The sequence below is a fragment of the Solanum lycopersicum genome, chromosome 5 (genome assembly GCF_036512215.1).
Source record: "Solanum lycopersicum chromosome 5, SLM_r2.1".
NCBI classification, from domain to species: domain Eukaryota; kingdom Viridiplantae; phylum Streptophyta; class Magnoliopsida; order Solanales; family Solanaceae; genus Solanum; species Solanum lycopersicum.
Window position 1 is genome coordinate 7,390,908 of NC_090804.1, and position 117,439 is coordinate 7,508,346.

The window sequence follows — 117,439 nt, forward strand, 5'->3', positions numbered from 1 at the left end:
TTTCTTTTTTTCTAAAGTTGAAAATATTTTGTTCATAATTTTTTTTTCTTTTCTACTATTATAGAAGGTATTATTTTTTGTTTGTTTATTCCACATGCATACATACATGGTTCTATTCTTTCATATTATTTTTTTTAATTTTTTTACACTCTTTAAAGTTCATTAATAAAAATAATACTTTTACTAATTTACTTTTTAAGTTTCTTAATACTTTCTTCTTTTACTTTTACTTATCATATTCGAATTTAACACATTTACTAAGAAAATAACGACTGACATGACTATTTAATTATCACACTTTAATAATTGGTATTTATTGTTAAGTCTTGAAAAATAATTTGAGAAATACGTAATTACTATTAAGTATGAAACATGAAAAAAAAAACTATCTTTTGTTGCTATTAATTGCCGAATTTTGAACCCTTCATGATAGACCGAGCACCCATCAAGTCGTTGACCTGAACTCGAAATTATAGAACTATAACAAATCTTAGTCGAATCAATTGAATTATAATTTATGGAATATTGTTTAAACTAATTAAATTATAAGTCAACAAATTTTATTTAAATTAATCTAATTATGATTATTTTTATTAATTACTAAATCATTTTCCATAAAGCCTGTGCTTGCAGAAGCTTGCCATCCTCTAGTTTAAGCTATATATATATATATATATAAACTCAACAGGGGTTAATATAGAAGAAATTTATAAAGTTAGAGAGGAAGAGGTAGGCTTACTCAATAATTCAAAAGCTCAATATAAGAAAATATGTAACACAAAATCTCTATTTATAATAATACTAACAGATTAAATTTGATTAGGAATAGATTACAATATAAATTAGGACAAATAAGTTCTAATTACAGATGAATTAAATAAATACTTACCAAATAACAAATCCTAAACAAATTAGAATTTCTATTCTTCATTTATTTTCTACCTCCCTTAAACTATTAAATCTCCTATTTCCAAATTCTCTTGCAGTCACTAATGTGATCGTTGTTATGTATTTGTATTATATTGTGTTGCATTATATCGTCCTGTATTGTTTTAATAAAATATAATATTTGGATAGATTTTATCGTTTTATCATAATTCATAATTTGAATATGAATCATTAATCTACAAGAAAATAGTTGGGTACTGAGTAGAACTACTATGAAAGGTAGGATAAATGAAAAATTAGAATCAATTTAATAAGTAAAAAGATAAAATGAGAAGAAATATTAAAGTAACGATGCAAACACACTAATTCGGTAGTTACACAAAAAGAATTTTTCCGTTACCTAATGATGGATTTAAACAATACGAGAATTTAAATAAACATTGTATTAAGACTAACAATACAAATATACAACAGCGTAACAATCATCCACACAAGATGCAAATCGATCGTTAATGGATCTTTTCATTGTGTTACCAAACGATGGCAAAAACTAGGTGATAAAAATCTTTTGATGTATTCAACTTTTTTTGTTATGGAAAAGAGAAATGTTAGGGATTTATTTTACGCCATAATTTGATGAAGATTCTCAATTTATTGGTATTGAGAGTTTCTGTTACAACATTAAAATTGGGATTGAAATTATTTATTATGATCCCATAAAATCTTCTTATATTAATGCAAAAGTCCTAACAATTGATACACCAAATTTTTTAAAAAAATTTATTTGTTAACTCCAAACACATTTTTGATTTCAAATACTGTTCAATTCGCTCATTTGACACCACTATTCAAACCTAACCAAAACTTCAACGGAGTAACTTTTTTTTATTTTTATCCGCCATGAAAGTCACTCCTAAAAAACCTCATTTCTTCAAACCCATTTTGCCAGGTTTCAAGGATAGTCTTGTAAGTATTTCATCTTCCCTTTAATTTTTGTTCATCAGAGGAAAGATCAAAAACATAAACTAAATGAATTTTCCTTATATGAATTCAGGATTTAAATTTGACGATTAACACTACATTTTGTTCAATTGCAGAAAATTCCCGTAGATTTTTTGAAGTATCTGAAGGGACACAAACATATGAAAAATGCAATACTGAGGAGCGCGGGTAAGAGGTGGGTGGTGAAGGTGAAGCGTGGATGGCTGGAAGATAACTGGAAAATATTTGTAGAGGATGTTAATCTTCAACTGGGAGATATTTTAGTGTTTAGACATGAAGGAGATATGGTGTTTGATGTTTCCATTTTCGATTCGAGTCATTGTGAGATAGTATCTATAAGAAAAACACAACACCAAGAAATTTGATTTGTAAGGTACGTGTATCATAGAGTGTTCACACAAAGGAAAAAGATGGTAGGTCTTTTCAAAAGAGTAATTATGTATGATACTATTGAAGGAAGCTCTATAATATACTTTCCTTTAAAAAATTATTGTTATCATTCATAACAACTAACAGCTATTAATTTTACAAGATGGAGGCACCTAACATCCTAGGCAAAATTGCCAGAATTTTTTTGTATACTGTCAACTTGATCATGTTGACTTAATAAGAGGTAAAATTGGAAGGATCAACTCCTATAGACTTGAAATAGGCTTTCTCTGCATTTGCTACTCTAGTTTGAAACATTGTCCATTCCTTTCTACATCTATCCCTCACCTGACACAACAAACACAAGATCAATGAAATCACACAATAATTCATCTTCCGCTTCGCGTTATAAAGTAGAAAAGGGTGAAACACAAAGTAGCAATATAACAAATGTTAACATAGAATTACTTACCCCTCTCCAAGGAGCCTTTCCATCTTTTGCTTCTCCCTGTATAGAGGAAAGGGCGATAATTATGTTAGATGTTGTCTAAATTAACGATTGCTTAAGGTTTGCCATGCTACTTGATAATTTGTGAGGGAATGTAGTATCAATAGTTGGCTTCATTCACTTATGACTTACCTCGTTTCCAAGAGAAGGGAGAGCTTGATGAACGATCCATTGGGCATCTACAACTCCAATTTTCTTATGAGCAGGCTTCAAAAGAGAATGTATAGTTAGGGCCTTTGAATAATTTTGGTACTAAGACAAATGCATGTGAAAGAAAAGTCGCCAAGAGAGTGAATTCATTGGATGAGCTGCACTTACATCAACACATTTACGAAGTGCAAAGTCAAGTCCCCAACCATGGACTAAGTCATTCTACAAGTGATAAAACAACAAAGTCAATCTCAAAAAATGTATAACGTCTTAGACCTTCTTGATTAATGTGCACGGTGTGATACCTGAATCATATGCCACACACAACGCCATGCATCTCGGGAAAAGACCGGAGCCATGATCTCTACAAATCTGAAAATAGAGAAGAGTAGATGATAAGAACAAGTAAACTGAAAAAAAAAATAATACCGAACAGGAGAGCTATTCATACGCTGCACAAGGAGGTAAATGGGGGTCTGCGCACCAGCCTGGTTTCTCTTCTGTTTTCCTGATGAGATAAATCAAGAAAAAGAAGAATAAACAGAGAGAAACCCAAATATCAAGAAGTACAGTACAGTTTAATGATGAAAAAGAAACAGTAGTGCAGTGACGAAGCCAGAAATTTTACGAAGAGTGTCCAAGTGCTAAAGTGAACAGGCTCTTTTTAAAAAGTGAAAAAAATTGCTACTAGTGAAGGGTGTCCAAAATATGTTATTTAGCCATTTTATTTATCGTTTTACTTGTATATACGGTATAATTTTCTGACGAAGAGTGTCCAATTGGACTCCCTGATATAAGGGTGGCTACGCCACTGGACTTGTGAATAAATAATATCATGGGATTCCTGGCTCTTACATGTGAACTTCACGATCACCTCTTCTCTTTGTCATCTGCCATGTTGTTCCTCTCCTGGGATCCAAACCTGGCTGAGAAATTTCTAAACCATGCTTCTTGACAAGTTTAATGTACCTGGGGTTGGACAGACGATTCAGAAAAACTAAGACATTGGGTCAAATAGGCTGTTAATTACAGAAAAATACACAAAACTTACTCCTTGGCATCGAAATGTTCAACTCCTAGGTCTTCATCCCAGATAAAAATATAGTCATATGGGGCAACTATGTCTGGATGCAGAAACCTTTTCGCGTACCACCTTATAAAAGGGTAAATTTTTTGTCACTAACATGGTTTAAAGCAGTACTTGAAGTTGATCATAGTTCCAGTCCAAAACTACTTTTTATCATATTACTTACCATTTTGTTTGTTTCCGAACACTCACGTGGATGGCTTTTTTTGACCACTCAAATTCATCCCATTCAGTTGTCTTACCATCATAGTGAAAAAGAAGAATTGTGAAGTCGTCTGAGAACTGCACAGAAAAAATGGTCAGGATGAGGAGGAATTGGGAATCAGAGAGAAGGAGAGGAGGGAGGAACCTATGAAAGCAAAACAGATTGATATACCTTCTTTACAGCAGCATCAATGTTACGCTTCTGCTTAATACCAACGGTAAATGTTACCAGATATTTTGGCTTGCTTTGTAGGTCCTGCAGATAAAATATGATAAGAAGCGGCCACTTCCGGAATAATCCTGGATTCGTCAGTAAATGTCTTCATTCAACTATTAAAAAGAAGTTCTTCATTCTTAAGGTTTGTGAATTGCAACTGCCTTGATCTTGATCAAGGGGGGAACACATAAATAAAATCAAGTTTTGGTAAGGAAGACACTAAGATTTTTTCTAGATCAAAATCAACCCAGGACGGAGGTGGGTGACAAAGGGCAAAGTTTGATCCTAAAAGTAACAAGCAAAAAGATGAATTTTTTAACCTTATAAGAGAGTATCATGCAACAAGCTCAAGTGACAAGAAACAATAGTGATATGTTCCAACATACTAATTATCCAACATTTAGTAAGATGTATTATATCTAGAGTTGCAGAACAGAGGTAAATTCTTATACTTCCGATTTTAGCCAAGCAATTCTGAACGAGCCGGACCAATAGAATGTATCTAGGTAAAGAAATAAGTAGTTTTGAGTCCCCATCATTCATGGGTCAGCACCTGAGGCCAAGAGTGTAGGTCTATATAGTCCATACAGAAGTTGTAACAGAACACTTACCTCACTGGGTTTTCCCCACAATCTCCGGGGATAGTAATCGGATTCAGAAGCAACGATCCCTGGAGGTAATCTTTCTGCCCCTCTTGGGTTTGATGGGACCCAAATCTGATCAAAACACGGATGACTATCAGATCAAAATGTGATTTTGTCTTAGCTTGCATAATCTCAAACATCAACACCCAATCACATACATGAAGAAGTAAAGAAGATAAATTTGGAGAAGGTTGATTCGACAGCACTTAAAAGTCGTAGAGAAGTGTAGAAGACAAAGTGAGAATAACATTGAACAGGCAGTAGGTAAAGAGGATAAAACTAATATGTTAAATCAAGAACAATCAATTAAAAAGGACATGCTGAAAAAACTCCTGTCACAGGTAACTCTGATAGAGAAAAGGAAGTATATATTAAAACGTGCAAAATGCTTGAACTTGCCACTGTAGCATTCTAGAAAGCTCAAACACTCCTAGACTCACTAGTCACTAATAATACAGATATAGGACTAAAGAGTAGATTCTTTCAATCATCCAACCTAGACAGATTTTCGGCAATTACAAATGTCAACTATGACAAACATGTGTCTTCCGTTTACCTAATTATGATGCAAAAGCATATACCTGATGTGCAACTTAAAATTTATATTGAGAAAAGAAAAGGTTAGTAGATCGTTATGCATTGTTATCAGCTACTATGAAGGATAGGCTTGAATTTAAAATGTATAACTTCAACAACAGTGTTGAGGACCGCCCCCAGGGCTTTGGTCTTGCTAACAGTCAGTGCAAGATGTGTTAGTTAGGCGCATGTCATGGGTTCAAAAAAGCCTAGTATTTAAGTGGAGAAGCTAGAGGGTCGGGTCCATTATCCACGGAGTTTTGAATTGCATTGCACTGGCCCTCGGGTATCCTTAGTTATCCAAAAAAAAATATAATGTTGATGACTATATATTCAGCTCAAGCAGGGATCTATGGAAAATCATCTGCCACTCAATGTGCATACAAACTCTTTTTAGCAGATGCATATTACATGAATAGTGAGTATCCAAAAGTAGATCTTCATTTCTTAAAGAGATCCTATTCTCCTTGCTATATTTCATACTCAAGAGCATTACGGGTTAAAATTTCTATAAAATTGTCACTTCTGGAAGAACTGCAGAAAGAAGGTGTACGAGAACAAATACCATTGCAGCAAAATAATAGTTCATACTGCTCACCAAAACCGAAAATTATCTTAAACACAAATCAATTTTGTGCTGACAAGGATATACCTTCAACTGATCTGTAGCATTCTGAGTTTTGATTGAAGGATCTGCAGGCTTTTCGTCTGAAACAACATTATTTCTGTCTCTAGCAATAGGGAAGTTGCTTATAATACTGGATGTTATGTTTAGCTGCCAAATTGGAACCAAAAGAAATTGTTTATGTCAAATTACAGCATCGCACAAATCAGACCATTATATGAGTGTACAAAATGGAGGGCATTAGCCATACCTTGGTTAATGAGCTAGAAGGAAATGAAATTCCAATGATTAATCCAAAAATGATTCCGCAGCATACAGAGAGCATAAGCCTCATAGTTTCAGTTGATTTTAAGGAATTTGACCTACAGAACATGGTTCAAGAGTTAGACAAACTACTATCATGTGACAGACAACAACGTCACAAACTTGTTAGTAATTTTTAGCACAAGAAAAGCTGAAATTTAACAAACCCGCGTCCAAAACTCCTCATAGATACAGTATCTGAATTGGTAAGTACAACCAAAGTAGTCAAAGAAGCTTTACTGAACCCCAAGTAAGTTTATTAGCTTTACTGAACCCCAACTAAGTTATTAGAAACCAGCTTTCAGTAACGAGCGAACATAGCAATGGCACAAAGAACCTGAAATATCAAAAGAAGTATGATCTGCACCGCAATCACGAAGTTAAGATGCATCACCCACCAAATATATTTTGAAGTAATTAATATTTTCTTCAAACTCTTCTAAAATAATGCATTTGAAATTAAAGATAGTAATACTTTCTTGAAATGCTTCTTGAAAACAATGCACTTAAAACTAAATATACTTTCTTGAACTCTTTGTTGAAACTTTTTTTAAAATCTTGAACTTACTTTATCTGTGAATGCATATGAAATACTAATTTAAACAACTTTGATTAGAAAGGGGTCCATGTGGTATAATAAACATGAACCATAAATCAATAATCATTAATGACATTAACATAATTTTGATGTTAAAATCAAGAATCAGTGATAAGAGAAAAAGGGATTTCGAAAAGAAAAAATAGAGTGAGCAAGATTACAAGCCTCTCTTTTTTGAAATTCACAGATACAAAACTGAACTTCAAATTAGAAATTAACTACCTTGACTCAAGCTCTTAACATCTCATCCTCCTCCATAAAACACAAACTCAAAGAGTAAAAGTTCTTATATAATACAGAACTGTTAAAAATATTCCTCGTACACTAGATTGCCTCCATGCTAAAACCTTAAACGCCAGCAAAGACCAAACGAGTGCCTCACGTAACTATAGAATCCACAAGCAACAAGAAAATTGGTCATGTGCCTGGCTTTTGAGTTTTGACTATAGCAGCTTGAATAGCCTCTCTACCCCACCACACCCACCCTTGATCAAGCACTGGCCTAGTTTCCATTCTTCAATTCTGTGTCCCCAAAAACAAGCCACTGTGTGTCTTATTTGACTCATTCCTCACTTAAAGTATTCAATAAATTCACCCCATCTTTCAAAACACATAGCAAGGATTGATTTCTCAGATACTCAATCAACTAATAGTTATTATCTCAATAACTCACCTTGGTTCCAATTTTCTTCAACAAAGAAACCAATTTTACCAAAAAATAATACTCCTACTAATAAAACGACCACATGAGAAATCAACTCGAAATAGCATTACACATAACGTAATAATATATTCTCCTCTACACAAGTTATATCCTAAACAGACAGACAAATTAATTATCACAGCAAAATTCCCATCAACAACTAAATACAAAAGCACAAAACAAAAAAAAACAAAATAAAAAAATAAACTCTAGCCAGCTAAACATATATAACTTCATAAAATACACATAAAGATCACATCTTTAAAACATATAAATGCAAAAAAAAATCACAGCTTTCTCAGAAAATTACCTGTAAATAACCAAACCCCACAAAAATCTTGAAGATAAACAGCAAATTTGCCTACTTTCTTGATTTTCAGAGGAAAAAAGAAGTTGGATTTAGCTAATACACCACCTTTTAGCTAATTTTAACCTTGTGGGTACCTATAAATAGGTGAAAAAGAGCCAAACAGAAGCAAGAAAAATCCTTGAAAGGGAGAAGAAAATTGTGAAGCTTTAAAGCACAAAACTTGTGTTTTATTGACAGAGAAACAGGGGGAAAAGTATAAGCATAAAAGAAGTAGAATTGCTTTTATTTACTTCTCTTCTTTTTCTCTATATAATAAAAAGTCTGTTTAAGGTTTTGATAATTTATTAGTGTCTGCTTTGGATTATAGTTAACTACAAATTTGTAGTTATTGTTTAAGCTTAATATAGGAGAAACAATTAAAATTGACTAGGTTAAGAAACGGTTTAATTTGAGTCCTAAAGTAGAGACTTTTTCACATAATATTAAATTAGGGGTTTAAATTAGTAATTTCCATGTGATGATGTGTCTCGTTCTTATTTGGTTTTTTAATTAGTGTCAGCCTTTTAATTCGATGACGTGGAGGAAGAAAAACAATTCCTATTGGCTAGTATTTTATTTTATGTTTGCACAATATTTCAAATTCGATATTCGTATTAAAATTTTGAATTCTTGTTACATAGAGCTTCATAGAGTGAAAATGTTTTCTACTCATACTCAGAGTTTAAATTTAAAATCTCTAACTAAGAATCAAAGTTTGAATTTAAAATCTCTAATTAAGAAAAGAACAGTTAACATCACGACAAATATTTTTACAATTTTTTAAGGTGGAAAGGAATATGTGTACGTCAAAAGAGTATTATGATAGTATATATTTATTGAGTCAACTCATTCTTTTGTAGAAAAAAAAAAGAAGTCTTATATTTTTTTAAATCATATAGTTTTTAAAATATATGTTTTGACAAATTAAGAAAATGATATTTGAACTCACAACAAAATTTTATTCACTTTAATAATTGGGATTTAATTCCCACCTTCTAATCTCCTTTTTAAAAAAATTTGAATAAGAGGTAGTATTATTTTTATATCACTAGGCACCAAAATATAAAATTTTCTAATACAAACTAAAAGTTGAAAGGAATGTCAATATTATATGATGAGAACATATCTAACAACTTAGATCTTTTAACTTTTGAATCAAGGTCTCAATGTTCTAACTTTTTTGTATGAACAATCAATAAATATATATATATTTATATAAATATTATAATTTTGAAACTATGATCACTGCCCTATTAATTAGGTAAATAAAGAAAAATAGCTACATATTAGGTAACCAATACTTGCATAGCAACACACCTTCTATTTTTTTTCTTTTTCTTCTAATGGGACTTATATTTTAGAGGAATTTAGGTAAACTCTAAAACAATTATTAATTACTTAGGCATTTTTTGGTATGTGGGTGCAGAAGAATAACAAATCTCATGAAATATTTCATTTTATAAGATAATTTTGTATATCTCACCCCACATATTTAATAATCACTTAACTTATAAAGCTTTAAGGCAAATATGTATATATTAATTGATAGGGTCAGAAGTATGTGTAACCTCACTCAACTTTGTCAAGTTAACTTTCATTATCATTATATTTTCAATAAACATAATTTTCAACATATTTAGTGATGACTATATATTTTTTAAATATATATGTTAAATAATTTTTAAATTAATATATAATTAACGAAGAATAACAAGAAAAAAAAATTGATTTTAATTTCAAAAAGATTTTATTCTAAAATTTTACAATCATCACATTATTAAATAGCTATTGAGAAATATATTTTTTGAAAATAATGATCACAAAAGTTGAATTAACAAAGTTAAGCGACTATTAGAATTAATTATTCATAATTGAATGATCATCTAAACTTTTAACTCTGATTGATGAATGGAATGACAAAGTAACGTATTACTAAAAGTCACAAACTCACAATATTACAGAGAATCAATATATTTATATTACCTAGAGATCAAACTTTATATTCTTCCATTAAACTTATTTTATTAGTATTATTATTTTCTAACTTTAATTAGAGGTTTTTCCTTCCTTCATATGATTTGCAAATCACTTCTCATAAATCATAATTAGAGTAAAGAAGCATTTTGGCCAAGTCCAATATGGAGATTCAAGAATACAAAAGTTAATGTTCCAACAAAGAAAACTTAGTGTTTAAAGCCACTTTTTTCATAATTGCTTTTGTGTGTGTGTGGAGTATCCAATGGTCCATTAAAGGGTGAAAGTAATTAATGATACTTAGCAAATAATAGTATTTGACCAAGTTTAATTAGTAATTAGTACTATTTGTTTAAAAGTCAGCAAATAAGAAGATAAGTGTAATTTTCTTCTTGGAGAAGAACGAAGACATTGAAAGGGAAAAAAAAAAAAGTAACATTTTTGTACGTGTTTCTAGAAAATTAAATACAGTAAAATGAAATAAAACCTGAAATTAAATTATCATATCTATTAATTAAAATTAAAACAAACTACGATATATAGTTATGCCTACCAATTAAGCATAAGCTATATACCTATATTAAGTCGATACTTTACTAAACTAGTCAATTGTTACATTAGTAATGGGTAATTCAAATTAAGATACATTTATTGTTGAGTTTTGAATCTTTAAATATTAAGATTTAAAAACAAAGTGTAATGTGAATGAAAAATAGAGGGAAAATTTGAAGTTAAAGTTCACTTTAGATACAAACTTTTTTTCTCATTGGTAATGAAGATTGAAATTTTTTATGTTGTATATGTTAGGTAGTGGAGCCTGATTAATATATATAACTGTTTAAGTTTTCCTATTTATCCTCTGTAACAAAAAATACTCTGATTTATTAATATAGATATACCTCACCGCCGTGGAAGTTTACTTACGGGGGTGTTACCACGAAATATTGGGTTTTCTCTTTCTCTCTCTAGATCTCTCATCTCTTTCTCTTGAAAGTTCTTGTGTTCTTCATTCATCTAGTGTGTGTGCGTGAATTCGATACTAACAACTGGTATCTAAATACTTTTTCTAACTCTTAACAAGTTGAGAAGAAAGTCTCATCTTACACAATTATCTCAGCTCTCTCGACTTCAATTTTCACTAATGATTTAATTCATAAATTTTGGGAGAAAATTTATTTTTCTTTTCACTAATTAATTATAGGATAACTTTCACATATAGCAAACAAAAAATTCATATTTGTATGCTATAGCAAAGTTTGCATAATTGCGCTCCATAGCAAACATAAAACTGTATAATTCGCTATACATATACAATTGTATAATTCGCTGGCCTATTTCACTGCAATTGTATAATTCACTATCCTATTTCACTGCAATTGTATAATGCACAATTGTATAATTCACTTCCTATTTCGCTGCAATATTTTTATAAAATTTGTTTTGCATATAATTGAATCAAATTAAAATGTATGTATATTGCATAATATTAAGTGTATATCAAGAAGATATATGTTTTTCTCTCGCTTTATACAAAAACAGAAACACAATATATACAATTTTGTTGTATAAAGCTAGAAAAAATTGTATTTCACTGCAATTGTATAATTGACAATTGTAAAATTCGTTGACCTTTTTCTCTGCAATATTTGTATAAAATTTGCATTTGTCTACAATTGAATTGAAGTAAAATGTTTGTAAATTTTATAATTAAGTGTATAACACGAAGATATATGTTTTTGCATGTGTATATACAAGTTTCTTTCGCTTTATACCAAACAGAAACAGAAATTATACACTTCTGTGTATAAAGCGAGAGAGGCGAGAATGGGAGAGTGGCGAGCGAGACTTTTGGGAGAGAGGCGCCTGACAAATTTTGGCTAACGTTTGCTATGGAGCACAATTAAATCAAACCCTAGCTACTCCATTTATTTTAGGTTATTAGTTTGCTATTATATACAATTTTCCCTTAATTCAACCCCTCAAAATTTAATTTAATTTTTTTTTGACATATTCAAATTATATAATTTTATTGAATGAAATATCTAGGAATGGACATTGTAACAGAAAACGAACGAGACACTTCACGCCTCATTATTTGTTTACAATATGTTAAAAAAAATAAAAATTACATTGATTTAATAACATGTGTAAGATGCGTAACATCATAAGGTTGACTAATTATTAAAAATTATAAAATGAGAACATATAATTAAAAAGAAACAATTCAAAAATAATTTTAATTGCATGGTTGTGATTTGTGACCTTAAAGGAGAAAAGTCGGAATATTTAGCTGTGAATACAAGGGAGGAGACTTTGACCTCATCTCAATTAGCACCCCACTTGTTTAGTCTTTTTCTAATTTGATTACGAAGCGTGAATTAATTTTTTTTTTTCTAAAATAGTTATATCCATATTTTAATTTATTTTTTTGGTTGATTGATAATCTGAGCACTATAGAAAGGTTGCACTGAAATTTGAAAGTAAATACAAAGTCTTGTGTCAAGATAGACCCAATTATTATATTAAAAGTGATTTTATGCATTTTTTTAATTTTAATTTATGTGTTATTTTTTTAATTCGATTAGAAAAAACAAATTTTTTATTTGAAAAATATCAATATTTTATTTATATTAGATCTCATTTATTTAACAAAAAGTTCATTATTAATATGAGATCAAATTATTAGTGAAAACATCTGTAAAATGCATATATATATATATATATATATATATATATATATATATATATATATATATAATACCTCAACAAGAAGTAGACTTCCAGACTCTTATTAGAATTGACTTATCTAATTTCTAAAATGGGTAAAAAAATCCACATTTAATTGTGTCATGAGTTTCTTTTTAGAGTTAACTTACAAAATTTTATCTATTTTTTTTAATATATATTTTTATTACATTGATATGTAAACATTTACAATTTATAGTACTTTTTAAATATCTATTTTTTTATAAAAAAATATCAAATTAACATTATTTAATTTAACTTTTAAAATTAATCAAATTGCTTTTAGAAAACGTAACATGACAAATAAAAGTGAACAAAGGAAGTACCATTTACACTCTCCAACTTGTTTTAAAAATCAAGTTCCTCCTTTGATTGTGAATATTAAATGAACGTGGTATATAGACTTAATTTCTTTATGAGCCTCTAATTTTAGCAATTTCACCTTTATTTTATGTAATATTTATTTTATTTTTGATATTTTTCAATCTTCCATCTATGTAATATATATTTATATTGTATAACTCATTTTTCTCAACCGATGTATTTATAAATTTTTATTTGAGTTCTTTAATACTATATGTAGAATAATCCTTTTATGGATTTTTCACTAAATTAATGTTACTTTTTCTATGTTTGTTGTTTTACTTTTATTATTTTCTCCGTCTCATTTTATATGTTATTTCTTTTTATAAATAGTTAGATCATAATAATTATTGTTTTATAAAATTTATGTATAAATTATCAATTTTACCTATTATATCCTTGATAGAATAGTTAATTAATCTTGCCATTTATTAATAAAGTTGACTTAAGAAAATATTAAATAAGGATAAAGTTACATCATTTCTTAATGCAAGTGAAAAGCAAAAAGATGACATATAAAATGAGAGGGAAGGAATAACTATCACTACAACGAAAATAATTTTTAGCGGCGATAAATATATACATAAATAAAATGTGTTAAAGTTTTTACAAACATTAATTAAGTGTCATTAGAACCAATGACGCTAAAAACTTCAAGGACATATACAAAAAGTGTCGATTGTCGTTAATGATCATTTTTGATTTACTGTAATAAACATGTATTAAATGCAAGTAATAAGTAATAAATGAGTCTCGATTGTTAATATTGCAATATTTTTTAAAAATATAAATAGGCAATTTTTTATAAATATAAATTTATTTTTATTAATTATTTTGTATCATCTACACTGAAATATAATTTTTATAAAAATTATTACCTATTATCTTTATTTGTATAAATAGATAATAAAATTTTAATTAATTAATATTATTTCAATTATTTTATTATAAAACGTCATTATTTAACTTTCATATTAAGAATATTATTTATTATCTGTTTATAATTTAATAGAAATATTGACGTGTGGCGTTGTGGGTAGAATTGTGACTTTTGACTCTAATTTATATGATATAGCTTGGTCCATATGGCATGATATTAGAGTTGTAACAGAAATGTACAACTATTCAAGAATGAAGTAGTTAGCTCATCTCATCACACATTTTCTTTCAAATTCCCACCACATCATAACTATATATTTAGTATATAGTATGTACCAACCATAACTATATTACATCATAAGTATATAGTATATTACCAACCATTTGTTCTTTTTTTATTCTTTTGGTAAATCTAGAATAGTAGCTAGTAGGGCCAACACCATAACATATTAACTGATCAACACTGTGTCTAATACAATAGTCCTGATCTAACCACCATTTCATAGAATTTTCCTTTAAACCGTGTCGATATATTGTGATTGCACAACACCCCAAATGCGATCCTCTATTTCACTTCTCCGCTCCATCATTATAACGATATGCAATCGCCTCTATCTCCTCGAATTATGCATTAAAGATACTTGAAGCAATAATATGACGACCCATTTAACCATATAACACAAAAACAACATGTAATGTCTCAATTTAAAGAGTCTCCATAAAGCTCACAGCTTTGGAGCGAATCTAACGTTCTTTATCAAGTTCAGAAAAAAGCAAATTTTCATCCATGGCAAAAACATGGGTGACATTTTTTGGTAAACTGGTCCTCCATTTGCACCTATATCTGCTTCCATATCTGTAACGAAGAACATCACAAGTTTATGCCGACAAATCTCGTTATAACAATCATTTGTTATGTTTGTAATGATATTTTTGTTTTTTTGCAAAGTTTTAGGATATTTTTTACCCTTCTCCAAAAAAAATATTACCTTGGAACTTTTTTCATAATTCAATTATATGAAACAAAACTATATAACAAGTAACCCCATTATTATTCCTATACATAACTTGGCTAATCAAGCTACAGATTTCTGCCAGTAAAGAAAATGCAAGCATCTGGGGATGGAAGGGTATAACTTTAGACCAACATAGTAGTATGATGATTGTGATATGCATGAGGCAAAGTCAAAAGCATAGAAGCAAATATATGAGTCATTCCCAAAATAATTTATATTACATAAATCTGCAAAATAAATTAGAAAAAACAGAATAAGCTGATAAAGTAGCTTTTGCCATTTAAAATTTACATGGAAGGCATTGATATATTTTCACTCTGATACCCAACATTTCTAGAGAACATAGCAGCAGGGAAGGGATTTCGGGAACTTGTGGCAACTAAGACTCAAAAGTGAGCTTCTGTGTTTACTCTTCGACTAGTTTCTGTCCAATAAAAGTCCCAGCAAAGTAAATAGTTCGAGCTGGACCATCTATCTGTAGATATACGCTGATTTATACAGTCAATCACAATATCTTTTTGGCATCACAATGGATAATAAACTGATATATGGAAATAACTACTATGCTAAAGTATATACAGACGTCCTCTACCATTGTTTTTCTGAAGAAGGCTTGACCAGCAAGAGGAAGTGTTAGACGAAGCCAAAAGAAGGATTGCCTAAATATTCCTGCAGCATCCATCCTCCTGGTATTATTAGCTATACCTTCAATTTGTTCACAATCCCAGTAGGATAGAAATTAGTCATTTGGCAGATTTGTGTCACTAGATGAATCTTTAAAGTAGATCGTCTTTCAAATTTTCCATCTCAGGATCTGCAAAGGATTAAGCAGGAATTTGTTGTATGTTTTTGGCCTTTTAAAAACTAGATAAAAATGACAGTGGAATCCTCAATCTTTGTTAAGCCTCGTGAGAAGGGCCATCTACAACAGATGAAGCAGAAAAAGAGGGAAACCAGAGTTCTATACGGGTTCCTCCGGTTCCAATTGCAGCATCTGTTACTCTTGGTGAAATCACCCGCACAACACATCCATAACTCTCCAGTATTTCTCGAGAAACAGTTAGTCCAGCCACAAAGTTCCATGTCATGTTGTCCTCTACCCTATCTTCAGAAAATAAGTCTGCCCCAAAAGGTGCTAGAGAGTGCATCTGTGTCTACACAAAAGTAAAAAGATGCAATACTTACCACACACAAGCCAGTTGATAAATTTAGTCATTCATGAGCATACTCCTTTGCTATTATTAAGTTCATATTCGCATTTAAGTGCCACAGTTTTTCATCTTAATATCAGGCATTGTCTCAGTGATCATGATATTGAATAGATTTCATGAAACATACCATATAGTGCATATCAAGGCCATCATCGTCAATTATAACAAGAGCACCCCCTGCAGGTGCTCCAATGGCAATGATTTCAACCTTCCCACCAGCTTGTATACGCAATAAAGCACCCTCGATCAAATTACCCAAAGCCTGGCGTAAAGCAGGCTCTTCAATTGGTACCTGTAAAGATCTTGGAACCTCAGAAAGTAAAACAGCTCTCCTCTGCTCGTGTGCCAAAGGTGCCACTGCTTCCACCAAATCCACCAGTACATCAGAAACATTGCATGGTCTTTTGGGGGAAGAGAAGAACAGGAAAAAGACAAAAAAAGAAGAAGGAATAATTAGCAATCTCCAAAACCAAAGTGTTGTTCCACAATCTAGGCGTTAGCACACGATCAAAGACTCCATAAATCATCATATGGCATCAGACTAGAATGCAGAGTATTCCTGGACTCGTCACCCAATACAAGAAGCATCAACATAGGCAAGCTTAAGGGAGGAAGTAAGTGTTAGCGCCCTCTAAGTCTACCAACGGTTTACACATGCAAATTTATAAAAATAAAAAAAATTGATGTCTTCATCTTGTCGGTTAGTTATGTTTTCCTATTTCTTTGTAGCAGTGATTTGCAGTAGGGAGGTATTCCTCCACTTTTTAATTCCAATAGTACTCGCTCCATCCCAATTTTTGTCACTCTTTCCTTTTCAGCCAGTTCCAAAAGAATGACACATTTCTATATATAGTAACAATATGAATTTAAAATGTTCATTTTGCCCTTAATGAGATAAGATATAGCCACACAAATATTAACGTCTTATTCTAGACTGGAAGCTTCAAAAGTTTTTCTTTCTTGCTTAAATTCCATGTGCAGTCAAACACCAGGACATAAATTGGAATGGAGGGAGTATTAGGAAGTTATTTCCTTATTTTAGGAAGTTGTTTGAATTCAATAAAATGTGTGCAAAAAATTATTCCAGCTTTTTAGTACTTTAACTCGAGAGATTGCAGGTCCTCTCTTAAACGAACCAGCACCACAGGTTACAAGAAGAGAACCTTCTCCCAAACTCCTAATCTACTCCATATTAACTCTAATGTTGTGTTGCAGTTGTCTGGCAACCACAGAAAGAACCCTCAAGCAAAAATCTAGGGAAGTTGATTGCTGGAGAACGAGAATGGGAAATATTAAAATTATTCAGTATGTACCATGCTATCATATGCATAAACATTTTTTGAAGCTGACATAATGCAATTTGTAGGTTTCCAGACCATAGGTCTCTAAAACGAAACATAGTTTGAAAGCCAAAAGTTTACCTGATTCCTTCCTGGCGTAAAGGTGCAAGAGCAATAGGTGGCATTGGCATTTCTAGATCCTTGGATTTTGAGAAGACAGATTCTAGCTTCTGAGACAAGTTGTCGGATAACTGTGACCTCACTGACTCATGATCAGGATGAGTTGATTTCGGCATCCTTTTCAATGTTTCTTCACTATAGCGCATTATATTCGCCTGAAAAAGGTACAAGCCAATATATGCAATATTTTATCTTTTTTATCCTCAAAATCACCAATAGGCAAGACAAAACTAAGGCAAACAAAGCTGTCGATGTGTAAATGGACCTTCAACAATCGTTGGACGTTTATCTTTTGCAATTATGCTAAGTGATTTTTGGTAAGTTCAATCTGTTAGTACTATGAATATCCAAAAGAATATATGTCCTCTTACACTGTCCTGTTGAAGCTACCAACTTGCTCTTATTATTGAATGAACTCAATTCGTACCCTTTCCAAGTTCCCGGGAAATCCAAAGCTGTTTTAAACTTATAAGTGGGCTTGTCTCAATCTTTCTCCTTCCCTTCTCAGTCAGAGTCACGCAGAAGAACAGTGAGTGTGTGTGTGTGTGTGTGTGTGTGTGTGAGAGAGAGAGAGAGAGAGAGGCACAGTTAGTGAAGTACCTTTGTTAAGGAAACAGCATCCTGGAGTCCCTTAAGAGTATCACTCAAGCAATCACCTTGCTCCAAAATGTCTTGAACAATGTCATATGAAATCTGCATAGGGTCAAATGGGCAGATTAACTCTTCATTAAGTGTGATTAAAAAAAATTCACTAAAAGTAACCTAATATTTGGGGGCATAAGAAAGTGAAGCAGGATAAAGAAAAAGTTGGGATGTAAATTTCTTTAGCCACATACCTCACTCTTTCTAATCTGAACAGATAACATCTTACTCAAAGTTCGAATACTGGAAAGAGAACTCCGAATCTGCACATTAAAGATTCATAAAAAATTGATTATGTTCTGAATCTGTGCAGTGTACATTTTCACCACCTCAAACTGCTGGCATATATAGGTGCATCTGCAGTGCAAATCTTACTTGCTCAACCAAGTTGCTCATCCTGATATTATTTTGCCAGGTGGACTGTTGGAGCAGAATTGATTTCTGAAAGGGTACTGTTAGTTAGTTTTAGAACAAAACAATATCAAAGATAGATTTGTGACAGAACTACTGTGCATTACTGGAAAGAAAGAGAACAAGAATAATAAATAACAAAATGCTCAAAGAAAAAATCATTTCATGGCAATGAATAAAAAATAGTTAAAAGGATGTAATACTGTCAACATTATAACCGTATATGTCAATATTTTCGTGATATTTAGGATCAGTTTAGGTTTAGTTCCTTCTCTTTTATTTCCGTGGTGGTAAGGAATATATTCATAGATCCATTAAGTTCAATCAGATGCTACTATTACTAGGTTTTGGAAGTTAGAGTTATCACATATTTTAGAAGAAATAATTATATTATAAAGTAAAGTAGATCAATGCAGTGAATTCTAGACATCATATATTTTCAGCACCTTTGTCGTATCAGTATTGTACCTGATCCATGACATAAGCCATTGCAAGTGAACGAGAAATATTTATTGCATTTAATCTTTGCTCAGCTGTAAATTTTAACATCTCAAAGGAGTGGTCACTTGAAGTTTTGATATTCAATGATTTCAAATCTGTGCTAGAAGGTATAGGAAAAGTCTCCTCCTGGGCAGGCCATCCTTTAACATTAAGCCCTCCCTTGTCCCATGTAGTTCTTGGGAGTTCCACAACCAAAAATCCAACAATAAATGGGTGTTTCAACATGGGGAACACCACTGCTCCAAGCTCGGGAAGTAACTCTGCCTAAGAGGAATAAGACTAGTCAAAGTAATATTTCAGTGCAAAACACATTTGAAGAATTAAATTGATGTACCTCTTGCCTCGAAAGAGCTGCTTCGGCAATTCTTAAGCCTGCTGGAATGCTAAAGTTACCAATTAGAATCACTAGATCAGTCTCATTAACACATGGATGTAAAATAATCCGCTGCAACTCTAGGCGGTCCATCACATAGCTTCCAGCTGGTCTTACATAAACCTGCAATTCACTAGATTAGCACAAGCAAAGTAGAAAGGCAAAATTGTTTTCTATACCTCAACAAGAGCCAGGGGACTTTCCTCTTTAGTTTTGGTTTTGATTTTTGACCTTCAATAATTTAGAAAATCTAAAATAAAATAGGGCAAAGATTATCCGCTGTTCACAACACATGAAGCCCAATCAAACATCGAAGGTGTTGAGAGTTATCAAATGATACAAAGTGAAATAGAATTTAAGCAAAGTACTATAGTAAGAATAAATAACTTGGTTTCATTTGATTTGTCAATGTTATATTGTTAAAGGATAATAAGATGGTTAGAATTCCTTTATCTTCTCAATCTAATCACTTATATTGTTCCGAACAAAACGTTATTTTTGAGCATCCAAATCCAGTGTCACAGTTTATCTAGCCTTATGGACCAGTGTTACCAAAAGCACAAAAAAGCCTCTAAGGTTCGTTGGAGCTTTAATCGCAAATGAAGTGTGGGCTTTAATGAAAAAGCGCAAAGAAATAGAGGAGTTTAGTAGAATTTCTAGGAGCTTTGTGAAGCTAGAGTCTACTTACTTTGTAAAAGCTAGAGTCTACTTACTTTGTAACATGTTTTTGATGGTGGCCAGCATTCCCAATGCTGAAGAATACAACAATGCTAATCCTCAAAAAAAGGCACAAAGGGAGAAAATGATAAAAGGAAAAAGCACAAGAAAAGCTCTAAGGTTCTTTGATTATATATATAGATAGATAGATAGATAGATAGATAGATAGATAGATAAACAAACTATTATTATAAGCAGGAATAACAAAATATATGAATAAAGAAATAGCAAAAATATTTCGATAAAGTGAAATATAAGTTATTTAGTATCGCCTTGTCAAAGAGGTTCAATATACCTTAGAACCTTGATGACGAGACTGAAGTGCTCATTAAATGAGGCGAAGTGCTCAACATGTTTGAGCCTCACTTCAGGGCTTAAGCGCACCTTTAACAACACTGTTCTGGACCAATCCTTTACAGGCACTCTAGTTTGTCCATACTTTTAGAATATTTCTTATGGTTCAAGAAAACTGGTGAAAATGAAAGAACAAAATGTGAGCTCTTATTAGCGGAGAAGGATAGAGATTCAAGTAACCCGAAGTAGGACCAGTTGATGATGTCCACAAGAGGGGTTGTAGTTCTAGGAAAAGTATACTTCACCTTAACATGTTTCAGACAATGTCTTCACCACTAGGCTATTAATGGAATGACTACTATTACGTACTGCCATTTGAGATGACTTTACTTGGTTGGGTCTAACTGCTAATACTGATTTTTAGAAATTTGTTGCAGTGAAAGATATAAGATGCCATTTCTAAGTGGGTCTGCAAAAAAATATGTTACTTTACTTGTCTAAAAATAATAACAATAGGAAAAAAAAAAGAGAGAAAGAATCATGTAACAGATTACAAAAGTTAATTAAAAGAAGTCTTTGGCTTTCCAATCTTTTACAGTATCTCTAGATCTAAAGAGAGAGCATCATGTCATTACTCTCTACTAGCACGTACTGCCCGATGGTGGAAGAAGAAAAGGAAAGCTCCTTCAGCTCCACCACCATCACCTACTGCCTAATGGTGGAAGGTTGTTTTCTTAAAAAGGAAAACTACAGCAGGTTGCTCCACCACCTTTACCTACAGCCTAATGATGGAAGCTCGAAAAGGAAAAGTACAGCAGATTGCATGTTATAGTATTGCTCAACACTAGAATTTCTTTATCAACTTCGACCTGAAAGAAAAATGAACTATATTCTACTTAACACCAAATGTAATTGCCGAAGAGCAGGGATTACAAAAGTAAAAAGCACTTATAGGCAAGCCAGAAACTAAACTGAAAATTTCACCATATTGGACTCAAATCATGAAATAGGATACCTAATAAAAGGCATAATGAACTTAATAAGGGCTAAAGCAGTACAGATTGCTGAAGACTATAGCTCGAAGAATGTAGAAAATTATCTTAACTCAAAAAGTAGAAAAGCAAGCAGAGTTCCATATATTATGTAAGAAACTTCTTAAATTCATGATCCAAAGCATTACATCCAGCAACAATAGACATAAACACAAAGCTTCTTAAGCTAATGAAACTAACTTGTAATATAGAAATGTTCTTTCGATCAAATCAGTTATTGAAGGAAACGTTTCTTACGGAAAGAACGGAGTCGGGATGAACAATACGGCGAAACAGCTCCAATTGTTCAAGGCAAAGTCTCTGAAAATCAACACTCGGTAGCACCAAACCTCTATTTTTACCATCATCCTTTTCAATCGTCTGAACGAACTCCACCGGTGACGTTGAGGCATTCCGTATCGCCGCAGCGACAGCTGACGCCGAAGTAACCATACTGTCTCCGTCTCCGTCCTCATTGTCATCGGAGCACGTGCCACTGACGTGCCGGAGAGTAGTGGAGGAGGTAGCGGCGGCGTTGGTGAGAGTGAGTAGTGGTAGCCTCTGGGAAGAAGCCTTAACAGCTGCTTTGTAGAAGGTAACAGAAGAGAAGATGAGGGTAGGGGGGTAGTAAGGGGGTGGGGTGGAATTGGATAATGGATTCTGCGGAGGAAATGCAGAGAGCAGCATTTTCTTTATGATCGGATTTTAATGCCAAATGCGAATGGTCTGTTTGAGAGAAAAACGGTCCAATGCCGTCGTTCAATTGGTCCACGAGGGTCTTATAAATGTGGGTCCAACTAGCTACTAATTTTATTTCTCCTTCCTTATCTTTTTTCTTTTACATTTATTTTTCAATGTTAATTTTTTTATTTATTTTTTGAAATACATTTAAATTTAAACATTATAAAATATAGCACTATAAATTAAATTTTTTAATAATTAAATATTTTCTCTGTTTCCAATTATTTATCCATTTTTATCATGACACACTATTAAGAAAATAATTATTGAAAGGTCTCATGCAATCATAACCTACAAGAGGTCTCATGAGATCATAGCATGATGCACTAGGTTCGAACACCTAAAATGCCAACCATTGATAGATTTTGCAAAGCAAAAACGGTTGCACTAACTCTTCAACTTGGGTGTCTACGTTATTATATATAGGTATAACATCAAAAATATAACCTAAATCAATCCATACTCTCATGATCTTTTCCCACGCGAATGTGGCAGATCACGCGCGGCTACCAATCATGCCCTATGTGATGTTGATAGTCATGCTCACATTCATGATGCACATGTGTGCACTACACGATCAACTGAAAAGGTCGTCTAAATACATATTTAAAAGTGGTTAAATTCACTAGTTTTTAACTTAAGCTTCAGATTACTTCTTTATGAACTTATAAGAGCTTCCAGACCTCAATGCCAAGCCTGTTAACCCTCAATATTGATTTTGGTCAACTCTTTTATTTTCAAATTTCCTAGTTTTTGGTTATTCTTCTATGAAAGGCACCTGAGTTCCTATGGACCTTGTACGTTGTCAACCCTCCGTGTAGAGGCCAGACCTCATGTAGAGGAAAGGGATCCAAATACTCAAAACAACTAGATGGGTCGTTAAAAGTGAACTTTTAGTAAAATATATATGTCCCTTTATGTTACTAAAACAAGAACTACTTTTATGACTAAGTTTTTGTACAAGCAAGCGAGTGCTTAGTTCACCGTAGTTTTTATCAGTTACAAACTTGAAGAAATGAAATACTAATAGACATGTAGTTAGTGATATATGTTGCCTTATGTGACTTGTGTGTTACTTGGCTTAGTTTTCTAAAATGTATATGTTAACATCGCTCACTAATTGTTACGTGCAATTACAGTCAATATTTAGTTAGTGTTTGATTATAAATTTTCAAATATTCTTCACAAAAAATATTTGGGTGCAATTTCACCATGTGTTTGGTCATAGTATTTAGGAAATATACTTAACTTTTTTAGAAAAATATAATTTATACCCATAAGTTTTAAAAACTATCACAAACTAATTATAAGTTTGTATTACAAGTCAATTGAATGTTCGTTGCAACAAATAACAAGTAGTGTCCATGACACTAGAGCAATGTGGTAGCTTAGAATGAGTGCAACAAGCATCATTCCATACATTGTGAAGTAGACAAAACAAATGACTTTGTTATCCTGAATCGATGGTTCATCATTTTCATCAACGACCATATCATCACTTTCATATTCACTGAATATTTCATCACTGCTTTGGTGTTCACGTAAAAAGATTGTGTAATACAACACAAACAACTACTATAGAGAGTGTTTTTGTAAAAGAGAAAAGTTTGGTATAAAATTTTAATTTTTAAAAGATCCCAATAATGAGATTTGAACCAAATACTAAAAAAAAAAAAAAAAACTAGTATTGGGAATTTGGGATTTTTGTCAAAAATATTTGTCAAATAATGAACTTATGTTTATTTTCAAAATTTATATGATTTTCATGTTTATTTTTGAAATGTACTTCCATGCTTATACTACCTTTATCACAGAAAGCCTTGCTCTGCCTGTAGTACAGCTTATCCCCCTATCTTCCTGTGGGATACCATATTGATTTGGTGAATTTTTACTTGTTCAATATTGATTTGGTAAGTTTTTACTCGTTTGATGAAAGTCTCTGCTTATGTTAACTAATGTGACATATTTTGGGTGCAAAATACTTGTTAAGGATAGATGCAGAACAAAAACAGTTTGTTCCTAGTGAGGCTAATACCTATGTATAAATCCTTTAGAAAGCTAGCCAGTGTGCAACTATTTAAAGAGCTTTAGTTATTCAAATGCAGTTACAAATCGAAACAGGAGTTGGTTCATTGCAGGTTGTGACAATAAAATTGCAGAATAACGCTGGTACATTTGTCAAATTAGACTCTCACAAGATCCATAGTGATTTCATGCCACACGTTACCATCTTTATACCTCCTTATTGTGTCCTTTAAAACCACGGACTTAAGAACTCAAGATGTTGTTCCATATAAAACACGAAAATGCATGAAGCCGGAGCAGTCTCAAGGTGAAATGAATCGTCATAGTATTGAAAGAAAAAGTAAGGTGAAAAGTTGAACATTAGTATCCTCAAACCCTTTCTCAGCTACTAGTGAATGAATCAGGTTGTATTTCAGTCAAATGACACTCATCAAACTATATGTAGTTAATGAACCAGAGGAGATTATTCAATCCTATAAAAATCAAATAGGAAGGAAACATAAGACGGTATGTAAAAGAGTAAACATTCAATGGTTAACTCTGTTGCAGGCCAAACTCAAAGGAATTGGAGGATCTGAGAACGAGCCGTTAACAATCTGATCAAATATCCACTTATTAGCTGCTTCTGTGAAGTGAGTTCCATCCCAATTAACCCTAACTGATGGATCCTTGCATGAAGAAGCAATCACTATCTCTTTTCCGTTCACCACTTTCTTGCTTCCACATTTTATGAATCTGTTGTAATTGTACTTCCCACCATGACCACAACAAGCTAGGAATGGGTTCTCAAATCCTGTCATTTTATATAGAACTTTTAAATATTCATTTCTAGTTACTCCCTCCATCTCAATTCGTTATTCGTTTGTCTGGTTTTGACTTGACACGGGGAGTTTAAAAAAGTAAAGAAGACTTAATCTTGTGGTCTTGACATAAAGATACATAAAATGTAACAAAATGTCCTTTAATGTTGTGCTCTTAAACATTGTCACATAACTTTGTGAAAATTTTGATCCAAGAATAACTAGTACTACAGTCTGCAAGTTTTTTACTTACATAAGACTTCAAAATCTAGAAGTTAATACCATGAAAAAGATCAAAATGAATTCAAGTTCAAGATAAAAATGTTAAATGATAAGATTACCTAGCTTCTTTGCATGACCGATGAGCGAGTATTTAACCGAGTAGACATCTACATAAGTGAATGCAGCTAAAGGAAGTTCTTTCCTGAGCTGAACAACAGTTTTTTTCAACAGAAGGTTGAAGTACTTTGACACTTCATTGAAGGGATTAGCACAACCATACTTATCGACTTGTGCTGCTGTGATCATAAAGCGGTCAATAACATATGGTAGACAACCTACTGGTCCAGTATTGTGAATCCAAAATGATCTACCGCCTTTTGCATATACTTTCTGCATTTATAGAAAATGAACAAAACTCTTAGAGAATATAAGTAGATAACTAATATAGATTGGTTTACTTTTACTGACCTTTATAACATTGGATAACTGAGAGAGCAAATCAGGAACATAAGCCTTCACTTGATCAGTGGACATATTAAGCTTGTAGCCAGCAGTGAGATCATTCTGTCCGATATCAAACGTGTACAATGCTTGAGAAAAATCTTCCTTATTTGGCAGCAATTGGCCAAAGACATTTCCTGTGTTAGAAATAACAAAACCTCTAGCCTGTCTCAGAAATAAAATCATACTATTTTCATCTGCAGTTTACGCAATAAAGCTAGTACCTTTCTGGCGAATTATTTGTGATCTTGTATGAAAATCAGAGAACTGAACACCTTGTACATCCAGTGATATTGGACTGTATCCACTCTGAGCCATGGTTGTGTTTTGAGGTCTAATGGTTGATCCTGCTGTGGCAAAATTAGCTCCATGGCTGAAGTTGGAACCAATCGAATCAAGAAACGCGCTAAGATAAGGCAAATCTAAGCCTTCAGCTGGCAATTCAAAAATCAGGTACACAAAAAAAAAAGCATCAGAAGCTGATCAAACAAATAAAAACAAGAAAAAAGAAAAATGTGAATTACATGGGGATTTTACTAGAGATCAGTATGAAAATTCTCATGTAATTCACAGTTTTCTTATAATGTCTGTCTCAAAGTTGTGTTAGGTATAACAAAAAATCTTTCCTAGTAACCAAAAACCTTAGTATATTATTCGAGGAAAACAAAAGAAGAAAAAATGCAGGAGTTGGGGTTTTAACCTGTGCGCTCTAGCAAAATTAACTACAGAGTCATGTTATTTCACGAACACATGTATTTATTAAATTTAATGCTACAAACTATGTAACAATCGATTAGTAATAAAATGATTTACCAATGAAATCGATAAGGAGACGACCATCGGAGAATCGACCAGCAGGGGCATGAAAGAAAGTTTCACCATTGGGATAAGGAGCTTGTCCAAATGCTGCTGAAAGGCCACCAGTATCTGAGTTTGAGTCACCAAAGTTGAAAATGGCTGCAAATTTGCAATTGCCTAAGATTTGGGTTGGAACTAAACACAAAATTAGAATCAAGATTTGTGTTACCATTTTGCTTCAAAAATATTCTGTTACATTAGATACCAAACATATAAAAGGGTTTTTTTCTTTATTATTTTGGCTTTCCATTTTTCAAGATTGAGACTAATTTGTAGTCTTTTTTTAATTATTGCTTGAAAGACTATCTGATTCTACTAAATTTAAGGAAATCATGACATGATTATTTTTTAAAAAATTGACAAAATTTATGTACATGGGATTCGACCTGTACTAACCCAGTTACCTAATATTTAACTTGACCATTCACCATAGGGTCCTCAAATTATGCGGTCAATTTTTTTCTGTAATTTACTAACATATCTTAATGAGAGATAAAAATATTTTATTCGTAAATCGTTTTATTCTCATGATAACATTAGTTTGTGAAACAAGACTTATCTATACCAACGAGAGTTTGTAGAAAAAAATAAATTGAAAAAAAAAGGCAAATGAAATGATATTGAATGTCAACACAACTTTACTTCCGTCGTTCAATAAATCATTTTTCAGCGACTCAATTTTATAGTTTGAAAATGAAAATAACAACAAAAAATCAAGAGACTAAAAGCAACCAAGCAAGTCGTTCGTTTGTGGTCCTTCTTTTTGCAATATTTTTTTTAATAGAAGATCCTCTTTTGACTTGGAGATCTTTTAGATCATAGTCTAAAAAATATATATTTAAATCACAATTTAAAATTTTCGGTAAGTTTATTGAATTTTGATAATTTATCTACTAAATTCATTGTTATCAATAAAATTACTCAATTCAGACTTTTATCTGGATAAAATAAATTGTTTTTATATTCCATATAAACATGGACACTATAACTAAACAATTTTTTTTTAAAAAAAAAAACAACAACATGGAGTCTACCGTTGAGAGTAATTTATCAAGAATTATATTTGCACAATTTTTAAAAAATAGAAACAAAATCTATCTAATGATATAAAAATGTACATTTGCATAAATTCGAAATCGGTTTATTAGAATCAAAGCTAAGATTCTTACTTGAAATTGAAATATTATTTAGTTACTAGATCTAATCTAATAATACACCAACAAAATATCTCAATATCCATTTGATCCATAAAGCTAAAAAAGTGGTTAACTAATTAGTACAATCTTAATTGAATAACTAATCTTATTTTTGATGACATGCCATATTCAAGGGAAGTGGTGGATCTGAATATAAACCATTCACAATTTGTTGAAACACCCATTTATTAGCAGCCTCTGTGAAATGTACACCATCCCAATTTATTCTTTTTGATGGACTTTTGCATGATTTTCCCAATATTATTTCTTTTCCTTTCACCTTTATCTTGCTTCCACATCCATGATTTATGTTGTAGTTGTACTTTCCTCCATGCCCACAACAAGCTTGTAATGGATGCTCAAATCCTATAACCAATCAGGGGTAAGTTACGAGTTCAACAGAATTTAATAGTTCAAATGGCTTTACATACCGTGCTTGTTAGCGTGATAGATGAGTTCATACTTGACTGAATAGACATCAACATAGGTAAGAGCAGCTAATGGAAGATCTTTTCTTAGCTCAATCACTGCTTCTTTCAACTTAGCATTGAAATATTGAGCCACTTCATTGAAAGGAGCAGCACAGCCTGCTTTATCAACTTGCCCTGCTGTTATTAACAGACGATCCAATACGTATGGTAGACAACCAACTGGACCTGTGTTATGTATCCAAAAATATCTACCACCGCGACTATATATACCCTGCAATTTGACCAATGAAAAATCGTCATCATCACTCTGGTGCTTGAACAATTTTAATTTGAAAGCTCAAAAATGAATACACTGTTCTGATATCAGGTAAAATTAAATTTTGGACCTAAGCTCAAACAGAGGAGGATTGTTTAAGCCGAAAACATTCATCTCATTATACAGTTAAATTATGAGGTAAATCAACGTACCTGAATAACGGTTTTGAATTGATCGATCACATCAGGAACATAAGCTCTAACTTGATCAGTGGACATGTTACTGAAGTAACCAGCAGTTAAATCATTTTGTCCAATGTCAAATGTGTATAACCCCTCAGAAAAATGTTTCTCCTTAGGCATCAACTTACAAAACACATCCCCTGTACACATTATTGAAAAATAAATAAATTAAGAAACAAGAATATTTAGACTACAGAACAAAGTATGAACGTATGGATTTTTATTACCTTTGTTACGAATAATCTGAGATCTATGAAGGAAATCGTTGAATTCGTAACTCTGAACGTTTAATGAAATGGGGCTAAAACCACTTTGATGAAGAGTTGTGTTTTGTGGTCTGATTGTTGAACCAGCTGTGGCAAAATTGGCTCCATGACTGAAATTTGAACCCAATGCATCTAAGAATGCACTTAGGTATGGTAATCCTAAATTTTCAGCTGAAAAAATCCACATCAAATATTTTATCAATTAAACATGAAAATATTTTTAAAATCTTCATATATACCAAATACATCCGGTAGCATAACTAGTTATATTATAATAAAAATAATTTTTTAGTAATAATAAAAATATATAAAATATTAATAAAGAGTGTTAATTTTTAGCATCCGTGGATTTTTTATTCAGCCTATGAAATAAACCTACCTAATACAAACAAAAATATGTCACATTTTCTCTTCCCCACCGTTAGTCTGACTACAATTTTAATGGTTCGCCTTGCGTTTGAGATTTAAAAATTAAAGAAGTATTATTATTATTATTTATTGGGATAATGTCCAAGTATCCCCTCAACGTATGCCCGAAATCTCAGAGACACACTTATACTATACTAAGGTTCTATTACCCTCTGAACTTATTTTATTAATAATTTTTTACCCCTTTTTAGCTTACGTGGCACTATCTTGTGGGCCCAACGATGGTTGACTTTTTTTTTCGAACTAGTGTCACGTAGGCTAAAAAGGGTAGAAAATTACATATAAAATAAGTTCAGGGGGTAATGGGACCTTAATATCGTATAAGTGTGTCTCTGAGATTCCGAGCATAGGTTGAGGTTGGATTTATATGATATAGTTAAAACATGGAGATTTAAATTTGAAACTAATAGTATGAACTTTGATATAATATTTTTCTATTTTTAACTAATTTTTTTTATAATAATCTAAAAATTAAGTACAAAATATTAAATAAAACGAAAATTAAAACGAAAAAACTTATTCTAAACGTGAACAGCAATACAAAGATGATTTCACTATTTTTTTAGTTTGGATTTATATGATATAGTTAAAACATGGAGATTTAAATTTGAAACTAATAGTATGAACTTTGATATAATATTTTTCTATTTTTGACTAATTTTTTTTATAATAATCTAAAAATTAAGTACAAAATATTAAATAAAAACTTAAGATATTTTAATAATCATATAAAAAATTGGTAAAGACCATTTAGTTGATTTTCGAAATTCCAAGCATAACATAAAATAGTAAGACGAATTTCATAGTAAAATAGTTTTAAAGTAAAAAACTTTAATTTGTTGATATTAGTCCTGAAAAATAACAATTTCAGTAAAATCTGATAAAAAGTGTAACGTACACGAATTTTATTAGTATCTTTTTAAATTAAAAAGACTATTTTTAAAAAGACTATTTTTAAAAGACATTCAAACAAATCAAAAAGATAAATGACATTATAATAATTACCAATGAAATCAACAACAAGACGACCGTCACAGTACCGTCCGGCAGGGGCACCAAAATATGTCTCTCCGGCGGGTGGACCAGCCTGACCAAATGCCGCCGACAATCCACCGGTGTCGGAGTTTGAGTCGCCGAAGTTGAAAACCGCCGGAAAATGACACGGTGAGTTGGTCTTAGCATCACTTGAAAATGGAAATACAATTAGCAACACTAGAAGAAACACATTTTTTGAGTAATTATTAGTAAGCTCCATAAGACAAATTGTATTTATTATTTTTTATATAAAACAAAGAAGAAAAAGAAAGAAGTTGAAGTTGTTAAATGGATATGATGAGATTGTAATTATTAATAGTATATGAAGGGGAAAAAATGCCCAAAAAAAAAATGACGTGGGTCGAGTACTATGGTTTAATTTTATGTAAAAAAAAATAAAATTACTTTCATAAAAAATAAATTAATTAAGACAAGTGAAAATTGTTAGTAATAAAAGGTGATAAATATATAAATGGACCTAAATACTATTGTTATTATTTTGTTGCTCATAGAAGGCAAAAATTATCAAATAAAATTAGTTTGATATATGCAAATTCATCTAAATATTATCTCAGTCCATTATTATTTATTTATTATTAAATTAAAATATCTATTAAGAAAATAAATATTGACATAATGAGTTTATTAATTTGAAAAATTACATAAATATATCATGATAAAAAAATATTTATCATTTATAGAAGTAACATTTTTGTTTTACTTGATTACTTTTAATTTATTTATAATACAAGTTTGATACATATTACAAAGAACAATTTATTATTCACATATAATACAAGTTTTAATGATGGATTATACATTTATCACACATTTTAATACACTTTTAATACAATATGACAATTTTTTACCAAACAAATATAATATATTTTAAAAATAATTATAATTCAAATATATTGCATACATAATTTACTTTTAATACATATTATATATTTATCACAGTATTACTATAAATGATAATAAACAAAAAGTATCGCTAAAATCAGTAATTATTTTTTAAAATATATTAATTCATGTAATTTTTTCTATTATTTTTATTCTTAATTATTAATTATGAAATGAATGAATTAAGAATTTAACATTTGCAGAATGTCCTAGTTATTTATTTAAAATAATTAATTAAGGATATTAAACGTAAAAGACAAATAATTCGAGCTGGAAATATCAAAATTATAAAAAGAACACATAGAAAATAACGATAAATAGATAAATATGATGAGGTTAGTATGGAAAAGAACTATTGTTGGGGTCCAAGTTCACGAGGTTTGAGATTATTATGAAAGGACAAATTTGGTCAGGTTAGAATTTAGTGTATGTTTTTTTTTAAAAAAAAAGAGTTATTTTTTATATAAAAAATAGCTAACATTAGTTTTTAATTAACAATTCTTAACTATATCTTCAATATATTTATAATTTGCAGTTACATATTTAGTTTGCTATTTGTTATATCCAATTATATATATAAAAAAAAAATTATGATTTTCTACGAAAAAAAATTACAAATGTATTAAATTAAGTAGAAGATGTATTAATTCAAATAAATTACTCTTTAATAATATTCTTATTTCAAATTGGACTCTAGAATATATATGTTTCATTGATACTCTGATGAATTTAAAATCAAGGATAAAATCTGTCAAATTCTTTTATTCATTTTGAGTTATCTTTGTATTCATTATGAATCACTTTTATTCAAATGTTACCAAATTTCTTATATCTTCATTTTTATACTAACATAATTTTTCTTATATTCAATTGTATGTATTCAATTTTCTTATTATATTCTTATATGGTCATTTGTAGGCAAAAAAATTGCTAAATGTTCTTATATTTAGTTTGTTTCATTGAGTCAATCAATTGTTTTCACTTTTTGTGGTAAAAAATTATCAAAGTCTTTCTATATATCTAATGCATTAAAATATCTTGATGTATTTGTCTGCGTGTGAAATTAATTATTTTCATTTGAGTCAAACGTGTTGTTGTATTCATTTTTGTTGATGAAAATTATAAAAAAGAAAACTTATATCGAAACGCAAAATGCATATAAATATAATTATTTAACAGCTGAATCCAGATACAAGCAAAAACATAAAAATTCTAACTCTTGAAAAGTATACATATGTGGAATGTAGTTAGTTCTTATCATTCAATTCAAAAACATATGAAATTATGAATACAAATATATATGGTACTTATCTTTCAACACAAATACATAAGTATACAAAATTTGATGCAAATATAAATATATAAATACAAATGTATAACAAACAATTAAATGCATTGATACACTTGAATATATATATTTTCTTATAAATGTATCAGTTGAATAGTTGCATAGATCATAACAATTGAATATGTTAATACAAAAGTATACCAACAAAAAAGAATACAATTGATTGATTATATTTCAACTGGTCTATTCTCAATATGCTCAATCCCTTAGTACTTGTTTAAAAATTCCAATCCAGTATCGATCTTCGATATACAGTAATTAGTAATCGATTCTAAATTTAATTCGTATACACATTTAATGAATATTTTTAATACCTATGTATAATATTTTACGAAATACGTAAATTATAAATACTACTTGCGTAAGATGTGATTGGATGATTATTAATAGGGTGAGTGATATAAGCTTATTGGTAGTATTTGGTATCTCTCTATTTTTAGAAATGTAAACCTAACAAATCAAAGACTTTTGTTGGCAACTTGCAGTACTTGCTTCAGCCTTTATAGAAACTTTTTGTTACACATTCCATTTGAGCACAAAAAGACATCCTTTTTATCGACTCGATATTCGTAGTAAACTCTGATTATTTTAAATATACATCACACAGAGTCTTATTGGGGAGGAAGCATTTTCTATTAATTTTTTTTTTATTGATTAAGAAAGGAATAATTTCATCTATTGCACTCAATCCTTGGTAATAATTTTTCGCTATTATTGATAAAGATGACTAGTTATCTGGAGGTGGATTCCGAATTTTAATATTATAAATTTAAATTTTATACTTGTTTTAGTTAATTTTTAATAATATATGGAATAAAATTTTTTAATCATATTTTAGGTTAAAGGAGTTGGTAGATTTCAAAGGTCAAGAAGAAATTTTTTCATCACATAACTTTAAATGAAAGGCTAGTATATTATAAGATTAACATCTTGAAATTTTCAAAAGAGAATGCGTATATAGAACATTATATTAATTTACTATAAACTAAAATAAATAAATCTTAATATAAGTAGCAGAATTTCGAATTGCATCACTTCTTTTAAAAAATTAATTTCATCTTGTAAACCTCAAGATTTTACGTATGATGATGAAAATCGTCAACAAATCAATCATGTTTCAGCTGCATTATTCTGAGATATTATCCATTAAAGTGAATCCAATTATAATTTATAGCAAGAAATTACACGATGCGTTATATACGGTACATATTATAATTAATTTTGTGGAATATAATATAAAGTCATATCACTTTTAATATCTAATTGGTAGTGTGTGGAAAAGCAATGGTACCAAACCGTTTGCATGCGCAGAAAGTGAAAAGGGGAAGGAAAAAAAAACTACTATTTGAGAAAAAGAAAGGATTATTCTTATTATACGAGAGATAAAAGATAATTTTATTTCATATTTGATTGAGATAAATATATATAATAACTTATCTTTATTTCGAGATCAATTATTATAAAATTATATTAATATTTTTCTATCTTCATTAGAATAAACATAATACTTAAAAAATAACAAATTCTGACATAATTTATTCACCAAAAGAGTCATTAGGCGGGGACCTGTGAACTGTGTAGCATGTGAGTTTTTATCAGCTGTCTTGCACTCCTCCCTAGCTTTATATGATATTTAATTTTATTTTATTTTTCATAATATATATGATATTTAATTTGATTTAATTTTATTTTCATAATATATATGATATTTAATTTGATTTTTGTTGATAAGTATAATTTTAAATTTTAGATTTATATGAATATATTTAAAATTAATCAAATAGATGCACATATTTTATGTAGCATGATACACATAGGACGACACATAAAATATAGAATTGTCAGTTGAGATATTTGTCTATTTGTTCAATTCTATACTAATTTAAATGTATATATCTATCTATAACATATTTATATATTATGTCAAAACATAATAATAACAATGGCGTTTAGGATCATTTTTGCTCACCTTAATTAATTGTCTAGGTTTTTGTACAAGTAAGGGTGTACAAAATCGAACTGAAAATCGAACCAAACCGAAAAAAAAAATCCGACTAGTGGTTTGGTTTGCCTTGGTTTGATGTTGGGGAAAAAAACTCAACTATATTTGAGTTGGTTTGATTTCAACTTAAAAAAAACAACACGAGACCAAACTAACCCGACATTATATATATAATTTTAAAATTTTATTTTATACGTAGAAATACCTATTTTGATATAATTTTTAAATATCTCTTATACTTTTTCATAGTTTTTATCTTTTAATATATTTATTTCATGTTTGGAAGTTAGAATCTTAATGATCTAATAAAGATTATAGTTCATAATACTGTTGATAATTCTAATAAAGTTTAAATAAAAATTAAATTAATATTAATACAAAAAGAAAATCAATTCAACACTAAGAATGACAATAATATTGAATATTTATTTTTTAGTTTTACATAGATTTAGACAATTAAAACACATGATCTAATTTTACTTTCTTTTAATGTTTAGTCATGTAATTAATACTTGCTAAACTTATTTTAGCATGATTTAGCACTTTAAATTATGATCAATTTCATTATGACTTATTACTTTGCAATATTTTTTACGCGATTTTATATTTTTTTTGTTGGATATTTTACTGTCATTGATCATATCATATTTTTTGTTATTTTCTTGAGAAATAACTTAGATAGTTGCATTTTGGTATGACTAAGAAAATATTTCATGTACAAGTAAATTATATGTTTGTATGAATACTATACAGAAAAAATTTAAAAATCCAAAAAAACCCGAAAAAATCGAAAGTTGAAAACCCCGAGTTTTATTGATTTGATTTGGTTTATAAATTCAAAAATTTAACACAAATAATTTAATTTGATATTTGAAAAATCCGAACTAACCCGATCATGTGTCAAATCAAAATTGGGAATTGTTACACCATACATTAGCCCCCAAAAAATATTTTTATGTTTTGTTATTACACCATGTATAATATGTATATAATTCATAATTATACATTTGCATTTGTTATAAATTATTTATACGCATTAACACAGCACTACAAAAGATTACAATTAAGTGAGGTAAAAGAAAGAGAAAAATATATATAATGACAAACTAATAAAATAAATTAAATATTATAATCACGCTTTGATTTAATTGTGGTCCAAAGTAAACTATTTTTCAGTCACCTCTCTCCCTTAAACTCTCGCTCACTACTCTCCCTCTCCGGTTCTCTCGCTCGCTATCTCTCACTTTTATATAAACACAAGTGCATAAAATGTGTTTTTGTTTGTATAAAGCGAGAAAAAATTGTATATATATATATTTTTTTGTTTCCTTCTCCTAGATCTCACTGGTCACTCTTCCAGATCTCGCTCACCACCATCGCCTCTATCATTTATACAAATAGAAACGAAATATATAAATTGTGTTTCTGTTTGTATAAAGCGAGAGAAAATGATATATATACACTTGCAAATACATATATCTTCGTCCTACACACTTGTAATTATACAATACAAATATTCTCCTGCCCAATTTTCTTTTGTCTTTCTCTCTTTCTCGTTTTATACATACACAAACTAAGCAATTAATTTGCATAAAACTGCTTTCTTTTGTATATGTATAGCGAATTATACAATAGGTTTTTTTACATATGTATAGCGAATTATACATATTTATGTTTGCTATGGAGCGCAATTAGACAAACTTTGTTATATCATACAAATATGAATTTTGTGTTTGTTATATATGAAAATTGTTTTAAAAAAAATTGATCGACTAACTATTTTTTTTTAAAAAAAAACATCCCTTTACTTATATAGATTAGAATAAACTCATCTGAATATTTGTACTTATTTTTATTTTCTGATTTTATTTATTGACTAGATAAAAAGAATTGTGTTGCTAGAGAAAAATAATTTGAGCAATTATTTTGTCAAAGTTATTGGGACACGCAGAAACAAAGGCATGTTGAGAAATTTGCATGTTTGTATTTTGTATCTTCTCATATAATTTGTGGGGTATGGTTGACGCCTTTTTCTATGTACCATTTTTGTTTAAATAAATAAATTTAAGATCGTAATTTTGAATCATTAAAGGAGGAAAAGAAAATTTGTGACCACAGGAATAAGGTTGTATTCCTTCTATGATATTTATTCATTTTTTTGAGAATCAAATTATTTATGTTTGGCTGAAAATTTATGCGATGATTTTCAAATCTTTTGTTCGACTGAAAATTTATGCGACGAATCTTCAAACTTTTTGAAACGAAATTTATATATTTGTGAAGTATGAAAAAAAAATATATTATAAGTTACAATAATCGATACTTCAAAATAATTAAAAAATATACGAAAATTTTAAGGTAAAAGATAGACTTGATTGAATCCAAAAAATCACATGTAAATTTGGACGGAGGAAGTATGATTTATTTAACATTTCAAATAGTAAACTATTGTTTAAATATGATTGTTTGTTCTACACCACCATCAGTTGACTTCATGGCCCAATGGATAAGGCGCTGGTCTACGAAACCAGAGATTCTGGGTTCGATCCCCAGTGAAGTCGAAATTATCTAAATTTTTTCTCTTTTTCGAAAAGGATTTAACATTATTATTACGTTTTAGTAAAACTGGCTGAATATTGTTTTCTTCGTTTCAATTTGTTTGAGCTGTTTTTTTATTTGGTATGAGTGATCTTTTTTTTTTAACAACTCTTTGGTTCCAACTTTTCATATGATATGCTTATAACCACAAAATTAAAGGATATTTTGATATATTATACGTATTTTTAGTTTAAGATCACAAAATTCAAATGTCTTATACATTTTTGAAGTTACCTATTAAGATTAAATAGACGAAACAAACTGAATTTGAGAGACTAATAATTATATATGTGGACTTATATCCATTTCATATAATATGTAAAAGTGGGTAATAGTGCAAGTCTGTTGTAGACCAGTGAGCTTGTAATAAGGGAGAGACACTAGATTAAGACTTCTAATCGTATAAATATGACTTATCCTTACACTATGTTCGGATCATTGTTATCCAATGTATTGTATTGTATCGTTACTATACTTATGATGTTTGTTTTGATTGTTACTTAAAATGTATCATAATGTATTGTTAAATTTTGTTGTTACGTAACAATGAAAATCCCTATTTTATTGAACAACCAATTTGGTGTGTTCTCGTTGTTACTTAATTTCTTTTTCTAATTATATCTTTATGTAATATTTCAAATATACTATTTTACCCTTTACTTCAATTATTTAAACATAGACAAACCTCCTAACCTAGAATAATTAAAGATATTTAAGTAAATTTATAAATTAGTTTACAGTATGATAAAATCCAACCAAACAATTAAAATGTTACTTAACGACAATAAAAATACAGTCTAGCCAAACATTGTATCTACCATATAATACAGTACAATAAAATATAATAAATTATGAAACAATGGATAACAATGATCGAAACAAAGCGTTAAGGTGTCAGCCGTCATAAGCCAAAGAAAAGGAAGACTCTCGTTTTTAGTTGTTCATTGCTATGGATGATAAAGGTACGCACCTTCTATCAACATATTTCACTATATTATATAAGCTTTCTTGGTTTATGCAACTGTTGTTGTGTATAAATATAGTGTATTCAATAACCTTGATATACATAGTAAAGAATAATTTTTTTCAAATGCAGGCTCAATTTTTATCCTATTAAAAATAATATATGTTTTTAATGGGCTCGTTTTTTAATCCTATTCATAGACAAATCAACCTATCAGTCTTTCCCAAGTTTGACCTAAATACACCTAGGATTAAAATTTTAAGATTCTCAACATTGAAACATTCAGATCTAATATTTGTTGAAATTTTGATAGATTTTAACAAATATATCTATACTCTGTATCATGAAGGCTACATTTGCACCTTTACACTATCATCAGATAAACTAGCACCCTGTTCACCCTTAAACAATAAAACAGAAAATAAAAATGACACCAGATGCCTTGTACTTATAATCTTTGCATCAAAAGACAGGGTTCTCCATTTAAAAATAAAAAGATTACATGCCAGTGTATTCAGTAGTTAATGGCAGCAGCAAGTAGGTAAATGCTTAAATGGCTCATTCATAGAACATCAAGCACAAAAAAATTGAATACATGGGAACCATTGTTTGAATAAAAAAGCAGAGCTTTTACCTACTAAAAGGATTAGGATAAAAAAGTATGACCACAATTCCACGTTACATTAGTTGTTTTGAGCAATAAACAAAACAGGTACCCTGCCTCCAAAGAGAAATGGAGGAAAAATGCACTTTTACACAACTTTGACATGGGACGATTATCCACTGCAAAAACGCTCGTATCAACAACACTCGGTAATTCTAGCATCATCCTTGCAGCAAAACTAAAACCCAAAAAAGATGGAACTCGAACGATATTATTCTGTTCTAATTTGTCAGAGAGCACAAAAAAAGGAGGCAATATTGGCCAAAGAATCCACAGTACTTGAACATCACCATTTGTCCCCAGATCTTGTCCTGCCAAATTAATAGCAACATCGCATATCAGAGAAACAGAAAGCATCAAACCATGAAAAATAAATTAATCACTTCCCGAGTAGCATAAGATGCCAAAACAGATGAGTGGATTGCATAGTAACTCATTACATCCCACATATCATTTCTTCCCTTGGTGGGAATTCAATACTAGCAAACGCAGTCCCTGGAAAGACTGGAATACCTTTGCCCGCAGGGCAACTCACATCACATCAAGAATTTTTTATTTTTTTTTTGGGACAAGTAAACATCACATCTGGAAATTCTCCGAAAGAAATTCCAGTATTCAAGAAAATATGTTACTCCAACATATTCAAAACTCACTGCTCATCCTTGTGTCGACTTTCAGCAATATCTTAGACATTCAGTCAACAGAACTAATAAAAGAATAAATCACATACATGTGCATTTTACATTTTGTTCTGCCTTTTCTTTTCACAATTTCTCAGGGAATGGTAAAGGGATGTCACTAGCTGCAATTCTCATCACACCATCACTGTGGTATATCAATCACTTGATATTACTGTAATTTCAATTCTTTGCAAAAACAAGCTATGCCAAAAAAAAAAAAGAAGCTATATACAGACATCAAAAGAAGAAAAATGTTTCCACCTAACTCAACAATTTCCCCCCAAAATTCAGAACATACAGAATCCTACAATGACAAGGAAAAAACCCCCACAGAAAACCAAATCCTGAAAGTAAACTATCCGCGAGACAATTCCATGTAAGATCTTGAAACACCAGAACACTATGTGGTTGGAGAATCAATGAGATAACAGATATTTTAAATATAAAATTTATCACAGAAAACAGATTCATCTTGAAAACAACAATCCTCTTGGATCCATCCATCCAGTATCGAATAACAAATTCCTATTTACTTTAGACCGGACCATGTTTGAATTTGCATTCGCCACTTAAATAGTACTGCAAAATCCTATATCCTTGACAGACCCAAAGTGAATAAAATATAGAAAAACAAGGCCAAAATGATTTTTGTAATGCTATGCATGGCAGATTTCCGAGACAGAGAGACCGTTCGAGTCGAGAAAAATAGTAGACACAAGTGTCTTCAAATAAGTAGGAATGCTATGCATGGCAGATTTCCGAGACAGAAAGACCGTTCAAGTCGAGAAAAATACTAGACACAAGAGTCATCAAATAGAAACAAACTTATAGCTGCAAGGAAAAATAAGCATGGGAAGTGTTGGTGAATGTGTCTGGACAGAGAGAGAGAGAGTGTTCTACCTATCAGACTCTCGGCTGCCAAAATATCCCCCTCTGCCTCCTTGGAAAGATCTTCTCTCATCACCTGGCCTTGCCCATGCATCTCCACCACCCCGTGATCGAGGCCTCTCCACCTGTTCATTTGGCCTGGCCCATGCATCTGCACCACTACGTGATCGAGGCCTCTCCATTTGGTCACTTGGCCTTGCCCATGCATCTCCTCCACCGCGTGATCTAGGCCTGTCCATCTGATCACCAGCTCTACGGTCCTCATAAGATGCTTGATGAGAAAGGCTCCTATCTGGATGTCCAGCACCCCTGCCTGATCCAGAGCCTGGCCTTTGAATGGGTTTCTGACTGAAACGGACTTTGTCATCCAATTCACGGATCAGCAGCTCCAAGTCCTTCTCTTTCTGATTAATCACATTCTGTAAATTAGTCTTGTCCTCCTCTGAACACTCTGTAGCTTCCTTTCTGAGCTGCTCTATTTCTTCTTTCAGATTCTTTTCCTCCTCTGTCTCTGGTCTGAAATGTTCAAGTGATCAATAAAAATATAAAAATAATATGGTTAAACTCTCTTTCATTTTCTATAATTTCTTTCTTTGTTTTTTGCTCAAGGAATTACCAAAAAGGAATGACCATAATAAATGATTAGATAAACTTCAGAAGCCCTAAATAACCAATACAGATATATCTCATTTTTGAGTATTTTCTTAATACAGTAAACAGCACCTAACCTTGTACTTTAAATTCTATAAAGATGACTTGTACATGAAGAGGTTACAGCTGAAAGAATTCCTTTAGGAGGTTCCTGCTTATCGGGTATGAGTGCAATTCTTCTTTTTTTTTCTTGGATGTTTGATAGGTAAATGGTACAAACAGTCAAACAGAGCACCCAGCCCAGCCCATCTTCTTTCTAATTTGCAACAATTATAGAATCCTATTAGGAGTGAAGAGGACCTATTTCTTGCTTCACCCACTAACTGAAACCACTATTTCTTATGGACGCTAGAATATACTCACTCCATCCCTAAATTTGACCAGCACGATAATCAAGAGCACAATAAATAGTGGACACTAAAATATACTCACTCCATCCCTAAATTTGACCAGCGCGACAATCAAGAGCACAATATTCGAATATTGAGTTTGGCAGACAGTTTTTTCACGAAGTAGTTTCAAATGCGATGAGTTCTTCAATAAGAAGTTTGTTTTCGAATGTGACAACAATTGTAGTAGTTTCTTTTTTTTATAAGTGTGCTGTTCGGGCCATCTTAAGCATACCTCTCAACTAATTCCAAGAGATTACACACTAATACAGGTATTGAGTAATAAATTTATAATATTTAAAGGATATCACATCAAATTTGAGAAATGAATTATGTTAGAATGTAGTGTTTGAACAAAAGAAGAGAGAAAATATTGTCTAACCTTTCTAAGACAGAAAAAAGGAAATTATGTGTTGCTATTGGAACAGGTATAGTCTCTAGTATATATAATATATAACCAGGCAAACTCTTCAACTTGCACAATGAGTAACAACATTCTCTAACAAATATTGCAAAATGACAATTCCTATCCGAGCATGCTGACTTGAAATAAGATGGATATTAATATCAAATATCAAATAGCAGTAGCCCAACTTTCACTTTATCTTACCACATCTACATATATCCTGTCATTTGAAAGGGCAGATTAAATGTGATATAATTAAGATTAAAGGGCAGATTAGGGGCAAGTTTATTAGTCTATGTGGCATGAGTGAAACTCTAATGGCTTATGTGGCATGCCATGTGGTATCCACATGGCATCCAAGTGGCATTTAACAGATTCTGTTAATGAGAAGGGTATTTTTGACCCTATAGTTTGACGGGAAGGGTATGTTTGAGCCGAAATATAGTTCAAGGGTATATTTAAGCTATTTCGAATATTTCAAGGGTATTTTTGACCCTTTCCCGAAGAGTAAAATGAAAATTTTGAAGTTAAATAGTTACTAAATATAGACCTGTGTCATTACTTTTTTGGGATTGACTAAAAAGGAAAGTGAGTAATATAAATTGGGACCGAGGGAGTAGTATAGACAAGGCAGAGAATGGTCCCATTATCTCCAACTTTTGAACTTTGTGATTGGTCCCAATCGCTGGGGGGCAGATGGATTTATCGGTCATCAAAAGAAATTTTGTGAAAAATTCCCTCCCCGAGAACAACGTGTCTAATAAGGTCCAAGTTGGGCAGCCTCTTAATTGTTGCATTCGAACCCATGTCAACACGACACGGGTGCGAGAGCGGAATTTGGTCAACCCACATCCAATACTTTGACTAGATTCCATGGACAAAATTTGGGGGGAAATTTAGCATTTGATTTCTCAAAATAAAAGATAAAACAGATTTAAGACATGGGAAATGACGTACCTTCAATACTTTTTAGCTTTTCCTCTTGGTAAAAATTTGCTACTAATAAATGTTTTTCTTTCTCATAGAAAAGAAGGATCGCCTCTAAATTAATTATTAGGATATTGTTTTTTTATAATTAATTTATGTTAAATGCCCATCTTGGAGATTGAATTCTACAAAATACATGTAAGTTTTCCAGAGAATAACTTTATAGCTCTATTTTTAAATTTTTGAATTTTTTTTGGCATCCTGTATACAGACATCCCCATAGCTGGATCCGCACCCTCGAACCTTGAAATTCGATTTTGCCGAATCCGACCCTTGGATCCTCATCTGTGTTGGGTACGCGCACCCATGTCCGAGCAACTTAGGATAAGGTAAGCTTTTCTATATATATGACCAGCAATAGGAGTATGCTGGTGATGTGAACCAAATCACACTTCACTGTTAACCAAACAGACAAGTGGTATGCTAAAAAGTCAAATATGGCCTCGGTATCCTGAGTTCATGTACAATTGCAAGGTTCCAAAAAGAAGCAAAAATTTACAGCCCCCCTTCAAAATTTTCACTTCCTCGAGTAAAAGCATCTCTTTAATATTGTGCTGTTCACTATGTTAAGCACATCTAAACTATGAACTGTAAATAGAACCTTCATCTTAAAGTATGCAGGACAGCAAGGGAGGTAGCGAGGGTATTGAGGTTCTTTTGCAGGTTATCCACTTGAATTCAAATTAAGTTCTGGTTCAAAATCAGAAAGTTCACAACTTACTGCCACTTTTTTATAAGGTTATTTATTGACACTTAAATAGTTTGTTTTTTCTTAACACAATAACACCAGATGAGTTAAGTTTGTTACAGTTTACACAAAGAAGCAACACAAAATTTAAACAACCCTAGTTTTGGAAGTATGAAATCAATTCCTTCTTGAAACCCTAAAACAAAACTTATTTTGAAACAAAACGAAAAAGCTAAAACACCACTTATTTTGCGTCGGAGGGAGTATCATCCAGTAATAAGTCAGCATTTGCTTACATGGTTCTCCACTCTGACATCGGCTTCATTCTCCAATGAAGAAAAGCAACTAACACAGTTTGAAAACATACCAGTATCTTGGAAATTATTCCCAGGAAAACTTCCATGGGCGTTGCAAAAAGAAATTGTGAGAGTTTAGTGATATCTGGAGTTGCTTTCTATTAAAAAGTTGTATTAATTAAATACTACTCGGTGACTTCCAGAAAGTACCCTGGAGGAGAATACTTTTAATAGCAATGAAGCACCTAAAAGGATTTTCATCATGAGAGTAGCTGCTCTGGGGAAGCTGTACACAATAGATAGACTTGGTAATTGGCGTGTCAGCCAAGCTTGCTCCTTGCGTTAACAGGATTTGAAAGCATTTCTCATCCATTTTTTGTGTGTGCGCGTGCACTTTCTGCCTATATCTGGAGAAGGATACTGCTATGGCAAGGGATCAGGAGACAGATTATGGGCTGTCAAGAAGAGCTGGGTTGGATGAATGCTAATATTAAGGGTAAATCTGCTAGTGCCAGCATTTTAAGAATGGCTGTGGCGGGATGTGTGTATCATATCTGGCACAAGAGAGATATGAGAATGTTTGCATAATAAAAAAGAAAAGCTGACGACATTCTAAAAGATGCCATTCAAGAGGTGTTCTGAAAAGGAAATTCAAACACCATACTAAAACTAAAGCTGAATCTTTGAAGTACTACTGCGTACTTTATCTGGGAGGGTATTTAGGTGGTAGGTTGCTGGCTTGTTCTGCTGAAGGTGTACTATATAGTTAAAAGTTTTTTCATTATGTTGTAATACTCCAGTATGGTAACAAAATCTTTTATCTACCAAAAAAATAACATACCAATATGGCCACTACTATTACTATAGTTACCAACTTACTAGCCAAGATAGTAACTCAACTGCACAGTATGGAACTATGAATATAGCACCAAGTTACCAATCAACGACCATTTTAATTTACCAATTTAGAAAGCATCAAAACAAATTTACGACAGCCTTAACAAGCCAATTCAGAAGTGTTAATTGTAGGAAAAGAAACCAAACCTGTCAACGCGTCGATGCTCCAAATCCAAATCAATCTTTCTCCAGTCTAAACCTTTTTCTTCAAGCAAAACTTCCCTAGGCTTTGCATCTCCAAAAGGATTAACCTTCGGCTTAGGTTTAACTCCACCACCTTCCACCATTCCCCCTTGCAATGTTGTGCCTTCAGAACGGGCCGACTGTGAACTCCCAGGCCTACTTGAATGTGAGCTTGTTGGCCTACTTCCAATTCCCTTCTTCACCTCAATTTCCTTATCCATTTTCTTCCAGTCCAATCCCTTCTCCGCCAACACCTCCTCCCGTGGCCTCGCCGCCCCAAAAGGATTAGGCTTGTTCACTTTCACCACAGTCTCGTTCACATTTTCACTTCCCGTCTCCATCTTGGGTGGATCCAGAACCAATCTCTGCCTTTCATGGTTTGCCTCACGAGACCAACGCTCTGGTTCAGGCCTGGAATCAGGGAACCAAGGCCTCCCTTGTGGCGGTGGGGCGACATTGGACTTTTTCGAAGCACCCCAATTGTCATCACCATCAGCCCTAGAAATTCCATCTCCGGATCCGAGAGAACCATACCGATTGGAACGGGCGGAACCGGAATCCAGTGATTGCATGGGTAAGGATTTCTTCGATGAAGCCCAATTATCAACCTCGTCAGCTCTAGATGGTTGATCAAAATCGGAACCCCTAGAAGGTGGACCTCGTCGATCATCGTCAAATCCACCATACGACCTCCGATTACCACCCCAAGAACCGTCACCATCAGCCTCTCGATCTCTTCCCCGGCCGGATGGTGGGCCCATACCACGGGACCCATAGTTAGAAAACCCACCACCAAGACGACCATATTGCATTTCTTCAGCGGATCGTTCCTTTGGACCGGTGGGAAGGCGGAGCATCTCTTCTGGAGTTAAGCGGCTAGTGGATCCGGAGCCATATCCTCCGGCAGGTGTGTAAGTGCTCTGCATCGTGAACTCTTGTAAGCTCATCTTGGTTTTCTTCTTCTGCTTGGTGTTAACGGCTTCCTTTAGGCTAGGGTAACTCTGAGTGTCTTTCCCGGCGCCGGCGCCGGTTGGCGCAGCGGCAGCAGCAGCAGCTTCGGCAGCGGCTTGTTCCTTTTCCTCGGCTTCGGCCCTTTCGGCTTCGGCGGCCCAAGCGCCGATATTTCCCCATGGAGATTTCGACATTTTCGAAGAGAGGAAATGAATTCAATTCTAAAATGAGACTTTCCTTTTTTTTTTTTCCAACATATAAAACAAACCTCTATTTACATTTACAGCAGGTCGGGGCTCCAATTCAGATATCCGGACCACCCACTTCATTTCTTTTCTTTATCACCTCAATATTCATGTATTAATTCTATATATAGCTTTTAGTTGTACAAAAGTTATTAATATATTATTATTTATATGATATTTGATTGCCTTTTTTTCGTTATCGTGCATAATAATATTTGTATAAAATTTATGAGGAAATCTACGTATAATTTATACAGAATGAAAAGTAAAATAAGTTATATGAATATCAGTTATATATGTATTAAAATGATAAATTACATATGCATTTTTATTAATTTACTCTTAAATGTAGTAATTTACCACAAATCAAATATTCAACATGTTAAAAAATCAATATCGATTTTTTTTCTTTGATTTTTTACCTTGTTAATTGCTTAATTACTTTATTTTTTATTTTTTTTGTATTCTTGTTAATTCTTTTCTTTTTAGTTAAAAATACAGGTTTTATGTTTTTGCTTAAAAATAAAAGTTTTTACTTATATGTTATTTATTTTATTTTAAATTACATATTACTTAATAGTTTAATCATATTGAATACAAATTACTTCTCTTTACTTTTAGTTATTTGTTATTTTAGCTATTGGTATTTATTTAGTTTTAATGTGTTATTTGTATAATTATTTAGAATAAATATTAGCTCACTAATTACTTTTGAAATTAAGAAATAAAAATTAGCTCACTAATATACTGTAATCTCTACATAATTATATCCTATATAACTGATACCTACATAACTAATACATATATAATGAAACCTTGCATAACTAATATATGTATAATTAAATCCTGCATAACAAATATATGTATAACTAATACACATATTACTAATATTTGCATAACTCTATCCAGCTACCCAACCCCTAATGAAACTCAAACGTGTAAATAATTTAAACTCGCAATCACAAATTGAGTAGTATGTTAGGACCTTTTTGTCGAAGAATTTGAATAGGTAAAAAAATCATGATTTTTGCGTTGGAACTCCTTTAATATGGACAAAATGAAACGATTTATTTGTGATATGAATATGAATTAATCAAATACAGTAAAAATATGACAAATTTCAAGCTGAAAGTGACCCAAAACTTCTGTTAATACTATTGACGGTTTCTGAATCCCCGTGGAATATCTGGGAGGAAGTGAAAATGCTAAAAAACAATAATCAATTTTGATCTTAACCATTGTTTAGAAAAAACAAATCAAGCAGCGGACAAATTTACTTCCTTAAGTCACGCTTTTGAGCAACCTCAGACCTTTAGCGTGTTTGCAAATTTGTCCAGAATGATTAAAAACCTCGTGAATATCGACATATTAAGTTTACCATTAATATGCACATCTAATAAAAAACAAAGACAACATCTTTGAGTCTTTTCAGAGGATGAAACTCAGGCTCAAATATATCAATAGAAAAGCTGAGCAGGACTATTTTGAGGTCTCTCACCTCATTTTTTTTAAAGTTACTTAAATTATAAAACTTGTAACGCCCATATTTTTATCACATCACATTTACTTTATCTCTTTTAGCTCCAATAATAGGTCTACCTATTTTATATGCGAGCAAATTGTTGCGGCTTAAATATCAGGTCGTGCAGGAACATACTCTAACAACTAGATAGGTTAATTGTTATCACTCAATTTTAAACTGATAATGCAGCAATAAACAAAATTATATTATAACGCCTTAATTAAATAATAGATTACCCTCATTCTTGATTAAAATAGAATGTTTTTTAAGAATACAATAGAAAAACCTTCCCAAGAAATTTGTCTAAATAGGTACAAGAACATCTACGATAATACAAAATCTGAAAACAAGACACACACCCACTTCACAGAGAAAGAGGTGTAAAATCTTTGAGAGATCCTCGTTTTCACTTAACAAACACAATTGATCCTACAATTAGACTATATCAAGTGGGATAACAAAAAAATATAAGTAGAAATAATATGTACTAGTAAACATCATTAGCAGACCCGAACTCACCACATAATATCATGTAAATAATCAAAAGAATGTATAACTCGAAACTATACAACTTCGATCCTTTAACTACATCCCTTACTATCAAGTGATGCTACCTCCAAATTCATACACTATATCTCAAGCTTTCCTACCTCAATATACTGCAAACTTTACCATTAAGAGTCATTCGATTTTCCTATCCGGTTATAACCTAACCCGTTTACGGTATGCAAACTTTCTGAACTTGCCCATCTAACCAAATACTAGAATTACTTTACTAATTCCCTTTCCGAGTTCAAACTTACCAATTATCGTTGTTAATTAGTTTACCATGTTGCTCCTCAATATATCATTTCATGGGCAAATATTGACAACTTAGACATATAAATATGCCTAAGATCATGTCACCTCTTCTAAGATATCCTACCAACACTCTAGTCCTTGACCCTTAGCCAATGTAGTGGACCGGTTGTAAAACTCTGACTTATGCCCAATTGATTTAAAATTTACATGATTCAACACACTTGTAAAGTAAGACCATCCAATGATACCTATGACATCATTTATGTTGTTTTACATTGAATTTCGATCCACACATGAACTATTTCAGCAAATAAACATCCCAATCCAAACGTTAATAGAAAAAACATGAGACGAATACATTATAATAAATATATAGTGTTCACTCATGCAACTAACACATAGAAAAATAATTAAACATGTACAGGCGTGGCATCGAGTCAACCAATATAAAATATTTACCATTCATAGTATCTAAGCCAACTGCAATCACATGCATCATAAAATCAACCATAATAAATGCACCCACATGTGTAAGACCACAAAATGTTAATACAAGTTCTTTGCATTAGATTAATCATAAAAATATTCTTTTACATTCATCCATTTTTACTTTCTAACCACATAATTGTACAAGCAATATTAAAAAACAATTAACGTTGCCATAGATATAAATAAGGGAATGACGCAGTCATCACCTACCATTACAAGGCTTGAGGTTACTCGATGATTTACAACACTAGAGTAACACTACCACTAGCCGTAAGATTAATATTACCTACTACAATAGTATATCACCATAAATTAGAAAATACTAATCCGTTTAGCCATTCGGACTTTGTGCCAGAAGGCCTAAGTATGAAATCTCCTATCAATCTACACATATTATGTATTAAAACAAGTCTAACTACTCATTTAAGCCTAGCCTATTTGAATACCAAAAAGCTCTTGCAGAATTGTGAACGTGAATTGTTGGCTTCGTGGATGAATCCTGATGCAAGTAGACCTGAAATTCAAGGAGTTTTGCCCCTTTTATGAGAACCTTCCATGTTCATCTTTTTCAAAACTAGAGTAGCATGCAAGGGTCTTTGGAGTAGCGTCGCCTTTTTCAACTGAAGAGGATGAGAAAAATTATAAAATTCATGTTTTCTAGTTTCTAGTCTCATCAATCCCACTATAGCGACCCGCTGGCCGTTATAGCATGGTGACATCACTCCATATCAGTCTCAAATTCTAAAATATTCTTCATGGTGACATCAGTCCATATCAGTCTCAAATTCTAAAATATTCTTCACGTCACCCTAAATTAATTTGTCAACATATTTTTTTATAATTTTTTAGATCCCTTAACGAGGTGTCTTTTGAATAACAACAAAACAGATCGTTACAGTAGATATTAATTTATCCATCATTCGTTTTGAATAATTTTTACGATAGAGTTAAAGAGAATTGTAGCTTTACGCAAACCATCGAAACTCCCAATTTTGCATACTCAATTAATCAAAACTTAATTTGATCGCCCCGAGTCCCTACAGGACCTCATTAATAAACAATGTTAGGAAAATTAAATGAACGAGACAAGAAAAGAAATTCGCCTATGGACCTAGATCCTACTATAGCAAGAAAAATTCGTCTAAAGCGACTAACGTCTGCTATATAACAAGTCGGAATCCAAATATAGGGTGAGAAATGAGTTTCTCACTCATTCTTCCCATATTACATTTACAAACATCAGATCCTCTCTCTCGATCCCCTTACTCCCGATGACAAAATTTAAGGTAATGATCATAATACTCACACTTCTTACTTAATTGTATGAATATTATGTTAGAATTTGGGTCAGTAAAATAGATTTTGGATCCATCCATTAGCTTTGGGTAGAAGTGTCAATATGAGTTGACCTATCCCATAAGCACTAACGCATACAAGTTTTGAAGTTTAACGGGCCATGTCGGGGTGGCCCATTCATTTTGTGGTCCAGCAAATGGCTAGCCCAGCCTATAAGTACGTGGGTTGCGGTCTGTGCCGAACCAGTCCAATTTTTTTAAAAAAGTATTTTTATAATTTTTTTAGAATCAAATTATAATTTAAAATTAGAGAAAATACATTTACAAAAATCCGCTGAACAAGGTAGCATAACTTATTTTAGCATTTTAACTATTCGGGTGTTAAATATCTCCCTAAACATATTTCAAGTGAATTTAATTTCACCTGAATATATATTATAATAAAAAAAAAAAAACCTACATAGCTCTTCCTTTTCTTCTTTGAAGTCACCTACCCTTTTTTAAAATATAATTATTATGCTGATCTGATGTGGTGTTGGTATGGCGCTGATAAGGTGTGTGTAGTGCACTTTCCAGTGTGAGACTGGTTATTATTAGGTGAGATTAAAATTCACTTTAAAGATGTTTGGGGGGTTGGGGTAGGGGTAGGGAGTATGTGTTTTTCTTAAAAATATTATCATAAATATCGACAAGATGATATTATATGGTGTCAGTGTTGCTACTTGTTAATCAAATTCATTAAAAAATTATAGGAAATTTTCATTTTATGTAGTACATATTTAATAAACATAATTTGTATTTAAATATTAATATTTAAAACTTTCAGTTTGAACTCTTGTTATTTTAATAATCTATTTTTTTATTTGATTTACAATTATTTTTAGCTGACCGAGCCTACTCATATTTCTCAAGTCTAACAAATAAGCAGATCCTTTTCAGGTCGAGCTAAAAAATTATTTTCTTAAATGAGCTCCAAAAATCTTAATCTAGCCCTATCACGGTCAGGCTGGCCCAACAGTTGATGACTCTAACTTTAAGGATATACAGAATCTAAAAAATTGATAGTAAAGATACATATGATCTGAAAGTGTAATTCACCACTAGTTACTATAATAAACTTTAATTTTTCTACAATTTTCTATAGTAATTTTTGTTCAAAATCAACACAAATCTCTACCTAATGACTTTAAATTTTGTGGACAAACACCTAAGGATATTTTCGATATATCTAAATAGTAGTCACTCAAAATTTCTCATAAAAACCAAATTCAAACCCACACTTTCAAGTTTTTCTAAAAGATGGGTTAATTTTCTATTAATATGATTTTCACTACCAAAATCTTAAAATCAATACTGCAACCACTATTTGAGCTTGAAATATACTTATTAACCAAGTTTGTCAACTAACAATCAAGAGAGGATTGGGTAGAAGAAGAAAAATGGGAAAAGTGACATAATTTGCAAACTATATACAATATGAGTAAAAGCTAATAATTATGATCCATTTTGATTATAAGCTTGGAGCAGATGAATGAGAGTGTAAGAATAGTAGAGCATGGTTCTTCCTAAGTTCACTCTTTTTTAGGTACTTCAACGTTGCTTCATTGTTCAGATCCATTTATGTTTTTTGCTTCTGTGAACATAGTAGCTAAATAATCTCAACGTGTTATAGTAGACAAGTATTGTATAATTGTTCGATTTTAAACAATTTTCTCCATCTCTTTGTAAATAACACGATATTAGTACAAAGTCGACAACAACTTCAGCATAGAGTAACTAAAATATCACTTTTCTTTAGGTATTGAAGAATGATTTTCTCCCAACTGTCTTTACAAAGCAATCCCTCTGATTTTCTCCGAACTTATAGTCTTTACAAAGCAATCCCTCCCTTCCTAGTTTCAAAAGTGTAAGTGTTAAATCAGTTATCACTCCAATGTATGAATTTGAAAATAGAGAATACTCATTTGGAAATTTCTCTTCCAAAAGATATTTGTCTTACATCTAAGAAGAAAAAAAACTAAACTAGTAGGTTGCTAATACAAAATACAACAAAGATTATATTAACAACTTATGCCACAGGGAGAAGTCCATGGATCATCTTCAATGAATGCCTTGAAAGAGGCAACTCAGTACAAAAATGATATCAACAATCATCTGCTTCATTGGCCCTGCGAATTCAATTCTATGCAACGTGTACAAAGAATTATATTTAGAATGGCATGTTAGTTGTAAAATCTGCAAATATAGAAAAGGAAAGTACTTAGAAGTTAGAATGGAATGTTAGTTTGTAAGGTTTGCAATATGGAGTATCAGTCGCAACGTACTTAAAGTAAAGGATAAGAACAAGATTTCTACCTGTGAAAAGCAAGGATAAAGAATGAGAAGGAAGTTGCCTCAGGTGCAAAGTGGAGAACAAAAGCCTTATCAGTAACAAAAGAAGAAAATGGTGAAACTCTAGCAGATTCATCCAACCATGGACAAAGCTTGGCTGAGAATCATTTGACTTCGAAACTGCACTTAGGCTGCAAGCAGCAGAATAATACCAGAATTTAAAGATATAACATTTCAGAGACAGGCATAAATTGCATAAAAATCATCTATGAGCAGAGGGTTCTATGTAGAGGTCACACATGCTTTGACACCTTATGTACTTTGGCAACCAATATATACAAGTAGTAAATATCAAATAAATGGGATAATGAGATACCTTTCCCAACAGCTTCAGTAAGATTTTGACATGGTAATGAATTTCAGATACATAAACTCTGTTTGACTTTGTGTCTTAAAACAAAAGCAAGAACATTTACATTCATGTTCGCTCAATCTTTTAATTGTTCGCTATAGTCTGAAGACTGAAGAGCAAGGAGCACATATTTTTTGACTTCAGCTAAAAATCGTGTTCTAACCAACTAACTAACTAGACAAGAGACACCAAAATATCATTGAAGTTCTCGTAAAAGATGAAAGTTAGCTCGATGCACTTATCTTTTAGTTGTCTTATATCCACAAGTTCAAATGTCAGAGGTTCTATACTAAAAATAGTTGGAAGCAGAACTTCATACACGTGATGCATCTCAAGATAAACGATGATGAAACTGGAACAGATCAAAGAAAAAGATATTTCTTTTCCACCTGTTAATTTTGCTTCGAATACGAAATGACGAGGAAAATGCAGCACATCATAATTAATTGAAGGAAAAATAAGCAGAAACACCTTTTCTATGAAGATATTTTAATAGCGGAATCTGAATGTGGAATCATTCTACATGAATGGGAGAAGTCCATAAGGATTTCCTAACCGGAACATTATATATATGGCCCTCTCTAATCTAATAAATAGTGAGGTCAAATTGATACTTCCATTCAAGCGTTTTTACATATTAATTCTTTATCCCCTCACCTGCAAACGTTTTAAAAGTAATTCCTTATAGAACCTCTCTTAAACTTTAGTAGAATGAAGGTGAATCAGAATGTTCAGTTAATCACAGAATCTTGTCCCAACCAATAATACACCTGAGTGTTTTTTGGTGTTTTTCTTCTATTAGGATAACTACGGCCTTTCAACCTAACATCCTTGTTTTCTTTCTAAAACATATTGGATTGCTGACTCAACTTGTTCTGGACTGAAGAGTAATCGTGATTTCCACTCTCCTCTAGTAGTTCTTAACTTCTTATGATAGATCTTCTAATTTATTATCCGTTTAACCAAAAATAAATGAATAAAGTGTCCCATACTTATATTTAACCAAGTCTTGAATGCTCCAAAAGCCACAAAACCTGCTTACAAGCTTAAAAAGAATTCAAGAAGTAGTGATAGATACATATCCTACCTATATGAATACTGTCCAAGGCCAACTCAACAAATTAGATATTTGGAACCAAAAAACTTTCTACTGTGTAATTTACAAGGTGTTTCCTCTCTTCATAGAATGTGTCATATCCAGAATAGTTCTATTCCTCAACACCATAAGAAGTGCAGAGTCACCCTACCACAACTAATACAAATATGTAGATATTTTTAAGCAGTCTACTTCATGTTCACTTTTCAGGCCCAAACCATGAAACTAACAATGACTTCCTTCTAAGCATAATTGTTTGCTTTCACTTGAATAATGGATTAAAGAACAAACTGTTGGTGTTTTCCTATTTTATTTTAATACTTTTAAAAAATTCATCTTTCTTGGAAAGTGGTGGTTGGTGGAACCTCCACATAATAGTTTATACTAATTTACAACATATAGTATCCAGAATAAGAAAAATAATTAGTGCACTACTATTCCAACTAATAAAATACAAAGTCTGATCTCATGGCATCCATCATTATAGGTACAAATTGATTTCTTTAAAAGCAGAATCTAAAGATCCCTTTGGATCTTCCCATGATCATGATGTACTACATTCACCCAAAAACATAAACAAGCCAATAAAATGAGAATAAAAAATAAAGCATTATACATAAACATACACTCAAACTTGGCCTCCATTGGCAAAGTAAGCACTCTCAACTTTGAGTGTGCACATCAAAACACCTCAATTTGGTCTCAATTGGCAACTAAACTCTTCAACTTGTCCTCGTTGAGTCTCATGGACACCGACGATGACACATCACATAAATTTGGTGTGAGTTGTTTAGATGATCATTTTGTAAGTTAAGTGTTCAACTACGAGACGAGTTGAGGTATCTAGATGTATATATTGGTATTCCATATTTACTTGCAAGCTGAGACCAAGTTTTAATGTTTGTTTATTTATAATGAAAAAAAAAAAGTGCTACTTAACACCAACCTCAGATTCCAGGTAACTTCCATTGGCACTAGGCCCACCAACATGTTCATGAGGTCTAATGACTAAAGAATGAAGATCTTCCAAAGACAAAGCTCTCTTCCTTTCTTGAACACAATCTTTAGTCCTATTCTGCATACTGAACAACACATTATGCCAAGTATTAACTCTTGAGCGACCCTTTTTAGGCAGCCCCACATTCATATCTCCCAAATCCTCTGCCGTAACACTCAGAATTTCCTCTGGTTCTGCCCCATCAAACACCCACATCAAGCAAGAGCAAAACCCTTTAGTAATTTCAGAATCACTATCTACACTAAAATTCATAGAACCTCTACTATTCATCCTCACCTCTAACCACACCTGTGTTGTACAACCCAAAACTCGATTTTCTTGAACCCTAGCTGACTCACATAATGGAGGGAGAATACTTGCATAGTGTAACAACCTTTTCACTCTATCAATTGGTTCTGATAAGGACCTAAATTCCAAAGATAAACTACGAACTTTGTCAACAACACTTAACCTCTCATCCAATGGCGCTTCTTCCATAATCAAGCAAGAAACTGATGACAACCCATGTCTTATATTTCTCGAACATCGGATAGAAGTGAAAAAGATTGGATTTTTACTACAAGATTGAGGATTTGGCTTGGTGGGTATCGATGAAATCGTCAAGAAAGAAGATGGGTACTTCATAAAAGTGAGAAAGATTGGTTTTTGGGGACAGAATTGAGGATTTAACTTAGTGGGTGTACATGAAATTGTGAATGGGAAATTGAGATTAGAAGAAGAGTCCATGTTTGGTTAAAGATGAAGAAAATTGGAGAGAAAAAAAAGGGTAAAGAATTGAAATACAAGATTTTTGTGACAGTTAGAAGTTGGAGAATCAGAGATAAAAACGAGAAGAAGATCCTTCAACTGCGGGAGATTTCATTTCAGGTAGAAAAAGTATAAAAGAAAAAATGTAAAAAAAAAAATGATGAAGAAGAAGAGAAATAGGGTGCAATGGCATTTTATAGTTTTATAATCCCAAGGTGGTTGGAGATTTCATTCCAAGAAAATAAAATATACAAAATATAAATAAGGCGCCAAAAGTGGAAATATATTTTTATGTGGCACTCTCCAATCTCATTTTTGAGTTTTTTAATTTCAATTTCTTAAGTTTTTTTAACTTCAATTTGGTATTATATTAGTAAAAGTTAATACTTATAATTGAGGTCTATTATTATAATCTGAACTTAAAATCAAGGAGTGAGATATAGTAGCCTAATAGTTTTTGCTTGAAATACTTCTTCGATTTATATAATATTTTTTAGTTATTTTTAAAAAAATATATATATTTCGTAAATATTTAATGACATTTTCAACATTTTATCTACGTTGAGTTTCATTTATTTGACAAAACATGCACAAGAAATGTACTTCCATATTTAAAACCTCATTTATTTTAAAAATAAAGATAGTTATAATATATTGAAAAATCTTCTCATATATTTCTTAAAATTTGGGTTCAATCCAACTATAACACGGTTGTTAAAATGATTTTCCAATCACAAAACTTCAGGAAAAAAAAAAGATAAAAAGATCTACGTACATCTTATGTTTTTGACTAAAATACTTGTTTTTTTCCTAACTTTAACCAAATAAAAGTCTAGCACCTAAAAATTGAATAAAATAATTGAAAAGATGTTACAATTTAGCAAGAAATCTTATTGCCAATGCAACACGTACAAAAAGCAAGTGAATAACAATTGATGGACAAAATGACATTATACAATCCGTGTAAGCAAACAAGATTGATTATTAGCAAAATTAACTTTGAATTCTCCAAGAATCTTACAAGATTTAGAAAGTGCTTTAAATTATTAATATGAACCAATAAAAAGAGTAACAAGTCTATATTGAGTTTGAGGAGTTTTCTTTTGCTTCAAAACAAAGCTAAGATTTACTCTACAATCCTCTAGACACATCAATATATAGTTCCTCAAATTAATTAGGCTTCTTATGTATTATTCCACCTACACACATCACACATATGATTCAAAATGTCAAGTTTGTGTCTGCAAAAGTAGAGGATCATAACAATGATAGCAACTTTAAATTTTTCTTGAGCTGAATTTCTCTCTTACTAGTCTTGTCTCAAAAAATGTCATTCAACCCTATAGATCTTTATAGGATTGCTTTGACAAATTACTCTTATTACGTGTTCCAACTAGAGTTGTTCATGGTTGTGGTTAACAACCAAATCAAATCGTAATTCGAATCAAATCGATTAAAAAAATTGATATCTGATTTAGTTTGGTTAGGTTTGATTTTTAAATTTTGAAAATCGATATTATTTGGTTTGGGTTTGATTTTACTAAAAAATAACCGCAAAAATAATCAAACCGAACCGATAAATTAGATATATAAATTTTATAATTATTTATATATATTATTCATAAATAAATTAAAAATATTTTGTTAAATTTTAATTAACTTAAGATTTTAACTTAACCATTTTTTCAAGTCTAACATTTCAGCCAAGGTATAACAATCTCAAATTCAAGTCCATCAAAATCCATTTTAGTCTTTACTTACTGTATTTCACATAAAATAGTCACATTTTATATTAAATAAATCACTTTGTTCGTGTAATGATAACTCTAATATTGCTTAATTGCTTGACTGAACCGACATTAGTTTTTCTGTAGATTGTTCATGTACTTGGTATTTGTGTCTATCGTACGTACGTTCTCAAAAAAATTATTACTTTCAAATCGAATAAACCAGAAAAACTGAACCAAACCGACAATAATCAAAATTGATGGTTATTTTTTTCGTTTGGTTGGTTTGATTTTAGAAATTTAAAAACTCGACTAAATTGATTTGGTTTTGATTTTAATCAATATCCGATCCAAACTAAACAACGAACACCCCTAGACCCAACATCATCCATCCACTTATTTCAAACTATTTTCTTTAATATATATAACGAAAATACGATACTTTATTAGTCGAGGCAAAAAATGTATGTTTAACATACCAATAAATTTAAATTAAGACTTTAGAATCATGTTGCTCAAATAACAAATTAAAGAACTCTAGTATTGGGGTGTACCTTAAAAAAGTGATACTATAAGAGAAATCAAATAAAATGAAACAAATTCATATAGTCAAAATACATCCTTTCAGAGTTTGGAACTAATGTGTAGCTATTATGTGTTTTTTTAAAAACAAAAATAAATAATTTCAATAGTATTATGTAATTAAAAAAATAGTTCCTAGCGAAACATAAAAGAAGGTAGGAATTAAGGTGATTATTTGATCGGTAAAATAAGAATAATAATTTTGTCTATCTTAATATCTCACTAATCAAACAATACAGTAATTTATAGTTTGACTAAATACAAAATATTATCAACCCATAAATAAAACCTTTTTTATACCTTCACTGAATTATACTAAACTTTATTATAAAAATTTGAGTTTGGTCAAGTAATGATATCTTTTCCCACTTAAAAAAGAAAGTTTAGAATATCCCAAAATTGTTTTTGCCCTTCAATTCATCAAATCATATTCAAACTTTTTGGTCCCTTTGGATATTGTGGGGATTACGTCATTGCATACAATTTCATGTGGACCCTCCAAACTATTTTTCTAACAAATAAAATATATATTGCACTAATAATACAAATTAGAGTTCTTACTTCATGCATCAGCCCCTCATATTATCAATCAAAGACATTGTTTATATCATGAGTCAATTCATCAAGAATAATGATAAATAGTGGTCTCATATTATGTCCTTAAAAAAATTCAAAATTTTTAAAGTTGGAGGTAGGGGAAGGGAAAATTAAAAAAGAATTAATGAATCTACTAAGATAAGCGTTACAATTATTAAAAAAAACTAAACTTTTGGATGAGTAAAACAAATAAAAAGCTTTCTAATTTATATTAACTATACTTTTCAAATACTAGAGTTTAGTTTTATATTTATAAGATTAGAAATAAAATAAAAGGTTAAAATACAGAGTAAAAGATTAGTACTCATTAAAATTTTAAGATTTGTAATTATGATTTTTGTGTTAGGAGGACGAAAACTTTGGTGAAATACAGACAATATTTGCCTGAAAATGAAAAAAAAATTACTTGAAAATTGAATTTTAAAAATAATTTATGTCTTGTAATTTTCAAACCAATGAACTGACAGACAGAGAGGGTACCAACTTGTACAAGATCTAGTCTAATAAATCCACATTTTGTTAGATTTAACTTTTTAGCATGGAAACAAAATGTCCTATCAGTGAATAAATTAATCTACTAATGTCAACAATCTCCTTTTTTATAGATTTAACTTATCTCTTTAACAAAATCTTTGAATACCTCCCTATTTCAATTTACCATTACCTCGTGGAGATTCTATTTCCAAAAGATCATCCTAGTGCAACAAATTCCGATATAAAAAGGAAGGAGACGATGAGGAGTCCCACATCCCAACTTTCAACGATATGATAGTTTAACAAGAATGATAAGACACAAGGATAGTGGTATTTCATTTCATCATTTAAGGATTCAACAGAAGTTGTACAAAAGATGAATATACAATGTGGTTGATGTATAACATCCTTTGTTACATTCAACATTATGTGCAGTTCAACACAAACAATGCACATCCGTGAGCGTTTACTGACATAGATATCGAGTCCTTTATGGCTCCAAGATTTGTGCCACTCCACACTTCTCTACCTGAGCACTTTGAACTTGTAGCATGAATTGCGTTCGTTATGTCTGATAGCTTCGCTGACATTTTTGTCACCTGGTTGTTCAAATTGAAGAAAGCCAAGTAGATCTCTCCTGAAAATGTATCAAACAGCATACTGATATCAGATCGCAATAATCTAACAACGGTTAAAGTCCGCGCACCAACAGTGTGCTGAAGTCTTTTTACATGTAACTATTCATAGCGAGTCTAATACGGTTAACTGAGAAATAGCCTGCTATCATTGGTTTAACTGCACAGATAATGTAAAAACTCTTTATATTGTCTTAACTATTCATAGCATTCCCAATATGGTAACCTGAGAAATAGCTTGCTATTACTGGTTCAACTGCACAGATAATGTAAATTCAACTTAAAACCATCTAATAATTGATCTGCAAACTGTACTCGCAGGCGCTGATGTGCTTACTGCATATATGCAATGATCTATAATACATGTAGGATTACAGTGGACTCACTTAGCTTCCATTTTATAGTTTTAGGAATTGCTCAATGCCAAGGAACCACATACCGTAGACCAAATTTCTAGACAATTAGCTCGTATCTTTATAACGCACGACATTGGTCTTATTTCAAATTTTCTTACTCCCTCGGTGCCTGATATTTCAATCTTAGAAATTTGTGTAAGTTACAAGCATTAAAGCTTACTTGCATCTCCTTAACTTTAGGCTAATTACTGTAAAACTATATCCCGTTATTCAGACTCGCAAAAACTTACAAAAAAGCATGTATATATTTCAGTATCATCCATTAAAGACATTCCCCTTTAGAGTTAGTGATATCTGTTGTCTCTCTATGGAATAAATTTTTCATTTGAGAAACCATACCTCTCCTTCCAGTTGCAAGCCAGGACCTGATTCCACCAGAAGAAGCTGCAAGAAAAAAGAATCAGTACATAGTGTTAGGTATCAATCTCTAGTTTAACAAAAATCAGTGCAGTGTAGGCAAGTTTTCCAGATTAAAAAAAATAACCTCTGACAAAATCCATGATAGCACAAAAACCGGAATAACTATTCATGAGGGTTCCATTGTAGTTCTCCCACATCTGTTATGAAAAAATCAGCAGCAAATTTAGATGAAACTACAAGAGTCTTCATTTATTCAAAGAAAGCACAGAACTACTTGTGGCATGAACTGCTGCGAATAGCATAGGCCATACTTCTCAAAATTCAAACTGAATTACCTGGTTGGCATGAGATCTGCACCGTGAAAATGAACCTCTGCTGATCTCGTTAGCTGCAAGCTTTCTATTTGAAGATGCACCAAAACAAAGTTCTGTTCTCTCTGTTACGAATAAGTGAAGTCTCCCGAGATTTTGGTGCTGATATACCGTCTCTCCTTCTCTGCATGAAGAACAACTTTATCATGAGCCAGGAAGATCAACAAATATAGTATGAAAAAAATCACTATTGAATTCGATATATCAGACGAAGTTGAAGATATTTACGATGCTGAAAGTGCTTCTCTCTTGTTTAGACAAAAAGGTGCCTGGCGTTTATTTGAGTTCTCTTGCCAGCACACTTTCTCTACACTGTCAAGAACTTTAGTAGACCAGCCATTTGCCTTTACATCTTTGCAGCTCCTTAGAGCCAAAACTCGCTTCTCCAACACATTTATTTTTTCTTTATCCTCAGTATGGTTACTCAAGCTATGTTTTCCGGATGAACTTAAGGAGCCTTTCACGTAATGAAACTGCATTTGAAAATATTGGCTTAGGATTGAACTGTATGCCTAAGTGAATCCAAAAGATGAGTCAAGTTAAATTTATTCACATGCCTCCATGTTGTTAGAGCTAAACCAGTTGATCTCCAACAGAGTAGGATTTGTAAGAAGACTGAATGTAGAAGCATCAAGCTTTCTCATATCTCCACCAAAGATGAGAGGGGACCTGACCATGGACCATAGAGTCACCTGCCAGAGGATCCATAGAATACAAATAGATCACTTGAGCTGTGTCATATTTGCAGAGCCAGAACCACTGCAGAAAAATTACCTGAGTACGTTGCTCATCCAGATTAAGCCTGCAATATCTGTGTGGGCCTTCATTTGAACCTGCACCAAAACGGAGTATAATATTTCGTGCTGGATTTTCCTCCTTGTTTTGCCCAAGAGGAGAACATAATTCTGCGTCGGAGGAGAATCATAGTAACCAAATTTGGTTGATGTTAAATCCTAACCAAGTAGGCTAAGCACAAGAAATTGTAGATGTTTGCAATATGATGAACTTTTCTCTGTTTAACATTTAACTTAAGTCGCAATAAATCTCTCTAATTTGAAAATCCAGGATGAATAATTTGCATTTATCTCCTTAAGTTGTAACAGACAGAAATAGTCTCTGATTAGAATGAATATGCATCAAACAAGTATGTATCTTTGGCAAACTTATACAAAATCCTTTCTGAAATAGAATATTATTTTATAGTTTAACAAACATAGAACAAAAACAATCCATCACCTGCTTCTGTTAACCATCCAAGTGGTAGCATATCTAAGTCAGGCCACGACTTCCCCTTTAGGCCCTTGACTCCTACTAAGTTAGCAGCAGTGAAGTCCCTGGCACAAGGGTAAGGAGAAACCTATGTCAACAGCTAAATAACAAAATGGAGTCACGGACAGAGAACAAACCAGAAAATAAAATTTGAGCTGAAACATAATCTGATTGTTAGAACAGTGACCATACTGCTTAACTTAGAAGCTCAAGGAACTTCCCTCAAATATATGACTTATCTACGAGATAGATGAGCAATCACAATACACAATGTGATAATAAAATTTTGGCAGCAAGCTTAGAAAAAACGAGAAAAACCTGACATTATTAGAACAGGTAGCATTATTTACCTCGCAACGTTGAAATGAGCAGCGACATCTTCCCAAGTATCCCAGTCATCCCCAGTTACTCGATACATATTGACCAATCCACTAACTTCCTTCGCTATGATTGGTTTTGCATTAGTTCCAGGGGACAAGGAATATATGATAGGTCGGCTAAGCTCATTCAATACCTACAGATAAGTACATTGTTATCACATTTCTCACTTGCCATTGTTGGATGAAGTATGGATCCAAACACAAATCTCAGCTATTATGTCTACTTGTTATTCCTTTCAGAAAGTAAAATCATGTCATATCACAAATAAAAGGGGCACGGTGCAGTGGGTTAAGCAGAAGAGAGTTAACAACCTCACCTCTGAAACTACGATTATCTCATCTAAATCCAAGTCATCACCGAATACACAGTCAAGTTTCACTGAAGAAGAAAAAACAGAAAATTCATTTTAAGATAAAGCACAAAAATTTCAACAGTTAAAAGTGATTTGGGATTTTTAGCTTGGATGATTCAGACAAGGATTAGTCCTGCTTCTTATAGCAGTTTTCCAAGAAAGCAGAATCATTGGGTTTATGACATTAAAGTTAATCTCCCATGTTATGATTTCACATGAAAATCAGACTTTTGAACACGTCAAATCATCATAACCAATGGAATATATCTCCCAATAATTGTCTTGAGTAACAAATATGTCTTACCAAAATCAACACCCCAATCAGCATATTGTTGATAGAGTGACCTAAGGAATGCTCTTCCAGCTCCCAACTTGGTATTCACACTCATGAAACCATTTTTCATCCATGCACAAGTCCTCTCCTTAATTCCAATATCTTGTGCACGCCATTGTCGACCAGCCTCCTCATAAGCTTTGCCCTGTTGGATGTATCACCAACAAGTCTAACATTTGTTATAGCTACTACTATGTATAAGAGCTTATAAGATGAACTTTATCAGCGTAGGTCAACACACTTAGATAAAATGGGTATGAACTTGCCCAAGAAGCTGCATTTCCAGTCTAATGAAATTGGACTGGATATACCAATATTTACATCTATAAATGAAAGCAGAAAGTTGAGTTGGTTCTGGATAAAGAACAATACCGTAGTGGTATCCAGTATGAGAGTGTTAGCATTGAATGCTTGTAGACTTAAACCTCTCATTACATGAATCCCAAATTTCAGTCCCATGCTATGAACCTTCCCCGCAACTTGAGAAAACCCTTTTCCACCTTGAGAGGATGGCCATCTTCCAGGGTCTGGAACCATCCTTCCCCACTCATCAAAGACATCAAAACCATAAGAATCAGTATAAGCACCTATTGTTTTCTTCCTATACCAAAGGAAGTCCACGACAACATACTGCACAGAATCCAAAAGTTGACAGTTTAGAGATGAAAGCAAAAACATGTCAGAATTGTAAAAGAATCTAAATTCTACGGATTTCTAATTTTAGGGAGTGTCTAGTATGATGAAATCCATTTCTATGGAAAATGATTTCTAGTGTTTGATGGTGAACGGGAAATAATTTTCGAGAATAATTATGCATTAGACTTTAGAGATTCATAATAATATTAGCAAACTACAAAGCTTGTTTTGATTAAACATTTGATTACTCAAAATTAATAATATAAAGTTACAGTCATAAGGAAACTACTTGCGTCCATAAGTGAGGAAATTCAAATTTCCCCCTTTTGATTACTTATGTTTTTTTGTGAAACTATTACCTCATAACCATGAGGTTTTAATCGTTGTGCTACAAGTTCTGCATTCTGAAGAAACTCTTCCTCGGTGATGGTCCAACAAAATGAGTCATAGGAGTTCCAACCCCTAGGTGGCAAGCTGGCTTGTCCAATATCGCCCCGAGATTTAGTTTCTGAGGTTTCCCTGAGGTTATGACCCGAATAATACTCAAATATATCACACTTTGATCATAAAATAGACACATCTTCAACAATACATAGCAATTCATTATCTAAGAGAAGACATTTGAAACTCAACAATGGCCCAACTCTTTAAGCCGAAAAGTTCTTCTACCACCCCAGCTCGACCCTAAGGCCACTAAAGCAATGGACATATATATGCTCCACAACTGTCAACTACAAACAAAATAAAATATTAAGACTTCTTTATAAAATTTGACTTTAGGTCCCCAATCTTGTTGAGACGGTCTGAACTCTCTGATAGTCTTACAGATGCCGCCATGGTGATAAATAACAGTACTACTCAAAAGATTAGAACTTGCACACTTTTATCAAAGAAGCAAATGAATCCAGGCCAAAATACATCAGAATTTTTTAATTTTATCAAAAAGAAATGTGGGTTTTCTTTCAGTGGATCAGAAGTTATAACAAACGATTTTTCCAGAAAATAAGTACCAGAAACTACCATAAGAAGTTCCAAGAAAACCATTTCAATGAAGACACTTGTAGAGCTGTAAATAATGGAAAAGATTGAAACTTGCATCAAGTAAGCAAATCTTGGCTAATAAACATCAAGCTCACATACATCATAACAACCAAAAGCAAAGAAACTAAACTAATTCTGAAATTGTATGAAGTGGGTGTCTCTCAAATTTATCATTAAGCTAGAAAATAAAGAGCAGAAACTACCATATTAAAGTTCCAAGAAAACCATTTCAATGAAGACACTTGTAGAGCAGTAAATAGTGGAAAAGATTGAAACTAGCATCAAATAAGCAAATCTTGGCTAATAAACATCAAGCTCACATGCATCATAACAACCAAAAAAAGCAAAGAAACTACGCTAATTCTGAAATTCCATGAAATGGGTATCTCTCAAATTTATCATTTAGCTACAAAACAAACAGCATAAACTACAACATCAAAGCTTAAAGAGTATACCAGTGAAGAAAAAGAGTAGTGAAAATGATGAAAATATAAGTTTTCAAGATCATCCCTTTTTCAGAATAGTAGTCTTTACTGCTAACAAGAGGTACAAAGTTGAGTGATTTTGAGTTTAGGTGTTTGAATATGATAGCAAAATTGAATGAAAAAAAGGGTTAGTTGAGGTGTAAAAAAGAGTGTGATTGTGAAGACATAATCACCGGATGCTATTTCGGAGGAAATGGGCAAGTGTCACCTCACAAAGCTATTTTTTCTGTTATGCCTTCAGGACCGTGAGGTGGAGTACCAATGACACAATCAAATTAATGTGTCATATACACTGATATACATAATTACAAGCATTTTTAGGTCTTTTATTACTTTAAAATTAGCTTCAATCTTCCTCAAATATTGTACTATGTATATAGTCTAAACCAGGTGTTTCCGTGAAAGAAAAAAGGGAAAAAGGTCTCGACTTTGTCATTTAGAGTTGATATACCCCTTGTTATGAAAGTGACTCATATATATTCCTACTTGTAAACAAACACATATACTCTTTTCCTCTAACGGAAATGAAAAAATAATAATTTTAATCTAAATTTTTATTATTTTTTTCTAAAATATATAATTCCATATGACTAAATTTAATCCTCGTCAAACATATTTTTTTGACTTTTTTTTGTTTCAATGACTAATATATAATTATTATTTTGATAATCAAATTTATTTATGTTTCACTAATATTTTTGTAAAACTTATTGTAGATGACCAAATTTTTTCTTCGAATACGAAATTAAATTACAATACACACAAATAAATAGTTTAATTTTTTTTTCTTTAAACTAAGGAATGAAAGAAAAAAACAAAATAAGAATAAAAAACTCAAATAATTATAATAAAAGAAGTCAAAAAATAATTTATCCATGAAAATATTAAAATATACCTTGAACTTTGATAGAAGAATCATATATACTCCTAAATATTTTTTTAAAAAAAATAGAAATAATAAATATAAATTTAAAACTAATTTTTTAACTTCCGCTAAATAAAGGGTATATGTGAGCCATTTTATAACGGCAGGGGTATATGTGAGCCGTTTATATAACGGTAAGGGCATATATGAGCCACTTTTATAACGAGGATATATCAGCTTCAAATGACTAAGTTGAGGGACTTATCAGATCCTTTTCCCAAGAAAAAAAAGGAAGAAAACTGAAATATGTTTTTTTTTTCATCCTAATTTTAGTTTTTGGTGATCAAAGATGAAATATGTTGATTCTTGGAAAAGGATGCATCTGAAATTAGGATTGAAATATTCAAATTCTCCTAAAAAATTGCTAAAAATTGTTGACAGAGATACGTATATATAATCTTGAGATCATATTTAAAATTTGATTAGCTACTTAAAAAGTAATTATTTTTCAATTTCTTCCTTTAAATTTAGTGTAAGGTCTAGTATAGAAATGGGAAAGCTTTCTTTCCAAATAAGAATTAAGACTCAAATCTTATACATCCTATTAAAAATAAATAAAACTTATCCATTTCCGATCATCATTCATAATTATTTAGTCTTTGTGCTTTGTTTGGTTCAATACAAATAGAATATAATTGGTATGATTTAAAATGTACATTTGACTTTTAAATTAAATAAGTTTGTCTGTCAAATTTTAGCTATGAGAAGGTTGTAAGGGATCGTTTGATGTAAAGATTAATAGTGCAGGAATTATTAATATGGAGATTGATAATGCTTGGATTAGTAATATTTTTATCAAATATTTGATTCGTTGCTTCGTACCTAATTTTGTGCGAAGTTTAAGATCCTATGAGAAAACTATTTTTCAACTATACACTTGAATTATTATGAGATTTTTTATTTTATATAATTTGGTCAAGGTAGATAATTGACAAATAATATTATTTTTTATAGCATTTTAACTAGCTAGGAGATGGAAATTTTATCACTAACGTTCACTATTTTCTCACTTAAATTATTTAACAGTAAATAATTGTCATCTTAATAAATTAATTTTAATATCTCAAAAGGTCACACAACTATAAAAATACATAGGAACAAGTTATTGAACATCATTTTACATCAATAAAATCATTCAATTTAGGACTTTTATCATAAGAAATCGCTCTTTATCATAAAATTAAAAAACAGCAAAATAAATTAAACTATTTGTATACTCAAGATGTTTTTAAATAGCAAAAATAGCTCTTAAATTCATACATCAACATTAGCATATTAGTTCGATTATAATATTTTATATTAATAATTATTAGATTACATAACTCATATTTTAGCTACAAATAATTTTATTTAAATTATAAGGTTTGTAAGCTAATCTATTTAAATAAATTTATTAGTACAAATATATAAAATCAAGAAAATAAATAAATGAAGGGAAAAAGCTCAAATATGTCATTAAACTTTTAGAAAAGGTTCATTTATATCATCAGTTAAAGGTTTGGCTCATGTATGCTATTACTGTTAAAAAAAAGACTCATTCATGTCATTATTTTTTAACAGTGGTTTTGTAAAATCATTTTTGACACGTGGTCGATTATATTGGCCACGTCATCAATTTTTAATTAAAAAAATTAAAAAATTTAATTCAATTTTTTTTAGAATTTTGATTTTTTTTATTTAAAAGTTGACACGTGTCCAATTGTAATTCGGCCACGTCATCAATGTTTTTAATAAAAAATGATTAAAAAAAATTAAATTCATTTTTTTCATCAAAAAATTTGATGACGTTGACGAATTACAATTGGACACGTATCAAAAATGGTTTCGCAAAATCATTGTTAAAAAATAATGGCATGAATGAGTCTTTTCTTGAACGGTAATGACATAAATGAACTAAACTTTTAACTAATGACATATTTGAACTTTTTCCCATAAATAAAAGAATTTAAAGAGGCATAACACAAGAATTATTTCTTTCTAATAGTACTCCTTAACAAACAGCCCCTAAAAGGCTTTCACATATAATTTTGTTATTTTACTTGTTTATTTAATATGCTTATTTTTTTTAAAAAAAAATGTTCATTAAGTTAAAAGAATGTAAGTATAATCTAATTAGTGCATCTCAGGTAAAATGTATTCACGTCGGGTGTTAACACCAAGTTAATATATGCATGTCATGAATTTAAATTTTTTTTCTTGCATCTCCTATAAGCCTTTAAAATAGAGAGATCTACGTTTTCACGAGATGACACAAACAGATATGCAGATAGGTCCCTCAGTACAACATTTTATATATATCATCTACTTCGTTCTTTCTTTACTATCGTAGAGAACCTAATAAATTCAGAAGCCTACTACTTTGGATCACTCAAATTATCAATTTTCTTGGCCTAAGCCATTGACATAAGTTGTTCTACGCGTTGAATTTGTCATTGTGGCATAAGTTGTTCTACACGTTGAATTTATCATCGTGGTATAATTTATTCCGTCAATTTCACAGTGTATCTCTGTTGGGCTTTGGGGAGCAACATTTTTGCTTCATTTTGAGGGTTTTAGTTTTATTCCAAATCTAAAATCAAAATAAGACCCTTATTTCACTAATTCTAGTTTCGATAAATCGTAAATTATGTCAAACATCTGACTTCTTCTAAGTAATTAAAACTTTAGATGTTTACACAGGAAAAAGTCCAACATTAAAGTTTATTTTGATGTTATTAAACTCATATTATGTTTGATGATATTTTATTTCACCATCGATACAATAACTAGTATATAAATAAAGCTCTAATGAATGCACATTGATTACAAGCATGAACATACCTAAAATGAAAAATAATGACATATCACTCTGATTTCTTGATGGCAATAAAGACTAGATTGGGTTGTACTACACCTATGAATGCATGGGACTTGACAAAAATCTCAAGAGGTAGAAACAACTTACAAGGATTCTTATCGAATAAAGCTCCATTTGAGGATAGCGCGACAATTTAATTTACTTGTGATATTGATAGCTTTGAAGCTAATCTTACTATTATAATATCATGAAAAAACTACATAATTACATAAACATTTCTAACCATGTTTACTTGTTCTATCCATAGTTTGAAAATATTACATACATGTCTTACTAATTAATAATTTTATATAAGATTTCAAGTTAAATACACTTAAATACATATATTTTTACTATCAGATACACTTTGGAAAACATATTCATAGGAAGAGAGGCAAGCGGGATTGGAGGGAGGCGAGAAAAGAATCAATGTATCTCAAATACATGTGAATCACATTAGATACATGTATATGAGATATCAGATATATTTATAGAACAAATGGAGAGAGGCAGACGAGGGAGGGAGATAGACTAACAAAAAAGTCAGAAACATGTAAATCCACTTGAATACAGTGTATCTAGAACAAACTATACGTAAACTTGATCATATGTATCTACACGTATCTAGACACGTTAAAATTTGATAAAACTTGTAACGTTATAAAATAAAATATATCTAAGTAATTAACTCAAAAACTAGTAAAATTTTCGTTAATTTCTTTTTATAAAATCTCTTCTTAAAGTACCTTTTGAGCCATTCACACTTTTGTCTCTATTTTTGTTGATCTTTAATTTTTGTCACCTAAGATAAAATAATTTTTCATAGAGCATAAATTTATGTTTTCGTGCTAAACATAAGTTTAATTTTAAGGGGTAAAAAATGATAATCAACGCTATAAAAGACAAAAAGTCAATAATCGATTCATCATCTAAAAGGAAACCGTATATGGTATATAATTAAATGATATCTTACCCAAGTTATGCAAATATAGTTGTGAACTAGAGTGTTACAACTCTTATCTCAAAAAATTGAGTACAAATTTTACTTAAATTTCTATTATATAAAAGAGTCAAGTTGAGAATGATTAAGGGCAATTTTGTTATTTCACAAATATTTTTGAATGTTTATTTTTATGCTATGGCATTAAAAAAATGCTAATAGATTTATAATAACAATTCAATCAAATATTTTTTCTTGAATTACATGTGTATCCTAATGATATGATATTTAATTTGAATTCATATTTTCTGTAGATTTTCTTTTGTGTGTGTGAAATTTTCATTAAACCAAAAATATCTATTAAACAGTGGCATTTTAGTAATTTTATATTATTTAAGGGTGAAATAATAATTGTATAGTTAATGACCAAAATGAAAATCTAGAAGAATCCATACATGTCTTTACTTATAAAATTGACCCATAAAGATATTTTTATAATTGTGTTAAAATGAAGAGTTTCTAACTTTCTATTAATTAACTTTTTACAAACAATAATAAATGCTAAATTTGTTTTGACATGTTTTTAAAAGAAAATTTTGAACTAATTTAAAATAAAATGTGTTTGAATAGTTAATATTTTTGTTCCTAAAAATACTTTAAAGAATTATTGCGTAAACATATTTTTAATATTTGTTACAGAATATGATCACTAAATTCGTATCTTAATTATTAAAATAATCTTTAAAATGACGTATCAATATTTTTTTAATTGATTTGAAGATATATAATATTACGTAACTAAAAGAATAAACAATGTTTAACTATTTAACAGGAAAAGTTATATAGAATATTTTCTTATATCTAATATGATAAACTATTTAACAGGAAAAATTTGTCAATAAAAAAAATTAATATTCAAATTCTAAGGTATATTAAGAATACAATCTAAAGAAAACTGAGTAGTTAAAAAATAAAGAAAAAATAAAAATAAAAATGTCAATAGAAAAGTTCTTGAGAAACAATGAGGAAGAAAAACATTAAAAATAAATAATAACTTGGTTATTTTGTGGGGAAGTTTCTTTTACGATATGATATTTAGGGTGTTAGTATCAAAAAAAAATTATTAATATGATTTAGAATATAACTTTATGTCAATTGTTATTATATATAAAAATAAATTGCTTTCATGATTGTTGTTATTTTGTGGAGTTGGAAACCAATATAATAATAAATATTTTCAATATTTAGAATATAACATTATGATATTTGATATTGTATATAGAAATAAATTTGATTTCATGATTGTTTTTATTGTTGTGGAAGTTAGAAATCAAGCTTTTAATAAATACTTTCAATATTAATACCAAGAGAAATAGAAGTATTTCAATTATCGGAGACAAAAATGAAATGTATCAAAAAATTCACCGACAAAGCAAACTACAAACATATTATATATAAGTTGAAGCAATGAGATTTGAAAGGTTTTGAATCGATCTTTACGAATTGATTGATCAATGATTAATATTTTATAATATGCAAGCTTATGGTACAAATGTTACAAAAAGAAGATGATAATATTGTAGAAAATAGATACCACTTACGAAAATATATGATCGATGAACTTTTTCAAAGATATCAACATTTTAAACTTTCCTCGAATGCGAAATGTTTTAACTCATAACTTAATGCAATTCTCTATTTTATTGCTGCATATATTTTTTTGGAATTCAACTTTCGTAATTTGAATTGTAAACGACGCATTTATGTCGTATGAACATTTGCAAAATATTATTAAGTAATTTATTAAATTGTTTACTGTAAAAAAAATTAGTATAAAGCATAGAAATCTCATATATTTAGAGGCTAATTACATTCTATCCCAGAAGTTTCCTCATTTAGAAAAATCTCAAATTTTTCATTGCTCTCGAATACATTTCTTGATTGTCTGATACATTACTAATGATATATATATTACTTCATGGGAGAGATATGTTCAAGAGGGGATATCTATGTATTTGAGAGTGGGTGGATGTATCCGAGAGGGAATAAGAATATATCTGAGAGAGGATTATAATATTTTAAATTGTGAATTTATGTAATTTTTTTAAAAAAATATGTAAAATTATATTGAACCTGTATCACGGACCTTAAAATATCTAGTAAGAGAAAAGGACGAATACATTATTAAATAGTTTGACGATGATAACACTCACACAGCCACCCATTTGGGATAGACATTCTATTCCTTCTCGAAAATAATAATATCCAACTTCCCTACTATACTGAAATTTGCTAAATTTGATTATTATCGTCGAAAATGATAACTCTAACAAAGAATTAAATAAATTCAAACAAAAGTATTTTTCTGTATGTCAAAACTCTCTACTTGTTAATAGAAATTCATGTCCATCAAATAAGAAAAAGACCATTTCAACACGCTTGGAGTTTTCTAGGAACAAGAAAGCACTCTTTAAGTAAATGGATAATAAGCTTTTTCTGTTTTGACTGTGTTTTGAATGACAAGTACATATAATGGATATTACAATCATTCAAAGATAGGAAATCTAATCTGTATATCAACAGCACAAGAATTAAAACGAGAAGGCATTTGTGTATCTTGTGTTGCACCAAATCGCTCATGAGATATGATCTGTGTTCAAATGAAATGAAGGAAGCTTTTTCTATTACTGCAAATAATATACATTATATCATGAAACAATTGAGAATAAATCAGAATACAAAACTGTATTGGTGTCCGCGCCCAACGTAAGTAGATCATAAACACAGATGTGGCAATACAGGGCGGCAGCTATAGAGAGAGCCCACTCCTAATAGCCAGTTTGCTGAACTCCTCTGTTAATAATTTTCAGGGACTACAACATTCTATCCATTCTGGGATCCCCATGTGTAAATTGCATTGTAATTCTGGCTCTGTTAGTTTCGCGATTCCCTGTGCACCACTCTAGAAAGATGCACTAACTTAAAGGGCTTATCTTCACAATACAGATTTGTCAATTCAGGCTTTACACATGCAATTTGTTAAAGGATTCTCCCAAAGATCATAATTTGGAAATGTTTCTTCAGGTAAACCAGTTCTAGTCTGATGGGTTATGACGACGTCTTCCACAAAGGAAGCCCACCCCATATATGGATCTCCTAGGGATTTGGACATCAGACCCTTGTCCGGCTTAATGGATTTTAGACGATGACCCATGTACCTACGATGTCCTATTATCAGTTTGGCGAAGTTCCCTCCGTGTGTCATCACAAATACATCAGACTTCAAACAGACTAGGAAGTCGAGGGCTGCCAAGCTTGTCACATGCTTTCTGAAGCCATCCAATTCTGGTTTTGTAGCTAGTTCCTCTTTTGTAACCTATTACATATGCCAAAATATAATATTAATGAAGAACAAAAAAAACAAACAGTACATTGATATAAACAAAACAAAATGGCAGCAGTGAAAAAATTCCAGAACTTTTCTAGGGTCTCTTACACAAAATAATTCCCCCCATGTTTCTTTTAAAGATGACCAGAGTAGTAGGAAATAAGATCAGCTACAAGAAAATAGAACCTGAACAAAATATAGATAAAGGACCCTTCCCTTGATCAGAAGTTTGGGCAAGTAGCTCTTACCAGATTTGGGAACATGTTCCTCAGCGGTGCCATGCGGTTTTGTCCACCATAGACCTGTCCAGAAGCAACATATATTTGAGTTTCTTTAGGATAACCCATGGCTCGAAGCAGCACGGCTACTTCACCAGGCTCAAGAGGGCATCGTCCTTCCTTACGCTTTTGCAGCGCCAATGCCCACAAATGGGAACCATCCTGCCAGCGAAACAAACAGAGAAAACCAGATAAATATATCAAAAATGAAATGGTCGCTGTCAGCTTTATATGAGTGATCATAATCTAGATAACCTTAAACCGCCGAGGCCATTCTTTCTTTCGGTATGCAGCCATGAGATCTTTCTCTGACCTTGTTCCAACAAAATCACAGAATGATAGACCCACCATTCCTTTCTCAAATCTCAAGTGAAGAGCCCTAGTTTTTGACAAAATATTTTAAGTTCCATCATAGATCAGAAGAAGCGAAACAGCATGTTTAACAGCAGCTTTACAAGCATAATAACTCACATGAAAGGATTTGAACTACCAGTGCGGTTTCTCATCCTTGAAACGAGTTGATCAGCCATCTGCTCAATCTCGGGAAGAAACTTCAGAGCATGATAGTTGACCCTGCACCTCAGCTTGTTTATCTCTGGAGGAACATTATCATACCTGAATGATAAGCGGGTAGTCTATCAGGTCAATGCCAGTTTAAAATATCAGGCCACTTAAAGGAGCATGAAAATCTATTTACCCAAGTCGGTCGACAAAAGGTTTTAGTGACATTATCTTCTTCTCCTTGACCCGTGGCAAAACATTATCTATGTAGAACTCTGCTGAAGCGTACTTGGGAATGTTCTTGACTGTACGCCTGGTAAGCATATAGTACAAGCTTTATAAACACTAATGCAAAACATAACATACTGTTGTAAATGGAAATAGTAACTATGCGCTCATCTTCAGCAACTACCCCTCCTTAATTGGAGTTCTTGTGACATTTAATTTATTCATAAATCACTTCATTATTGTATTTATGCAGGCTATTCACAATCTCCTGTCAAGCCCAACCAACCATCTATTGAAACATCGTTGTATCTTTACATTCGAAGTATATGTGAGACAAGCAGTAGCTCTTTTATTTCCTTTTGCTTTTCTGACTACCTTGAAATATCACCTATTTTTATTTTTCACATTCACTATAATCAGAAAAAGAAATAAAATACAACTTGCCAATGCTGAGAAGCAAATCTAGAACTCTTGTGCGATTAATTGTGTCAACAAGGTCTATTTACGAGAATACCAAGTCCATTTTGGTTATTATCCTCATCACTATCTCTTAAGACTTCCGTGTAACTGAGATAATTCTAGAAATCTTGCACAAATCCTGTAGCTGTTGTGGTATGGGGATTAGAGAATTTTGTGCTGGGAGTAATCACCAGTTTGAATTCTCATGGAGAGATGAGGAGCCACACGCTTCAGCTCACACCCAATACATACTACAAATAAATCAATGTTGATAATTACCTTGTTACGCTTACTCTTCACTTACCCCCCTCCCCCTCCTCTCTTAGGGCCCGTTTGGATGGGCTTAATAAAAGCAGCTTTAAAAAAGTACTTTTAAAAGTGCTGAAACTTATTTTTAAAATAAGCAGTTATGCGTTTGGATAAAAGTGCTGAAACTTATTTTTAAAATAAGCAGTTATGCGTTTGGATAAAAGTGCTGAAGTTGTTATTTCAAACGTGAAAAGGGAAAAATGGGAGAAAGAAATGTTAGGGTTATATGGGTAATTTGGAGATTGTATAAAAATATTAAGCACAAAAAGATAAAAATGTGGTCAACTTAAAACAGCTTATAAGCTAAAAAAAAAAAAAGCACCCCTACCCCAGCTTTTAACTTTTGGCTTAAAATAAGTTTTTTTTTAACTTAAAATAAGCTGTTTTGAGTATTGCCAAACAGCTAACTAAGTCAAAAACCAGCTTTTAAGTCAGTTTGACCAGCTTTTAAGCTGAGCCAAACAGGCTCTTAGTCTTGACATACAAATGCTAACCCAAACGAGTTTTCAAAAAGTACAAGTGTTTAAATGGAAAGGATCCTTCAAAAACACAAAATTGCTAGAAACTGAACACACCACTATCAGATCCAAATCCATATTCAGTACTCCTCCTAAGTCAATGTAACATTACAACTACACGACGACTAGGGCAACTGGTTTTTTTTTATGATGTTAACTTGAATTTGTAGAGCACTATGTTGATTAATCTTGTCAGGGAATTTTACTTAAAACTACTTAAAGAAAACTATACTTATAACGGCTACATGAAAATGAAACTAGCATGCAAATGTAAAATGCTAAAAAAGCTAGGGAACCATACCTTATGCTTGAGAAGAGCTCAGCTTTATCAGTAAACCACTCTGGGATATCGCGAACAATTCGCACATCATCCTTTAGGTAGTTAATAAAATGGTCTACATCAAATATGTCCTCCAATTTCCTGTCAACACAGTTAACTCGTATTAAGAATAATCAAAGTCTTACCAACCTTTTGGAAATTCTCACAACACAATGATATTTAATCTGGAATGTTTTTTTTCCAAGAAGAAACTCTGATCCAACAACCAAAAACCTCAATTTTGATTTCTATGCATTTTAACTAAAATCTCAGTAAAGTGCAACATTAAAAATTAACATCCACCCTTATGAGCAAAGAACAGCTGCTTCAGTTAAGTTTCCCTTACGTTTGGTCTTTCCATATCTGGTCTTGCTTTAATACTGGCAAAATAAGGGTGGCATTCATAATTTTGGCCACTGCAACAGCATTGCATATCTGCAAGGAAATGCATGACTAATTAAAGTGGTAAAAATCCTTTGAAAACACAAAAGAATTCATAGATATGCAGACAATTTAGGAAATACAATAGATAGTTCTCATTCATTAACTGACATCAAAACAAGAAATAACTAAAAGTTACAGACACAAATATAAAAAGATGGACGACAAGCATAGCAGATGACATAAAACATACAGCGATCCTTTGCTGGTTTAAGCCACCCTCAGCATGTATGAATATATAACCGTTTGTGGAGTTCTCAGGCGGAATATCTGCAAAGCACCAAGCTATATCACTATTTTGCAAAATAGGAAGTAAACGGTGAAGAGATCAGTTATTCAATTTGGATGAAGATTCCAACAAGCTCGAGAGGTTTGTAGCTGTCAATGATACATCTAACCCAAAGAGGTTTGATGAATAACTTTTGGCAAACAAGGGAGTATCAGGCAGAAACATGTTACACCATTTTCTCCACTTCTTAAGTAATGATACGAGTTTCATGAATGGGAAGACCGGCTTGGTTTCCCACTTCTCAATGACACATGAGACGTATACCAAAACCTATTCACAGAGTTCCACAGCTCTGTATCAAGGGTGAACTTCTAAATTACTCTATTCTAGCTAGCTGTAATTCATTAAAAAAAAGTTAACGTAGGAAAACAACCAACATTTCCAGCCTTCAGAATGTTAAGTTCTTAAAACAACATTGTAAGAAGCCGGTAAAACAGTGTAGATAGATTCCTTATATCAAAGAAAACACAGATAACTTCAAAAATTTTAAAAATTACGTAAACAAAAAGAGGAAAAGAGAAATCAAAATATTAATGGAAGCCTTCAGAAAGATATTAAATGCTTACTTATCAAAATGATAGACAACAAATGCTTAAAAAGATAATCATTATAGCTATAATAGATAATTAGCCAAGAACACAAGTAAATTACATGGTCTTTTAAATTTGGGCTTTCTGTGTTAGTTGTTACAGGGGACTGTAGAATGTTGCCCAACCTAGGTTCCTGAACATTAATGAACAAAGATAGACTGAAGAAGCTGTCATGCACAATTATTGCACTTATGCTCCTCGAAGGGGATCAGAAACCCGAATACCAGAACAACAAAGAAGCTCTGATATGGTTGAAAGAATATAACAAATTTGCAAGAGCAGTGCTAGAATACCTTTCAGAGAGTGATGCTAGACAATTCCCCGTTTCATTGATGTGAAAGGGAAAATGAAAATCTCACCTCTGACTGCAGTAAAACCAGAAGTATTCTGCATTTTGTGCAACCACTAATATTCAGATTTGAGCACAGTATGGTTTGTGAAAAAGCTAATGCTGATAAGGCCATGACACAAGGAGACCATTGGGTAGAAATTTTAAGATGTTGGACCATTTACCATGATGGAAGGAAGGGAACGGAGGAGTACCTCTTGTTTGAAGCAAAAAAATAGTTGTAACTACGGAATTCGAGATCCAGCATTGGAGGGAGGGATACATATCTTGTTAACCAAGAAATCTCCAAATGCTAGTAGCTGCATGGTACGAAACTTGGTGATAATGGGCCTGCCCCTCCCTCTACTTTTCTCCTTTGCGAAGAGGGATATTGTTATAAGCATTAGACTATATGTGAGTTTTAAGAGGAAGGATCTATCAAAGTGTGATTAAGTCCCTGTCTTTTCAACAGGAAGTTAACACTCGTATTTGAAACCTCACTTACCAACCAAAAGAGGAATGCTTGACGTATGCACATATCACTCCAACAGTCATACCAACCAATATTTTAACACTTAGCTCTCTATCAAATCCCTGAATGTTTGAGGATCTTTTACTTATTTCTACTCTTCCAGTTTGATAAGTTCCTAAATCACTCCATGAGCATTAGAAGAAGAATCATTCAAGAGTCTAATCCAATTGAACTAATAAATCAAATTATCAACAACAAAGATGAATTTGTAACTTAAATTTAACTACTAACAACAACATTCTTCAATTGCATAGGATAATACAACATGCTATTTCTGAACAAAGTTTTTAAGGTTGCCGGCCTTGTTCTTTTATCATTTCAGTAGTTAGATGACATTTCTGTTCAAACACCAGAGAGTGCCTGCCACACTACCCTGCACTCACTTAAATGTCAGGCTTCAACCCGTCACATGGTTCATCCAATATATTGTTTTATATATGTATCTATAGAAGTCATTTTTCAGCGTCTATTAGAGGGGCAACGGATACAATCCATTTGAAGGGGGAGCAGAGCAGCAGGCCGACAAAGCTGGGGGAAGAGATATGGATTGCACCGAAAGCAATGCCCCTAGCACCTAAGTTCCACAGTCTGATCTCAGCAGCGCTACTATTTGAAGATGGATGGCGCCAAGCAGAAGCATTTTTTCCATTAGCCAAGGAAAGAAGTAGCTAAGGAATATCACTATCGTGGAAAAGAAAATACTAAACTTTTTTACACGGTTACCTCGAGGAAGAGGGGAGAAGATGAGTTAAATTCTCTATAATCGTGAACTTGACGGAGTATATTGAACCAAATTGCCCCACCAGAAGACATGACAAGGCAAATGTATAAATATAATTTCAAGGAGCATAGAAATACCTGACATCAGTCCCTCACGTCGCTCCGCACAAGGCTTCCACGAGGTTGTTGATGAATAAGGATTCTCCCACAAGGAAGAAGGTTCTTTCACCTAATAAAATTAGAAAGATTGGACGTTTGACTACAATGATGGTAGTGATTATGTAATATGATGCAGTAGCAGACAAAAAAGTAGTCTTTCAAGAACATACCGGTGGACACTGAAGAGTTATACCATCCTTTTTGCACAAATATGGAGCATTCTACAGAGAAAAAAAGCGTAAAAAGTGTTTTAAACGCTGAAATTGAGTCAAAGAACATCAAATAGGGAAATACATCAAACGTTCTTTCAATAATAGTTTGTTAAACCAAATCAAAAAGCCAATGTAGCTCACAAAACAATAATAACCATAAATGAAATCCTTTATATGAAGAAAGTCGAGGAACAAAGATGCTTACACGGCCCACAATTTGATTGATATCAGAGATATGTTAAAGCAAACTTAAGCAATATGGCATGTCAGTATCAATATAAGAACAACTCTAAAAGATTGGCTAGCATTTACCAAATTACATGGCATTACTTAATTACGCTAGCAGCCGAAAGACATACATTTCTATTCTAGTAAACATATAACGGAGTTAAAATCTTAACTTGATCAATAATCATCAAAAGGACTACTTGTACTTATCTCTAGTTGATTCTCATCTTTTCTAGTAAACACTATCTGAAAGTCAAGGTCCTGACTTGACCAATAGTTATCAAAAGCACTTCCTAATTACTTCTAGTTTCTTCAATTTGACCAATCCATTCATTCATTCCAGCATTGACAAATATTTTATCATCCGAGTCAAATCACATGTTCTCTTAAAATAACTTTCCCCAAATCCCACACTTTTTCCTACCGGGACTAAGAGAGCATAGTAGAAACATGTAAGGCTTAATAATCTCAACTAGTACATACCAGCTTCAAACTAATTAGAACCGCAAAATCTTTTGATAAACTAGAAATATCGCTTCCAGTGAGCAAATTGAGATGTGATACATACAAATGTTTATGTGTGCGTTTTAAGATCAATAAAATGAAGCCTTACCAAACGATGTACGACGGACGAAATCAGGACAACTAGTGAAAGTATGAGAACAACAAGCAGAAATAGCGAGATCTTGAACTTGTGAGGGTGAGACCTCGATTCATCAGGGAAGAAGAAAGGGAAAATAGGTTGAAGATGCGAAGAGAGGAATGAACGAAACCGATCTCGAGGATACCGACCACGATAATCATCATCGTCATCATCAACGTTAGGAGCACTGTCAGGAACCAAAGGAGATGAGGAAGCGGTGACGTCGTCTCGCTTCCTAGGTGACGCTGTAACTCGGTTTCCGATCGAGCTTGAGTGGCGTAGCTCCGCCATTGCTCGCTTCGGACTGAACGCCAGTTTGCTTCACCGTACTCCGGCGAGTAGTTAACGTTGACGGGGTAAGTGAGAATTTTCTAGAATTTCGGCTCCGGCAACGGCTATATTATCAGTCAGTGTGTAAAAGAGTGCTGAGTTTCCAGATCGGTGATCTCTTGACTTACCTTATTAAAAAATAGTACATTTTGACGGGTAAATGTTTTACTTAGAGCCCCTCATATTTTCAAATGTGAGATCTAACCCCTTCAATATGACTAATGTTTTTTTTCAACCTCAAAAAAAATAAAAATAGTATGAGCATTTCATTCAATAATTCCGATAAAAAACAAAATTAATCAGTTCATAATTTTATACTCAATTTAGTTTTTAATCCAGCTAATTAAATGAAATATTATGAATCTATTTAAATATATTCTAAAATTTTTTTTAACAAACTAACACATATCAGTTTAAAAGTTAAATAACTTAAATACATAATTTCTTTATGAAACTCATTCATTTTCTACATTGATCAAATTTGAATCGAAAGCTCTTGAACTCATTTTAAAATAGATATACAATCAATGATGATATAAACAAACAACTTCAATTAAGATATCACATTGTCAATTTTATTTTTACCTTTTGCTAAAATATCTCTAAATCATTTTAGTTTTACATACTTCCTTCGTTTAGAAAAGAATGACCTCCTTTTCTTTCCTTTTTAGTCTGTTTTAAAAAGAATGACATCTTTCTTTTTTTGGTAATAATTTTTCACGTGACATGTTTAAGACCACAAGATTAAAGGACAATTTTATAAATTTGACATAACTTTAATTTAAGACCACATAATCAAAAATCTTCTTTATTTTGTTAAACTACGAGTCAAGTCAAACTAGGTCATTCTTTCTGAAAAGAAGAAAGTATAATGAAGCAATATAAATTAATTTCTGATGAAATAAAATTTGGACATTAAAATCTACATATTTTAGTTCGACTATAAAAATATTTTAGAAAATAAAATCAGCTTCAAGTCGTATATTTTGTTGGTGTATCTGTTGACAAATTGAACCTTATGATATTTTAATTTAAATATTAAGGTGTCCGTATGATACAAATTAATTCCATAAGAAAGGACATGAAAAATAAATTCATCGATTCACACGTCAAAAATATCACTTCATGATTGCAAGAAATTTTTAAGTGGAGAAAATATGACCCCGCACTATGGGTGAGTTTTAAGAATGGCAATGGAGCATGACGGGTTTAAGGTTGTACGAGAAGGTGATATAAAATGGGTTGAATTGTTTTTTAAAAAAAAAATTAATATAGGATAGGATGGTTTGGGATATATATGATTTTATGTGGGTTTAAATTTAATTTTAATTTTTATATTAATAAAATTGTTGGACATTATTTATTAAGATAACTGCTTTAAAATTATTAAAATATTCATGACATTAAATAAAAATAGCTCAATAAAAAATAATATACTTTCTTTAGTTAATTGATCTTTTTTTAAAAAAATTGAAAGTTGTTATCCTATTAAATTAATATAATTTAATTAAAAAATGAATTTATTTTTATTATTCAAACTCAACTAAAAAAAGTAAATATTAAAAAAACTATACAAGCAGGTTCATAGGGGCAGGTCTATGCCACACGGGTAAGGCGAGTTGAAAATGAAAAAAGTTATTATGCGGGTTGGGTAAAATGGATTTAAAAACTTATGAGTTAAATTCAACCCGCTCCGCTCCCGCTGCATACTGTCCCATCGTTATCCCTCTGTGAGTTTCGTGTTGATTGAGTGTTTATTTCATTAAAAATTTTGCATGGATAAAATAACTATGAGCCTGTTTGGCTCGGCTTAAAAGCTGGTCAAACTGACTTAAAAGCTGGTTTTTGACTTATTTAGTTGTTTGGCAATCCTCAAAATAACTTATTTTATGTTAAAAAAAAAAAACTTATTTTAAGCCAAAAGTTAAAAGTTGGGGTAGGAGTGCTTTTTTTTCCAGCTTATAAGTTGTTTTAAGTTGACCACATTTTTATCTTTTTACCCTTAATATTTTTATACAATCTCCAAATTACCCACATAACCCTAACATCTCTTTCTTCTATTTTTCCCTTTTCACGTGTGGATGATAGACAATTACTATTACTAATAAATGAAAATAAAATAAATCTTAAATCTTTCAACTGATCTATTCAAATTATAATATATTAAAATGTAAAATAAGCTGCACATATAATTTAAATAAAAATTTATATTCCTTTTATAAATAATTTATGATAATAAAGAAATATATGAATGATAGACTATTATTATTACCTATGGATGAAACTAAAATAAAATCTTAAATCGTTCTTTGATCTATTCAAATTATATATCTTTAAAATCTATAATAAGTTTATATTCCTCTTATAAATAATTTGTGATGAGAAAGAAATATGTGAATGATAGCAAAATATAATTAATTATAGCTGTAAAATATAAATTAATTAACTTTTATTATGTTAACAACTTTTAAGGGTATTTCAGACATTTTGATTTAAAAAGCTGTTTATCAGCACTTATTTGTCAAACACATCAACAACCTTTTTTTAACTTCAAACGCATAACTGCGTTTCAGCACTTTCAAAAGTACTTTTTTAAAACTGTTTTTATTAAGCCCATCCAAACGGGCCCTATGTAAATGGGTTAAATTGGTGAAAATCTTAAAGAAATTGAGTATTTAAAATAAGTAGTGAGATATTTAATTTTTACATTGATATATGTTATTTTGTTAAAATTAAGAATATATTTATATCATAGTATATTGTAAAAAGTATATTTGAATCCAAACTATAACGAGGGATATATTTTAAATTGTTTCCAACAATATAGTAATATATTTGACTATTTCCTATAAATACCAATGATTGTATAATTATGGAAATTAAATATTATTTACTTTAATTGGAATTTGAAAAATTGAAATTATCTTTTATTGTGTTCTTATAGTGTGAATATTATAAATTTAAATGAACCTTTTCTAAGTATGGCTAAATATTAATTTTAAAAAAATATATTTTTAAAAGAGTGAATAATTTACATGGGCAAAAAAATTCTAGTATTTATAAAATTTAAAGAATTACTTGTTATGTACTCCTATAAATTACTATGATTAAGAATAGAACATATTTTTGGATGAGAAAGCAAAATATATTGCTAACTTGTTCATTTGTCTTAAATCTTCCATATCTGCTACTCTAATATCTCTGCAGTTTGAGTAGATAATTGTCTGGTCTCTATTGTAATATATCCAAATTTGCATTTTCGTTTTTAAAACAAAACAAAATATTTGAATTGCAGAATAGATCATAATTATTGTGCAATTAACTCTTCAAATTTCAAATTTATCAACCACTCGGAAGAAAATGTAGAAATCAAAATGAAAGTAAACCACACAGTTAAATTTGTCCTATAAATGAATCATTACTGGGATTTTTTTTCTTTTTATAAGGTAATTAATGTGATTTAACTCAATATAGATAAAATTGTGTGAAAAGATATGAACTTATTTATTTGTTTTTTGTTAATTGTTGTCATTGAAGGAGAAAGAAATCTTACATATTTAGTTTGTTGGTAAATTTTTATTAAACTAACCTTCAGATAACATAAATATTTATATCATTATTTTTAAAATAGCTTTATGCTAGTGTATTATATTTTTTATTATGAACTTTTGCTTATTTGGTTTAAGATTTAGATGATTTTGATAGTTTTCATAACTTGTGATTTTTTTAATCTTTATTAGAAAAATACAACTTAAAAAATCAAAATTGCATATCAAAATAAAACTTTAACTTCATATAATATGATTTCAAATCATAATTTCATCTCTCGTGACCAAACACGTCCTAAAAAACAGTAACACAAAAAGTATAAATGTACTCCCAAACTATCATAAATGCTATACAGATATTCTTTGTTATACTTTAAGGTTATATACATTCTTGCCGTCAGTCTTTTGAATTGTGTATAACCTTAAGGTTAACGGATGGACATGTGAAATCATCTAAATAACTTTATCCATGTTATAAAATCAAACTCATAAGAATAGAAGAAGACAAGAGAAGTAGATAGAAGAAGAAGAATTTTCTTCTTATTCAAGTGTGTATTACAATGGTGAATGATATCTCTATTTATAGGTAGAGAAATCAACCAAAAGGTCACCATGTTTAATGTCACATTAGTAGATACATTTCTATTCCAAAAAGATTCATCACCTTGGGAATACATATCCATGATAAGGATAAGTTTATGATAAGTTTAATGGACAATCCACTTAATTCAATGTATTTATAACACTCCCCCTTGGATGTCCATAGATAATGTGCCTCGTTAAAACCTTACTAGGAAAAACCCTTTGGGAAAAAAATTTAGTGAAGGAAAAAGAGTACACATATCTTTTGATATGCACTATTTGTTGCATCATTAAAAACCTTGCTAGGAAAACCCAGTGGAAAAAAACCTCGGTCAAGGGAAAAAGAGTGCAACGCGTATTATACTCCCCTGATTAAAACATCACTTAATTTATTGTGATGATGTCTCCAATCTTCGTATGTTGTGGTTGGTATATTATTTTTCAAAGAAAAATCACACATTTCTTGAATATGGTGTGTCATTTATCTCAACCAGACGCACTTTTGACTTGCTTCATGGAGGACTTTTATTTCTGCATAGCAACATTTACTTCATTGATCGCCAGGATATTATTGTGCCTCCACATGCAAACACATAGCGTGCTTGAGATAGAGCTTTATGCGGATTAGATAAATATTCTGCATCTGCGTAACCAATCAATTTTGTATTGAATTCCTCGGAATAGAATAAACCCATAACTATGGTCCTTCGAGGATATTCAATCATGTGTTCAACACCATTTCAATGTCCTTTTATCGGGGAGAAACTGAATCTTGCCAGTAAATTTACTGCAAAACAAATATCTGGTCAAATATTGTTAGTAAGATCTACTAGTGCCCTGATTGCACCAAGATAGAGTTTCATCACCAAGAAACTCTTCATTCTTCTTTTGAGATCAAACTGAATCATCATTTATGTCAAGTGATCTCATAATGATTGGAGTACTTAATGAATGCGATTTATTCATATAAAATTGCATCAAAATTTTTCGATGTACGTGCACTGTTAGACATATATTTCATTTGTCAAATTATCAATCTGTAGGTCAAGACAAAATTTTATCTTGCAAGACCTTTTCATAAAAATAAAAGGACAATTAGGTCATTCTTTTGTACCCTTTTTCTTCCTTGACTATTTCAATCCATATAAGGATTCTTGAAACTTTATTAAAAAAGTTTCTTTCAAACTCTTATATTCTTCAGACACCTCGACTATTTCAAGGATTTTCATTTAACCTTCATTGTCTAGCTAGACATTACCATTATTCATTACATGCATTCAAGTTTTTCATATGTTGCCAGATCAAAACAAACCTCATTGCATCCACCAAAGGAGAAAACATCTCCAATAATGTCAGGATTTTTGTGATAAACCTTTATGCCCCAAGGCACAAACCGTATTTGATATTTTACGGTTATACTATCGCATAATAATTTATTTGTACCACACTGACATTATACCTTGATTTATGGACTATCAGTCCAAAATGTCACTTTTCTAAGTGAAACAAAATATACTTGAATTGTGCATTTTACTTGGCCAACCATTTATCTGTCCACACTATATGACAGATTTGAATTCAAGATCCTCGTCATAATTTATATCATTGAGTGCTACCTCATATCAAAGATATCGTCGACGGTTATCTGATATCGATTCCAATAAGACATAACTTATCGAGATCTCTTCATTTTTCATTATTTCAGGTACCTGAACCTTTTTTCAAGATTTTATGAAGTGTTATGGTCAATGTGCTCTTTTATAGCACTTGCCTCATTATCATGACCATATTGATTATTTGCTCCTTTCTTCTTCAAGGAATTTTATATTTGGGATCGATGGGTCTATTACGCTTCCGGCGTATCATAGACTCTGTCTTTCAAGGACTTCACATTGGAGCATTTGCAGCTGAATCATCTGGCAACTGATTTGCAACATTATGCAACTGAATTATCACTTAAACTTTAAGTTCACATATTTATTTAACGAGGATCTAGATAATTCATCATTAACCTCACACATAATTTTCAACTGTCAATCATCTCTCCCCCTAATGTTAGAAAATCTAACATTTATTCCAACATTATTTGGAAGTTCATCTTTGTGCATGGTGGAGCAATTAAAATCATAACCGCACATTCAACATTTTAGATGAAAATTATATGGTTCCTGACCCTGAACCAATTTTAATGGGGAAACCTTGTTGGTTTGATGCATACATGTGTTGCTATGTGTTAAATAAAATTATCTCATACCAAATCTTATTTGGGAGTTTTGTTCTAATAACCATGATTTAGCTATAATTGGAGGCATACAATTTCTGCTAAATCAACCAGCATTATCAATATAATTTCATAGTTTGGAACTGTGCTCTTAATTTTAACAATTCGAGCAAACAACCTTACAAAAACCAATATGTAAGTTGACAACAAAATACATGTGACCATCGCATAGATGCATCAATCATATAGTTGCAAATAATCCACATGACAGGTGAACGGGCCCATATTCACCCTTTTATATGTTCCAAAAATTTTAGGGGATTACAATCCCAACCTTAGCTGGTACAATGATCATTTTATCAAGAGAACAAGCAACACAAGAGAATTCTTGAAAAATCTTTATTTCTTCATCATATAAATCACCTGAATTCTCAATCACGTTTGCATCACATTTAATCGGAATGGTCAACCAGTCATGCCAACTGATCTTTATTTTAGTACACTTATAACTTACTTTTACATGTGATTTCATCAGCATGTACATGTTTGTATGGAACAAACAAGAGAAAAAGTGGGGTAATCTTTTACATAAATATTTATAACCCTCTTCGCTTGTAGTGATTTATAGTCTCAATATTTATTTTCAATTCATCCGAAACGTAAAAAGTTTCTTTTGAGACTTACTACAACCCCAATATTATTCCTCTGATAATAGCACAACTCGTTAGAGCTTGCAATTAATTTTGTGTACTATCACATATTGCATGACACCATCCTGTGGTGAGCATCTCCTTCAAGGAGGAAATTATATTATTATTGTCATGGTCAAAATCAATACGAGCAAGGCGTCTTTCTTGCTTTACTTTTGTTGTACCATGGGTACACCATCAATGACAAATTTGTATTACCACACAATAATGACCACAACCCTATAGGCAAGAACTATTTCTTTCTTTTTTCCTTTCGGTAGTTCACAATAAACATACCATAGTGACGTATAAAACGTACAATACAATTAGTCATTTCTGCTAAATAAAATTTATTTCCTCTCAAATCTCCCATAGAGATGAGAAGTGACATATATCATTTTTTCTCAAACCTTCCATAGAGGTGAGTTGTGGCATATATCTAACCTATAATGATTTTATCACATCTGGACCCATTCTCTTATAAAATGGTCGAGCATTCACAATACTCATCACAAGTCACATTCTCTTCAAGGAATGGACTAATTATTTATATGTACTTCATAAATTTGCATTATAAGCACATTATCATGGCTTTAAAATTCATCATATTTCCATGACACGCCTCAACATCAGTTTGAAGGATCAAGTGTACCATTACTTTAACTTCTTATATCATGATAGAGGATTTATAAACTTGTCAAATTATTGGGTTGAAAACATTCACAAGTCTAATGACCTTTCATATCATTTTGATAATAAAAATTGTCTTCAGATTTTGAAGGACTATTTGAAGAACTCATAGTGTTCTTCCTTTTATCATTAATACAATGATGACTATTATAATTCTGTTCCTCCACGCCCTTATTCATATCAATAATTATTTGTCATCTTTCAGACTAATCATTCACTGCTACCACATTCATATGATTAAATGGAGCAAGTCAACAGGCGAATTTCAGAGTTATCACATGTTGCTACCACATTCTTTTCAAGGAATGGAGCAAATTCAATATCATGAATTTCAAGACATTTCATAAAAAATATATTATTTTTCTTAGTCATCATTTTATCATCGCTATGGTGCATTGGCTCAAACTCAATGTCTTACCCATATAAGGCGTGTACGCCATAATTCTATGGGACTTGAACCCAATCACGGTGCATCAAAACTCTAATTGATGTCTTACCCTTTTGATGCGATAGAACTTGAATCTATCGTCTTATCCTTAAATATTTTTTATTATGGTGCATCCGGACTTTAACCTGATGTCTTACCCTTTTGGTGCGATGAAACTTGAATCTATCGTCTTACCCTTAACCAACGGTATAATAAATCGAAGTACAACATGATTTATTCTTTGAGTCTTTCAAAACAATCAACATAATATTCAAACTCATGCTATTAAAATTTTATACCTTCTTTCATTTAAGAAGTTTTGTATAGCATGTCATATTCAACCAATAGTAGTATATGTCTTCGGTTTCTGATAATTGTTAGTGACTGAACACTATTTTATTCTAAATCATAAAATATTTTAGAAAATACATACCTGATTTTATGCATATAATACTTTGATCTTCATAACGAGATCAACCAAAATATGAGCTAAAGAAAAAGAAGAACTCACTCTCAATTAGATAGAGACTCGTGCTGATAACGTGTTATAAAATCAAGCTCATAAGAATATAATCATAAAGAGAAGAAAACAAGAGAAGTAGATAGAAGAAGAATTTTCTTCTTATTCAAGTGTGTATTACAATGGTGAATGATATCTCTATTTATACGTAGAGAAATCAACCAAAAGGCATACATATCCATGATAAGGATAAGTTTATGATGAGATTAATGGACAATCCACTTAATTCAATGTATTTATAACAATCCAAAATTATTTTAATTTTTATTCATAAATTAAAAAATCATTCATCACAGTGTAGCCCACGTATGAACCAACTCGTGACCCATATATCTTAATTCATCTTGATAGAGAGGTATAATGAAAAAGAAAAGAGATTCACGACCAATCGTACCAAGGAGAAACAATAACTAGTAGTGGTCACAACATGATCAAGAATTATTTAATTTTTTTTTAAATGGAAAGAGAAAAGTCAAAGTTCTTGGCAATATAAATGCACTTCAATAGTGAATTCGATCGAAGAAAGAAATGTCAAACTACTCAAATTAAATAAAAATTATTAAATTAAAAAAGTTGAACTGAAACGAAGAAAAATCTCACATTTTTTGTGATAGTAACAACTACCACCTGCATAGTGTTCAAAAAAGATTGTTCTTGTACTGGATTAGACATTAAGTTTGTTGAATCAAAAGTTTAAACATGATGAGGGCAAGAATAGGGCCTCGTGAGGCTTGACTGGGGCCAAAACCCCTTAAGTGCCATGAACAATTATGGTTTTCATTAAAATTGACTAATTTGTTAATCATGTTGAAACAATGTTATTCTATTAAAAAGTAATTAAAATTAGTTGAATTGAGCTGAAAGCCTAAGACAACATTTGTTGGTTTAAAGCGATACCAAAAGAATAAGATGATATAAAGGATTTTTTTGTTATTATACTTGGTTAGGTGATTAAGATACCTCGATGAATTAGATTATGATAAATGGACAATTCTTAATTTATGTGTAATAACTAAAATAATTCCAAGCAACATCATTTTGATGAAGCCACATATTCATTCATTAATCTTATGAGTATATATAATGCCAAAAAATTAACACAAGAATATATATAACCTTAAAATATAACAAACAAAAGTTATATATATATATATATATATATATTATTGAAGATTGAGTGTCCATTTGGATCGATTTATTTTAAGTGTTTTTAAGTTAAAATAGATTTTACATAATTTTAAAGTGTTTGAGTAAAATTAAGAAATATTTATAAATACTTATTTTATATATTATTTATAATGTAACTTTTTTATATATATATATATATATTTTTTTTTTGAGATTGAGTGTCCATTTGGATCGATTTATTTTAAGTGTTTTTAAGTTAAAATAACTTTTACATAATTTTAAAATGTTTGAGTAAAATTAAAAAATATTTATAAATACTTATTTTAAATCAAAGTATTAAAATAAATCATATACATAAGTTAAAAATTATAATTTATAACTTTTACGAAGCATAAGTCAATCTAAACAGACGGTGAAGAAAAATAAATAAATAAATAAATTTAGATATCCAATTAACTCATTATACTCGTAAGTTGGGACAAAGAAGAAAAAATAAAAGGTAAAACGGAGTAGTTGGCAAATTAGGGAGGTTTATGCCGGAAGCTGCCAGGGTTTAACTAAAGGGAAGTGAAAAGAGTGTAGCTACAATTCATCTGCAAAAGCTCCAAAGCCGGATTCTTTCTCTTGCATGAGCAATAATGGAGGGCGTTAGGCTTCGATTGTCGTTCAATGACCCTGACATTCTCAGCGACCTGCAGAAATCTGAGGGTTTCGTAAAAACTTGGCTTCTTCTCAAACCCCAACAGTACAGAACTGTTTCTGATCTTTCTTCATATCTTCTCCACACTTTTCAGCTCCATGATTCTTGTCCTAATGGCATCCTCCTCTCTGTAACTCTCTTTTCCTCTGCAAGTCCTAGATTTATTAAAATTTGATTTTTTTAAAAAATGTTTTCTTCTGTTCTTGAAAATTTTCTGTTGTTTACTGCTTTAGTTTGCTTCAATTGATGCTTCTAGCTTATTAAGCTATTATCCGATGTTGTGGGTTTTGCTTCTTTGAGCAATGCATTGCAAATGTTAACATATGCATGTGCCCTAAGTTAACGAAATTATCTAAGTATTGTTTCATTCTGGATTTCTTTTCTTCCTGTTGATTGCCCCTTTTGTTTCTTTCAGTTATGTCATCTAGCTTATCATTTTGGGATTCCTTATTGTAAAATGTCTCTGAAACTCACTGCCTATCTCTTTTATACTATCCTTGCATGTGCTTTTAAGTTGAAAAAAGGTTGATTTTTTTTTAATGTTTCTTCCATTCTTGAGTTGTTTACTTCTTTTGTTTGCTTAAGTATGGCCTATAGCTCTTTTTTTTTTTTTCAATCTTGTTGGTGCCTGTAGCTGCTTCCTTCCTTTCTATCTCTGCATGTTCCCGAAAGTTTAAAAAAAGAAGAAAAGATGAAGCTTTTTTGGGTTTTGAGTTTTTTCTTCTGCTGATTGCTGCTTTGTTTGCTTCAACTGTGACCCCTGCCTTAGAGTAGTTTTTGAATTGGGCGTCTTTGATATGGAGGAAATGATTTGACTGGAAAATGCTTTCCTGGATGAAATCATTTGTAGTGCTTGGTTACCTTGAATTGTGGAGAATATTTTCGCAGGAGGAATATTTTTCATAAAATGGTTTTGTTCACTTATTGCAGGAAGTTGTTTTCACTTACAAATATCTTAGTTCTTTCTCCACAGTTACTTGCTTGAACCAAATGGCATTGTTGTCAACTTTTGAGACTTGAAAGTAACACCAAAACCTATTCTTATTCCCAATGTTATGGACAAGGGTATAGTCAAGTAACTCAACCTTAACCAAGCACTAACTTTGTGGAGAATGTCTTCTTCCATGCCAAATGCACCCTGAGTGTTAGTTATTCCCAATGTTATGGATAAGGGTATAGTCAAGTAACTCAACCTTAACCAAGCACTAACTTTATGGAGAATGTCTTCTTCCATGCCAAATGCACCCTGAGTGTTAGTCGATTTTCTTTTCTTAGCACTATGATTCTCATGTTCGCTTGATTGATTTCTATTGTCTCTGTAAGTGTCTCATAATATTTTCTTTGATTTCTGCATGTATCCTAAGTTAAAAATAAACTTCTTTTTGACATTTCCTTCTGTTCTTCAGTTATTTCCTCCTGATTACTGCTTTGTTTGCTTCAACTGTATCTCCTAGCTTATCATTTTTTTAATTCAGTGCTGTGGGTTTCCTCTCTGAGCGCTATGTTCTCTGGTATGCTTGGTTAACTGTGTTGTTAGACTAACTAAAAAGAACATTTTCGCTGTCTTGGTCCTCACTGTCTTGTCTTGTCATCGCATGCAGATGGATGGTTTTGTCTTGCCTCCTTTTGAGTCAACATGTATTTTGGAGGACAAAGATGTAGTCAGGTTTTTGTTTGTTTTTAAATTTGTCTCTCATGGTTTCTCTGTTTCTCATGTAGATTGAATGTTCTAATATGGTTTTTACTTTTAGCGTGAAGAAGAAAAGAGGGCATTTAGCTATCGATGGAAATAATGGACCAAATGTGATTTTAGCTGTCGAAAGAAATAATGGTCCCAATGCAGTTGAAAAACTCCAAATTGTTGAGAAGCAACCTTTAAAGGGTGGACCATTGTTATTGGCAAATGAGGCATTTGATCGTGGTGCTGGATGTTATGAGTCTTGTGACAGCGAAGAGACTGAAGATGAGTCTGAAAAGGAGGAAGAGGCAGAACCAGAGAAAGATACTTCGCACCAGGAAAATGCTTTGGCTGGCAATGCAATTTCCAAAAAAAGAAAAGCATCAGAAATGCTTCCTAGCTCAAAGTAATTCTTGATTTCTCGTTTTGGTGTTTTTGACTTGCCTAGATTTGTGGCTTTAAATGCACCTTGTAAGTATCCTTGATCGTTTTTTTGTAAGTATTATGACTTTTTTAAATCTTTGCTCATCATAGGAAAAAGAAACACTGTTCTGATGTTAAGGCGAAGCTTGATGAGCAGACCAAGAAACAAGAAGATCTTACTAGAAAGAAACAGAAGGTGTCTGATTCAAATAACAAAGATATGGAGAATAATAAAGGAAATGCTGAGAGTAATGAGGACAGTCATATCACACCCAGCACGAAGAAGTATGTCCTTTGGAAGCTATTAGTTCTTTCTATGAATTATTACAGTATATTTTTTGGGTATATGTTCTCTTTTTGCAAACCTTCTTGGTGCATTACTGTTTGGACTGGCTGTGTGGTCATTTCTTGTTTGAGGATCCGTTTCTTTCATAAATATACTAATAGAAAATTGAAGGTATTGACTCTCATAGTTCCATTTCCTGGTACTTTGATTACGTATGCGTTTTCTAGTTTCTTTCTGTATCACTGTGTCGCTCTATTGTACGGATAATATTTTTTTGTGTTTGGAGTTTGGACTTCACTGTTCTATTTAAAAGGAACCAACCCATCTTTCCCTGCCAGGCTTATATGTTTACCAGTGCAGGTTCTGCAGGTGAATTTTTGAATTGTTTTTCTGCTCCATATTATTTCAAATTCTTTGTCCCTAATTCTAACTTTTGGTTGGGGTCGTTTGACAAGGTTAGTATTTATCACACTTAACGGGGTTATCAGAATTATAAAGTACAATGTGAGATCTATGTATAAAATTGTGAAGATTGCTTATCATTTGCTGTGGAGACCTCCACACTTTCGTGAAATGTATACCTTCTCTGTCTCTTGCCTGGTAGAGGCATCTGCAAATGCGAGTTTAGTCTCTTTTTATTCTTGCATGAATGTATTTGATGTCTCCCTTGTTTCAAAGTTTCTCTCTTTTTGTAGAACTCACGCGCTTCAACAAAATGGCGTGGAGAATATAGAGGTGCCCCCCAACTCTGATGCGACTAAAAAAAAGGTTCATCATAGCTGTCTTTTTTCATCCATCTTTTGTTTTTTCCTTCATATACAATTCTTTACATAATCATTCTATTGGTGGAAGGACTTTGGAGAAAATCCTAAATTTTGGTGGATCTATGTCACAAATCTGTGGAAAGCAGTTAGATTAATATTTGAACTTCACTATGCATGAGACACTTAATCAAAAAGGCTAGATATCACAACAATTATCAATAAGGGGCACTTGCTCTTTGTCAAACTCCCATAAGATTGATCAGATTCTATAGTTGCATAACTTATTTCTATTTGCCAGTATGGTTCAACATCTTGAGCGGAATTAAACGTGTTCGAGAGGTAATATTCTCATCTTCACCTAAAGAGATCATGGGTATATTGAGCAGAAGGGGACATACAATAGTTGGTTTATGCAGTTGTAAATCATGGTTTAGAACAAAGGATTCTTAGATTTCTATGAGATGTAAAATATGGAATATGGAAATGGTATCTCAATAAGATGGCTTCACTCTATCATATGATGTATGTTCCCAAGTGGATGACTGAGTGGTTGAGGCCAGGAGTCTCTACCGGAAAATCCAGGTTTTTACCAACTGCAACACTCAGTGTGAATCCATCTCTCCTACCTTGGCCAGGAGGATTACCCAACCCCTATGCTTGTGGGCTGTAGCAGTCTAGCTGGCCGAACATCATCATCAACAACAACACACCCAATGTAATCACACAAGTAGGGTTTGGGGAGGGTGTGTATGCAGCCCCCTACCTGGTGAAGGTAGGGAAGGTGTTTCCTATAGACCCTTGGCTCAAGTAAAGCATCTCAAAAAACAAGTATGTAAAGGAAATAATACAGTAGTGAAGAAGTCATGCGGAAAAACAATGAAGAAGAGAGCAGTAGCAATTTTTTTTTCAAAAAATGCTCCCAGGCACTCTTCCCAAGGTAACCTTCGGAAAGGTCCCTTGCAGATCCTACAGACTTCTTTCTTGGTGGTGTCTGGTCGCCAGAATCTCTCATTCTTCCTCATTTTTCGTCTTCTTTTCCTCTATTCGACTTTGTTGTTTCTTTCAATGGAAAACAAATGCTATAAAAGATTTGGTGAAAATCTTATGACCTTACTGAAGCCATTTCAGAGTCAGAAGTGTCATATGATTGGGTGAGAAGTGCGTGACTTTCATTGAGGAGGCTTACCTTGAGCAAAGGTGCCTTACTTTAGGTCCGCAAAAGACTTGGAGAACCTCAGAGAATATGGGTAAAACTTTTAAGTTTAACAAATATTGAAGGTTCATTTCTGTTATAGCTGTCAAGGGACTTGGTATCTCTGAATTCTGAGGTCATTATTTCAGAGAATAAATTTAATAAAGGGTAGGGGATTCTTGCTAAAATTTTTGAAGATTTTATTAGCATAAAAGCAGGTGCTCAAGGAGCATTTATTATAAGTGGAGATACATACATAAAATTACAGAAGGGGAGGGGAACTTTAAGGAAGCTCTGTAATAAATAAAGGGACCCAAGGAAGATGCTAGTGGATACAGAGATCACTATGACAAAAGTATCTTCTCAAGATGATAATACAGATCTTCTGTGCAGGTGGTTAGTTGGTTGATTCTGTGCTGGGGATGAGATCCCTTCATGCAATGAGGTGAGAAACTAGGCGCAATGGTGTTGGAAGGGAGCCCTGAACATTCAGGTGTATGATATGAATGGGTTCCATTTTATCTTTTGAGTTCAAGTTGAGGAAAGTTGAAAGCTGCTGAAATTGTGTTGATGGATGATTGGAGAAGACAGTCTTCTTTATAACTTGATTGGTGGTATCCGACGAAGGATGCGGTACACTCAAGCACCATAGTTGACTGGTTTTGGAGTAGGAGTTTAGGTTTTCCTTTACATCGTTGGAACAAGAAGGTGATGAAGGAGATAGGAGACACGTGTGGGGTTGGCTGGAAAATGAGGAGGAGACAGAGCTAAAATTTATCTTCAATGAGCGCATATCAGGGTACGAGGTCCAGCAGGTAAAAATACCTCACAGTATCGACATAGCCGATGGGAATCTGATATATACACAACCAATCTGGTGCGCAAAGCCACTTATGTTCAGATATGTATCGGAGAAGGAGGGTGACAGAGAGGGAGTTGGGGCTGGCATGAGAGACGATGTTGTAACTCTAGGAGAGCTGCTGCCGGATCCTTGAGAACGAAGCAACAAAGGGGAAAGGGGTTAAGCTCTTTTGTCCATTAGCTAAAGAACTGATGGACATAACAGAGGGGCTTAATATAAGTTGGCACATGCTCTCATGGGAATTTGAATGTTGTAGGTTCACAAATGGAACCTACTATGGATTTTTACAAAGGGAAGAGTGGGTTTTGTGGTTCCTTGGGTGATCCGGCAATCCGGCAATCCGGCTAGATTACCCCGGTCAAAACAAATAAAGAAATGGGCCTAGTAAAGTTGGTCCTGATCTGGGTTTGAACTCTTCTTTGAAGAGATTAACCCCAGAGCCTCTTATCGAGTCTATTCATCAACCCGGGACTTGGAGCCGATGTACTTGACGATCAGCGGAAAATCTAGAAGTTTGCATGAGGATGGAGACTTAAATCTCTGAGGAATTAAATCCAAAATGTTCAAAGTAGTCTAAGCAGAGTGGTCAAGCACGACCAAATGCTGAAACTGATTGAAGAAATTGAAGCAACAGCTCACGTTGAGGGGGAAGATACATGTGGAGTAGATATCACAGGACAACTGGGATACTGTATCTAGCTTTCTTTGCTCAAATTGATGATACATCCCGTGAAGAGGAAGTGCAGGAAAAGGCTAGTTTATGGGTTCATGTAAATGTCATCAAGCTCAATCAATAAACTGTTGGGGGCATCTTTCAAGGGCTGTGTGAAAGAGGGATGGGGTTGGAGGGGTTTAAGGACTAGGAGAGCATGGTGGATCTCATTTTCAATTTATTTTCACTAGGTCCATCCAATAGATTAGAACTTACTTTTTTGCTAAATCAATTAAAAAACATTTTTCTGAAATGTCAATTGTTTAAGCATTACAATTCTTTTGAAAGAACTCTTGGATGTGGAAGTTCTGGATTGCCGACATGATGTCTGTTTTTGTAATATCCCAGCAAGGAGTGCAGAAACTCATGTTGAAACCATATGGCCTGGAGCTTTGTTAGTGGAATATAACTTGATTACATCCAGAGCCTCCTGTTCCTCAAAAGGCCCCTGAAGCCATTCCCTTTCCTGCTCAGTGGCTTCAGAAATCACTCCTCTGTGTGAAATTGAAACCAGGCCTCCGGGTTTCAGCCTCTGTTTCTGTATGAATCTGGTTGTAGAACCTGATTATTTCATCTTTGATATCTCTAGTCTCCACTAAATTCTCCTTCAACCACTAGGTGGTCAATATAGTTGTTTCTCTTATTAACATTTGGAGATCTTTGACAGAATTTTGTAGTTTTGTTAATCTGGATCTTTGCCTTCGATGTACTTCATCATATATAGCCACTTCATCAAGTTCTGTTGAGAGTTTAGCTTTTAAAGCCACTTTTTAGATTTTGTTATCGTTGTGCATTGTCAATCACTGTCATTTGATTGATAATGTTGTTCTTTTTCATTGTCAAGTTCCCCGTAATAATCAGATTCCATTCTTTTAGTTTGATCTTCAGAGCCTTAAACTTACTTGCTAGAATGTGGTCTGGTCTACCTTAAGGTTCGAAGGGATCTCACCAGTATGTAACCTGCTCTCTGAAACCATCCACTCTTAGCCACCGGCTTTCAAATTTAAAATAAGACTTAGTATTGTCCCAATTCCCGCATCTCAAGGATATAGGCCAGTGAGCTGTGATGACCTTAGGAAGAATTGTATATTGGATATTTCTATATTCTATCTTAGATTGCTGAGTCCTGACTTCCTTCCCATGCCCAAGTGAATTGCCTACCATTGAGAGGAGGGCCTATCAGCTCCATTTCCTCCATGGAATTTGAGAAATCTGGCTTACTTTTGGAACGTGAGTGGCATTCTTCTCTTCAGAGGTGAATCTGGTTTTGTTGAAATCTCCACAAGCTACCAATAGTCACCACATTCCCTGGCTGCTCCAATTTCCTTCCATAAATCGAGTCTTTTTCTTCTAGAGTTTGGAGCATAAACTCCAGTTAAACACCATGAGAGGTGCCACTGCTTTGAAGCTACATGTTAACGAGTGAATACCAGTGCATATGAGCTCTCTTTTCCCAATTCTGCTATCCCACATGATTAAAATCCCCCCTCTTGTGCGGTTGTGCCACTTGCCTGTAGATATTCAAAATGTATCCTTCTGTTTCCTCAAATTTTCTTTTGGTGAAATGAAATCCCAAGAGGCTGGTAGGTAAAGGAACCCGAGGCAACACGACAAGTGTCTTCTGATGAAATAGTTATGAAGATTCCAAGTGGCGGTTCATGCTGTATGGAGATGGTCAGTCAGTAAAATATATGGGATTGAAGGATCTTGGTGCTTAAAAATGGTGTCCTCCACTTAGGGCGTAAGTGTATGTAAGTGAATCAGGATCCTTTGGCCCTTTTTTGTAAATAATCATCAGATCGGAAATGGCCTGAATACCTCTTTCTGAAATAATAGCTGGATACAACACCAGAATGCAACTGTAGCCATGGTGTGAAGTCAAATGGATGGAACCTAACTTTTAGAAAATTTCACAATGATTGGGAAATCAGGAAGCCATTTAATTTCTTTAAAATGCTGGAGAATTTTAAGGGCACTTCTCTGCAAGCATACCAGTTAATCTGGAGAAGAATAGCAAAGGTATTTGCACTGTAAAAGTCCTCTCATGCAGACCTAGACAGCAGCTAGATTGTTGGCACTGGAAGCACATTTGGAAGTTGAAGATACCCTAGAAGGTAGTATGTTTTTGTTTGCTAGCGGTAACAGATGTTCAGACCCAAATAACCTAAAGTAGAAGGGTTGCAATTTGCTCTCGATTTTTTTTGTGTGAGAAATAAGATGAAACCAACAATCATCTGTTTTAGGCTTTTAGCACTGCCTAGTCACTGACATTATATGGAAACTATTCATGAGTATGAAATGTTTGAAAATGGACTATGCCTAGAACAACTGGGCAAATACTAACCAGTTGGAATGATCCTTGGGAGTATGGCAAAGCAGAAGAGCTAGTGGAGTCTAATGTGAAGATGCATTTGATGGACCATCTGGAGGGAGAGAAACAAGATGTTCTGTAGACATTGTCAGCACTGAGCAGAAGATTAAGATGAATTGTATTTTGAAATTTCACTTTTTGTGTAAAGAAGGTTTCTCAGATGTAGTTTCTATTTTAGACATCTTGGGATCCTTGTAATGGGGTACTAGACCTTTTTGTAAATGTTTTCCTACTTTTACTCTCCCTTTGTGCTAATCATTTATGATGTTGTTACCTTAATTATCTTGGTGGCATTGTGTATTAAAAAACTATATAGCATTGTGAAGCTAGTACAATAGTGTTTTTTTGGCTAGCTGGATGTTGTTTGTGGTTTAATTTGCTTTATTTTGTGTATTAGTATAGACGCACTGTACGCTGATAACTTTACCTTCATGTATCCAAAATAAACATAAAATCATGGCGATTGCATTTCTCAAATTTACTTTTAAGATCTGATTAATTGTCTTCAAGTACTTAAAATGTCAATTCTTTGTCAGGGCCCCAGTAGAAGTGCCAAGAGAAAATCTGCTAAAAGGCGATGGTTGCGAGAGATGGCCAAAATTAAGGAGAAGAATGCAGATGCTGAATCGGAAGGGCTGGTAAGTGATCTAATGGTGCAAATATGTCAAATATTACTGCCATACAATGTAACTATTGCTGGGTAAATTTTTCAGCGGAACTGGAAAGAAATGCAGGCTAAAGCTGGAAAGGGAGAGCCTAGCTGCCAACCAAAGGGGCGATTGAATGACGGGGCTAATGGTCACGTGAGTAGTAATGTATATTGATAAAACATACATTCCTGTTACTTCTGCGTCATGTACTGGAAACTTGACTCAACAAACTTTGCAGCGAAATGGGAAGCAGCAGATAACTAAAACTAAAAAAGAAGAGGTAACTGGCCAACCAAAGGGACTTGTGAGTGATCAATCATAAACAAACTATTTATCTGCTATATACTTCTGTTTCTGTTGACAATACATGAGTATGTAGCTGCATAGGAAGCAATTCCATAGTGAAGATAAGAATGGAGATACAAACGAAGAAAAGCAAGCAGAAGAGAAAAGCAAATCATGTGGACAATCATGTCAAAATAGTGACTCAGAAGATGAAGTTGTTCCAGTTGAAATAAGGCCTGGGCATATTCGCTTTGAACCTGTTGGAAAAGGTCTTGTACCCCTCTTTGTTTAGACTACATGGTCTTCCAATACAGACATATTTATATTAACCTGTAACTCTCTCCCACTTCAGTAACTATTATGCAATCCTGTATTTTATCAAATGATTCAAATTATAAGCTGATTCAAGTTAAAGTGGGTCAAAATTTTGGTGCTTGTCACTGGCATTAATCTTTGTTCTGTCCGCCAAGGGAATCGGTATAAGATGCTCAAATTCGGTGCGGCATATGACTGGTGCAGTGGGGTTTGATTTAATATAACTTGTAGTTCCTTATCAGTTATTGATTTTCCTTGTTTGCTTCCTCTCCTCTTTTTTGCAGGTGATGGGATTCACGATTGTGTATTATTATTCCTTGCCTGCTCTAGAAAATGAATCTGATTCTCTTTTTTTCCTCTATGAAAAATGACTCTGATTCAATGTTGTCAGTCTTGTATCTTTTTTAATTTTATGGAAAAGAGCTAACATATGGATATATCTTCTGGATGTTGCAGAACAAGTTTCAAAGCAGAGTCAAGAAGAAATGGTACGTTTTGCTCAAGTTGTTCTATAATGCTCTTTTTCTTGATTGCTTCTTGAATGTTGTATCTCTATTCTGAAAGAAGAGTTTTAAATCTTGAAATCCAAGTTTTTGAGCATACCATTTGTAAAGAATATCTTGTGCAGAATCCCAATGGGTCAAGCCATAATAATTTAACCTTGTATTGCTTAAAGGCTTAATGGAAGGTTACATGAAAGATAAAGCGGGAGAAAATGGGAGGATTACACATAATTTTTCGATGATGAACATTACCAGAAAATGAGATTGTGCTACAAAACTAAGTCATGCATATATATTTTCTAGAAGCTTGCATAATGCTATTAATCGTATTGGTTTTTTCCACATTTCAGATGTTGGATAACAAATGCTATATGTTGTATTATACTAACAGATTGGAGAAAGGATAATAATCTGTCATTCCTATTTTCATCCATTTGAATATTTGTGTTTCATCTGTTGCAATCGTTATAATGTTTCTATTGTATTTCATTGTTGGTGTATTTTTTAGAATTGCTTCACTAATTGTCATTGCATAGACATGTTTGTCCTCTACAAAGTGGCCACTGTTTGCTGTATAGGTATTTAATTATCTTCAGTAGGATGCTTGGTCCTCCCTTTTCCCCTTTTTCTTCGATTAGATAATTCGTTTCTGTACTGAAATCATACAAAAATGTTAAAAGTATTCCTTCTAGATGTGATGGTGCAAAAACCAGCAAATTGGTTTCCTTTGGTAAAAGTTATTTGACACATTTTCTGCTGAAAAATGCATCATCTTTGATTAGCATAATGACATAGGTTACAGTGTGTCAGACATGACTAGTGATAGGCATGTTTCATGAAATGAAATATATGTGTTTCTTAATGGGATAACTTTTCTCTTCTTGCGTAATAAATTTCCAAGTTACATGCAGGAAAGTTTCAAGTGGAATGGTATGATGAGCAAGAAAAAGGGACAGAAATGGGGCCAAGAGAAAGTTTCATTTCCCCAAAAGACTGATTCTCTAGGTTCAAACAAAGAATATCCTGATATGATGAGTCGTGAGAGACAGAAATGGATCCAAGAGAAAGACTCATTTTCCCAAAAGAATGATTCCCTTAGTTCAAACAAAGAACATCCTGAGATAATGAATCGTAAAAGACAGAAATGGGGCCAAGAGAATATTTCATTTGCCCAAAAGAATGATTCTCCAGGTTCAAGCAAAGAACATCCTGATATGATGAACCGTGAGAGACAGAAATGGAGCCAAGAGAAAAACTTGTTTTACCAAAAGAATGATTCTCTCGGTTCAAACAAAGAACATCCCGAGATAATGAATCGTAATAGACAGAACTGGGGCGAAGAGAATGTTTCATTTTCCCAAAAGAATGATTCTCTAGATTCAAACAAAAAACATCCTGAGATGTTGAATGGTGAAAAGGAGCCTCATTTCAATGGATCAATTGACTTCAATACGCTTCCTTTTCTTTCTGGCCAGCCCAAGGTTTGTTCTTGTTTTTTAATGCATCTGTAGCCTTCAGTATCTGTTGCACTGATATCTGCTGTTAACTTTAGACTAATGAGACTCACACAAAGCAGCTGACAATCTACACTACCCAAAACTCCGGACATTGGGTGGTTGATGTATTGATTTGGGTGACCACAATTTTGTATTTAGAAAAACTGTTTTTTAATTTGGCAGGAAGGTCTTGTGATTGCATATCGGCTGCTTGAGTTATCATCAACCTGGACCCCTGAAGTTTCCTCCTATCGGGTATAAGTTGTCTCCATCATATCATGTACTTCTGATTGATGTACATCATGATTGTGAATTTGGTGTTCTGCTGTAGGTTGGGAAAATATCATCGTATAATTCTGAAGCAAATAGAGTTTTGCTGATGCCAGTAGCTGAATTTCCAGTCATTTGTACTGAGGATGAGTCTTCAAAGCAACCAGATAGCTCTATTTATAATGAAGACGGATCTTTGGAGGTACTTCAGTAAAATTGACTCACTCTTATGCGTGGTGATCTATATTTATGCATATTTCGTGTGAATTTATGTTGCCATCCTCTAGGATGCAGAGTCCATAGGTTTAATGCATGTGACTGTTCTCAATACAAACCACGCCTTTTTGCAGATAGAATTTTCAGCGCTTCTTGAAGTTCGTCTGATGAATAGTACTCCAGATCAAGGAGTACATGAAGGGGTTATTGAGGGTTCTGCTGCCAATGAGTCCACTCCAGTGCTTGGAAGCAGTAAAAAGAAAAATGAAACTCCAGTTCCTGGTAATTTTTGTTGTTTTCCCATGCATGCTTAAGGAATGGGATTGTTAAAGCTGGGAGATGTAAACATGAAAATCTTGGTACTATTCATTTTCTTTCGTGACCTTACATTTTACTATTACAGGAGCTGGAGAAGTAAGCAATGGAAAACAAACACGATCTACCCCTTCAGGTGTGAACTAATCTTTTACGGATTCTTGAGATGAGTAGTGATTTTTGGAATCCATTATAGTGTCTAATTTCATAGCTAGATCCTGACTATGCACACCAATGATCAATTTGAATTACAGAAAATGGCGGAGTAAACCTGTGGGAGCAATTCAGTGATACTCTAAAGTCCAAGAAGGCAGAATTAGCTCAGGAAAGTAATTGGGATAAGGCAAGTACTGGAAAGAGCCCTTGGTCATATCGACCCATGAGAGGCACTGCGCTAGGCCCTACAATGGCCTTCCTTAGATCCCAAAAGAAAATATAAGATGAAGTTGCAGTTGCATATTTTGTTCATATTATCGTATATTAACCCGTTTCATTCTCTTTAAGTTTTGCAAAATTCTCACTAACGAGAGAATTAACTATGTTTTAACTTCTCGATCATGAAATTACCCAGGAAGGTTTGCAGTGTATAATTGGAGTTGTTGATGCACCCCTTTATGTACTGTTTCTTAAATTTTGGTTGCTTATTAGTGTAAAGAAATTAAAGGATATGAAAAGCTCTATATCTGCATTCCAGTAAAACTCTGGGATCCTGTTAAATTTTTGGAATGAAATATAAGTGTCGGATGTACCTTTATTTATAATTTTGGAGACCTCTTAGGTTTGGCCTCATTTCACTTACCTAGCTTACGATATTACACTTACCTCCCTCTGTTTGATGTTTTTACTTCATTACAATACTAATGTAGATAATATTTGACTAATTTGTCTCGTTGATTCATTTAATTATTTTTGCAAGCTTACAGTGTTCATTACATTGATTATTTATGCTTCAATTAAAAAATAATTCCAAGATTGTAATTAATCTTCTTCTTCACTCTTCAGCCCCACTTCCTCTTCATCCTGAATCCTCCATCTTTCCTACACATATTTACTCTCTTTAAATCCTAAGAAACATGCTACATACAAAATTGAAAATAGTAGTGTTTACAATACTATATACTCCACAAGTGAAGTCCGAGAAGAATTATGTATATCAGATTTTATCTCTACCTTCGCTGGTATATCCCAGAAACATGACACTGTAACAAAACCTAATAATCAAAATCTATTTCTTCAATTTCTGTGGGTTGTCACAATGCACTCAAGAATTAGTAATCCAATCAATTTTTTGGAATAAACCCATTTTTATTTCTTCCAACATGCAACATGTAGTGTGGTATAGTATTTTTCTTTGGTGGATAACTTCAAATATTCTTATTTTTTCATACTCTATTCAAAGTTCTACTAGGCAAAAAGCCAGTTGATATCTTTGTTATCCATGCACGTTCATATTCCAATATTGAAGAAGCTGTGGAGCCAAAGAAGCCCCAATCTACATTGAACAATTTATGATAGAAAACACTTGAGAGAATTTGGGTATGTAACAATGCTAAATGTCCCAATGCAGGGACTATTACATTACACCTTTTGTTACTGAATGTTGTTGGATGGTATAGATAGGGAAAAGGGACCAGTATACTTATTTTTCAACAAGAGTAGTATATATACTTATCAACTCCTCCTATACAGCAACTTCTTCCCTGTACATGTCCTTCGACGAGAGAAATCTAATCCTCTCTTTGTATCATTCAACATCACACAAGCAGAAACCTTGGACTTTTACTGCTTGGGATGCTCACTAACCAAAGATCCTTGCCAGAAGGACTAAAGCAAGGATTTTGCATACCTCAGATGGTATCCGCGGCAGTTTTATCAAAACCTACTTGATCCCAACATCTAATGCCTTGTCAAATGAGAAACGCGGCAGATGCTTAAGAAGCTGCTCAGGTTCCTCACCTTCTTTCACTATCTGCATTCAAGTTAAATAACAATTAGTTCTAATTAATGATTTGTGAAAAATGACAATAGATCAATGTCCACTTGATAAACTTAACGTAGGACGATTGCATCTATGAGTAAGTAACAACGAACACATAAGGAAATCCTGTTTCGTTTATAATTAAAATGAGGCAGAATAAGTACCTGAACTAGAGAGCTATTGGCCAGGCCCTTCTGAATAATAAAACCGCGTCCAACTTTCTCCCAATGGACATGATTATCTTCACACATGGAATCATTGTTGATCACTTGATCTAAACTTTCCTTCCATTGCACATCACGCCCAATCCAGATGTACAAACTACTGGAACTATTTTCATCTAAACTCAAGTCAGGAATGACTATGATATAAACGGACCTTGAATCGAAAACCACAGAAGACAAGCCTAATTTATGCATAGAAGGCCACTGGTAAAGACCTAAATCAGTTGTTTCTGCAACTCGGATGGGAATGCCAATTGGACGGTCATTGAAACTGCCAGATACATCATCTACAGGTTGAACTCCATTTTGGAGTTGATTGTCAGTAATCGAATTCTCAGCATCTAACATTAGCGCCTCTTTACTAGTATCAACAAAATCTCCGTCATTAAGGCTGTCACACTCAACACACTTCATTGTATCATCTTCAAAATTAGGAAGAGAAAATGATGATGTTCTCACCAATTTCACTGAAATTTGAGCGGAATCATCATTGGAACGTAACATCATCATAGGAGGAGGATGACTGCCTCTACGCTCTGCTAGTGAAGGGGAAGTTTCTCTGTACTGTAAACAACTGTTTGCCCGTCTAAGAGCACGACTGGTTGGAAATGCTTCCTCTGCTGCTGGAAAGGGTGATCCTTTACAAAGTAAAGATGAACTTACTCTGAAGAAATCATTCTTCACAAAATTAGGATCCTCATGTTCAAATCTCGTGGGTGAAGGCTGTGCAGATAGGTATGCCAAGTCAGACCAATTGGAAGAGGAGGGAGAAAAGGTGAAAGAACTGGAGTAATCTGAGGTTGAAGGTGAGAGTGACGGGGATGTGGCATTAGACTTTGGTTTACTAACAAGAAAACAAGAGAGAGAATCAAGTGAGCTGAATGAAGGAGATGGCGACACAGGCTCTGTATCAAGACCAGGGTTTTCCACATCTCTACAAGGATCCTTTGTCCAACTTGGACTACTGGTTGCATAAGAAGAGAAAGAATCTGGTGATCCACACTGAGGACTTGAAGGTGATGAAGGCAAAGCAGGAGAGAGTTCTTTAATGGTGTCTATCTTATCAAGTACAGGACTTGTTATGCCAGTATGACTGTATAACTTGGAAGCTGTGATAAATTCTTTCATTATTCCACTGGAAAACTTCCGTCTCAATCTACTCCATCCATTCTGTCTTGCGGGAAGACATGTCTCAGATTCAGTACCTGACAATGGAAAAGGTGGAACAACACCACCGGCGAGTGCTTTGCAGAAAATTTCAAAATCAAGATCATATTCATTCTTTTGACCAATACACTGGCTGATATTATCAGTAATTAAGTCATTTTCAGCTAATAAACTGGCTTCCACCTTGTTCTTTTCTTTGCCACAACCACCAGAAAAGAAGCTTTCCTGACTAATCGCACTCCAAAAATCAGAAGGCTCTTTGCCTTCATTGATAATTAAGACAGGACCTTGGGCCTTTTCATAGCGGATTACCTGAAAGGCTGCAGCCCTGGCATTATCTGACATTACCGAGGTACAATGCTTCCCTATCCACACGTATATAACAGAAGGAATAAGAACAAGGAAGGCTCCACGAGAATCGAGTCCTTCAGCTCCTGGCTCACTCAACATCTTTGGCACCAAATGAAGGGGATCATACGGGGAGTGAGGTGCCATCCTATACATCCTTAGCACAGAAGTAGGACTTACAGGTAGAGCATGGACTCGTTTCTGGCACTGTAACAGTTGGCATGCAAAACCCATATTCGGGTTTGTCACTCCTCTTGCAGCTTTGACATGCTGGAATGCATCTTCAAAGCTCATCCCCTCTTTCCACATAAGATATGCAATCACCAAGGAGGCTGATCGGGACACCCCCTGGAAGCAGTGTACAAAGACACTCCCACCTTGTTCATGAACATCTTCAAAGTAATCAAAGACATCATAAAGAATACTTGTGATGTCCTCAGTGGGGCTATCCTGCAGCCAAAGTGTCTTGTATACAAGGTCATCCTTAAAGTATTCAGGACAACTAAACCCTACACAGTTTAAGACATGAGTGATTCCGTTCTCACGGAGAATGTCTCTATTCTTTGCCACAGTGTCACTTCCTAAATAGATGTGATCCACAATCTTAGAACACTCCTTGTTGAAGAAAGCAAGCTTATCTTTCTTGAATTCAAATTCTCGCGGAGCCTGCTTAGTATCTGAACCTTCATGAGTGCTGAATGATCCAAGCCTTACACCAGGAGTAGAGGGATTAGGCCATACACCAAGATCATCTGATCCAGCCCTAGGCCACTCCTCAGCAGTTGGTCTAGTAATGGAAAGAGGCTGAAGGGGTGGCAAACAAGCCCGTGCTTTGCTGTTCCATTGTGGTTTGGCACTGGACTTGGTAGGTGACCTGTCGGACCACGAAATAGACCGTGCATATGTTTTCCGATTCCCACCAGCTGGTACCCTATCCTTCTCATCTACCTCCAACATTTCTAAACTTCAAAGTAACCAATCACAGCCATATATAGGGTGTGTATGTTCAAGAAAGGCTCAATTTGGGATATGCTGACCATAGGGTCAAGACATGAACAAATTCAATAACAATCCAGATGACCTATACCTATAAGAAACACATCAAATACTGAAGTTGAGGTGAAGAAGATCAAATTTTTATCTAGAATTCAAGAAACCCACACGAGAAGCATTCCAGGAAAAGTAAGAAGAACCTTATAAATGCCTCTTTTGGTGTCTACTCAAAGTTTAAACAAGAAAGAACCAATAGTGAACTTTGAGGTGAAAAAGATCAAATCTTTATCTTGAATTCAACAAACTCACATAAGCAACAACCTTAAAATGCTTATTTTGGTGTCTACTCAAAGTTGAAACAAAGAAATGACCAAAAGTGAACTTTGAGGTCAAAAAAAAAAAAAAAAACTTTTCATCTAGAATTGAAATGAAATTTCCCTTTGTAGCTGTTCAAAGTTGAATCAAACAACACAAAGTTTCAAACTTTATGACATTTCCTCACCTAAAACCCTTGAACACACTTGTCTAATTTCAACACGTTTAAGAACAAATCAAACACAAAGAAGACTTGGTAAACGTCCTGAAACAACGGCTATTATGGAGGGGGACAGAAATTCAACGTAAAATAAAATTAATAAAAAAAACTCCATTCAAATATTCAAGCTATTGAATTACATAAAATATTACTAATTAATAGAAATTAAAAAAAAAAACAGTAGTTATAAGAAACTCACTGGAAAGGCAGACATTTGATTCTTGAAAAAAAAAATCCAGAAAATTACTGCAAAAAAATTATAAAAAAATAAAATGATATGATTATATGAAAAAAAAAAAAAAGAAGGAGAAAAAAGGTGAGAAAAATAAATGTAGAATTTTACCAATTCAAAGCTTGTTTTGATGAATGCATAGAGAGAGAGAGAAACGAAGAAAACGAAAGATGAGAGAATTGAGAGTCGGAGTCGCAGGTAAGCGAAACAAAAAGTGAATATGACAGGGTGGCACTTTATAAACTCAAAATAGAATTGGTCAAACTGCCACGTCATCATTTCATTATTTTTCCTAACATGAAAATTTTGTTTAATTATTTCTTTTTTATAACATGGAAATCCGACGTTGCTATTCTTTTAGTATGCACGTGATAAAATTTTCGATCCTATAAAATAACTCACAAATTATAAAGGAGAGGTAATCTGGACTAGGCAAGTCCAGCGCGATGAACTCGACCCAGAAAACAAACCTCTTACTGTCGTTGGCAAGAGATTTCGAACTTGAAATCTCCAACATGGAAGTCCCAAGCCCAAATTACTTCGTCTATCCCAAAAGGTAAAAATATTATTTAATTATAATTTTCTTTTATTGACTTGATATAAATCCTGAGAATAATAAAAGTAATATTCTACAGTGCTCTTCTTTTAAATATATAAAATTTAATAGTTTGAAAAATGTATTAGTCTTTTATATAATAGCAAGGCCAAAATAAATTAAAATAAATAAATTATCTCTTAATTTTTTTAATTGAACAAATATAATTGGACATATATTTTATTATAGTGAAGAAATAAAGATGAACAAAATGAATATTTAGAACGGATCAATGTTATCTCTCATGATATTTTTAATTTTATGAAAATGCTTTTATAAGAATATTTTTTTAATCTTAAAATACCTTCTAACTATCGATTTAAAATATATATTTTTTCCAATAATTGTTTCAAACAAGACAAAATGGGTCAATATTCTACTTATTCATTTTTGGGTAGGGTTGGGTGGGTGGGTTGGTGGGGGGGGGGGGTAGGGCGTTATTAATTGTCACTTGAAATAGTCAAACTACTATCATAATACATCTCCAATATAAATTTTTGTTCAAATTTGCACAATTAAGAGCATTTGTCTTGTGTACCTTAGATGGAGGGCAAATATTTGCATAGTTTAAGTGCAAAATTGATTATTCTTAATTTGAAGAATGATTAGGAAAAAATATATGTTATTTTTTAATCTATTTTACTGGTTAGTATTGCATTATTTTTTAGCCAAAATGAAGGGTGAAACTATCCCATTTTGAATTGTTTAAAGGTGTATTTAATTCTTTTTCCTTTTATAAATTTATAGCCTCTTGGCCAAAATTATTGTTGTTATTACTTTTTTTTTTAAAATTGAGCTGTTTGACTGAATTTTTAGAAGAAAAATTAGTGTTTTTGAGTAAAAGCGAAGTTGATTTTGAGAAGAAGAAAGTAGAATATATATATATATATATATATATATATATAAAACTCACTTTCTAAAAATTTGATCAAATACAAACTATTATTCAGTTATGTTTTTCAAATTAATTAGTTAAATATAAATTATTTTTTAATCAAAAATACCTTTTTGGCCAAACAAAACTATTACTTAATAAAGTTAGTTGTGGTTTAAAAACATACTATGAAGGGACTACTAATTGAGGGATTCTATAATGAAAGAATTATAATATAAAAATTATTTTTGAATATTTGGTTCATTATACTTAAATGGCCTAAATATGAAAGGATATAAAATATATTTTTATTAATTTTGTAAAATTGAGAGGGTATTCATGATGTATTTGATACAGAGGCACATGATATTTTTTTTTAATTTACTTATTTGTTATTTCAATAACCATCGATGAAGATATAATGCAATGGATAAGGGTGCTTCTCTCTTAATTAGAGATCTTCGATACGGACTCTAGATATAAAAAAATCATTAATAGAAAATGCTTACTTTCATAAATGAATTCTATAGGCTATACGATGCGACTCTAACTATAATCGAACTTCAATACAAGTATTGAACGCGGACTAAAAATCAATCAATAAATAAATTATTCCATGCTATTAGGTATAAAAACAATACATAAAATGATATATTAAAATGCATGAATTATCTGTGCAAGATTCAAAATATAACATAAATAAAGGTTAAAGTTATATCAAGTTTTATATCATGATACTGTTAGCTAATATCACATCCCTTAGTTGACAAAAAAAGGAAAAATGTTTTAAAAAATCGTGTTTATTTGCACAAAAATAATAATTCATCAATATATGTGTTTTGAATCCAAACTTTTGCTATTTGATTTTTCACTTTAATTATGCGAGATTCGAGAAAAGTGGTTTGTATGCAATTTTATTCTTACTTTATAAAGATACAGATGTTTTCGATGACTTATCGACTAAAGTAAACCATATCAAATCAAGTATAAAAAATATTACAATAATAATAATAATAATAAAAACATGCTAGAGCTTAAGGAGAAGAACACTAAAAAACTTCCAAACTGAAGTAAATGAAACAACAAGTAATAAAATAAAAAAATTAGATAGTCGTAACTCGTAAGTAAAACTAGACTATACTCATATACCTACTAACCTCCTATCTAATTTTCATGTTTTATGCCTATTTATCTAGGATCATATCCTCGATAAGCTAAAAATGTGTCATATCTTTTTTAATCACCTTTCTCCAATATGTCTTTTCATACCTATTATAGTCAACTCTCACACTTCTTCATTGGGTGCGTCTATACATCTCTCTTTACATGCACTAATCATTTGAATCTGGTTTTTCTCATATTGTCCATCACAAAGGCTACTTTCATTTTGTATTAAATATATTTATTTTTAATCCTATATTAGTATGTCCACATATTCATCTCAACATCTCATTTTTGTTGCTTTCGAGTAAATGTGTCAATTCTTAGCCAGCCAACACTCCGCCCCATAACATGATTGGCCTCACATCCACTTTATAAATCATACCATGTTTTGGTGATACATTATCACACAAGAAATCAAATTTGACTTGATCCACCACGCTCTAATATATATGATATATGTAACATTATTGTCAATCTCATTTTCCCTTAAACTATTGACTCAATATACTTAAAACTTTGGTTTTTGGAGATGACTTGGTTATCAATTCTCACTCCCCCATCTTCTACATGAGTAATGATATTAAACTTACACTCCAAGTATTCTATTTTAGTCTCACTCAATCCGAACCCTTTATACTCTCAAGTTTGTTGTTCAAATCCCTAGCCTAGTATTAACTGTGACACATATATCGTCTCAATACTATGCCATATACAAATAACATACATCATGACACGCCTCTCATTGAATATACCTCATGAATACTTCCATCGCCAAAGCAAAATATTGAACTAAGAGTTAATTCGTGGTACAATCCCATCTCGACCAAAAAGTGTTTTGAATCTCCTCCTATTAGACCCACTCAAGATATAACTCTCTCATACATGTCTTTAATTGTCCAATTACAAACTACATGTACATCTCTAGCCTCTAAACATCTCTATATACCTCTATAAAAATTAGGTACATTGTATATCTTTTATTAAATCAATAAGTCCTTTTTTCATCCCTAATCCATTAATCTCCTCACGAAGTACCAATCCTATTTATTTTAATTGAAGTGTTCGTATTTTTTACTATGTGTTGGTAGTTTTTGTCTGAGAACTATTTCAATAGAAAGGGATTAAAATTCATGAAAAAGGAATAATAAGAAAAACAACCACAAGACAAAATGAAGAAATTAAAGAAAAAGTGTATAGACAAGAAAAAAAAGAACTCTTTCGTCATTTTTACTTGTCATATTTTGACTTGACATATTCATTAAATAAGAAAATGACTAATATAAGTATTTTATCAAATTATTCCTATTAAATAATATTTAATATTAAGTCTTGAAAAATGGTTTGAAAAAAGAGTATTTAATGCTTTATGATAAACATGATTAATTATTATTATCTTTTCTTGATATGTCAAAATTGTCAAATAAAAAATAAAAATTTATTTTAGGAAAAAATGACAAGTAAAAGTGAACAAAGGGAATAATTACTCCCTCCATTCCATACTTATTAGGTATCGTTATTTTAAAAATAGTTATTACATATTAATTGTCCACCATACTATAAATAAAGAAAATATTAATTATTTTTTTATATTAAATTTTTACTAATTCTTTTTAAAAGTGGTTATATTTATTTGTGGAATTTTAAATAGATTTTAAGAGGTGAATTGATAAAATTATATTTATATTTTGTGATTTTCTATACACTTTCTAAAATAAAAAGTGCTTAATTTACATGAAATAGGGGGATTATTAAAGTCAAATTAAATCTGCCGACCTACAACTTGGACTTTCTTTATAAAATAAATGTAGAAATAGAGAAACCAACCACATTAAAATCAAATTATTTAATTGCATTATTATTGTTTATTCATATATTATAGTACTAAATATTTGGATTTATTGAAGTTTTTTTTTTTAAAAAAATAGTAGTTGCTATCATAGTCAAATAAATTGATTGGCAAGTGGCAACGTTCAACGTTCTAACCTATACTGCTAGTAGACTCTGGACTGTGGACTACAACTGGCAATTGAATTTTTATTTTTGTCCGTCCGTTTCTATTTATATGTTATTATTTTAGATTTATTTCTATGAAGATATTACATAAGTTTATTATTGTATCTTTAAATGAGCATAAGTTAATTTATTTTGATTAATTGAATTGATCAATAAATATAGATTAATTATTTAATTTTTTATATCAGTCAAATGCATACTTTTAAGGCTAATAAGTTTTAAGCATAAATATGAAGAATAATATTATTTATATATTAATTTTGTAAAATAACAAATATTAAATAATATCAACTTCTAATAAGAACGACATGTAAATAGATACCGACGAAAAAATGAGATAAGAAAGAGCATTTTTTTATATATAAGATGAGCAAATTTTACTCATAAAAATATGGTAATTGACATTACAAAATTGAAATTAATGCACACAAAGTTGACACTTGCTGATGTTTGAACAGTTCAAAGGACACCCACACCCCACATCAACAGTTTTAACTACTGAAACAACTAGAACAAAATAATTTGTTTAGATTTTTCGTTTATCACAAGTAAATTCAATAATTTGTTTAGATTTTTCGTTTATCGCAAATAAATTTGATTCTTATTATATGGTAATAATAAAAACGATACATATTAATTAATATCAGTATGTTTATTTTGTTAGTAAAAGTGTTACTATTTGAGTAGTCAAAATAATTTTCTCATAAGTTTAAAAGTATTTTGAATCATTAGTGCACTTTGTTGATTCACATTTCCTACGTCACAAATACCCCGTTTGGCCATAAATGTTGTTAAGAATATTGGAAGAAAAAATTGGTAAACGTTGGTTGTTTATATAATTTGTTATTATTTGACAAATAATTTGATTTCTCAAATAGTTGAAAAAATAGTTTCGGGCCAAATTTTTGAGAACTTTTAAGAATTTAAAAATTATTTCAAATTTTTATATTTTACAATAATTTTTTGTATATAAATTAATGGCATTTTTCTTCCTTTTTTTTTTCCAGATTTATATTAATTAGTTTTGGTTACTGTCATAATTTTTCACGAAAACATTAATTATAAAATGATAATACAAATTTATGAGTTTTTTTTAATAGTTTTAAAACATAGAGGTAGAAATCCTCTTTCCTTAAAAAGACAAATATTTTCTTCAAAAATTATGGTCAAATAATACATGGTAAAACTTTACCCAAAAATGATTTTTCAAAAATACACAAAATATATGGCTATACGCTAGCTAAAATTGTCATACTTTTTTTCTTGGTCTGTCCAAAAAAATGTCTATTTTTATGTTTAGTTAGTTTTCAATTATAACCTTCTACATGATAAGTTTAAGATCTTTCACGTCTTTTAATATTACAAGCTTTGAAACTTCTCTTTAATTTTAAAGCTTCGTCCCCAATTAAATTAATAAAAAAAGCAATATTTTTTTTCATATATAGTTTGCAAATTCATATTTTTTAATCTATATTTAAATTCATGATAAAATTAAATATACTGACTCACGTAAACTAGTTGAGAGAAAATGGCGATTAGTGATATATAGTGGTAGACGATTACATAAGGATTGTGATGTGTGAATAATGGGATAAAAACGAATATGCGCAATGCACTATAAGTTTAGTGATGTGAGTGATTGTCATTTCTTTGGAATATATATGGTAGTTTCCCATTTGGATTATTATTGTTAATTGCATGCATTTTCCAGTCAAGGAAAGTGGCCAAAGAAACTTCAACTTTGGTTTAGATTCTACCCACAAAAGATTTTAGAATATTTAGTCTTTTTTGGAATATAAATTAAATACTGTTCAACTTACATAATAAACAATATCCATCATGCATTACATATTCAAAATTAAACGTGAAAAGATTTAAGTCAGTATTGATTGATTAAAGCTGAAATTTAGGTTCGTAAAAACGTGAAGAGACAATTGATGAAGCTGAAATCATATTCACAAAATGGAAATTATTTTCGACTAGGTGAAGTTTCAAAATCTTGAAAACGTATAGTCCCATGTATGTCATTTGTATATTGCACGTAGGTGGTGTATATAATACTGATACATTTGACATACATAGGATATACATGATATACACATGACATATTGTGATTATATAGCGTTATGGTCAATGCATTACATGACAATTTTTCGTCTATATTTTTAGTCTTGCTGCTTGCATCTTTCTTCAAAGGATTCTAACTTTTTCTCTCAATATTAGATAAATTAATTATTTCCTAGATTTTTTTTTTATTAAATAAACATAGAAAAAAATTAAAAGATAAAAATGTTATCTACCGTACCAAACACACTATTAATCACTATTTCCTCGATCCCATATTAGTTGATACTTATACTGGAAAGTTATCCCACAAGTATTAGTTATTCACCTTATTAAAATAAGGAAACTATGATTAAAATTTTCTTATATTTCCCCTGCAATTAATTTTTTTTTTAAGTGTTTCCATTTGTTTGTAAAATTCCCAAGAAGTTATGTAAGAGTAAATTAGTAAAATTATCTTCTTATGTATTATTTCTTAAGCATCGTGTAAAATAAAAAGTGATCAAGGAATATAGAACAGATGTACTACCATTTTAGTTGGATCTAGTTGGATCTTCTTCTCCTATTAACTTTGTGAATTTCAAAATATATGTGGATAAAATCTTCTTAGCCAAGAGGAAGATTTTGCACAACTTTTTAAGCTAACAACTATAGAGATAGGCAATTTACATGAAAAAATACGTAATGTGAGTGAGGTAAATAGTTCAAATTTCCATACATAAACCAAATCTAAAATAGTCATATGCGGTGAGTTATTATTAGTTTTCTATTTAAATGGGTAATATATGCATGTGACTACCTTTCAAAAAGAAATTTTTATTTAAAAGAAACATGCTACTTTCCGTGATATGAAAAATACTAAATAAAAAGTAGAAAAGAAATTAGCAGTTTTTGTCAAATAATTGACGACTCCTTAAAGTTGTCTACAAAATTCACTTGCACACCTAAGCCCAACTTTATACCTCTTCAACACTCAAATTTTAACATAATTGCACTTATTAGACACCACAACAGGCGTGACACGAGAATTATTTCACATGGTACTGCGCACATGAATTGCTATTGTAAGTTTTTTTAATCGAACATGAATAAAATTCATGAACGAAACACTTTGGGAGATGCTAGGCGTAATCGCGTCGATAAAACTAAACACACAAAATCAACAAAGGCCCATAGAAAAGCCCATATGATGTGGAGCTATATTATAGCTATATTGCTGGTGTAAGTTGCATCTATTAGCCACTTGAGGACAGCTATTTAAATTATAGCCAATTTTTTGCAAA

At 32.1% G+C, this 117,439-nt stretch overlaps 10 protein-coding genes and 1 non-coding gene across 20 annotated transcripts; 2 read left to right on the forward strand and 9 right to left on the reverse strand.

Annotated features, from left to right (window-relative positions):
• Positions 1 to 2,340: 2,340 nt before the first annotated feature.
• On the reverse strand, positions 2,341 to 8,634 carry LOC101244185 (uncharacterized). Of its 3 annotated transcripts, none has more exons than XM_004239087.5 (15): positions 8,185 to 8,634; positions 6,741 to 6,910; positions 6,521 to 6,632; positions 6,298 to 6,420; positions 5,037 to 5,141; positions 4,381 to 4,464; positions 4,171 to 4,286; positions 3,969 to 4,070; positions 3,773 to 3,886; positions 3,369 to 3,425; positions 3,223 to 3,289; positions 3,086 to 3,139; positions 2,900 to 2,974; positions 2,732 to 2,767; positions 2,341 to 2,607 (listed from the first exon to the last, which is right to left on the reverse strand). In XM_004239087.5, the coding sequence occupies exons 2-15, from the start codon at positions 6,758 to 6,760 to the stop codon at positions 2,494 to 2,496; spliced, it is 1,179 nt and encodes a 392-aa protein (XP_004239135.1). In that variant the 5' UTR covers positions 6,761 to 6,910; positions 8,185 to 8,634; the 3' UTR covers positions 2,341 to 2,493. The 3 variants fall into 3 exon arrangements, with proteins under 3 accessions (XP_004239135.1, XP_010320938.1, XP_010320939.1); XM_010322636.4 differs by having other exon boundaries at positions 6,741 to 6,934; positions 8,185 to 8,462; XM_010322637.4 differs by lacking the exon at positions 6,741 to 6,910 and having other exon boundaries at positions 8,185 to 8,559.
• Positions 8,635 to 15,378: 6,744 nt separating this feature from the next.
• Positions 15,379 to 22,589, reverse strand: LOC101244485 (chloroplast sensor kinase, chloroplastic). Its single transcript, XM_004239088.5, has 9 exons — positions 22,099 to 22,589; positions 19,760 to 19,921; positions 19,393 to 19,689; positions 18,889 to 18,954; positions 18,708 to 18,776; positions 18,472 to 18,564; positions 17,833 to 18,026; positions 16,539 to 16,812; positions 15,379 to 16,354 (listed from the first exon to the last, which is right to left on the reverse strand). The coding sequence occupies exons 1-9, from the start codon at positions 22,525 to 22,527 to the stop codon at positions 16,100 to 16,102; spliced, it is 1,839 nt and encodes a 612-aa protein (XP_004239136.2). The 5' UTR covers positions 22,528 to 22,589; the 3' UTR covers positions 15,379 to 16,099.
• A 2,403-nt stretch (positions 22,590 to 24,992) lies between these two features.
• Positions 24,993 to 27,326, reverse strand: LOC112941537 (GDSL esterase/lipase At3g26430-like). Its single transcript, XM_026031103.2, has 5 exons — positions 26,943 to 27,326; positions 26,354 to 26,563; positions 26,097 to 26,266; positions 25,748 to 26,018; positions 24,993 to 25,399 (listed from the first exon to the last, which is right to left on the reverse strand). The coding sequence occupies exons 1-5, from the start codon at positions 27,157 to 27,159 to the stop codon at positions 25,134 to 25,136; spliced, it is 1,134 nt and encodes a 377-aa protein (XP_025886888.1). The 5' UTR covers positions 27,160 to 27,326; the 3' UTR covers positions 24,993 to 25,133.
• A 763-nt stretch (positions 27,327 to 28,089) lies between these two features.
• Positions 28,090 to 31,142, reverse strand: LOC101245358 (GDSL esterase/lipase At3g26430-like). Its single transcript, XM_026031104.2, has 5 exons — positions 30,813 to 31,142; positions 29,340 to 29,549; positions 29,083 to 29,252; positions 28,615 to 28,885; positions 28,090 to 28,549 (listed from the first exon to the last, which is right to left on the reverse strand). Exons 1-5 carry the CDS (start codon positions 31,060 to 31,062, stop codon positions 28,290 to 28,292), a joined length of 1,161 nt encoding a protein of 386 aa, XP_025886889.1. The 5' UTR covers positions 31,063 to 31,142; the 3' UTR covers positions 28,090 to 28,289.
• A 6,441-nt stretch (positions 31,143 to 37,583) lies between these two features.
• On the forward strand, positions 37,584 to 37,656 carry TRNAR-ACG (transfer RNA arginine (anticodon ACG)). Its single transcript has one exon. It is a non-coding gene; the product is annotated as a tRNA-Arg (tRNA).
• Positions 37,657 to 39,195: 1,539 nt separating this feature from the next.
• LOC101245057 (eukaryotic translation initiation factor 4B1) lies at positions 39,196 to 46,703 on the reverse strand. The gene is made up of 3 exons (XM_004239090.5): positions 45,351 to 46,703; positions 40,902 to 41,405; positions 39,196 to 39,632 (listed from the first exon to the last, which is right to left on the reverse strand). Exons 1-3 carry the CDS (start codon positions 46,529 to 46,531, stop codon positions 39,608 to 39,610), a joined length of 1,710 nt encoding a protein of 569 aa, XP_004239138.2. The 5' UTR covers positions 46,532 to 46,703; the 3' UTR covers positions 39,196 to 39,607.
• A 5,754-nt stretch (positions 46,704 to 52,457) lies between these two features.
• LOC101245648 (sufE-like protein 2, chloroplastic) lies at positions 52,458 to 56,604 on the reverse strand. Of its 3 annotated transcripts, none has more exons than XR_741389.4 (3): positions 55,475 to 56,604; positions 53,045 to 53,211; positions 52,458 to 52,871 (listed from the first exon to the last, which is right to left on the reverse strand). XR_741389.4 is itself a non-coding variant. In XM_010322639.4 (2 exons), the coding sequence occupies exons 1-2, from the start codon at positions 56,270 to 56,272 to the stop codon at positions 53,185 to 53,187; spliced, it is 825 nt and encodes a 274-aa protein (XP_010320941.2). In that variant the 5' UTR covers positions 56,273 to 56,450; the 3' UTR covers positions 52,458 to 53,184. The 3 variants fall into 3 exon arrangements, 1 of the variants encoding a protein (XP_010320941.2); XR_741388.4 differs by having other exon boundaries at positions 52,458 to 52,924; XM_010322639.4 differs by having other exon boundaries at positions 52,458 to 53,211; positions 55,475 to 56,450.
• A 3,381-nt stretch (positions 56,605 to 59,985) lies between these two features.
• LOC101245945 (uncharacterized) lies at positions 59,986 to 66,301 on the reverse strand. 2 transcript variants are annotated; one of them, XM_004239094.5, is made up of 14 exons: positions 65,924 to 66,301; positions 64,787 to 64,946; positions 64,164 to 64,421; positions 63,762 to 63,936; positions 63,422 to 63,483; positions 63,075 to 63,238; positions 62,692 to 62,789; positions 62,230 to 62,288; positions 62,013 to 62,147; positions 61,684 to 61,928; positions 61,420 to 61,579; positions 61,209 to 61,281; positions 61,064 to 61,108; positions 59,986 to 60,310 (listed from the first exon to the last, which is right to left on the reverse strand). In XM_004239094.5, the coding sequence occupies exons 1-14, from the start codon at positions 65,974 to 65,976 to the stop codon at positions 60,099 to 60,101; spliced, it is 1,899 nt and encodes a 632-aa protein (XP_004239142.2). In that variant the 5' UTR covers positions 65,977 to 66,301; the 3' UTR covers positions 59,986 to 60,098. The 2 variants fall into 2 exon arrangements, with proteins under 2 accessions (XP_004239142.2, XP_004239141.2); XM_004239093.4 differs by having other exon boundaries at positions 62,230 to 62,360.
• A 7,004-nt stretch (positions 66,302 to 73,305) lies between these two features.
• Positions 73,306 to 81,260, reverse strand: LOC101246426 (O-fucosyltransferase family protein). The gene is given in 11 exon segments (NM_001346598.1): positions 73,306 to 74,030; positions 74,291 to 74,482; positions 74,576 to 74,699; positions 74,792 to 74,935; positions 75,018 to 75,134; positions 76,637 to 76,756; positions 77,001 to 77,089; positions 77,289 to 77,365; positions 79,693 to 79,783; positions 79,884 to 79,934; positions 80,767 to 81,260. Coding segments are annotated over 11 exon segments (1,686 nt in total). The 5' UTR covers positions 81,088 to 81,260; the 3' UTR covers positions 73,306 to 73,670.
• A 10,117-nt stretch (positions 81,261 to 91,377) lies between these two features.
• LOC101246716 (coilin) lies at positions 91,378 to 104,730 on the forward strand. Of its 4 annotated transcripts, none has more exons than XM_010322641.4 (16): positions 91,378 to 91,761; positions 93,233 to 93,297; positions 93,383 to 93,715; positions 93,844 to 94,017; positions 94,714 to 94,786; positions 100,456 to 100,557; positions 100,633 to 100,734; positions 100,808 to 100,873; positions 100,949 to 101,123; positions 101,626 to 101,657; positions 102,584 to 103,153; positions 103,352 to 103,423; positions 103,500 to 103,640; positions 103,789 to 103,936; positions 104,058 to 104,105; positions 104,224 to 104,730. In XM_010322641.4, the coding sequence occupies exons 1-16, from the start codon at positions 91,570 to 91,572 to the stop codon at positions 104,406 to 104,408; spliced, it is 2,478 nt and encodes an 825-aa protein (XP_010320943.2). In that variant the 5' UTR covers positions 91,378 to 91,569; the 3' UTR covers positions 104,409 to 104,730. The 4 variants fall into 4 exon arrangements, with proteins under 4 accessions (XP_010320943.2, XP_010320945.2, XP_010320944.2 ...); XM_010322643.2 differs by having other exon boundaries at positions 100,808 to 100,849; XM_010322642.4 differs by having other exon boundaries at positions 100,633 to 100,722.
• Positions 104,731 to 105,428: 698 nt separating this feature from the next.
• Positions 105,429 to 109,743, reverse strand: LOC101247018 (protein-tyrosine-phosphatase MKP1-like). 2 transcript variants are annotated; one of them, XM_004239098.5, is made up of 4 exons: positions 109,558 to 109,743; positions 109,414 to 109,460; positions 106,112 to 108,773; positions 105,429 to 105,938 (listed from the first exon to the last, which is right to left on the reverse strand). In XM_004239098.5, the coding sequence occupies exons 3-4, from the start codon at positions 108,641 to 108,643 to the stop codon at positions 105,849 to 105,851; spliced, it is 2,622 nt and encodes an 873-aa protein (XP_004239146.2). In that variant the 5' UTR covers positions 108,644 to 108,773; positions 109,414 to 109,460; positions 109,558 to 109,743; the 3' UTR covers positions 105,429 to 105,848. The 2 variants fall into 2 exon arrangements, with proteins under 2 accessions (XP_004239146.2, XP_069153678.1); XM_069297577.1 differs by lacking the exons at positions 109,414 to 109,460; positions 109,558 to 109,743 and having other exon boundaries at positions 106,112 to 109,366.
• Positions 109,744 to 117,439: the final 7,696 nt, after the last annotated feature.

Bases quoted from the DNA above. Each gene is read 5' to 3' on its own strand.
- LOC101244485 (XM_004239088.5), bottom strand. From the start codon at position 22,527: ATGCTGCTCTCTGCATTTCCTCCGCAGAATCCATTATCCAATTCCACC. The intron at 18,777-18,888 runs GTAAGATTTGCA...TTTAATGTGCAG, and splicing joins TGAGCAACTTGGTTGAGCAA to ATTCGGAGTTCTCTTTCCAG. The intron at 16,813-17,832 runs GTAAACTTTTGG...TTCCCCCAAAAG, and splicing joins TTACGCCAGGAAGGAATCAG to ACCATGCAATGTTTCTGATG.
- LOC101245057 (XM_004239090.5), bottom strand. From the start codon at position 46,531: ATGTCGAAATCTCCATGGGGAAATATCGGCGCTTGGGCCGCCGAAGCC. The intron at 41,406-45,350 runs GTTTGGTTTCTT...TGAACATTTCAG, and splicing joins GAGCATCGACGCGTTGACAG to ACCAGAGACAGAGGAGGAAA. The intron at 39,633-40,901 runs GTAGAACACTCT...TTAATTTGGCAG, and splicing joins GGCAGCCGAGAGTCTGATAG to GACAAGATCTGGGGACAAAT.
- LOC112941537 (XM_026031103.2), bottom strand. From the start codon at position 27,159: ATGGTAACACAAATCTTGATTCTAATTTTGTGTTTAGTTCCAACCCAA. The intron at 26,267-26,353 runs GTACTAGCTTTA...TTTCTAACACAG, and splicing joins ACAAATAATTCGCCAGAAAG to GAAATGTCTTTGGCCAATTG. The intron at 25,400-25,747 runs GTAATCTTATCA...ATAAAATGACAG, and splicing joins CGGTCATGCAAAGAAGCTAG to GATTTGAGAACCCATTCCTA.
- LOC101247018 (XM_004239098.5), bottom strand. From the start codon at position 108,643: ATGTTGGAGGTAGATGAGAAGGATAGGGTACCAGCTGGTGGGAATCGG. The intron at 105,939-106,111 runs GTACTTATTCTG...ACTTGAATGCAG, and splicing joins CCAATAGCTCTCTAGTTCAG to ATAGTGAAAGAAGGTGAGGA.
- LOC101245648 (XM_010322639.4), bottom strand. From the start codon at position 56,272: ATGGACTCTTCTTCTAATCTCAATTTCCCATTCACAATTTCATGTACA. The intron at 53,212-55,474 runs GTTGGTGTTAAG...TGCTGCTTGCAG, and splicing joins GAAGTTACCTGGAATCTGAG to CCTAAGTGCAGTTTCGAAGT.
- LOC101245945 (XM_004239093.4), bottom strand. From the start codon at position 65,976: ATGATCTTGAAAACTTATATTTTCATCATTTTCACTACTCTTTTTCTT. The intron at 63,937-64,163 runs GTATTGTTCTTT...TACATCCAACAG, and splicing joins TCATACTGGATACCACTACG to GGCAAAGCTTATGAGGAGGC. The intron at 62,361-62,691 runs GTGATGGATTGT...CCTCCGACGCAG, and splicing joins TGGATGGTTAACAGAAGCAG to AATTATGTTCTCCTCTTGGG.
- LOC101245358 (XM_026031104.2), bottom strand. From the start codon at position 31,062: ATGGAGCTTACTAATAATTACTCAAAAAATGTGTTTCTTCTAGTGTTG. The intron at 29,550-30,812 runs GTAATTATTATA...GGATTTTTTCAG, and splicing joins TCTTGTTGTTGATTTCATTG to CTGAAAATTTAGGATTACCA. The intron at 29,253-29,339 runs GTAATAAAAATC...TAATGTGTACAG, and splicing joins TCAGATTATTCGTAACAAAG to GGGATGTGTTTTGTAAGTTG.
- LOC101246716 (XM_010322641.4), top strand. From the start codon at position 91,570: ATGGAGGGCGTTAGGCTTCGATTGTCGTTCAATGACCCTGACATTCTC. The intron at 100,735-100,807 runs GTATATTGATAA...CAAACTTTGCAG, and splicing joins ATGGTCACGTGAGTAGTAAT to CGAAATGGGAAGCAGCAGAT. The intron at 103,641-103,788 runs GTACTTCAGTAA...GCCTTTTTGCAG, and splicing joins ATGAAGACGGATCTTTGGAG to ATAGAATTTTCAGCGCTTCT.
- LOC101244185 (XM_004239087.5), bottom strand. From the start codon at position 6,760: ATGAGGAGTTTTGGACGCGG. The intron at 3,140-3,222 runs GTATCACACCGT...TATCACTTGTAG, and splicing joins GTGTGTGGCATATGATTCAG to AATGACTTAGTCCATGGTTG. The intron at 2,975-3,085 runs GTAAGTGCAGCT...TCTCTTTTGAAG, and splicing joins CACTTCGTAAATGTGTTGAT to CCTGCTCATAAGAAAATTGG.